Consider the following 144179-nt stretch of genomic DNA (forward strand, 5'->3'; position numbering starts at 1 on the left):
TCTCCAGAGATGTTCGATCAGGTTCAAGTCCGGGCTCTGGCTGGGTCTCAAGGACATTGAGACTTGTCCCGAAGCCACTCCTGCGTTGTCTTGGCTGTGTGCTTATGTCGCTGTCCTGTTGGAAAGTGAACATTCGCCCTAGTCTGAGGTCCTGAGCGCTCTGAAGCAGGTTTTCATCAAGGATCTCTGTACTTTGCTCTGTTCATCTTTACCTCGATCCTGACAAGTCTCCCAGTCCCTGCAGCTGAAAAATATCCCCACAGCATGATGCTGCCACCACCATGCTTCACCGTAGGGATGGTGGCAGGTTTCCTCCAGACATGACGCTTGTCATTCAGGCCAAAGAGTTCAATCTTGGTTTCATCAGAACATAATCTTTTTTCCATGGTCAGAGTCCTTTGGGTGCATTTAGGCAAACTCCAAGTGGGCTGTCGTGTGCCTTGTACTGAGGATTGGCTTCCGTCTGGCCACTCTACCAAAGGCCTCATTGGTGGAGTGCTGCAGAGATGGTTGTCCTGGAAGGTTCTCCGATCTCCACAGAGTGACCATCTCCGATCCCTGTCAGAGTGACCATCAAGTTCTTGGACACCTCCCTGATCAAGCCCCTTCTCCCCCGATTGCTCAGTGTGGCCGGGCGGCCAGCTCTAGGAAGAGTCTTTGTGGTTCCAAATTTCTTCCATTTAAGAATGATGTAGGCCACTGTGTTCTTTGGGACCTTCAATGCAGACATTTTTCGGTACCCTTCCCCAGATCTGTGCTTTGACACAATCCTGTCTCGGAGATCTAAGGACAAATACTTCCACCGCATGGCTTGGTTTTTGCTCTGACATGCACTGTCAACTGTGGGACCTTATATAGACAAGCGTGTGCCTTTCCAAATCATGTCAAATCAACTGAATATACCAATGGTGGACTCCAACCAAGTTGTAGAAACATCAAGGATGATCAATGGAAACATGATGCATCTGAGCTCAATTTTGAGTCTCATAGCAAAGGGTCTGAATACTAACGTAAGTAAGGTATCGTTTACTTATTTTTAATACATTTGCAAAAATGTCTAAAGACCTGTTTCTGCTTTGTCATTAAGGGGTATTGTGTGTAGATTGATTAAGAACATGTTTGTTTATCCATTTTTGAACAAGGCTGTAACGTAACAATTTGGAAAAAGTCAAGAGGTCTGAATACTATCCGAATGCATTATAACTGCTAAACACCTCTATAATATAAACAAGTAATTGTCTGTTTAAAACTGCCCTAGGGAAAGCTAGGGAGCTCCCAGTCACTAGACACGGGTATTACTGGGGACAAAAACAAAGTACGACTGATGCTTATTGGTGAGAATACTGCATCACATTGAAGACAGAAAAAGAAGATTCCTTTCACTTGCGTCCACAGTGGAGTGGAATCTGCTCTCTGAAGAGGATTATCAACCCACCCAACCCCGAAGTGAGGAGAGGAGAATGTAACCTAATAACTGCAGAAGCTGCTGCATGGATCAGAAGTGGGTCAAACCGTTCACATAACCAATTTTTCACAGCTCCAACATTGGCCCCGCCTGCTGCATCCCGGGGAGCCAATTGAAAGTCAGCAGGTGAGGAATGAGGAGCGAAGCATGAAGCAGGGAGGGTAACTGTGACAGCATGAAAAACGAGAGGGAGAGCAGGCTCTCGAGTCGAAGTGCCAAGTAGCTCAGACAAACCACCAAAGGGCATGTCTTTTCAAGAATATGACAGCAGGTTGTCAACAGCTTGTACGTTAAGTTACAAAGTCAGGTGGAAAGAAATATAACATTGCTTGTGGAAGCCATTGAAGACCCATCTCAGATCTCAGGCCATTTCTCTTCAGGCTTTTGACAGCTTTCAGGGTTGACTTTGTCCAGAGCCATAGGCGCTGTCTGTCAACCCATAGATTATCTAACCACATGATGTCCGCCTACTGGGAGCAAAATAATTCAGAGGCCCAGCCACAGGATCTATGCAGTGTACATAGTTACTACTCTAGTAGTTATAGGAGTGCTGATGACTAAAAGAGCCTAAACTTTGATAAAGAAATAAAAGTTGCACTCTTCATTCATCACAATGTGATTTATTTGTCACCTTTTCTTTAAGTCTAAATATGAAGAAAACCAAAAACATTCACCAAAATGGTATGTTATTTATTTACATGCGAGTTGTAATATTGTTACAACAATACATAGACAAGACAACAGATACAGCTAGAAGACAAAACAGAGCAACATTAGATAGAGTCATGAGATATTTACTAGGGATGTGCAGCTCTCCCTTCATGAATGATTCGATACGCATCTAGATACATGGGCTCTGATATGATACAGGAACGATATGTTTAAGTCTTAAATGATTCTGTTTGATTAGGGGAATGAATTGACGTGATTCATTTCTATATAGTATTTTTTTTGTTGCATGAACACATTCATTTTCCATTTTAAAATAATATCTGCTAATGATTAGAGCTCAGGAGCTGGGCCTATCTGAGCTGGATGTGTCTGAGATTACTTCTAGAAGCTGAGAGTCCCTCTGTTAGTGTGTCAATATCAATGATATAGGCACATGAGCTGAGCCACAGGGCCGACTGAGCATCTACCACCCCACTATCATCAGATTAGGGGTAAGGGCAATTTATGCTTTTTGTCCACCCACTTTTTAATTTAAAAAAAATCTGCAATCACCATCACCCACTCATTAACTTCTCATTTTTGCAGATAGTACAAGCTCAACATGTTTTAATATAATGCAGCGTTGGATTTTAACTGTCTCAAAAGCAAATGGTTTAGACCGTTTGGAATGTTATGGAGAGCTTATCCTGCTCTGACCAATGAATGTGACCATGCGCAGCTCTCAAAAATGACTGAGGTCCTTTATGAAATGACCCAATTCATGTAGAAATTATCAAATACACTGACTGTTTAAAGAAAAAACTACCGAAACTATTTATTATGGTGACATGAACAATCTAAAAATCGGAATGATTGATAACTCCAATCAACAGTTCGATGCGTGGTGTGTCCAATCCGGTAGACTACACAACTCCAGTACAAAAATATATATTATACATAGCATTTGGTAACAATGTCCCAGCAAATTACAATGGTTGTCACTCAACTAATAAACCCTATGATGACATTGTGAAAGCCATTTTCAAAGCATCTGAATGCTGAAGGTGCCGCGCTGATGTAAGAACAGCCTATTAGAACAGGGATAGGCCTACCTCTAGTTGGCGCATGCAGCTGTCTCTTCCTGCACTGTGCTCACAATTATCTGACAGTCATATGCAGTTACACGCATAAAGGTTCAGGAGGACGCATTAACTCAGTCACAACACATAAGAGCTATTTTTTGAATAAAACAATGAGTGAAAAACATCAGCGAACTGTTGATTGTAACATTTGAATAAGTTTTCTGAACGACGCACGCTTAATTTGGATTGGTTTGGTCTCCTGCAGAACCATGCACTAGTATCTTTAAAAAAAAATGAACCTGGACCAATGAATATAAGTAATTTGTTACATTCCTAATATTTACATATTAGAGAGGCAAGGGCGCCATTTAGTGACCATGGAGAGAAACAGCCACTTCCTCTGTGTAGAATAGAGAGGATGGTCAGACGTATGGACTGGAGGAGAGGAACTCCAGCCACTCTGTCAGAGAGGGGGTCTTCTGGGGAGGCTGCAAATTCAAACAACATGCCTCACATTGTAACGGAATGTACAAATCAATACCACTTACATGGTTATTTGTAGCTGTGGATTTCACATTTTAAAGGGATCTCCAAAAGAATACTGACCCCAGAGGGTAAATAATAACTTCAAGAACAAAATAATTCATGTTTAAGGGTAGATAACTTGAAGGGCAAGGACCATGCTCCATCTTTGCTAAAAAAGGTGTTTGCTAATACCATTTCAAATGGGCCTCAACACATCAATAAACAGGTAATGGCGATGAACGTTTTACCTGTAGGACAGCGTTGTCGACCAGTTCTCCGTCCCTGCGTACAGAGATGAGTGTAGCTGTGCCTCTGGAGGGGTAGCCCTCCTCCACCCCCAGGTTACACACACTAGAGGCAGTCTTCAGGAACACTAGCAGTCTCTGGCCTGGACGCCAGTCTATAGCAAACCTACACACAGGAGAAATACACACCATGTCAAACACAGGTGTTTAAGAATGAAAACGTCATCATGTGTCATTGTGTTTGGAATATGAAAATGTCCACAGATACGAATAAGCTCTCACAGACTAATTCTTGCTTAGAAGTGTTGGAGTATAAGCAATATTATGAACATAAACAGTGTTCCAGTGTGATTGAGAATGCATGGGAAAGGTACTCAATATTTGCTGGCAACTTCGACTCACCTTCAGTAGAACTGAGTAGTTCAGAATACTGAAGATATTCTGTCTGGGGTCATTAAAAACAATCTTTGATGGGTTCGTAGCTGAGCAAGTTATGGTTGTTGAGTGCTACTCCACGTTTTAGTTTGCAGAAATTGCTCAGTTTGAGTGTGTTGATCTGATCGACTGTATACAACTGTTTTACATTGGTTTTTGTAAGTGTGTGTGTCTCAATGATCCCTCACCAAGAGAGGCAGTGAGATATAGTCAGACGGCTGCTTTTAATGTTTCAGATCATGTGGTAAGGCCATTCAAACAGCAACAGGATTCAGTCTCAGAAAGAAACATCATTCCACTTTATCATTGAACATCAAGGGTCTCGCTTCTATCATCACTGACTGATCTTTATAGGCACTGTGTGTGTGTGTGTGTACCTGGAATGCAGGGCCTGGATCTCAGCCAGCATCTCTCCCTGGCTGGTGTAACACTGCATGACCTCCAGCAAGGCAGCACTGAGATGAGAAAGGCAACCCTTCATTGACACCTCTAACAGCCCTGCAGTACCCTGATACACCTAGAGGGAGGGAGAGAGGGACAAAATGGGGGTTGTGACTAACGGTGGCAAAAAATGTTATTTTCTCAATAGGTGCCAAAAACAGATAATGTAGACAGATATCTTACTTGGCTAAATCTAACAACGATTCCCATCTAGGAAACAAGGAATGCAAAGGGGCTCAGGGGGAGCTAAGGAGAAGAGGCGTAGGCACTAGGATGGAATCGTACCAGGAAAATATGTCCAAGGACCAGAAACCAAACCAGGAGTGTATTAATTTGTCGCACACCGTAGCAAAATGTTTTGCAACGGAAACCGATTACTCGAAACTGAAAACTTTTTGCAACTAAAACAAGAGTTTGTATTGGAGAAATTCAGGAAGGTCCCAACACATTTTGTTTGGTTCCTAATGAATACCACCCAGGTCGGAGGTCAGCTGTATTGTTTACCTGGAGGTGGAAGTGGTCATCAGGGCTCCAAGTGACAGTCAGACTGAGGGGCTCCAGCTGGCCAGAGGACCCACAGGAGCGGGGCCTCAGTTCCACACACAGCTCTGAGGACCCCACCGACAGCAGCCTACACTGCATCACCCCCTGTGTCTCCTCCACATAGCCCTGCAGGCTGGGGACAGGAGACAGAGGTGAGTATGGACTGGAGCAGGGCAGTCAGGTGCCCACCCTCATTTGGAATTACCAAGGGACTAGGTTAGGGGTTCTGGTTTGATTTTAGACTGGGGAAAACCTAAATTTGTGTCTTTCTCACGTTCATTATGAAATGGGACATTGAATGAGAGTTCTAACACCGGAGTGAACAATATGGAAGTGTGGCAGCTCAAGACTAAAGTCAGGGCAAATTAGCGGAGGTGGGAGAATAGAAATAGGACATGTCTCTGCAAGGATGTATGATTGGTGGATAGAGCTGCTTGTCACTCACGCGTCTCTCAGGTGCTGCCAGTCAGCCGAGCGGTCCAGTGTGGCGTCTGTCTCCGTCCTCAGCTGGGCCAGCTGCCCCTCACACACACGCAAGGCATTGTAGGCTGTCTGCAGAGACTCCCCCATCTGCAGGCTGAGATCTTTCTATGGGAGAGATGTGGAAAGACATTACATATCCAAAACATGGCACAGGACTGATACAAAGTAACCATACAAAAGACCATGTCCGTCGAAAGTCTGCAAATTGTGAGAGGACCGTTGCTCTCTTTTTTTTTTTTTATTGGAAAGTCACCGTACAGACTAAAGTGTGTGTGTGTCCGTGAGAATGCATCATAAGTGCATGTATACCTTATTTTCTAGTGCTGTGACTAGGTCTGTCAGTCTGTCCCGTTTGTGGTGCAATTTGTCCATCATGTCCCGTAAGGTGCTAATGAGTGCCTCCACCTCCTGGACTCCCTCTTTATATTCACTTTTCAGGACCTTCCAGCAGCTGTGAGCCTCATTGCCTGTACACAGAAGACTAGTCATTTACAAAAGTACTACAAAAGGGGTAGACCTAACCCCTCGGAGTACTATTAAGTGGTACTAAGAGGCCATGGAAGTAAGGATATCTTGAGTGGAATTATTGCTGATTATGTGTTGGATGTGTATCTGTGTGTTACCAGGGTTTGGGGGGCAGGATTCATTAAACAGCTGGTCAGTTGTCTCCAGTCTCTCCAGAAGCTGCATCATGTCATCAAGCACAAACAACTGTCTGCCCAAAATCTTCTGTTTGCTACGACTCTCCTGAACAACACAGATAGTACTTATAAGTGTAATTAATGCAATGCATATATTTTTATTTGACCATCTCCAACATTTTGACGAGTTGTTTGGCCAAGCATTTCAAAGTGTCTAAAGTAGGTGAGGTGTTAACCTACTCACAGTTAGGTAGGCCACCATCAACTCCGCTTCTCCACCCTCCTGGTGCTCTGCCATATCGTACAAATCCAAATGTACATGGTCGCATCTTTCAAGCAACCTGAAAACGATGGTTCAGAGTCAAACTAAGAAAAGCTAGCTAACGTTCGCAGCTAACTTGCTTGTCTAGCCACTCACATATTGACAGTTATTTTTAGGGATTTACAATTAACTAGGCTATTATAAGAAGCCTTACCGCGATTCATAATTTGACGAAAGGCACGATATTACGGAATAGAGTTGAAATACATCGCATAAGATTATTCAATTTGATAAAAATGCTTAGGGAACTTACGCTTGAACAGCCTCAGTAGCCATTCTGTTTTTCAAAATTCAGCGACCGCTGTACAACGTGGAATGTGATTGGATAGATTATTGTCCAATTAGGTTGAAAGTAGGTCATACGTCATGAAAAGGGGAGCGGCTTCTTTCATAACCATAAAAGGCAACATTTATAAGAAAATCTATGTAAAAGCATAAAAATTGTCTGCTTTTTCATTTTCCTAGATTTTTTCAAATGTATTTATTAGCAGCACAGGCTCCTGACTACCGAACTATTTTAGACAAAAATACACGCCACAGTGCTGGTCTAAAACAGGTATTATTAGTGACATTTCAGTCAGGACACTACCAAGCTAGCACATTTGGTTCCTTGGAAGTTGTGGGAATGTAAGTGTTTGGTTTCACATTGGTTCTGGGAACGAAGTCATACGTTTCCTGACCGGTAAAACTGAAAGGTTTTAAACGTTCTGAGAACGGAAGTGAACATTTAGCTTGTTCTAAGAACGTTCATTTTTAGGTTGCAGGTTCTGACAATGTTTTTCTATGGTTTTCTGAAAGTTTTCCTGGGTTTTTTTATTAACGTTCTGAGGCTGGAAATGTTATTTGGAGGTTTTAGAATAACTTCCTTAACTTTCACTGAATGTTTTAATAAGACTTTTAATAACACTGCTAGCTCAGTTTGGGTCAACTGTTTTGAACTCCAAGCACAAATAGGACACATGGAAATTATTTTGCTAAGGCATTAATCATGCAAAAACATATTTAAAAAAAATTGTGGCACAGAGTCAGTGAGGCTCTAACCTATGATCTTCTGTTTTCTATCCATGGAATTAGTCCACAGCGCCACCAGGATGGAGCTAGCATTGTATGTGTATTTTAACAGTCCCCATTTAAAAAGAAACAAGCACTCATTAAGATCAGGTGTTGCCAATTAGTGTGCTCGGCTAACGCACCTAAACACACTTAATAAGACAGAGGATGGAGAGTTTTGTTGGAGCTGAGAACGGAATGTACAGCTTTTTAAATAACATTCTTAGAACGTTCTTTAAACGTTACCAATGTTTTCTTGTGGTTTTTATGAAAAAATGTCTTAACCCATTTAATCCCGAATTTTTCCCAGACATGAAAATATCCAAATCAAGTGTCATTAGTAAACCTTTGAAGTAATCAATCATTATTTTATTACATTTTAATGGAAAAGTAGGTGAAAAAGTGTGTTTTATGGTCGGTCACAATTGTGACCGGTGGGATAATGTTACATACACTGAATTAACATATTTCTCCTATGCAGTTATCAAAATTCTTATATATCCCAACCCAGTTATTAACACATTTAAAACTCTGTCACTAGCAGTCCCCAGCATTGCCACGTCACATTCTAGTGTGACTATTTTACACCTCAAAAACCCCTATACAACACGATATGAATACTGAGAGCAAAGACAAAAAAACAACCATCAACGTATTTCAACATTGTTACTTTAGTGCAACATGTATTGAAACATTTATATTGTAACTTTATTGTAACAGTTGAACTTGTACTTTAGTGCAATATTCATGGTAACATTGTCATTGTGATATTTTAGTGCAACATTCACTAACAACTATATAGCAGTCGTGTGATTCATTCCCACTGAACATAAAGGTAACATTTAGGATAGAGGTAGCCTGTAGAATATGCATTCAAGTAGAGGCCTACACTGAACAAAAAACAATTATATATATATATATTGTGTTGTTTAAGTGTTCCCTTTATTTTTTTGAGCAGTGTATATATGTGTGTATATATATATACACACACACACATATATACACTGCTTAAAAAAATAAAGGGAACACTTAAACAACACAATGTAACTCCAAGTCAATCACACTTCTGTGAAATCAAACTGTCCACTTAGGAAGCAACACTGATTGACAATAAATTTCACATGCTGTTGTGCAAATGGAATAGACAAAAGGTGGAAATTATAGGCAATTAGCAAGACACACCCAATAAAGGAGTGGTTCTGCAGGTGGTGACCACAGACCACTTCTCAGTTCCTATGCTTCCTGGCTGATGTTTTGGTCACTTTTGAATGCTGGCGGTGCTTTCACTCTAGTGGTAGCATGAGACGGAGTCTACAACCCACACAAGTGGCTCAGGTAGTGCAGCTCATCCAGGATGGCACATCAATGCGAGCTGTGGCAAGAAGGTTTGCTGTGTCTGTCAGCGTAGTGTCCAGAGCATGGAGGCGCTACCAGGAGACAGGCCAGTACATCAGGAGACGTGGAGGAGGCCGTAGGAGGGCAACAACCCAGCAGCAGGACCGCTACCTCCGCCTTTGTGCAAGGAGGAGCAGGTGGAGCACTGTCAGTGCCCTGCAAAATGACCTCCAGCAGGCCACAAATGTGCATGTGTCTGCTCAAACGGTCAGAAACAGACTCCATGAGGGTGGTATGAGGGCCCGACGTCCACAGGTGGGGGTTGTGCTTACAGCCCAACACCGTACAGGACGTTTGGCATTTGCCAGAGAACACCAAGATTGGCGAATTCGCCACTGGCGCCCTGTGCTCTTCACAGATGAAAGCAGGTTCACACTGAGCACATGAGCACATGTGACAGACGTGACAGAGTCTGGAGACGCCGTGGAGAACGTTCTGCTGCCTGCAACATCCTCCAGCATGACCGGTTTGGCGGTGGGTCAGTCATGGTGTGGGGTGGCATTTCTTTGGGGGGCCGCACATGCCCTCCATGTGCTCGCCAGAGGTAGCCTGACTGCCATTAGGTACCGAGATGAGATCCTCAGACCCCTTGTGAGACCATATGCTGGTGCCGTTGGCCTTGGGTTCCTCCTAATGCAAGACAATGCTAGACCTCATGTGGCTGGAGTGTGTCAGCAGTTCCTGCAAGAGGAAGGCATTGATGCTATGGGACTGGCCCGCCCGTTCCCCAGACCTGAATCCAATTGAGCACATCTGGGACATCATGTCTCGCTCCATCCACCAACGCCACGTTGCACCACAGACTGTCCAGGAGTTGGCGGATGCTTTAGTCCAGGTCTGGGAGGAGATCCCTCAGGAGACCATCCGCCACCTCAGCAGGAGCATGCCCAGGCGTTGTAGGGAGGTCATACAGGCACGTGGAGGCCACACACACTTCTGAGCCTCATTTTGACTTGTTTTAAGGACATTACATCAAAGTTGGATCAGCCTGTAGTGTGGTTTTCCACTTTAATTTTGAGTGTGACTCCAAATCCAGACCACCATGGGTTGATAAATTTAATTTCCATTGATCATTTTTGTGTGATTTTGTTGTCAGCACATTCAACTATGTAAAGAAAAAAGTATTTAATAAGAATATTTCATTCATTCAGATCTAGGATGTGTTATTTTAGTGTTCCCTTTATTTTTCTGAGCAGTATATATATATATATATATATATATATATTTTAAAAGCGCCACTGCACAATGAGTGTATATATATATATATATATATATATATATATATATATATATATATATCATAGAGGCTTCAGAACCAAGTGCAAGATTAGTTTGTGCATCACTATTTTGATAACGTTGTTCCTGTCATGATCTGTTTGCATAGGTTCAGCATATGCATTCAACAGCCTGGCTGGCAAATGGTCTGTCCATATCTGACCCATCGCTATCACAATCACTCAGGACAGCATCTGTCTCATTTTGAGGGATAACTGCAATGTTGCATGCCTTGTCTGGGCAGTCACCTAGATCCAACATATCCAGAACTTGACTCAAAGTGAAACTAAAAGAAAGAACAGAGTAGAAAGTTAGGTAAAACAAGAACTATGTATGTGTATAACTATGTGTATACCTAGATGCACTGTGGTATCCCACCGGTCACTATTGTTGCCGTCAACATGTTTACACATTCTATGACCACACTGAACAAAGTTGAGTAATTGCAAATGCATATATCAATACTAGACACCTTAAAGATGATGTGTACCAAAAATCTTTGTCCTATCTTTATGTTAACATACTTCACTAACCTCTTGTTTGGGAGCTTTGATGCAGCCATTCTCTTCTCATGGTGCAACCAGGAAGTAAACAGCTCTGGTCATGTGACAATTTACACTAAACATGTGACACTGCACATATTTCATTGAGACCCTTTACTTTTTCAATATTTGCTGGAAATGCATTGATACATCATTCAGTAACATTTTTAGAGCCTTATAACTAAAAACATTTTTTACGGTCACTATTGTGACCGATGGGATTAAATAGGTTAATGTTCTGAGAACATTAACTTTAAATACAACCATGAGTAAACGTGCAGAAAAAGTTATGCTGAAGTACTGAAATTCCCACTTAACATTCTGAGAACCATGTTTCTTATGTGGGTATCTTGTGCCCAGAAAATTGTGGGGTTGTATGCAAAATAACCATAGAACAACCATGCTCTCACCAAGCTCTAAGAAACATGGTTCTCAGAACGTTATGTGCTAGCTGGGTATTCTTTTTAATAAGAGGGGGGTACTGCTAAATTCATAGACTGTAAAACAAATAATTATAGGACCTTGACCTAGCCAAGTGTGTACCCATTATATAATTATTCTATGTGTCAGAGGATCACATTGCCTCAGAAAGTAAAACATTTTGGTAAACTCCTGCTGAGAGTATATAGGCTTAAATAAGTACAGTGGGGAGAACAAGTATTTGATACACTGCCGATTTTGCAGGTTTTCCTACTTACAAAGCATGTAGAGGTCTGTAATTTTTATCATAGGTACACTTCAACTATGAGAGACGGAATCTAAAACAAAAATCCAGAAAATCACATTGTATGATTTTTAAGTAATTAATTTGCATTTTATTGCATGACATAAGTATTTGATACATCAGAAAAGCAGAACTGAATATTTGGTACAGAAACCTTAGTTTGCAATTACAGAGATCATACGTTTCCTGTAGTTCTTGACCAGGTTTGCACACACTGCAGCAGGGATTTTGGCCCACTCCTCCATACAGACCTTCTCCAGATCCTTCAGGTTTCGGGGCTGTCACTGGGCAATACGGACTTTCGGCTCCCTCCAAAGATTTTCTATTGGGTTCAGGTCTGGAGACTGGCTAGGCCACTCCAGGACCTTGAGATGCTTCTTACGGAGCCACTCCTTAGTTGCCCTGGCTGTGTGTTTCGAGTCGTTGTCATGCTGGAAGACCCAGCCACGACCCATCTTCAATGCTCTTACTGAGGGAAGGAGGTTGTTGGTCAAGATCTCGCGATACATGGCCCCATCCATCCTCCCTTCAATACGGTGCAGTCGTCCTGTCCCCTTTGCAGAAAAGCATCCCCAAAGAATGATGTTTCCACCTCCATGCTTCACGGTTGGGATGGTGTTCTTGGGGTTGTACTCATCCTTCTATTCCTCCAAACACGGCGAGTGGAGTTTAGAGCAAAAAGCTCTATTTTTGTCTCATCAGACCACATGACCTTCTCCCATTCCTCCTCTGGATCATCCAGATGGTCATTGGCAAACTTCAGACGGGCCTGGACATGCGCTGGCTTGAGCAGGGGGACCTTGCGTGCGCTGCAGGATTTTAATCCATGACGGCGTAGTGTGTTACTAATGGTTTTCTTTGAGACTGTGGTCCCAGCTCTCTTCAGGTCATTGACCAGGTCCTGCCGTGTAGTTCTGGGCTGATCCCTCACATTCCTCATGATCATTGATGCCCCACGAGGTGAGATCTTGCATGGAGCCCCAGACCGAGGGTGATTGACCGTCATCTTGAACTTCTTCCATTTTCTAATAATTGTGCCAACAGTTGTTGCCTTCTCACCAAGCTGCTTGGCTATTGTCCTGTAGCCCATCCCAGCCTTGTACAGGTCTACAATTTATCCCTGATGTCCTTACACAGCTCTCTGGTCTTGGCCATTGTGGAGAGGTTGGAGTCTGTTTGATTGAGTGTGTGGACAGGTGTCTTTTATACAGGTAACGAGTTCAAACAGGTGCAGTTAATACAGGTAATGAGTGGAGAACAGGAGGGCTTCTTAAAGAAAAACTAACAGGTCTGTGAGAGCCGGAATTCTTACTGGTTGGTAGGTGATCAAATACTTATGTCATGCAATAAAATGCAAATTAATTACTTAAAAATCATACAATGTGATTTTCTGGATTTTTGTTTTAGATTCCGTCTCTCACAGTTGAAGTGTACCTATGATAAAAATGACAGACCTCTACATGCTTTGTAAGTAGGAAAACCTGCAAAATCGGCAGTGTATCAAATACTTGTTCTCCCCACTGTATATTTGTTGATACCAGTGTTTTAGGTTGCTTCTAAGTTATTCCAGCAAAGTTCAATAGCCATAGAGTTCCTAGACTCTTCATCGATATCTTTGATTGGAATTCCAAACTCTAGATCGAGACATTTGATGTGATATGATACATAGTGTTCCACCAATGCTCCTTACAGGACACATCACTGCACTCTATACTCCTCTGTAAACTGGTCATCTCTGTATACCCGTCGCAAGACCCACTGGTTGATGCTTATTTATAAAACCCTCTTAGGCCTCACTCCCCCCTATCTGAGATACAGTTTAAGTTGGAAGTTTTCATACACCTCAGCCAAATACATTTTAACTCAGTTTTTCATAATTCCTGACATTTAACCCTAGTAAAAATTCCATCTTAGGTCAGTTAGGAGCAGCCCATTATTTTAAGATTGTGAAATGTCAGAATAATAGTAGAGAGTGATTTATTTCAGCTTTTATTTATTTCATCACATTCCCAGTTAGTCAGAAGTTTACATACACTAAATTAGTATTTGTTAGCATTGCCTTTAAATTGTTTAACTTGGGTCAAATGTTTTGGGTAGCCTTCCACAAGCTTCCCACAATAAGTTGGGTGAATTTTGGCCCATTCTTCCTGACAGAGCTGGTGTAACTGAGTCAGGTTTGTAGGCCTCCTTGCTCGCACACACTTTTTCAGTTCTGTCCACAAATATTGAGGTCAGGAGGTCAGGGATTTGCTATGGCCACTCCAATACCTTGACTTTGTTGTCCTTAAGCCATTTTGCCACAACTTTGGAAGTATGCTTGGGGTCATTGTCCATTTGGAAGAACCATTTGCGACCAAGCTTTGACTTCCTGACTGGTGTCTTGAGATGTTGCTTCAATATATCCACATAATTTTCCTCCCTCATGATGCCATCTATTTTGTGAAGTCCACCTGTCCCTCCTGCAGCAAAGCAATCCCACAACATGATGCTGCCACCCCCGTGTGTCACGGTTGAGATGGTGTTCTTCGGCTTGCAAGCGTCCCCCCTTTTTCCTCCAAACATGACGATGGTCATTATGGCCAAACAGTTCTATTTTTGTTTCATCAGACCAGATGACATTTTCTCCAAAAAGTACAATCTTTGTCCCCATGTGCAGTTGCAAACCGTAGTCTGGCTTTTTTATGGCGGTTTTGGAGCAGTGGTTTCTTCCTTGCTGAGCGGCCTTTCAGGTTATGTCGATATAGGACTCGTTTAACTGTGGATATAGATACTTTTGTACTGGTTTCCTTCAGCATCTTCACAAGGTCCTTTGCCGTTGTTCTGGGATTGATATGCACTTTTCACACCAAAGTACCTTCATCTCTAGGAGACGAAAGGCGTCTCCTTCCTGAGCAGTATGAGGGCTGCGTGGTCCCATGGTGTTTATACTTGCATACTATTGTTTGTACAGATGAACATGGTACCTTCAGGCAATTGGAAATTGCTCCCAAGGATGAACCAGACTTGTGGAGGTCTACAATTTCTTGGCTGATTTCTTTTTATTTTCCCATGATGTCAAGCAAAGAGGCAGTGAGTTTGAAGGTAGGCCTTGAAATACATCCACAGGTACAACTCCAATTGACTCAAATTATGTCAATTAGTCTATCAGAAGCTTCTAAAGCCATGACTTCATTTTCTGGAATTTTCCAAGCTGTTTAAAGGCACAGTCAACTTAGTGTATGTACACGTCTGACCCACTGGAATTGTGATACAGTGAATTATATGTGAAATAATCTGTCTGTAAACAATTGTTGGAGAAATTACTTGTGTCATGCACAAAGTAGATGTCCTAACCAACTTGCCAAAACTATAGTTTGTTAACAAGAAATTTGTGGAGTGGTTGAAAAACAAGTTTTAATGACTCCAACCTAAGTGTATGTAAACTTCTGACTTCAACTGTATCTACTGCAGCCCTCATGCTCCACATACAACACCCGTTCTGCCAGTCACATTCTGTTAAAGGTCCCCAAAGCACACACGTCCCTGGGTCGCTCCTCTTTTCAGATCGCTGCAGCTAGCGACGGGAACGAGCTGTAACAGACACTCAAATTGGACAGTTTTATCTCAATCTCTTCATTCAAAGACTCAATCATGGACAATCTTACTGACAGTTGTGGCTGCTTTGTGTGATGTATTGTTGTCTCTACCTTCTTGCCCTTTGTGCTGTTGTCTGTGCCCAGTAATGTTTGTACAATGTTTTGTACTGCTACCATGTTGTGTTGCTACCATGTTGTTGTTATGTTGTGTTGCTACCATGCTGTGTTGTCATGTGTTGCTCCCTTACTATGTTGTTGTCTTAGGTCTCTCTTTATGTAGTGTTGTAATGTGTTTTTTTGTCCTATATTTATATTGTATTTTTTTATTTATTTTTAAACCCAGGCCCCCGTCCCCGCAGGAGGCCTTTTGGTAGGCCGTCATTGTAAAGGAGAATTTGTTCTTAACTGACTTGCCTAGTTAAATAAAGGTTAAATAAATAAAATGTTGTTCCACTCATAGAAATATAATGAGTTATTCTAGTTTTGTGGTTAAATCGTAATTTTTCTGTAAAGACCACAGTGCGGGAAGAAGGCAGTGGTGGAGGTACTGTATAGAGAAAAAAAGACAACACAGCAAACACACAAGACAGAAGAGGGTTCCGGTTTTCTCATCTTTTAATAACACATTCATATCTATGCTCTGTTTTGTTTACAAGGAGTTTTAAAACAAGTCTTGATGAAAACTAAAGAAATCAGGCGGGCAGAAGTTGAAAGGCCAAGGCCCCAGAGGTGGAGGAGGGCTGGCAGCAGAGCCCGATAGATGGGCCTCTCTCTCTCCATGTCCTCCTCCTCCAGCTCCTCCGGAGACTGACCAGCTAAACAGGTCCTTTCTTTTCAAATTAATCATTCAAAATAAAAAATAAAAATCTAATCGTTAAGACATCATGCTGCTCTGAAAAGGTTTTACTGAGTGTTATTATGTTGCAGTTCACAGAGAGAGAATCCTAATGCATCCAAACACAAGAAATACAATCCTATGTCATTTGAAAAAGCAATCAGAAAATAAATCAAACAAAAAAAGAGAAAGAATTTTGAGGCTAAAAACGTACATCTAATGAAGAACAAAAATGCAATTGGATAATTAAATCTTGTTTATCTTGTTTTTTTGAGAAAAACAAACACTTAAGTTCAATTTTTCCATTTCATAATCCTTTCAAAACAGCTTCTAACAACAGAGAAAACAAAATCATCTTTGGAAGAAGTAATTTTTTTTATTTTCCTTTAATAGACTATGAACTACAGTATATGGAGATGCAGCTACCCAGTTATTTATTCATTTACTTAATTTTTATTTGAGCATTTTCAAATGTTAAACTTTTTTGTGTCCTTTTTTAATTTGACCTTTTACCAATTTTTCCCTAAGAGGTAGATCAACAAAGAATTTACATGGTTACAGGTATCGTTCCCCTTGATTCAGGAAGTGAAAACAACGGGAGAGATGGAAGAGGGGCAGAGCTGGAGGAGGACTGTGGGAGGAGGAGGGTGGGACACTGGGCCTCAGGACCCCAAGTTGAGGGCCTATGGGGGACCTGGTTATCTGAAGAGGTCACGGAGAAATGTGGAACAGTCACAGAGTGTGGTGAATCTAATGAGGGATAGAAGCAATTTCAGGGCCCTCGGGTTCTCATTCAAGAGAGACCGAACAACTCTGCTCCACCAAAAGAGCCTCAAGGGTTTAGTTTCCCATGTATTCACTTTTTTCCAATCCTCAGTGCCCCCTTATCACTCAAACCAACATGTCCCAGGCCTACTACAGGATGCCCATAATAGACTCAGTCACTCCCCACACATAGTCCTCTCCCTCCCTGCTCCTGCACCCCACTTCACCCTCTGTATTTATTGTTATTTTTACAGTCCCAACTCAAAAGCTGTAGAGGTAAAATTAAAATTAAAAAATAAATTAAAGTGAATGAATGAAAGAAAGAAAATACTGTAACATGCGCTGTTTGCTCTTGTCTGGTTGATAAAAACAATCTTATGGCTAAGTCTTGAGGTAGCGTCCGAGTTATGTGTGAGGTTTGTCTCATCTTTGTAGCACACATCTATGATGTCTCGTTTAAGTGAAGACCAGAGTCTACCAATGAGGAAAAAAACATTGTGCTGTGCATCTTTGTCTCAATAATCATAGCCGTCATTACGAAAGCTTGAATCTGTCGTCAAAATGCTAAGCTACAAGCTTTGATGGGAAGTTTCAAAATAGTTTTGTCATATTGTTGTGGGTTTGTTTTATAAGTGGATAATCAACAGTCCACATGCCAAATGTTGACCATGAATATAGCTTGTCGACATATCACTCAAATTGCATAAAAAAGGACTTCAGTTTAGAGATTTCGAGAATTTTGTTTGTGGACACAATAGTGAGCCATTCGCTTTGCCACAGACAACGAGCATGGATTTCATGTTATAGTGCTTCAAAGTGTGAGGGTTGAAGACTAAGCCACTCAGTGAACAGACCAGGTGTCATCCATAACAGATAAAACCAAATTCTTATTCTTTCTCTTTTTGAGTACTAAAACTTGTTTGGCACAGTTATTACTTACATCATGTAATGCGTTACATGTTAGTATGTTGTCTTTATTTAGTAGCTGTTTATGAGATCTGTGCATTAAAAAACATGATCAGAAAAAAAAAGGTAATCGACTATTTTTCCAAACTAAAGCAACGGAAACAAATTGAAAAAAGTATATGTAATAAAACTAGAAACATCTGAACAGAAGTGAGAAAACGAACACAATCGAGGCCAGCGTAAGAGAGGGTGGAGGACTCTGTAGTTCCCCTCAACTCCCAAAAAATGAAATGATTTTAAAAAAAAAAGGTCCTCCTAGTCCTGTGGAGCACAGAAAAGTACAAATAAAATCCTGGTAGTAAGAGAGTGTGAGTAGAAGGATCTTAAACCAGGGTGGTGAGATAGTGAAAGAAGACTAGAGGGGAGGAGGTTACGTGTGTGACTTTAAGTCCACTTTGACTGGACTATATGGTGTACAGTTGCATTTCCAGTGACCTAACATAAATAGGCAATTCTTGTACATCAAACAAGGGTAGGCTATTTGTCTGTCAGTCTCTGACATAGTATATAATAGTCCCTCCCCCGCTTTCCACAAAAGATTGGCCCATCTCCCGTCACTCTTCTACACCTCCCTTACTAAATTGCATCAAGTTTAAAAAAGTCCTGGAGGTTCTCGGTCATTTCAATATTTAGTTGTTTACATTATTCAATTAGTGTAACAGTATTTAACCAGATGTCATGTCCAAATAAAGCTTGCTGTATACAAAAAATAAAATAAAATAAAAATGGCTGCAGTCTGAATAATCCAAAATAGTGTGTCTTGGTGTTTGTGAACAGAGCTCTATGGGTCGGAAAGAGACGGAAACTTCTGAGGAGCATTTACCCCACATGATGATGGAGTCATATGCTCATTGCCAAGGAGACCTCTACACATGTCAGGTCAGCTCTTGCCAAGGCGAAACAAGAAGTTGCCGTCTCTTGAAAAAAAATGGAAGCATAAACAGTAGAATAGACTTTCACCTGTCGATGGTGAGAAAGTATGTTTCAAAGCCGCTGGCCAGTCTACTGGATGTGTTTAGTGAATAGCTCAGGCTGTGGAAATGATGCTATCTGGCAGTGTCAATCAGTGACCTGGCACGTTTTACTCTTCGACTTTTCCATCATCCCCCCCCCCCCCCCCCCCCCCCCCCCCATAGTTACAAGTTGAATCTATTTATTTGATGCATTTTTTTCAACTTCCTTGCTTTCTGCTCCCATTTTTAAAAGGTTTTTGAACACCCCTCTGTCTGTTGAAAGACAAACCGAGTCCATAGGTTCTCTTTCTACTTTTTTCTGCTTTTTTTACACCCCACCACTTCCCCCGCAAAAAAATGTAACACTTAAAACCAATAAACAAAAAAATCACTAACACACCCAAACCCACACGCGATCACACTCACAGATCTGTGAGTGTGGTTAGGGCTGACGCTTATTGGTCAGTGCACAGAGCTAATAAATATTCACATTCAGTGTTTTCAGAGCAAGGGGACAGATTGAACGCCCTTCAGTCTTCCATCAACATTTCTCTGGCACAGCACTAAAGATGGACTGCAACATGTAAGTAAACATTCTGCGCATTAAGATGATGTCATCATGAAACAGACAAGAGGGCCTCGGATACACAGTGGTCAAAGTCATATCATGGGAATTCTGCCTCAAAAACCTGTCCTGTCATGCTGTCAGTATTCTAGTTCAGCAGTATAACAAATTATAGCTTGTATGACAAACATATATAATCATAAATAACCTTTTGACCATGTCAAAAACATAATTACCGGTACCTGATCATAACCCACACCCATGGTGTGGTATGGACCAACATGTGCCCAGAGACCCTCTTGACTAACAGCGCCATTCCCCATTGGCCAATACTCTGATTTTAAAGACCGAATGCTCCAATCATACTTCAGAAGAGCCAGAGGCTGCCCCCAAAGCAGGCATGACAACACATGACATGGTCCTCTATCACCTCGCCATTGTTGGCTAATTTCACTTTCTCTTCTGGGGCATCACCTCTGGTCATTCTGATTTTCAAAATAAAAGTCACACAAAAAAAAACAGAAAAAAATAACCAAAGCAACAAGACAAAACCTAAAAAATGTATTTATTTTTTCTTAAAAAAATAAAAAATATTCAGGACTATCAGCTTTATATAAAACACCAGCAAGCAAAAAAAAAAGTTAGGAATACTGAGGTAACAATACCCTGAGGTAGGTTTTTATTTTTAATTTCATTTTATCTAATCTTTTCTAGTAACGGTGAGAGCGCCCCATGCTTCTACCCCTCCTTCATTAGGTGGGGTCTGGAAGCGTCACCAGCAGGCCTTCAGCGGAGGGGGGAGAGAGAGAGAGGAAGCCATCCCCACTAACTGTTATTACCTTCCCATCTAAAGGCAAGGACTGTGGATCAACTCACCTGACCCATGCAGTCGTGGTCCTCAAAGACTGCTGTGTGTACTGTTTTTGATTCCATCTAGTCTCCTAACTCGATTGTGACCTCAGTACGTGTGGGCCCAATCCTGCTTGCTATCAAATTAAACAATGGATTTAGTTTTTGACGTTTTCGTAGATCCAATTAAACGAAATCCAGAACACACAGGGGGTTCCAAAGAACCGGTTAGGGTCTAAATTGGGTCTGAGCATGAAAAAGGCAACGAGCAAAATCAAATAAGACCTCTTGCCTGTCAGTCATTGCAGGACTGCTACACAGTATTTCTCCTTGCCCTCAATTCATTCTCCCGAGGGACTTGGGTTAACTCACATATCATATATATATAATATATATAAAATATGCCGTTTAGGCGTGGGCCGCTCGCCAGCGAGCATGGCTAGCTAGTTTACGGTCGTTCTCGTCCGCGTCTCGGAGCTAAGCCTCTGCAATAGAACTGCAGGACTAGCCGCGGCCTCCACGCACTTACTGATCTCTCACTGCTCCGACCACCAGACGCCTATCGGGACCTCAGGAACAAACAGTGTCTCGGAAACGAGGCAAACCTGAGTCTCGAGGCGACCCCAAAAGGCAAGGTGATTGAGCGCAGCATTTCATTACATTTCATGAAGATTCTATTTACAACCTCATATTTTCTTTTTTTCTTCTTAGATTTTTACGAAGGAGTCAAAGAGCAGTGTCAACAACTGCGGCCCCTCTGCTGAACTTTCATTGGCTGACGAAGGGTCACCTAATCCATGACCCCGCCCCCACTGCAATGGCTTCCCCGCCCCCTCTCCCGGCTCCCGATCACTGCATTCTATTAATAATACCTCTGAATAAACATTTCTATACATATATCTTTATCTTTAAAAAAAACACCCTTAAAATATAGGACTGGCTGGAGATGGTTAAGAGCTCAGTATGGGTTTAGTATCAAGTAGGCTGGCCTATCCAAGTGTGATCAGGGAAAGTAGTCGCTCTCCATATGAGGAAAACCAAATGACCCCCATTGGTGTGTGAGAGAGAGAGAGACCCTCTCTGAAACACACAAGGACGCCTCTACCTACCACCTCCTCCAAACAACTCACCATTCCCAGTCAGTCGCTCTGGCCTGGCATCTGGTCTCTGTTTTCTCTAAGTTTACTTTTCCTCTCTTTTTTTCCTCTCTAAACTTTGTCCTCTCTCAGGTGTTTCCTCTCTCTGACTCAGTTTGACTCGCATCTCTCCTGTCTATCGCTGGGTCCGTGTGTCGCTCTCATTTATACGTCCGTTCATCTATCCTCTGTTAGTTTTTCTGTCTGTCTGTCCGGTAAGGTCCCTCTGCCCGTCACTTTCTCTGGGGCCGGGGCTCCTGTGCCAGTCCCTGGGAGGGCCCCATCTCAGACAAGACCTGTGGGTGTGGCCCCTGGCGCTCCCCCTGGCGCTCCCCCATGCCTCCCTTCTGCTGCTGCCTGACCTGCGTAAGAATGTCCCTGATCTTCCTTTGGGCCAACTGCAGGAGACAACAACATATGAGTGAGCATGTGAGAAGACTGAAGAGTACTGGAGAAACTGTTGACGGAATTGATGAGGAGAGGTTGGGGCCTCTTCAAATCTTGGTAGGTTCTATATAGCCAACTTCTATAGGCAGCTTATGAAAGAGAATGAGGACTAGGAGATCCTCACCTGGCTTGCGTAGAAGTGGCCGATGATCTTGACAATAACCTGGTCATTCTCGTCTGGGGTCTGTTCGCGAGGGACCACCACCTCAGCTGCAGTGAGGTTCTGTAGCTCATTCACCTGAGGAATAAGAAGGTTTTGTTAGTGATTTGCACTTAGATAAAACTAACATGACTGTTTATAGTGATTAGTGGTCCTATGCTCGGTTATTCTAGCTCAGGAGAGGATAGCCACAAGGACATAGAGGAACAGAATTGATTGTAATACAGGGTACAGAAAGAGAAAGGGATGCAACCTGAAAAGGACCTAGAGAAGACCCTTTACACTCACCGTCTTTCCGCCTTTTCCGATGACTCGGCCGGCAGCGGCAGCGGCTACCTTGATGTGCGTCTCCAGCTTCACTTCCTCCTTCGGCCCAAAGAAGTTCTCCTCCTTCAGTTTGCCATAAATCCTGCCCTGAGCCTGAGGTGGCGACAAAGAGCCAAAGTCAGTTTGACATCAAAAAGTAACTATACCTATGGCTTGACATGTGACTTCAACAGGGATTTGGAGGGAACAAGAGAGTATGAAGGAGAGGAAGAGTGTAAGGCTAAAAGTAGGGAAATACAGGTTGCAGGAGAGGAAACGGATGAAGGATGAGAAGGCAGGACAGGCAAACAGAGACCACACATAACAAAATATGCAAACACCAAGAAGAGGGCTCCCAGTTCTGAACACTGATATGAACACTATGACAAACAGAGGCTGAAAAAGAGATTGTCTTATCATGCTCCCATTCTACTGTACCTTGAACTGGGCCTCAGGTGGGCCGGTTACAATGACCATTCGCATCTTGGAGTCTGGAGCCTCAGCTGGGGCAATCTGGCAGGGAAAAGATATGAAGGTCAACTTAAACCACATAGATAGAGGTCTGTAGCACATGGGAATATGCTAAACTGACTCCTCAGCCTGAAGTGTCCCCACTTGTGCCAGCGAATAGCTAGCTTTTCGCATGGCGCCGACTGGCAGGATGCTTCAGGAGGGCGGTCACGTGTGCTAGCAAGGCAGAGGTCCCGAGTTTGAGCCAGGTACGGGCCGAATCAGACGGAAGTGTTACTCGCTAAACAAGCAGCGTGATGTCCTTTTGAGGGGTGAATGTAGCACACGGGGATGTGTGAAACTCACTTCTCAGCCTGAAGTGTCCCCACTTGCACCAGTGAATAGCGAGCTTATCGCGTGGCGCCGACTGGTAAGATGCTTCAGGAGGGTGGTCACGTGTGTTAGCAAGGCAGAGTTTCTGAGTTCGAGTCCGGTATGGGACGAAACCAGAGGAAGTGGTGCTCGCTAAGCAAGCAGCGTAACGTCCTTTATAGAGACATGATAAGTTCAAGTATAGGTGTCTCAAAAAAGTCATTGTTTTTCCGAATCAGTTTCAGAGCGGTGATGAAATGCACTATTTACATCAGCTTGGTGTATTATCTTTCCTCATTGACCAATTGACATTCACTCCTTGTGTGAGTGAATGTCTGTGTATACTAGTAAATTTCTCACCTTGATTGATGCCCCAGCGAAGCGGCTCAGCTGTTTTATATGCTGTCCCTTCTTGCCAATAATAGCTCCTACTGCCTGGGCCGGGATGTACACATGGACTGTCTCCTGCTCAGGGGCCTGTAGGGTGACATGAAACAGTTACAACTATATCACAACATGACCACAGTCCAACCAATATCTGACCCCGCTGATCTAGAGGTTATTACCACACCATAAACCAACCCTGAGACAGACAGAAGTAATGTTTGTGAGAGCTAGCATCAGCGTTTGCAAACACAGTAAACTAAACTAAAGCTCAATGACTGGAACCCAACTAGCTTAGATAGAAGCCTGTGAACTTACCCCAAAAGAGCCGTAGGGGGATGCAGAGTTGCCTGGTGGGGGAGGGGGCATGGAACCGGAAGGGGGGAAAAGTCCAAGCGCTCCAAGGTTCAATCCGGGAATCAGATGAGTCTGTTGCTGGAGACAAGAAGCAGGTAAGTGCCAAAGGAACTGAACTAAGAGTGCATGATAGTTTGAGTGCATGTGACAATGACTGTATGTGCATTTCTCGCTATTAAAGTCAACAAATACAGGTGGAAACCTAAAGTGCCAGGGCCAGGGGAAAGATCTATGTGAGCGACCATTGTGTTTTGAAGAGAATTGGAGGCCAGTAACTTTATTGAGCATTGACTCACATTCATGGCGGCCATGTCATTGTCATAGGCCTCACGCACTTTCTTCATGATCTCTGTCTCGGCCAGACAACAGGCCTCGATGGGTCCCTTCACTGTGATGGTCCTCTCTGGGTTGTACACGGTCAGGTCCTGGAGTCTGCAGACAGGAGCGGAGGGAAGGGAGAGAGAGTGGGTGGGAGAAGTGAAAGAGGAGGAGAAGAGGAAAGAGGGAGAGGTCAGGTGGAAAAGGAGGAAGATAAGAAACAGGAAGAGCGGGTAGAATAAGAAAGAAGAAGGGGAGAGGAGCAGAGGGAGAAAAAGAACAGGGAACGCTGTTAATCAACCATAGGTGATCATTGGAGACTACACTAATGAAGATACAACTCAGTACATATAGTTCTATTTTTTTACCCCTTTTTTCTCCTCAATTGGTAGTTACAGTCTCGGGAGAGGCAAAGGTCGAGAGCCATGCATCCTCCGAAAACACAACCCCGCCAAGCTTTTTTTGACGCACTGCTCACTTAACCCGGGAAGCCAGCCGCAACAATGTGTCAGAGGAAACACTGTACACCTGGCGACCGTGTCAGCGTGCATGCGCCCAGCCCGCCACAGGAGTCACTAGAGCGGGATGGGACAACGACATCCCTGCCAGCCAAACCCACCCCTAACCCGGACGACGCTGGGCCAATTGTGCACCGCCTCATGGGTCTCCCGGTCACGGCCGGCTGCGACACAGCCCGGGATCGAACCCGGATTTGTAGTGACACAGCTAGCACTGTGGAGCAGTGCCTTAGACCGCTGCGTCACTCGGGAGGCCCGTACAACTCAGTACATTTAATCAGTCTCAGTCATTAGATATAGTCATAGGTTTCAATCACATGGTGCATGATCTTTCCTAATTGACCATGGCAGCTCTGCGTAAACATAACCAGGGACCAGTGTGTTTCATGATGTGTGTAGATGTGTGTGTATGTTTTTAGATGTGTGTGACTAACGGGGAGATGGTAATCTTGGTGTCGGTGTCCTGCTCCACTTTTTTCAGGTTGCGCCCCTCCTTGCCGATCAGTCGGCCTACAAAGTTATTGTGAGACAGGATCTTCAGGGGTACTTCCTCAGCACTGAGAGGATGAGGAGAACACAGTATGAGATTAAACACAGGAGAAAATCCAAATATACAGTTTCCTAACTGCATGCATAAACGTCCACCCCTAGCACAATTGGAGATACCGTTTTTTAATGGGAAAAGTTACAAAATAGCTGGAGGGTCACTTTAAAGTTTTCACACTGTGCAGGTTTGACAGCTGCTTCATGGACACTGCACTCACGTCTTGGTGTCCTTAGCCTCCTGTTGCATGATGTCCAGGATCATACGGCAGGCAGAGGAGCAGCCCTCAGGGGTGGAGTGGATGCTGATTGGCTTCTCAGCTGCGCCGGCATTCTCTTTGCGATGGACGTCAATTCTAGCAGGGACGGAAAAAGCAGGAAAGTCCGTTTGGCCATACAGTATGGTGTCCACAAACAGGTGGGCAGGGCACTTTTGGTTTGTTTAAATTCAATCGAAAAGCCCTTTGGGTTGTGCAATGCTCCCAGTACCTTTTCATACTCAAGCCTCATATCAGTAATGGCTTTGCTCGGTCTATTCTAGCAACATGTTCTCTTTTAGAGACCATACCGGTGACTTGCAATTACTTGATCTGGTTCTCTGGTATTCATCAGTTACTTACAGTATATTGGTCAAGTCATATTGGTACTCACTTGCTCTGGGTTTGTTTGGTGATGTTGCGGATGGTGGCACCCTCCTTGCCGATGATGGCCCCCACGTATTGGGTGGGCACCAGGAGTCGGAGGGGGATGTCAGCGTGCTGGTGTTTCGAAGGCATGCCTGAGCCCGGGGAACCTCCACGGGGGCCGCGGGACCCGTAACCGGGGCGACGACTGTTGTCCTGGCCGCGTTGGGAGTCGACATCAGACGTCTCATCTGGGATGTAGGAGACGCGCAAGGAATTGTTCTCAAACTCGTAGCCGTTCAGCTTCTGGATAGCCCTGGGAGAAAGAGGTGGATGTTACATTTCACATTTAATCATACATCGACAATATCAACAAAACTAGAAATGGTCGTTTATAAGGATGACAAAAGACAAAGAAAGAATTCCCGTGGTTTGTGTCATTTATCCATGAGGTTTTCTGAAAACCTTTTTATAATGAGTTTTATGTTTTTACTGGGAAACAAATGGGCCTTGAAAGACAAATGTCTCAAAACAATGGTTTTCTTAAGTGAAACCTTCTACTATGGCCAAATTCATCAGCTGCATGTGTGTAGTTCATCTTTAATATCTTTGATCATTTTTGTTGCAGCGCAGCGCAATCCCCAACTGCAGTCCTACTATCAAACCACTAGAGGTCAAGCGAGTGATATATATCTATATATACACTAAATATACAAAAGTATGTGGATACCCGTTCAAATTAGTGGATTTCAGACACACCCGTTGCTGACAGGTGTATAAAATTGAGCAACCATTCATACAATCTCCATAGACAAACATTGCCAGTAGAATGGCCATACTGAAGAGTTCAGTGACTTTAAACATGGTACCATCATAAGATGCCACCTTTCCAACAAGTCAGTTGATCAAATTTCTGCCATGCTAGAGCAGCCCCAGTCAACTGTAATTTTTATTTTTTAACCAGGTAAGTTGACTGAGAACACATTCTAATTTACAGCAACAACCTGTGGAATAGTTACAGAGTATGATTAGGTGACCATGATGGTATGAGAGCCAGATGTGGAATTTAGCCAGGACACCAGGGTTAACACCTACACTCTTACAAGAAGTGCTATGGGATCTTTTAGTGACCACAGAGAGTCAGGGCACCTGTTTAACATCCCAGCTGAAAGACAGCATCCTACACAGGGCAATGTCCCTAATCATTTGGATATTTTTTAGACCAGAGGAAAGGCCCTCCAACACCACTTCCAGCAGCATCTGGTCTCCCATCCAGGGACTGACCAGGACCAACCCTGCTTAGCTTCAGAAGCAAGCCAGCAGTGGGATGCAGGGTGGTATGCAGCTGGCCAGTGCTGTTACTGTGAGGTGGAAATGTCTAGAAGAAACATTGGCTCAGCCGCGAAGTGGTAAGCCACACAAGCTCACAGAACGGGACCACCGAGTGCTGAAGTGCGTAAAAATCGTCTGTCCTCGGTTGCAACACTCCCTACCGAGTTCCAAACTGCCTCTAGAAGCAACATCAGCACAAGAAGTGTTAGTCGGGAGATTCATGAAATGGGTTTCCATGGCCGACCAGCCGCACACAAGCCTAAGATCACCATGCGCAATGCCAAGCATCGGCTGGAGTGGTGTAAAGCTCGCCGCTATTGGACTCTGGAGCAGTGGAAACGCATTCTCTGGAGTGATGAATCACACTTTACCATCTGGCAGTCCGACGGACAAATCTGTGTTTGGCGGATGCCAGGAGAATGCTACCTGCCCCAATGCATAGCGCCAACTGTAAAGTTTGGTGGAGGAGGAATAATGGTCGGGGGCTGTTTTTCATGGTTCGGGCTAGGCCCCTTAGTTTCAGTGAAGGGGAAATCTTAACGCTACAGCATTCAATTACATTCTAGAAGATTCTGTGCTTCCAACTGTGGCAACAGTTCCCCTTCCCCATACTGTGGCAACAGTATGGGGAAGGCCCTTTCCGGTTTCAGCATGACAATGCCCCCGTGCATAAAGCGAGGTCCCTACAGAAATGGTTTGTCGAGATTGGTGTGGAAGAACTTGACTGGCCTGCACAGAGCACTGACCTCAACCCCATTGAACACATTTGGGATGAATTGGAGCACCGACTGCGAGCTAGGCATAATTGCCAAACATCAGTGCCCGACCTCACTAATGCTCTTCTGGCTGAATGGAACCAAGTCCCTGAAGCAATATTCCAACATCTAGTGGAAAGCCTTCCCAGAAGAGTGGAGGCTGTTATAGCAGCAAAGAGGGGATCAACTCCATATTAATGCCCATGATTTTGTAAACAAGATTTTTGACGTGCAGGTGTCCACATACTTTTAGCCATGTAGTGTATCATGCATCAACATGTGGAGTTGGACAAAGATTCAAATAGCTAGGATCTCAAAAACAAAAACATTCAGATAAGCAAGGTGTGAAAGGATATGGAGTGGGTACATTTGGAAGTAGAGATATAGAAAATATAACGCTCTATGGGAGACTTACTGTCTGGCATGTTCCCGAGTTCCATATGTGACGTTGACCACCGCAGTCTCACTGTCTGTGTTCACTAAGAAAAGCAGCCAGAGTGAGAGGAGAGGGGACGAGAGAGAGAGACGCAAGGAGAGAGAGAGAGGAGAGAGAGGAGGGGAGATTGCATAAGTCAGAGGCTATAAACCCACCTCCTTTCCATTTCCTGAACAGTTGAGCACTGAGAGTTATTGATATTGATTGACCTATGACAGAGCATGGGATATCCCATTGATCAAATCTGATTTGCAGACAGAGAAGGACTGAGAGGCAGTGATTTACCACTGACATAAAGACTTCCCTCTCGCAGTGTTTCCGGTAGACTGGTATACTCCAAGCTATTTCTTAATGAGCTGTATTCACGAAGGGAGGTGCTTGGACTACAGAACGAATGTCAGAACTCTGATCATAAGGCACCTCAGAGTAGGAGTGCCTCTTAGATCTTAATGACTAAGATTACCTGGACAGGTAGGACCTGATCCTAGATCAGCACTCCTATTCTGAGACGCTTTATGAATATGCTTTTGTTTTGTAGCTCAGATGGATAGGGTAAGCAGATCTGGTCAGGTCTCAGGGATAGAAAACAGTGAGCGACATTTTTGCGGTGCAAAAGCATTGAGCAAAGTGCAAAGGATTACTGTGAATCTCATTATAATCTCGCCCAGTGAGTGTGTAAAGGAAGCCTTATCATTGGATTTGCAGATGAGATGTTCAGAGCGAGTTCTGACTGGTTATGAAAAGGACAGAATAACTCTATTTCTCCCCAGAGGTAACTTCAGTATCTTACCTTGTTCGCAGTTCTCAACGGTTCCATATTGGGCCAGCAGACCATCCAGCACCTAGGGAGGGGAGAACACAATTTCATTATAGTTGTGTTACAACATTTGCACCTAAACTGGGTTTCTCCAATGTTCTCTTATTTGTCTCACTTGCTACATCAGTATAAAGCAGTTCCAGTCCTCAAGGGTCAAAGGGTCATCCTTTCAACCTGCCACTTAACTGATTAGTGTTCCTGACTGGAGAGAGACGCTTCCCTGGTCGAAATCAGACACTGATGTCCTGTGTAGCTCTGTTGGTAGAGCATGGTGCTTGCAATGCCAGGATAATGGGTTTGACTTCCGGGACCACCCATACGTATAATTGTGGCACCCACTACTGTATGTCGCTTGGATAAATGGCATATGCGGCCGTCCAGAATCTTGGTTTGACTTCCCTGGTGTTTCTACCTCTGACATTGGGCCTCTTTTTTTATTCCTTGCTGTACTGTGGCTCATGTGCAGGGCTATAACATGGGTGGAGAAACGTTACCCTCATGTGGCCAGCTAGGGAAGTTACACGCTGCGCTGCACGAGAGTGCCCGGCAGGACGGAGTGGAGAGAAAGAGAGGGAGGGAGAGAAAGAGAGGGAGAGAGATAGAGAGAGAGCGAAAGAGCCAAGCCTTAGCAGAGACATGTGGCCTGTCTTCGTCCAGCTGTCAGCGGCAGCGTGCGCCACTCGACGCCCACGCCAGCACACACTCACACAGACACACACAATAAAGACACAAATGCACATACGAACACACACGCTCATGCCCGCAGCCATAGTTAATCTAAATGCCTTTTACCCACTTAACTCACTCACATCTCAGACGGCTACACAGAACATTCTGTTCTGAACAGATTTTTTTCTGATTACTTACCTTTGTTGTAGCAGGGACTAATCTATGCTTTTCCGCCTAAAAGTAACACTAACTGGTTGAGAGACACTAACGGACCCATTGATACATTTTGATATGGTGAAACTATGTTCTGGTCAAACCAGGGGCACTCACCTCCCACTGCAGGTGTGGAGGAATGTTTCTGATCTGGAGTTTCCTGGTCCTAAGAGAGAGTGAAAGAGAGAAAGAGAGAGTGAAAGAGAGAAAGAGAGAGCAAAAGAGAGAGAAATACTATTAGAAAATATTCAACTCAAACATTGCTGTAAAACATTTACATATTTTATGCAGTCAAATGGATTCGGTTAAACTATTACCTGTTGTGTGGTTATACTATATTATACAATGGGTGGTTCTAATCCTGAATGCTGATTGGATGAAACCGCATTCCAGCCGGTGTCTATTCCACAAGTTACCACCGGCTAAATCTATGACATTAAAATGCCTATTTACTCTGTTCCATCTGACTGCGTAATCCACTGTCTCATCTCCCCAGCCAGGCAATTTGTATACTTGATCTCCACTATAAAAAGTATCTAGACATTATCTTAGATTTCTTTTAGACTAACATTTAGTTTTCAACAGCGGAGATTTGTATGAACCTCACTGTCTGTCTCTCCAACATTTGCAAAATTTTTCAATATTGAAATTCAATCTCCAGCTGTCCCATAATAATGAACGTGTCGGGAGTCGGGACAAGACAGACAAGCAGGCTGCGTTTCTCAGCCAGTCTAAATCATGAATCAGCAGGCATAATTTTTATAGATATAAACAACTGTCAATTGAAAAAAGGTAAAATGAAACGAAGTGCAGCTAGTTTGCAGTCTTTCCAGCTTCAGTTTGAAGTGATTGTGTTAGCTGTGTTGTTGGCTAGCTCCTCTGAACAACAGCGTCCTGACGAGTGACCACATTTTTTTATACCAGGCGAAATCGTGCCTCATTAGCTCATTGTTATGGATGTATCCAAATAACTGTCACTAGAATGCAAATGCAGTTACTTTGCTGTTATTCTGGCTGCACTTCTTGACATGACTGTAAGTTAGCCGTAGTTGGCTAGCTAGCAAGCAAGGGATAAGAACGTTGCCAGCCAGTATGGCAATGGAACATTTAGAACTAACGACTGGGTTGTGTTCTAAATATATCCTCCAAACACCAGTTTCTCGGGCATTATTACTTAATTAACCATCCAATTCGGAATCTTTTTTATTCTGAACCTACATGGAAATTTACCAAACTGGGAGTCCCAAAAAATATTTTTGGGTGAAACGTCATTCTTAATTTCATTGAATCGGCAGCATGATTGTGTTCTCTGGTTCGCAGTTCAGCATCATAAAAGACCAGTGTATCTCACAGTTTGCCTGCAGCAACTGTGAGAGGAAAGAGCATCGGTGTCACTACTCCATATATTTTATATATGTACAACTCCGATACTTTGAGCCTCTCAACTGAGAAGTCTGTGACCATAAAAAAAACGATGAGCTCCATTGTACTGACCGCCAATGCACCATTGAAAGTTATGACAAGCTGTCAAGAAAGACAGACAGACACACACACACACGGTTGGCAGTCTTGTGTTTCAGGTTTTAACATCCTGGTTCAGTACACATGAGCGACGCTGAAAGTGTGTGTGTGTGTGTGTCTCAGCTCATCTGCCAGCTTGCATATCCCACTGCCTGTTGCTGGCCTGGCCTGGCCTGGCCTGGCCTGGCCTGGCCTCAGAGAGAGAGAGAGAGAGAGAGAGAGAGAGAGAGAGAGAGAGAGAGAGAGAGAGAGAGAGAGAGAGAGAGAGAGAGAGAGAGAGAGAGAGAGAGAGAGAGAGAGAGAGAGAGAGAGAGAGAGAGAGAGAGAGAGAGAGAGAGAGAGAGAGAGAGAGAGAGAGAGAGAGAGAGAGAGAGAGAGAGAGAGAGAGAGAGAGAGAGAGAGAGAGAGAGAGAGAGAGAGAGAGAGAGAGAGAGAGAGAGAGAGAGAGAGAGAGAGAGAGAGAGAGAGAGAGAGAGAGAGAGAGAGAGAGAGAGAGAGAGAGAGAGAGAGAGAGAGAGAGAGAGAGAGAGAGAGAGAGAGAGAGAGAGAGAGAGAGAGAGAGAGAGAGAGAGAGAGAGAGAGAGAGAGAGAGAGAGAGAGAGAGAGAGAGAGAGAGAGAGAGAGAGAGAGAGAGAGAGAGAGAGAGAGAGAGAGAGAGAGAGAGAGAGAGAGAGAGAGAGAGAGAGAGAGAGAGAGAGAGAGAGAGAGAGAGAGAGAGAGAGAGAGAGAGAGAGAGAGAGAGAGAGAGAGAGAGAGAGAGAGAGAGAGAGAGAGAGAGAGAGAGAGAGAGAGAGAGAGTCAAACTATTACGGAGTATAGTAGAGGGAAAGAGTGTGTGAGGTTGGCATTAAGCGAGAGAGAGTTGACTGCAGGGGAACGCATGCGAGAAAGGGACAGAGTGTTACAAGGCGCAAATAGGAGTGAGAGAGAAAGAACTGGAGCAGGGGGAGGACAATTGCCATAACAACATCAAGGTTCCCCAAAATACAAGAATAAACAAACAAGCTGAATAACTTGTATATTGAACCACTCAGTACCAAAGTAGTACTCACAGATATATTCAAAGATTTGGTCACAGAGAAGGCAAAGTGGAGGAGATCAGGGGAATATAGAGAGGAGAGAAAAGAGGACAGGGAGGGGTAGCAGGTAGGTATTAGTAGCCTATCAAATTTTCCTGATTTAACCCCTTAGGATCTCTGTCTGGGAGTAGGATGATGTCACTCCTAGATGTACGGTCAGTTTTCGCATTTACCACCAGATTTTAGAGGGTAAGCTGATGCTAGATCTGTGTGCCTAAGGGCAACTGAAACACAGAGCTGGGAATTGGTTGCCAGTGTCCTGATTGAAACTCTAGAGGGAGCTCTAATGATCTATGTGAGAGGTTGTGTGTGTTTGGTGTGTGTGTAGAGAAGAGAATGGGCGCCAGGGGTCATACGGGAGGGGCAGCTCACTGCTCTGCTGGTTTGTAAAGGGTTAATATGTGTCAATCCCCTGGTGACCTCTGAACCCTAGTTTCCACACCCAGGAGAGACACAACCCAATAAAAATTCCCTGCCTCGCCTCTTGGGCTCTGCACGACAAAACACATGAAAGGGCCAATCTAAGCTCATGGGCCTCAGGTAAATGACGTTCTACACATATATTACCATAAATCAACCAAATACAATCACGGCACATGTTGTTTTCAAGAGCAGCAACATTCTGAAAGGTTTCAGGGCATTTTGGCGATGAGGCTAAGATGTTCCTGTTTCCTGTGCAACACTGTTGGATGGTAGTTCAGCAATGGGTTGAATGTGCTGTAACCATAAAGGCACTAATGACTCTTTAGCCACATGGAATGGTTCAGTTACTCGAAGGCCACCACAAAGTCTTGAAAACAAATCGTTTTGGCCATTTTGGGTAAACTTGTGAAAGCCACCAAATCAACAGCCAAGATCATGGCCGAGCTTCAGGCTTCACCACCCACGGTAGGTTGTTTGTGAGGGGAGCAAGTGAGGGGGATGGGTGAGCCTTTGAATTGAGATTTAGGCCTGGTTTGATGGGGGCGTGCTGGTCTGGGGGGTTAGGGGAGAATGTGGGATGGTGCAGTGAGCAGAACTACCAAGGCCACCAAGCTCCTGGTACTTTTCCTCCTTGGCGAAAACCCTTTTTCATCCATCAAAGTCCCTGTCCCGCAAATCAATACATCAATAGACGTAACCATCCACCCTACCCCCACATCTACATACTCCCCCACCCAACACTTAACTCACATTTGCCCCTTCAACCCCTCTCAACTATCGGCCCCACACCCACACCAACTGTTAAATTAAATGAACCTAGACAACACTGACCGCCAACTCCCAGGCATCTCATTGGCTGACGCCATGACGACAGGGGAGAGGAGGGGAAGATGGATGAGTGGCGAGGAGACAATCTGGTTGCACCCATTCATCTGTTGTTGTTCTTCCCTTCAGGGGTGGTCTTCCCTCCACATGCTCCAGACCTCACATAGCAAATACTCCAAAATGAACAAACATTTGAAATTCTTGAAAAACAACGCTCAGCTGAAGCTTAATGAATGTTTATGTCTGTGTTACTGACTTTGTCCTTGAGGTAGCATCTAACATATATAGCTTGTGGTGGTACCAACAGGACAATGGGAGAAAGACGAGGGGCCTGGACGCTTAGAAGCCTCAAGCCCACAGCTTTGCGCTTGTGGGGTCAAAAGTGAAGGGCCTTTAGACTGATCAGGAGACTCTATTGGTCTGAAGGTGGGGGGGTGAGACCATAGCATTGTCTCATAGGAGGGGCAAGGAGGAGTTAGTTTACCATGTGAAAGAATATAATGGTCAGGGAATATAGGGTGGGGTGGTAGAAGCACAGCAGGTGGGAAGAATAGAGAGAGGGAATAGAGAGAGAGAGAGAGCACACTTCATAAAGGACAGACATCCCAAACATTGAAAATGAGGAAGAGTGAAAGTGTCAGGGAGCACGTTTGCTGCAGACCTGTGACGAAGAGCGAAGGTGTGTTTGTATGTACGTAAGTGTGTACATGTTGTACATACACTGTTTGGTTATGCAAGGGAAAATTTACTTGCGGAAGGTTTCGAAAGGTCCTAACTGAATAGCTTGACTCTCTGTCCTCCATTATACTCATGTCATCAATTTTGGTTCCACTGTACCTCTCCTTTGAAGATCTCTCCCGCAACATTTCATTCAAGGATAGGCCTCCACGGCAGGGGTCCCCAATTACATTCAGCCGTGGGCTGATTTCTCCTTGGTCGGGGGGCCGGAACATAGCTCTAAATAATTTGTACACTGCAAATTGACCGCAAGAATCCAAAACAGATATAGTATTTTACAAAAACAGAATACTTTCAAGCCTTGGTAACATTGGGGTACGATCACATATCCCTCTATTTACGCATGGGAATACTTGGGAACAGATTTCCTAAATTATAATCACTTGGAGCTCACTACTGTAAGTCATTTCGGATAAGAGATTGTGCTAAATTACTAAAATGTAAATGTACTTTCAATATAATTTCCTGGCATTTTATGTCCAATAATGAAAATTACATAGATGTTGGAACATTGCTGTGGGGACTTTCTTCCATTCAGCCACAAGTGCATTAGTGAGGTCGGGCTCTGATGTTGGGTGATTAGGTCTGGCTCGCAGTCAGCGTTCCAATTCATCCCAAAGGTGTTTGATGGGGTTGACTGTGCAGGCCAGGGGCCTAGCCCTAACTATGAAAAACAGACCCAGACCATTATTCTTAACAGTTGGCACTATGCATTGGGGTAGGTAGCATTCTCCTGGCATCCGCCAAACCCAGCTTAGTCCGTTGGACTGCCAGATTGTGAAGCGTGATTCATCACTACATAGAACGCGTTTCCACTGCTCCAGAGTCCAATGGTGGCGTGCTGTACACCACTCCAGCCGACGCTTGGTATTGTGCAGCTGCTCGGCCATGGAAACCCATTTCATGAAGCTGAGGGTTGCAACCGAGGACAGCTGATTTTTACGCACTACGTGGTTCAGCACTCGGCGGTCCCGTTCTGTGAGCTTGTGTGGCCTGCTACTTCAAGGCTGAGCCATTATTGATCCTAGATGTTTCCACTTCACAATAACAGCACTTACAGTTGACCGGGGCAGCTCGACAAGGGCAGAAAGTTGACAAACTGACTTGTTGGAAAGGTGGCATCCTATGACAGTGCCACGTAGAAAGTCACTAACCTCTTCAGTAAGGCCATTCTACTGTCAATGGTTGTCTATGGAGATTGCATGGCTGTGTGCTCGATTTTATGCACCTGTCAGCAACGGGTGTGGCTGAAATAGCCGAATCCACTAATTTGAAGGGGTGTCCACATACTTTTGTATATATATATTTTCCAACAGTCTTGAATGAGATCCCACATATGCCGAGCACTTGTTGGCGGCTTTTCCTTCAGTCTGTGGTCCAACTCATCCCAAATCATCATAATTGGGTTGAGCTTGGGTGATTGTGGAGGCTAGATCTTCTGATGCAGCAACCATCACTCTCCGTCTTGGTCAAATATCCCTTACACAGCCTGGAGGTGTGTTTGGATCATTGTCCTGTTGAAAAACAAATGATAGTCCCACTAAGCGCAAACCAGATGGGATGGCATATCGCTGCAGAATTCTGGTTAAGTGTGCCTTGAATTCTAAATAAATCACTGACAGTGTCACCAGCAAAGCACCCCATACCTCCTCCTCCATGCTTCACGGTAGGAACCCCACATGCGGAGATCATCCGTTCACCTACTCTGCGTCTAGACAAATACACAACGGTTGGAACCAAAAATCTGAAATTTGGACTCATCAGACCAAAAAAGCACTTGATGGTTTTTGCGACTGCACTTGAAAAAACGTTTAAAGTTCTTTACATTTTCTGGATTAACTGACCATCATGTCTTAAAGTAATGATCGTCTGTAGTTTCTCTTTGCTTATTTGAGCTGTTCTTGCCATAATATGGACTTGGTCTTTTACCAAATAGGGCTATCTTCTATATACCACCCCTACCTTGTCACAACACAACTGATTGGCTCAAACACATTTAGAAGGAAAGAAATTCCACAAATTCACTTTTAACAAGGCACACCTGTTAATTGAAATGCATTCCAGGTGACTACCTCATGAAGCTGGTTGAGAGAATGCCAAGAGTGTGCAAAGCCGCCATCAAGGCAAAGGGTGGCTACTATGAAGAATCTCAAATCTCAAATATATTTTGATTTGTTTAACACTTTCTTGGTGACTACATGATTCCATATGTGTTATTTCATAGTTTTGATGTCTTCAGTATTATTCTACAATGTAAAAAATTGTAAAAATGAAGAAAAACCCTTGAATGAGTAAGTGTGTTCATACTTTTTACTGGTGGTGTATATTTATTTATTCTCTTTTTTATTTTGCTCAGAAACCTTCGGGGCAAAAAAAAAAATTGCCCGCGGGCCGCCTATTGGAGAACTGTACTCAGTATCATCTCACCATTTAATAAACAAACACAACTACAATACTCAAACCTTTACATTCATACTGTAGACTTTACAAATAAGGAACCACAAATGTAGAAAAAATAAACTTTCCGTGCCAAGTTCAGGCTCAATTGCACAACACACACACCCTCAGGTAATTTTACATAGGGGTAAAATCTACACACGCGTACACAGAGGAGGTGCGATTTTCACAGAGAGCTGTTACACAGGCATGCATGTCGCCCTGGGTGGCTCGCCTCCCATTCCCATCAGGCCGTCTGTTTAGCATTGGAAAGGTCCCTAGAGCCCCCCACCGGTGGCTCACCGATGCATGTTGGGACAGTCTCAGCAGGGCTGGAGGACCAGGCCGTCCTCCCGGTGGAAGGAAAAAACAATGAGGAGCATTCCATAGCCCATAATCATAAACACACACCCAGACGCCCACACATAACACACCAAGTCACACACCCACCAAGCAGATTAAAAACAAACACACCCACTCGTCCGCACATGTGTATATTTGAACATACATCAGAATTAGTATTGTGACATATTTTGTTTGTTTAAATATGTATTTTTTTTTAAAAACACACCCACACAGTCACTTAGGCTCCACACATTCACGTTTGAATGCGCGCGCACACACACACACACACACACACACACACTATGTGTGCTGAAAACACAAACACACCCACACCACAAGCATCAAGTGCATACAGACTTTGTAGATGCCCCTTGATTTACAAGATACAGTCAAAAACCAACAAAGGCACGCCATAAATGTAGGTCTGAACACACTTGCTAAAATAAAAGGGCACATAGATAAAATACTCATGACCATACTAACATACTGTAAACGCCTAACAACACAAATACACACACACAAACTGTGATTATGTGATTAACTTTTAAACTTAAGTCAGTGGGTGGTTGGCCTAAGTAACCCTTACAGTCCTTTTCATTTAAGAGTATAACTACAACAGACCATGGAGTTTTGAAAATGGAGGCCAAAATTAGTTTTAGGGAAGATGGTGTAGCCGAAGAATAGCGACAATTACACAACAGCATTACATATACAGTCTACCAAGCAAAGGGGCCCACGACAGCTCAACCAACTCAGCGGAATGAAAGAAGTACACACACACATGCACCAGGGTAGCTGCAGACCTCCAAATCCCACCAAATTAACTATGTGGGGCCCATGGGCAAGGTGAAAGGTCAAGCAGGAAATGGAGCACACAGGAAGTCTCAGTCATGTAGCACCGCTTTGCCTTTTCTTTTTATCCAGAGCTACTTCCTGTCTAATTTCACCCTTGGCTTGGCCAATCAGCAACCAAGCTCAGAGGATGATGGGGGAGTGGGGAATGAAATGCAGAAAGGGAGAGAGATAGAGAGAGCGAGCGAGAGAAAGAGAGAGAGAGAGAAGAAAAAAACAATAGGCTTCAAAGACAGCAGCTTGCATTCTCTCTCTCTCTCTCTCTGAGCACTGCACCCCTCCCCCACATGCACACACCCCCACTCCCAGCTAACTTCCTCTCAATGCATGTGGAGAGCAGAGGAGAGGGGCGAGAGATGGAGGAAGGGAAAGGGGTGGGGACCTCAAAAAGGTGCCTCTTAAAAATAAAATAAAACAGGGCTACTGATTAACGGCTCCTATGTACACCATTTTTGGCTCCAGGCAGAACTCTTTTGGGTTCAATGTAGAGCCCTCTGGGGAAAGGGTTCTACCTGGAACCAAAAAGGGTTCTTCAAAGGGTTCTCCTATCGGGACAGCCAAAGAACCCTTTTAGGTTCTAGATAGGACCTTTTTTTCTAAGAGTGTATAGAGCAGTAGGGTAACGAGATTAAGCAGCGAACTGCCAAAGCCGTGATATATGTTGCCACTGTACTACCACTATAAAGCCCTTCAGTCAAAATGCTCACGTCTCCTTCCTATAGCTGTGATTGACCTTATGCGTGTAGACAACATAATGTGCAGATTTGATCTGGTATTTACAACTTGTTATCTGATGCTTATTTCATTGCAACTATCCGGTGAATTTGACAATAAAACCTTATTATTATTTTTTTTTTTATTAATTAATGTTTTGATTTCACATTAAAAAAAGACCAGTCTGTCAACATTGATGTTGAGAAATAATTTGAACACACAATTTTTAGGGCTATATCCACAACCGGTGTGTTCAAACTTTGTATTCTACAAACGGTGCATTCAGAATGCCTGAAGTTGCAATGTTCGTATCAAACGTTAAATTCAATACTGTTTTTGTTTTGAGCGATAATTCAACATTTCAGCTTAGCTGAATGCACCTCACATCCCTTAGCCATTCTCTGCTGCATACGCCCTTCAAAAGAGGTAGCAGTTTTACACAGGGATGCAATGGAACTCGAGCCTGAATCTCAACCATAAATGAAACCAAATCCACTCTCACCATACAAAGCTCAAAGGCTCCAGATAATAACTGTTACAACAAGGCCATACAATAGCAAGGGATGTAGCTTAGCAGCACCATAGCTTGTGCGCAGAGAGAACGATAGCGCTAAATGCGAATTGTAATCATTTAATTGAAAAGCTCATTCCAATAATTGGCTCATAGTGTCTTGTTAGGTTGCCATACAACGTACACCCTAAATCCCCACACTCCTCCTTAAATTGTCCCAAAATTTGGTTGGTAGACACTGTTGTTGCACCTTGATTATGATATTTTTACACAAAAAGACCAACAACTTGTTAATAGTAATGAAATAGTAAGACAGATGCCAATATTGCTTACCATTCAATCATACCTTGAGATTTGGTAGTATTGATAGTGATACAAACAAATATCTATTTTAAAAATACTTCAAATCCTTAATCTCTAATTTCAGCAAAATTAATAAAGTTCAACATGTTAAAGGAATGTTTTTGGTTTCATGCAGTTTCTCCAAAGTGTAGTAAGTTCTCCTGCAATGCAGGGCATTTTCAACTTGGAGTGCATTTGAGGTTATAAAAGTCTCCTGAAGTTTGTAATTTCCACTTTGAAATGTCAGCCTTGATTTTCCATTGAGAAAAATGCATCGACCCCTAAAAAAATGCCCATTAATTATAATCCACATAATTATTCACATTTCCTGTTGTTGCAGGATCATTTTCCTGCTGTAGCAAACTGACAAAAAGAAGAAGATCCTGTATACACTATACTGTAATGTGTGGGTCAACAGCCTATACATCCTGGGAATGGTGGTCAAGAAAGCTGATTGTGTGTGTGTGCTGTGTGCTGTGTGCTGTTTTTATGGGGTGGGCTGGGAACCTGCAGGATAGCAGGCCCATGGTTGCAGTTATAAGCTGATTATGACAAAAGAGAGAGAGAAAGAGAGAGAGAGAGAGAGAGAGAGAGAGAGAGAGAGAGAGAGAGAGAGAGAGAGAGAGAGAGAGAGAGAGAGAGAGAGAGAGAGAGAGAGAGAAAGAGAGAGAGAGAGAGAGAGAGAGAGAGAGAGAGAGAGAGAGAGAGAGAGAGAGAGAGAGAGAGAGAGAGAGAGAGAGAGAGAGAGAGAGAGAGAGAGAGAGAGAGAGAGAGAGAGAGAGAGATTACATGCGGGCTACTGAAGTATATTATAACCACTACACAAAGGCCAAGTTAAGGAATTGGATCATTGTCCACCTTGGTGTTGGTGAAGATGGATGAAAAGTAGAGCAACACTACAAAAACAGCCACCTTTACACACACACACACACACACACGCACGCACGCACGCACACACACAAACGGTGGGATAGGGCAGTGTGTGCAGTGCAATGGCGATTGCGACATCCGTGGATCTGTTTGGGAGATATGCAAATTGTAGTGGGTCTCAAAGTACTGCATGATGACAGAAGTGAGCGCTACAGGGCGATAGTCATTTAGTTCAGTTACCTTCGCTTTCTTGGGTACAGGAACAATGGTGGACCTCTTGAAGCACATGTTGACAACACTCGAGCCAGCTGGTCTGCACATGCTCGGAGATCGCGGCTTGGGATGCCGTCTGGGCCAGCAGCCTTGCGAGGGTTAACACGCTTAAATGACTTACTCACGTCGGCCATGGAGATGGAGAGTACACAGTCCTCGTGAAGCTGTATGTTTACTTCATCGTGTTTAGCTCGTCTGGGAGTGAGGCGTCGGTGTCCGCGACGTAGCTGGCTTTCCCTTTATAATCCGTGATTGTCTGGAGTTCCTGCCACATACGTCTCATGTCTGAGCCGTTGAATTGTGACTCCCCTTTGTCCCTGTACTGTCGTTTTACCTTTCTGATTGCCTCACGGAGGTCGTAGATGGTCTGTTAGTACAAGTCCATGTTCCCAGTCACCTTTCCATGGTTAACTGCGGTGGCACTTTCAGTTTTGCAGGAATGCTGTCACCTGTCCATTGTTTTTGGCTTGGATAAGTTCTAATTTTCACATTGGCAACAAGATCCTCTATGCACTTCCTGATGAACCCAGTCACCGAGTCAGTGTCTACGTTGATACCATTCTCAGAGGCGACCCGGAACATTTCCCAGTCTGCGTGATCAAAACAATCTTGAAGCATAGATTCCGACTGGTCAGACCAATGTTGAACAGTCCTTTTCATGGGAGCTTCCTGTTTAAGTTTCTGCCTATACGTGGGGAGGAGCAGAATGGAGGTGTGATCTAAATTGCTGAAGGTGTCAATGCTGTGGGTAACTGGTGAAAGGGGTCAGGCGCAGGAGAGCTGAGATGCGTGGACAAGGTATATAATATAAGAAAACACCAGTATAAATACAATACTATGGTGCTGGAAAAATACCGGTACCGCGAAATAAACGGGCGTAAATAACATAACCCGGCAACAATATAACAGCCGTCAGATACAGCCTTACAATAAAACAAACACGCACACAACATGGGGGAAACCAGAGGGTTAAATAATGAACATGTAATGGGGGAATTGAAACCAGATGTGTAGAAAACAAAAGACAAAACAAATGGAAAATGAAAAGTGGATCGGCGATGGCTAGAAGGCCGGTGACGTTGACCGCCGAACACCACACGAACAAGGAGAGGCATCAACTTCAGCTGAAGTCGTGACAGAAGGAAGGTCGGGGGAGGGCCTTGTAGCTGTGCCGGAAGGCAGAGTAGCAAAGAGCCAGGGTCCATGTTCAGCATGTAGCATAGGAGATGTGTTGATAGAATTTCCGTAGCGTTTTCCTCAGATTTCCTTTATTAAAGTCCCCAGCTTTAATAAATGTGGCCCCAGGATATGCGGTTTCCAGTTGACATATAATCCAGTGTAGTTCCTTGAGAGCCGTCACGGTGTAGGCTTGGGGGGAATATACATGGCAGTGATGATGACTGAAGAAAATTATCTCGGGAGGGGATGCGGTTGGCATTTAATTGTGAAGGATTCCAGATCGAGAGAACAAAAGGACTTGAGTTCCTGTACATTACCACAATCACACCATGCGTTACAAGATACAATATACTTTATTGCCATACAACCAATGCGAAGGGAGTTCAACGTTCTGACTGCTGCGGGGGAAAACTTTTTTAAAAACGCCTTCCAGAGGGTAGGGGCTGAAAGAGTTAATTGGCTGGAGGGATGGGGGGGGGGTCGTTGATGATTTATTTCCGCACATTTGAATGTGCGCTTGGTGTGCAGAGAGCTCACAGAGGGAAGGTCAAAGCCAGTGATCTTTAAGGCATTTGACACAACCCTCTGTAGTATCTTCTTAATGTGACTGTCCATGTTCCCATACCTAAATGTAATGGATGATATGATAATGCGCTGTATGATGGCTGTGTAAAACTGAACCAGCAGCTGACCCTGTACGTTTTCAGTTGTCTTAGAAGGTAAAGCCTCTGCTGGGCCTTCTTGATGGTGTGGTTGGAGTTGGCGTCCCATTTCAATTATGTAAGTGCAAAGGAATTTGAAAGAATCTATCAAGGTTAGTCAGCGATTATGATCTTGGGGTTCTTTCTTATCCTGTAGTCTATGGCTATCTCTGTGTTTTCTGAGGCATCTGAGCATGAGGTCGTAGTCCTTACACTACGTCACCGCCTGAGCCACTTTTTATTTAACCTTTATTTAACTAGGCAAGTCAGTTAAGAACAAATTCTTATTTACAATGACAGCCTACCAAAAGGCAAAAGGCCACTTCACGGCGGTAATGTGTTTCACTGTTGTCTGTGATGAAGCTGACGATCAACATATTTAAAGACCTCAACTGTGGTCTCATGAGATGTAAACTGGTTCGTGAAGAGGGAGAAGAGCAGAGCGGACAGCACGCAACCTTGTGGTGAACCAGTACTGAGGGTCAGAGGTCGAGATGTCAGATTGTTTACCTTGACAGTCTGGCTTCTGTTCCTCAGGAAGTCCAGTATCCAGTGGCACATAGCTGGGTTGATGTTCATGTCCTTCAGCTTAGTGAATAGTTTGTGGGGATTGATGGTTTTGAAGGCCGAGCCAAAAGTCTATGAACAAGAGGCGTAAGTAGTTGTTAGGTGTCTGCAGGTGTTGCAATCTGTGGTGGAATGCCAGGTCGACAGCGTCTTCAATGGGTCTATTAGCTCTCTAGGCAAACTGGAGTGGATCCATCAATGGGGATGTGCATGATGTTAAGTAGGCTAGGACATGGCATCGAAACGCTTTTATGGTCACAGAAGTCAGGGCGATGGGGCTCAGGTGTTTGAGGCAGGGTGTTTTGGGTGATTTGGGGACAGTGATGATGGTGGATACTGTGGTACTGTACAATGGCATAAGGAAAATGTTACAAATGTCAGTGAACACTGGAGCCAGTTGTTCCACACAGTGGTGGAGCACAGCTGGGGCAAGTTGATCCGGCCCTTCGGCTTTCCTTATGTTCTGCTTTTTGAAAACAGTTCTCACCTCATCCTCCTGTATGGTGAATGGTGTCGGGGGGGATACCTGAAGTGGGGGGTTGAGTGTCTATGCACTTGTTTCCTCAAAGCGCGCAGAAAACACATTAAGCTTGTCTGGGAGGTCAGGGTCCACCATTGGATCAACCATTGGCTCAACTTACCCCATGGTCATTGGCTCAACTTACCCCAAGGCAAACATGTTGACTATATTAGCACACACATCTACAAGGATGCACTTCATGCTAGGCTTAGGACCTCATATTGAAGCTTATAGAGATCCCAACTGAACAATCTTAAAATTATCTACGTTGGTTTAGATGCAAGCATCATGAAACCTCTAACACAATACATTAATTTGACTTGGTAAAAATCTATTTTTTGGATCTAACTTGCTTACCACTTTTTCCATGTGGTTCCTTGCTTCATAGACTCCATGAAATCATGGCCTCTTCCTAAATACTTGGTCAAATTATACATTTGGGTGGCTCAACTTACCCCTTTGGCTCAATTTACCCCACTCTCCCCTACACTGTATATTTACAACCCTTCCCCCTCCCTCTTCCCCCACTTGACCCCCTCCCTCACCCTTAGAATACCTGATAGCTGCCCCCACCTTCTCTTTTCCCCCCCTCCTTTCTCCGCTCCACGCCCTCCCCTACAACGGGTGAAAGGTCACTCCACTAGCCAGGCAATCAGGAGGCGCCGATGCAACATTAACCCTAAACACGCCATGGACACACACACAAAGAGTTGGGCCTTTCTGCTGCTATAGCAGGCTGTCTATGTCACTGCCTATAGGGATTAGAATCATATGGAAATGCCCAAAACAAGACATGCTAACAAAAACAAACACAGGGAGATCTTGCATAGGGAGAGTCTAAATAGGTAGAGTCTGTTGCATGAAGAGAGAACAGAGAGCAGGTGGAAAGACTGCCGCTGTCTATACGATTACAATCTTCACCTGGTTCATTACACTTCAAAAACAGAGGTCAGGAAAAGAGGCTCCAAATTTCCCCGTGTGGAGAGGATTGCTGAACAACAAAAGGGTTGAGAAATAGCATGCAGGAGTCTTATTTTCTCAGGGTGCTCTGAAGGTATATACATAGAACTCACTGAAAAAAACTACAGAGCGGGAATACTTGGGGAAATGGTTATCATCCCAAATGCTACAACTGTGAACTGTAGTAGGCCTATATGAATAAAAGAGACAGTTCCCACTCGGCACAAATAGGTTGAATCAATGTTGTTTCAGCGTATATTTGTCAACGTATTGTGATGTGGAATCTATGTGGAAAATACATTGGATTTGCAAAAAGTCATCAAAAACGGTTGTTTTGAGTGTGAAATTTCAACCACAGAATTATGTCTTCAGGGTAACCAATTTTCAACATAGACAAACCTTTTATAAAATATGTTGAATTTCTATCTTTGAAACAACGTCAGATATTCGACGTTATATCCACTATAAAAATAACAAAACAAGTTGGGCAGCACCTCCATTTGGTCTCCCATCTAGGCTTTTAACCAAGCCCTGCTTAACTTTGATAGTCATCACTAACTACTAACAATGTGCTATCATGAGAATGATTATTGAGAGATCTCTTTAATAACTAAATAGATTCACTGTTGCTATTGAAGTCATTCCAAAGGGAAGGTTTAACAGAGCAAATATAACATATAACAACCATACTCTCTATAAGTCATACATCATCAACATTATACTATTTAGGCCTATATATACTGAACCAAAATATAAATGCAACATGTAACAATTTCCAAGATTTCACTGAGTTACAGTTCATATAAGGAAATCAGTCAATTAGAATAAATTCATTAGGCCCTAATCTATGTATTTCACATGACTGGAAATACAGATATGCATCTGTTGGTCACAAATACCTTTTTAAAAAAGGTAGGGGCGTGGATCAGAAAACCAGTCAGTATCTGGTCTGACCACCATTTGACTCATGCAGATCTCCTTCGCATAGAGTTGATCAGGCTGTTGATTGTGGCCTGTGGAGTGCTGTTCCACTCCTTTTCAATGGCTGTGCGAAGTTGCTGGATATTGGTGGCTACTGGAACACGCTGTCGTACATGTCGATCCAGAGCATCCTGAACATGCTCAATGGGTGACATGTCTGGTGAGTATGCAGGCCATGGGAGAACTGGGACATTTTCAGCTTCCAGGAATTGTGTACAGATGCTTGTGACATGGGACCGTGCATTATCAGGCTGAAACATGAGGTGATGGCGGCAGATGAATGGCACGACAATGGGCCTCAGGATCTCATCATGGTATCTCTGTGCATTCAAATTGCCATAGATAAAATTCAATTGTGTTCGTTGTCCGTAGCTTATGCCTGCCCATACCATAACCCGCCTGTCACAACGTTGACATCAGTAAACCGCTCGCCCACATGACGCCATACACGTGGTCTGCGGTTGTGAGGCCGTTTGGACATACTGCCAAATGCTCTAAAACAACGTTGGAGGTGGCTTATGATAGAGAAATTACCATTCAAATTTCTGGCAACAGCTCTGGTGGACATTCCTACAGTCATCATGCCAATTGCACGCTCCCTCAAAACTTGAGACATCTGTGGTATTGTGTTGTGTGACAAAACTGCACATTTTAAAGTAGCATTTTATTGTCCCCAGCACAAGGTACACATGTGTAATGATCATGCTGTTTAATCAGCTTCTTGTTATGCCACACCTGTCAGGTGGATGGATTATCTTGGCAAATGAGAAATGCTCACTAACAGATGTAAGCACATTTGTGAACAGCATTTTAGAGAAATACGCTTTTTGTGGGTATGGAAAATGTCTGGGATCTTTTATTTCAACACATAAAACATGGGACCAAGACTACATGTTGCATTTATATTTTTGTTCAGTGTAGCATTTGCAAAGTCATCAACAGCTATTGTTTCAATTCAACCCAGGTTTCAACTAAAAATAGACAATACATAAAGGCCTAGGATTTCAAGCTTTGGTTGATGTCAAATTGAATTTTCAAGTTAATAATGAATATGTTGGATTCTCGTCTACATTTCTGTCACGGCCGTTGAAAGAACTGGACCACGGTGCAGCGTGGTGAGCGTACATTTTCTTTTATTTAGGTGAATACGCCGACAAAACAATAAACACTACAAAACAAACCGTGAAGCTAAAGGCTAAGTGCCATAAACAAAGTCAACTTCCCACAAAGACAGGTGGGAAAAGGGGCTACCTAAGTATGGTTCTCAATCAGAGACAACGATAGACAGCTGTCCCTGACTGAGAACCCTACCCGGCCAAAACATAGAAATACAAATAATAGAACATAGAATACCCACCCCAACTCACACCCTGACCAAACCAAAATAGAGACATAAAAAGGATCTCTATGGTCAGGGCGTGACAATTTCATCCAAAAATCTAAGTTAATGAATAGGACTAAATCAAATCAAACTTTATTTTGTGTATTTAAAGTTTGATTTTATTTGATTTAGTCCTATTCTTTAACTTTGACTTTTGGTTGAGATAGGGGACATGAATCCAACATATCAATTATTAATTTGGAGACAAACTGGAATTAAAGTCAGACTAAGTCAGTGGCACAAAATATATATCTTCTTAAAATGTAAATATTTGGTTGCGTTTAAAACCAAACACAATTCAATATCAGTTTTGCTATACAGTAAATAGCCTATTAACTTGTAAATAGCCTATTAATTTATGTTCAAGTCTCCAACTACACCAAAAATAATGTTAAAGAATAGGATTAAGCCAGTGGCTCAGATGGAACTATCCAAGCATTACATAAATCTCCTTTAAATGTTGAAATTTTGTTGCTTTTTCAACCTAACACAATTCAATATGACTTTTGTAAAACAGTAAAGTTAAGGCTATCTTTCAAACTAATTTGGCAGTTTTTATTCCACCTTAAATGAGTAACTCATCCATGGCCACATTTTAAGGTTACTGTAACTATAAAAGTCTTTACGTAATCACAGAAAATGTGCATGTTCAAGACAGCATGCAAAGGTCGCAGGATCTGTGGAGATCTTCACAATTTAAATATCTGTGTAGAATCTCGAACAGCATTGATCACTTGCACTATGTACTTTTAATGTAATCTCAACTACAATCCAGGTCATTTGGTTGTGCTATTAGATGAAGCACAGTGATAACATATTAAGTTGTTATAAAAATACAAAATGTCTGACAGTGTATTCCTATTTCAATTTTGATGTGCTTTGAAATGGTTGAAAGTGCCATTAGAAGACAACCAAAACCAGTTATTGTTTTTTATTGGAATTTAGTTGTGCTTTTATATGGTTGAGAGCATAGTTATAACATATTGGGAATTTAACAAACTCCGGCTGTCTTTTTGAGTGGTTGAATAAAGGTTGAAATCTCATTGATTAATGTCTCAAACAAAAATGTCCCACATTTCCACGTTGAAATGACATGGTGTGCACAGTGGGTTTTGTCAGTTCAAAATCCCATTCTCTTCGCACTATGCCCAAAATGAAGGATATGGGCACTTTCCAGGTACGAATCGAAGAAAATGTGGATCCAAATCAAAAGTCGGAAGCAAAACTGGGAAACCCCAAAATCCTCCATCATGTCTAGGCACTCAAACACAATAAATGGTTGGCTTTTGTTGAAATCTGCACGTCCTCACCAGTCAGTTTCTATCTACAAGCCATCAGACTGCTGAACAGTCAAACTGACCACCTGCTCTGATTCTTCGCACCATAGTACACATGCGCTCACTCATGCACACACCCACACAGACATACACACACATACAGTACATATACATTCATGCTGCACACACACATCACAACTGCTGCTAGCATACTCTTCTTATACTGTGAAATGTATACACATTGGACTATAAATTGTGCCTTCCTGTATTATACTTATGCTAAAATGTTTATTCTATTCTACTGTCATTGACTTTATGTTCCTATTCTTATCTTTTATTATGTCTTATTGTTGTAGCATTGTCGAGAAGGAACCTGCATGTAAGCATTTCATTGGACGATTTATACCGTGCGCTTCCTTACACAAACCTTGCAACTGAAACAGACTACTTGAAAGTCCTATTGAGGATGTAATCTCAAATTCAAACAATGTACAAGGCAAAACAATGACTCTAAGAGATGATTGGAGCTCTGCGCTCATCAGTGACAGATAGGCTACACGAATGTCAGACGAGCTGACAACTGTTTTTGATAAACGATCGATAGAAACGCATCCCATTAATTCAATGCAGAAGTATTTGCATAACCAACGAGGGGTTGTACACAAGCTAGATCGCACTTCCAACATGGCAACTGCCTGACGTTGTTAACCGACTGAAAACTCCACTCGCATGGATTGGTCATGCTCGTCGAAATGTTTCAATGTGCAAATCTTCACAATGTGCCATAAAAGCTTACCAAGATGTTAACTCACATTTTTCAAAGAGCAGAGAACAGAGTGAGGGAGGAAAGGAAACAAAAAAGCAGCTTGCAAGTTGACATATTGAAAAAAAATGAAAGACCCACACTGCTATAGGAGCAGCTATTACGTAGGAGAGAGAAGTAGATAAGTAAATATTTCATGGGGACTATCTAGCGAGCATAAAATCAGAGATCAATATTTAATTGTTAATGGGAAGGTGCAAAGGCAACCAAATATCATAACACTGTACGCTGGTTCGACTGATCTAGCTGCTAGAGCCTGAAGTGCCAATACTCCTCAGTGTGTCAATCAAAGACAGACATGAACCCTTCTGTGGATGTAATGCTGTACTTCATGCTTTAAATAGCTAGAGTGTGCAAGAGAGGGAGGAGAGAGGGAGGGGGTGGAGAGGAGCGCAAAGAAAGAGTGGTAGGGGAGAGGAAGTAGGAGGCACAAGCACTTGATGTGATTTCTTGAAGTCAACTGGCAGCATGCAGTCAACTGGCAGCATGCAGTCAACTGGCAGCATGCAGTCAACTAGCAGCATGGATGACATGTTCTTTACACAGGCTGAGCTTCAGTGTGCTTGGGTATACTACTGCTTAGAATGAAATAGAGTCAGATTTTAGAGTCAATATTCTATAGAGTTTGAATCTAAATTCAAGGTCCTGGTACTCACTACAAGTGTGCACCTACCCAGCTCAAGGGCAAGTGGATATGTATTACGTAATGAAAAGACAAATATTTTTAACCTTACAAAGACACTACAGGACCAAGAATAGCCGGGAGAGTTCAAAGACTCAGACAACCTCGTTGGCCGAGAAAACCTGCTGAGAGGGATGAATCTCTTCCAATCAAAAATGTATTGATATGTCACAATACATTTCCTCTGTGGTTGTACAGTACCGGTGGACGGAGGTGGTCAACGGGTTTGGGAGAGAGAGAGGCTAACAGGGCTACCGTGAGGAGCAGTAGTTGAAGGTAGAGGAGGGATTCCCCTGGCACTGACCTGGTCCTGCTCCCTTCGCAATTAGTCTTTTATGATTCATGATTAAAGACAGATGTAGAACAAACAAGACAACGTACTAATAACTAACGCCATGTACAGTGCCTTGCAAAAGTATTTAGACCCCTTGGATTTTGTCACATTTTTGTGGTGTCAACAATCTACACAAAACACTCTGTAATCTCAAATTGGAAGAAATATTATTTTGAAATGTTTTATTAAAAATAAAAGTCATAACTAAAATATAGTCGTTGCGTAAGTATTCAGCCCCTTTGTTTAGGCAAGCCTAAATTAGTTCAGGAGTAAAAAATGTGGCTCAACAAATCACACAATAAGTTACATGTACTCACTCTGTGTGAAATGAAAGGGGTTGACATGATTTTTTAAATGACTAACCCTTCCTCTGTCCCCTAGACAGAAAACATCTGTAAGGTCCCTCAGTATTGCGTTTCAAACACAGATTCAACTACAAAGATAAGGGATCTTTTCGACAGCCTCAAAGAAGGGCAGTGATTGGTAGATGGGCAACAATAACAAATCAGACACTGAACATCTCTTTAAGCATGGTCAAGTTAATAATTATGCTGTGGATTATATATTAAACAAGGCACTAAAGTAATACTGCAAAAAAACAACAACAAAGTAATACACATTTTGGTCTGAATGCAAAGTCATATGTCTGGGGCAAATCTATCACAACACATCAATGAGTAACTGCCTCCTTATTTTCAAGCATGTTGTTGCTGCATCATGGTATGGGTATGCTTGACATCAACAAATGCTGGGGAGGTTTTCAGGATAAAAAGTGTGATGTAGCTAAGCACAGGCAAAATCCTAGAGGAAAATTTGCTTCAGTCTGCTTTACACCAGAGACTGGGAAAGGAATTCACCTTTCAGCAGGACAATAACCTACAACAGAAGGACAAATCTACAAGGGAGTTGCTTACTAAGAAGACAGTGAATGCTCCTGAGTGGCCAAGTTACAGTTTTGACTTAAATCTGCTTGAAAATCTATGGCAAGACTTGAAAATGCTATCTAGCCATGATCCCCAACATTTTGACAGAGCTTGAAGAATTGTGGAAAGAATAATGGGCAAATATTGCACAATCCAGGTGGGCAAAAGCTCTTAGAGACTTACCCAAGAAGACTCACAGCTGTAACCGATGCCAAAAGTGTTTCTAACATGTATTGATTCAGGGAGCTGAATACTTATCCTACTACTATATTTTACTTATTTCATTTCTATTCATCTTTAAAAAACGTTAGACTTTTTCTTCCACTTTGACATTAGGCTACAGAGGGTTTTGTGTAGATTGTTGACAAAATAATGACAATTAAATACACTTTATTCCCACTTTGTAACAAAATAAAATGTGAAGAAATCCAAGGGGTCTGAATACTTTTGCAAGGCACTGTAGCTTCCTCTTCTCCGGAGATCCCAAATATGTCATGGCATGATAAGATTTGTTTCTAATCACAATTTTATCTAAACAAAACTCAATCAATTACAGAAAATGACCAAATCATAACTCAGGTAAAGGATGCTATTTTCTTTGCAATCAAGCGTCCATGGCATTCTATTTTTTTCTTTTTTTAAACGCGTTGATTGAATTTGTCGATTTGCTCCAGTACAATACACGACTTTCAATCGAATCAGTCATTTTGTCTTCGAGTCCCATATATTTCAGAATCATAAATGCTCCTCATCTTTGAAAAACGCATCCATAGTAATCAAATATATGACGACCATATTTTTGACAAAGCCATAAAAACAACGAATCGACTAATAAAGCATTCATAACACATCCATGAGCACTAAAGGAACACGAGAGTTACAGGGTTACATAATAAACATATTATTACTCAGATACAGCATGAATATACTATTAGGCATTAATAGCCTAACACTTCATGACAAGGAAAATTATGAATGACCAATGGTAGGTTTAGAATGTTGCCTATACACTTTTGCAATATGACATTACTGTTGAGGTAATGTATGTAATTGTTCACTTAACCATTAAGTAATATACCCTACTTAAATTAAACCGCAGCTGTTTATTATAATGTGTATTTACTGCTTATGAGTCAACTATGGATGTTTTCTAAAATAGAGTCAAGGTAAGGTGTTACTGGCTATTATGCTGCTTTAAACTCTGCGGATGAGCATGTGAAACAAAAACACCTGGCCATCAAGGTGTGTGTATATCTCTGTGGTGTGTGTGTGTGGGTGCGTGTGCGTGTGCGTGTGCGTGTGTGTGTGTGTGTGTGTGTGAGAGAGAGAGGAGCGTTCGGTCCAGACAATTTGAGGCCCCTGGGAGCCTCTGTGTTTATGGTGCCATATCTCTCATGCATCACAGTGCTGCACCACACACGCACACAAACACCGATTGACTGAGGGGGAAAAATGCTCAGCTGAGGAATGTGGGGCTTCTGCCATGGCAACCAGCAGGGGAGGAAACACAGGTCCTCTCGTACATTATCACGTTACGAGCTCCCCCTTCTTCCCTCCTCCTTTCCTCCCTCTATCCCTCCTCTCACTCACTCACTCCGCCCTCTTCCAGGCTCCGAATTCCAGTTCCCGAGCCTAAAACAAATCTGGTGAGGTTTTCGATCCTAGCTCATTCCATCGCAGCAATGGCGGATTGACCCGAACCATACACCGCAACCCTTGACCCCGGAGTGATTATGAAATGCTGTAGTTTAAGAGTTTAGAAAGGGCCAGAGGGCGTAGCACTATCAGCAAACAATTGAGCTGTTCAAAGGGACCGCAGCTTCAGCTGAGGTGCAGCCGCCATAGCGGGGGATGGGCTTCCCCTGACTTAAAATAGGCTGCGCAGGGTATGTGTAACACTATGAGACAGTCAGCTAGCTACACACTACTGCTCATTTTTCACAGAGCTTCCTCTGGCACTCCTATTACATGACATCATACATGCTAATAGGCTACATAGGGATATCATATGTGAGATTTTACGCAATTGCTTGAATCAAAATGCCACACAAAAAACGACACGTCAACCAACAACCGCCCGAAAGCAGGAGATTGATAGCGTCTGATATGCAGGCGTTTTGTTGCATTTTCAGAGCAGTTGAGTACAAAAATGTCGATTATTATAATCCTCATAATAATTAACATTTCCTGTTGCTGCTCAAATTAAGATCCTACATCCGTAAATACACTGTGCACATGAATGAATGATGCGAATCGCAGCCAAGGACCCTCTCCTTCACTGTTGAAATTAGTCTACTCTACAGGTCTGACCTACACAGAAGAGAGCGCATTCGCGCCATTGCCTGGGAGAGGTGGGGTGGTCGTTGCCGTGGCTGGTATAGTGAGAAGAAGCTGAACCTGCGAGAACAACTCTGGAGTTCATTTAGCACTGGAGAAGGAGAGATGTGCCTTTAGTCTGGCTCAAAGTTAATGCTTATCTCCACAATGACCCGTTCGCCATGAGAAGATGGCAGCCGCAAGGTCTCCATTTTGTGTGGCACAGTAGCCTAATAGCACGTTGTAGGTGAGATATTGATCTCCATCGAGTACATTTAGCCATTGTCACTTTATTAACACATAACTTAATATATATATATTTTTGTTACACATTCTGATTCCTGAAAAACACGTATATAGCCTATATTTCCATTCTGATAAGAGCAAGGTTTCGAGAATCTACCCAGAAGCCTACGCATGCAGGGCTATGAGTGCATTTATTTGTTTCTATCGGTATGGAATAATAAAGACATATTTATGCATGACAGTTGTTAATGCACGTTTTCTTTACACTGTAGATGTGCTACTGGAGTCTGGTCACTTTATGCCCTGTGCATATGGTCAGTCCCATAGCCTTGCAGTAGGCTATAGGTTGATGCTGCCTGCGCCTCTGCGTCTTCCTCGTGCGTCATTTGTGCGCAACAATGGCCTACATTTTATGCACTGCATATGGGTTCGAGAGAAATATATGTCCACTTTACAGCATATAAAGTAAATTAATAACTTTGATTGACATTATTCCATATATTTATAATAGCTCAAGAATAGTCTACAGGCTACTCGTTTAATTACTTACAGTTTGATCATTGGAAAAAGTTGTCGCTCAGATTTGGGTTGGAGTTATTGAGAAGAGGAGGGTCAAATGTAATAATTTTGGTAAGAGCAGTCTATCTAGGTGGATGCCCTTGAATGCATTTCTCTTCCAAAACGATGATATTTCGTTGTCCCTTTCTCGGTAACCCACCCAATTTGACAGGCTCTGCCATATCACCCGAGGCCCTATGCCCACATAGACCTATTGATTTGATATTTGTATGCAATATTAATGCCCAAATGATTGCCAATTAATTTATATTGCTCTAAAAATCAACAATTAACACTGCTATACAGGTTTAAAATTACTATTCTTTCAACAGTTTATCCAATCAACTGATGGTCAAAAGACAAAAGTCTGTAGAAACCTGTATCCAGTTTTTTGCATAGGCATAGGACGACTTATCGCCTTACATTTACGAAAAGGCAATAAAAGAGAAATGTAGGCTACTTGACTGAGGCCATAGGCCTAAACATTCCTCACACATTAGGCTATATGGTCTATAACCTCATAATCAGAACCGAAGGCTATTTTCCTCATTTGTCTCTCTGTCCATATTCCACATTTGCCATGCAGAACCCAGCGGGTAAACATCTGAATCAGACAGATAAGAAAGCTATTCTTCAAAAATTTGAAGTAGTCCGGATTAGGATGAATTTGCGGTCTGTTGGTTAATGAGAATGCATATGTTCAGAATATAAACAAAACCAAAACACCGTATATAACTTGCTACGGTGGCAGTTTGAACACTTACAGGGCTCTTAGACACACACGTCTGTAAAGCCGTATTTTCTAGTTCACTGCGAATGACACCCCCTAGATAAGTCTGAACCATGTGAGCCAGCAAGTAGGTAGCCATCTTTATTGGACAACGCCCAATTACCACAATGAAATACAGTCACATGTGGCAGCGCAGAATATACCAGAACATTTAGAAACATCACTGAGAGCACTATTCATCTGGGCGTCACCTATTGAATACATTGATATGGATGAGTGTCACAGTCAGTCACCACGTTGAGAATTCGTGGCTAGGTTCCTGTATGGGTAAAACAAACGCTTATAAAGATAATATACTATTAATAACTTACACACAAAAACAAAAAAAACAGCTGCCATTTTATCACTATTGTTTAAAGGTTAAACAATATGCGTTTTATAGGCTATGCAACCATAGTCGAAGCGATGCACAATATTTAAATCTACATATTATGAATGCACGTCTGGCTATATTTCCTTGGAAAGGATAGACTGTTCATTACATTCTATTGAGAAAGCAAACACTCTTGCTTCTCTCTGTCTGTCAGTGCGGTGGCTACACCTCCCCCATCGCTCAGCTGCTAGCGCTCGCTCTACAGCCTAGCGCTGCTGTTTGGAGGAAAACCTGCCTTCATTCATAAAGTCTGTAAACTACTCGAGAGTACTACAGCATCGTGGAAGAGGCGGTTCTCCTCGTAGCTGCACCGCCCACCTAGAGAAGCGAAAGGGAGGGGAGGGGGAGAAGATAGAAGCAGTCATTGGATAGAAGAAAGGAGGGAGCGTGTGGCTACAATGTATGCCAGAGAGCACGCCTGACGCATACAGGGGGTATAGCAAGGGTTTGGCTATGCTGGTGATATCGAGCAGTGACACATTTCTGATACATATGCACTGTTTTCGAAGAGTGCCTTACTTCAGATTAATCATTGCTGCGGTTGACGTGGACGATTTGCTTCCCGTCGCTGCACTGTCCAGGAGAGGTCAAGCCTCATAGCGTATAGAATAGAACCACGTAGGCTACTTGCTATAACGTTTCACATGACTCATGGAGCAGAAACATAACCCCGCATCCTTACATTCGCTTTTCATGTGATGTCGACATGTCTGCTGGTCCTAATGAGACCGAGATGAAGGGAGTGTTTAAACGGTTAGCCTACGTTTTATATGCATTATAGCCTATACATGAATTATCAAAGCCTCATGCGTCCTCATAAACGTGCAAAATGTATTTCTTAATTGCGCATAATACGTCCGAGAAAGCAAAGACAAATCCATTCGGTCACACAACGTGTGAAAACGTTAGTTTTCATCAAAGCATGGGAGGAGATAAACCACTGTTTATTCCAAATAGGTAAGAAGTGAGAGGTATGACAAAACCCCACTAAACGTTCTACTTGAAATGGATGTAATAACCGAGTTATTTGTGTTGATAGCGAGAAAAGACACATACCAATTTAAGGATTAACACCCAACTACACTCTAGAGTGTAATGGCTATTGAAATATCATTATCAAGCACTGAAAAACATCTTATTAAGTTTCTTCGAAATCATAATGTAGCATAAAGATGACAACACTATGTTCCATCTGAATACATACTTTAGATCTATGTTGTCAAACGTTAGGGGAATCTCACTCCTTGTGCGTGCAAGCATCATGCCAATGATTGCAAACAAATAATTAAAACACTAAGGGAGAATGCCTACTAGTTGAACGAATTATAGTTAATATCAGTATTATATAAACTCAAATAAAATGTCAAATTCTCAAGTTTATCCACATTGTTTTGCCAGAGTAACAACTTTAGTGTCGTCAACTCATTGCTGTCTAATGTACACTACGAACAGAACTTCGAAATCTTTCAATTCTAAAATGAGAAATGTACATATTTCCAAACTACATTCTTTAAGATAAACAATTCTTCCCCACAAATAATATATAAAGTATTACGCCAAAGAAACAATAAACAATTACATGAAACAAACACTGGTGAACATTTGTGTATTTGCATATTTGCTCATTCTCTTATGTAAATATAATGTAAGTAAACTTTGTTTAAACTCTGATTTCTGTATTCTGTCTCTAAATGCTGTCTATTACTAGCAGCACCATATCACCAAGTAACATTCCGAGTATGCTAAATGTACTTGGCGAATGAAGGTGATTCTGATTCTGGGAGAACTGATATAGGCCTAGGCCTACTGCTATAAATCTGATATCAATCACTGATAATTGTTTGAATGTAAATGTAAAAAATGTACTTTGAAAACTGAATAACATTAAAGTTGGTGTAATGACAAATGGTTATTTTGTTGCTTTATTATATATCGAGATACATTATATTATAACTCCGATGTAAAACAACTATCAGAGTACGTTTAGGATGCACAGTGAATATACGTGAGAATAGGGAGTGAGGGGAGACAAATACTCCTCCTAAATTAGAAAACCATGAACATCATATTAAGATAGTTGTCTTAAATCTGATAGTGTTAAAGCATTGTGCCCACACCCCAATGAAATCACAATGTTACCACTGCAAAGTTCTGAATTCAATACAACTAGTCTACAAGTCAATTAAGCCCAGAAACCTTTACAATGAATTAACATAACATACTCAAAAAAGTTAACATATCTTTACACATAAATTAAAATAATTGAATAACAAATTAATTTCCATAGAGTAATAACAGCAATTGTATTGTATTATACTCAAGTATACAGTACTATTTCCAGTTGAACTTATAGGACCCTCTCCAAATGGTCAGCATTGGGGTAAAGCCTGTCCTTTGCCAGATTTTAATGTACAAAAATACAACTGTGGAAAGAATGTCATTTTCTATCAAGTACACGTTGTGTTAAGTGACATTCAATTGCTCAGAGTTTGGTTATCCAGCACTACAACATATATTGTTTTCTATTTTCAAAAACATTATTTTCGTTTCTAAATTCTTCAACCACAAAGTTCTATGCCATTAACACCATCCTCTTTAGTTAACTAAAAACGTGGTCCAACCAGAAGCCTTCTGTGAGATCCACTTCAGAAGAATAGAGAAGCTATTCTACCCATTTACCTTCAAAAAGGTAAATAAGTATTTTGACTAAATAAGATGTTCCAACTTTTGAGAATTTAGAGTCCTTGAACAAATCGGAACACTTCAAAAGTAACAAAGTGTGAGGTAATCATTCATTACAATGCTCATGTATAGATCTCTGTTTCCCCCAGTCACATGAACAGATTAACAAAAATAAACGCTTAAAACCTTCCTCTAAAAACATCTACCAAAATATCCATATTAATCAATATGACCACAAACAGTTTTCAAAACCTTGCTAAAAGTAACAAGCATCTCCAACTTCAAAGTTCACTTTGAGAGAGAAAGAGCGAGAGAGAAAGAGAGCTACAATGTACTTGTGTTTCAAAAACAAGAGGGTGGTTTCTTCCTCGGAGAGTGTGACGTCAGCTTTGACTTTGTTTTGAATCAATGAACCCCAAGGACCTATACAACGTCCAGAATGTGGGGGCTAGTCCACTCTATATGCAACTGACTCCTAGGAGCAGCCACGGCATCCCTCCCTTCCTCTGTTTTGTTCCCTTCTCATGTGTAACTTCCAACACACAGCACAACGCCATGGCTGCTGCCCCAAACATTGATTGAGGAACGTCGGGTAATGATCATTGCTGATCAACATGGCAAAGATATTTGGGCTCTATATTCTAATAAAAAACTGTTTTAAGACACACTAGAGCTCAACTCTGTTAACCATGTGTTATGTTTGGAACAGTCCACATAGCCTTAGTGAGAAATAACAAGAGCTAAAACGAATACAACTAAATTAGTTCTAAACTAGATGACAAATAACATTTCTGTCAAGCATTTTGCTCAATACTTGAACATTGAAGCAAGGACCCACTTCATCATAATTCCATTGCATGGTTTCAGGTAGATTGCAATATTTTTTTTCACATTTACTTGAGGTATCAGAAGTTATTCTAAGAAATTAGCAAACTGCAGGGGTTCTCTGTACATGTGTGTTCTATGAACATTCAACAAATCTATCAAATTCTCAGACTCAAAATATTAATATTCACACATTTTAGTCATTCAGCAGACGCTCTTATCCAGAACGACTTGCATTTAGTGCATTCATCTGAAGATAGCTAGGTGAGACAACCACATATCACAGTCGTAGTAAGTACATTTTCCCTCCATAAAGTAACTATGAGCAAAGTCTTGTAACAGAAGTATTACTAGAGGTGAAGAGGAATTGAAACACATTTAAACTCACTATGCAGAGATCAATCAACACCGTGGTTAACAAACAGGTAACTGCCAAAATAAAGGAAACACCAACGTAAAGTGTTTTAATAGGGCGTTGGGCCACCACAAGTTGCCAGAACAGCTTCAATGTGCCTTGGCATAGATTCTACAAGTGTCTTGAACTCTATTGGAGGGATGCGACACCATTCTTCCACGAGAAATTCCATCATTTGGTGTTTTGTTGATTGTGGTGGAAAACGCTGTCTCAGTTGCCGCTCCAGAATCTCCCATAGGTGTTCAATTGGGTTGAGATCTGGTGACTAAGACGGCTATGGCATATGGTTTACATCGTTTTCATGCTTATCAAGCCATTCAGTGACCACTCGTGCCTTGTGGATGGGGGCATTGTCCATCCTGGAAGAAGCCACTTCCATCAGGATAGAAGTGCTTCACCATAGGTTGAAGGTGATCACTCAGAATGGCTGTGTATTTAATTGGTGTTTACCTTTCCCTCTAAGGGGATGAGAGGACCTCAACCATGCCAGGAAAATGCACCCCACACCATAACAGAGCCGCCAGAAACCTCATTTACTCAATTGTTTCCATTATTTTGGCAGTTATCTGTATATGGATAATGAAGACAAGGATAAAATGTTGACCCAATGGCATCCCAACATGCCAGTCATTTTAATTAGACCTGACCCTTAACTAAAAACCACACAAAAACAAGTTTTATTCATAACATCGGTCAGAGTGTATTCAACCTCATGCTTTTCGTGTGAGACTGAAATGACGCCTGCAACCACAACTGGGGAGGAAAAATACAGTTGTGCATTCTCAAATAACAAAGCAACCATGCACGTTTGCTTTTGTATGTTTGCTGGACAAAAAAGAATATCAACATGATACATATTTCAATAGATTTAGATCTCATCGCTCCTCGATCTATGTGCGCAGCAACTCAGCGAATAATCTTAATCCAGAAATCCAACACCACACTCACATCCATGTGAGCATGTGTCCTGGTGTGACATGGCACACACTCCCAGTATGATGAAGTGACTAGTATGAGGGGGAGAGGTATGAGGTGGGGGAAGGGGGTTGAGTAAGGGTGTAGGTTTGTAAGCCGCCCTCGCTCCCTCTGCCTTGTAGTGTGTGTGTGTGTGAAAGGGGATAGCATGGCCATACCAGCACATGCCTGTTTGGCAGACATGTGACCTGGAGGCTCCATTTTAACTGATTCAGAGTCAGAGCTGTGAGACTGAGGGAAAGAGCGAGAAAGCGAAAGAGCGAGAAGGAGCGAGAAGGAGCGATAGAGGGGAGAAAAATGGAGGGGAGAAAATGGGTCTTCACTTTGCTTTGTAAGGCCTCATAAGAGAACAATAATAATAAAATACTTACATATCATTTGACACACTCACTTCTTACCACCTTATATCAAGATGTGAATTGCAGCAGAGACATGTCTGCACTTATCTTCCTACATCTAAAGTAATCATGCTCAATGATATTAGATGACTTCTATCTTTTTCCATTGCTGTTGCCCTCTAATTATACACATTTTAAAGCTTGACATGGCACATTTTTTAATATATATTTTGTATTTCCTTAATACTGCAGTGGGCTAAATCAGGGTCACACAGAGTGTTTCTTGGTAGTCTTAAACAAATCTACTTTGAAACAAAAGTATACACCTCACACAAACGGTTATGGGCTTAAAAAAAGGAAGACGACACCTACCTGTACAATTTCAGATATACAGTCTTGAAATGTATAACATTTTGAGTTTGCATCCCACTATTACACTTTATATACATCACAGAAGACTGAAATATAACAAAACCGTTTGACATAGAAACACCAGATTTTCTGAGGTTTATAAAAAATATATGTTTATTCATTCTGATGTTATGAAAAACATTAATAACATTCCACCCATGAGGCAACTAGGTCGTTTGACTGCAGGAAAGGGAGAAAAAAAACTCCAACTGTCACCAAGGTCAATGGTAAGGGAAACCCCATTAACACATCACTGTTAACAAATATTAAGCCATCCTTTCATGTGCCTCAGATACAACACAACCTTATTAACTGTATGGGAAGGTTTACATGAAGTAGTCCTTCAGTAACTATTTTGGAAAATGGCGATGACTTCAGGGCACTGATAGAGCATGGCACTACCAAGAGTGTTGACCCGTGAAGGACCGAGCTATTTGGTCACTAAGACATACTTTAAATACAGACAAATGACCTGTAAACCTACACTCTGTTCAGTCACAATTATTTTAATTGTCTCAATAATCGATTGGTCATTTTGGATGTCTAAAATAACACTGCTTTCTCACCTGTGATGCAACAAAATAATTAGTTTATTATAATTAGTTTAGTTTATTAAGGTTCAGTAACACTTTTATGTGTGATGTCATATTACATACTTTAAAGACATATTTTCTTTTCCAATTCAATACTATGAAAAATGTCATTAAGATTTAATTCAGTCATTTGAAGACAGTTTTCAAAAAGTCTTAACAACTTGTCCATTGAGGCCGAACATGTTTACAGCATTAGATAATTATTTATATGAAAACAATATTTCATAAATCAGTAGTTATTCATTACAAAAAGGTAAACATTCGGATTAGCATCCAAGAACCCCATCCTAAGTTAATATAAGAACATAATACAATTATGAATCGTTGGCCCACACAACTCCACAATCCTTAGATCATGCTGCTACTGCGACTACCACGAATCCCATAACATCACGTTCCCACTTCAAACTGTCTTCTCAGACAGAAACACTGCAGACAGTCTTTCAATCACTTCATTGAGCTTTTTGAAATGTATTTTGAAAATGGAACTAATGCTCAACAGTCCCTTAACTTAGGGAAAAACAACAGCATAGAAAGCAACTTGCCAAAGAGCATGCTGTCTACAACAGTTGTATCTTTCTCAGAGCTTTAATGACCTTGTACAGTACAGACAATATGTGCACTGGAATTGCATCTACGCTTTCCACACCTGGGATCTGCACTCACATCTGGGTTACCACTCATGAAACAGGATTTGGATGTTGAAGACATGCAAACGATGATTCTTTTTTTTTCTTTTTTTTGAAAATGTATAGAAATTGGCAGACAATTTAGAGCTCCGCTACTTTGGAACCCCTGGACTAAAAATTACTGAGAAGTGGGCCAAGGATTTCTGAAGACAAGCAAGAAATACCCTCTCTCTCCCCATCGAGACCTTCCACATTCCGGCACTTTTGGGTGCCAAGTCCCCACTGTGACACTCACAGAAAGGAGGTGGGAGCACAGTTGGAAAATCCACATGAGACACAACACCTCTTAAAGCAGAGCAGAACAGCAAAGGGGACTGACTGGGGAAGCTCCGCCCACTAGGCTCTCTGCTCATTGGTGTCCAAGTGTACAGGGAGCACTCTGGAACAAAATGGCTGCCCTGGGTGATCAAACAGGTGGATGATGAAGCACATTCATGACAAACAACATTTGGGTCCTTGATGAGAAGAGGTGATTAAATGCAACAGAGCTGGTGAAAAGTGACTTGTTTACTGCTGTGAACTAAATCTAAAGAGAGAAAGACTTGAAACTACACAAATTGTCAACATCGTTGGCTACTAAATGAGTAATCAACATCTTGGCATTTAATATTTATCCATTCAAAATGTGCAAACACATTCAAACGTATTTGTGAACTGATGAATGTATACTCAAAAAAATCCACAAATAGTCAATATCAGAATAGCTCAGTCACTTTGAAAGGAATAATCAACATCTTGGCATACAACATCTATCCATTCAAATTGTGAAGTAATGCATGTTCAATTTCAACTGTTCAATAAATGAAGAGCAAAGTTTTGAGAAAATAAATGCTGTGATTTCATTGAAACTTCCAAGAGAAACAAGCGTTTCTGTCTACAACATGGGTCATGAACTTAATGTGAATTACATGTGAAAAATATTCAGCAATCTTTTGATGATGCCTAAATGTAACTACATTAAAACTCTGCAGCACTATATATTATAGCACATGAAGTGGTAATAACATGGCAATAACAGTATTTTAACAAGATGTTAGTTTCTCCCAATGAAAACATTACTTCAATATCCTTTGATTTAATAAATAGACAACAGAAATAAAGATAAACCAGTCACACACCTTTATAAAAATTGATCCCTTGGAATTTTCACACAGTGAAATGAAACAAGACATTTAGCAGTGGGATGTAGCTTATGATTGTCTATCACCCGTTTGTTCTAACGTCCTTCAATTTTCAATGAATCGATATAGAGGGGATAGCAGTTGTCATCAGTCATTTACTGTGACACTCTGGTCTTGCCTATTGACCCACTGTGGATTGACTGTGGCTAAAGGTGCTGAGAGATGCAACGTACTGTACGCCATCTAGAGCTGCAGCCCGGAGGCTTATCTTAGCTTCTTTTGAGTTTGCAGATGCAGAATACAGAGGCTCTGTCCTGTTCCCTATGGCCTTGCTTTTCCATATCAACTCGGAAGGATACAAAGGAACAGGCGTGATAGACATAGCACTGATAGACAATTTCATAACAAGCCATAACAAGGCAACGAGACAAGCTTGCCTGCATTGAGTATGGAAATCCAACAAAGTTAGGAGAAATCCAATAAGGACGTTTGACCTCTTGACGGATTCAATTTGATGAGTCAAACTCGTAAAATGAAGAAGATCACACAAGACGCACACCTATGATGTTACTCATCTTTAACTTTCTCGCCCATTTAGAGGGGAGATGATATTCAGTGTAAAAGGAGACTTTCTCCTTGAATACCTTTTTCCAGTTCGGCCATTTGGCAGACACTCTTATCCAGAGAGACTTACAGTCAGTGCATTCAACTAGGTAAAACAACCACATATGGGTCTTTCCACAGACCACAGCAAACGTACTGATAGTGTAATACATTTTAATACAAAGGTACTAAATACGAGGATGTCAGTCGGATCTAGCTATTACTGTGTAAGGTAACTTATTTACAAAAAGCTGCATCATATTGGAGCAGAAGCTATATGTGACAACTTAAAGAGGGAACATATCCCTGCCTCAATAGTTTATATGATAGAAAGACTATTTCAGAAAAATGTGCCTTTGACATAATACCCATGGTACACATATTTCCTGTGGAAAGCAGTCAACTTCAGGTTTGTAAAGATGCACATGGATAGCAAGAGAGGGACTTTAATTACACAGAATAACTGCCATAAGAACCACTGACATAAAAAACACTATAGCTCCTTGATCTTACATTTCTCTCATTGCAAAATATATGTTTAAGTATTTAGTTCTAAGAGGCACTGCCCCTTCATGCACACACACCCCTCCCATCCTCAGGTTTGCCCCAGGGGGAAACTTTGGGAGTGTTTACTGTGTTCCTCACCCAACCGAGCCTCCAGAGAGGCCGGTTCACAAGGCACACAAAGAGAGGTCAGGGGTGAGGGGGCGGGAGGCCCCTAACACAGGGAAGTGCTTTTTGGGGGGGTGAAGACGTTCTGCTAGACTGAGCGAGGCTGAAGACTTTGTATTCCAGGAACAGTGAGGTGAGTAAGTAAACATCAGCTGACTGTGTGACCCAGAGTAAATAGAAGTGATAAATAAAAACAAATTAACAAACGCCTCTTAGTCGTGCCACCTCTTCAGACAGGCCAGACATCACAAAAGGGCCACATACCTTCAGTTCTACTCCATTCATAAATGTTCTAAATGGCATTTATTTAACCCTACGTTGATGTTTTTATTCAAACCAAATTGAACAGTCTGTAAAATATCATAAAGGAGAGAAAAGGACCGGATTTAACTTAACAAAGTACTTTAAAGTGTATGGTCACAACCTAAAGCATGAATCAGACTGCCGAAAGAATTGTATCACTGTGGGAGCCCGTTCCTTCTCTTGCTAGGATAAAACTGGTACCTGCTTCGTGCCGACCCGGTAGCAACAAACCTGACGTTTCTACTTGTAGAATCGCAATGCTCGTCAGTGGCCAACAACTTGACTTTGAGCCAATCAGAGAGCACAAACCCCCACGTGAGGAAGCCAACAGGAGTGACAACAAAAAGTGAAAAAGAGGGCAATTTACATCCACAGTTAAATGTCATGAGCAAGTCACACTTCATATGCAATGTAGGCTATGGGATGGTAACGAGCGAATTGCACAGATGCAATGCACACAAAACTAAATAATTCCTCCAAGCTAGATAACTAATATTGACACTATAATTAAATCACAATGGATTTGTTTACATGAAACAGCTGCCTGTGTTAGCTGCCGAGATAGGGCAGACTCCTTACCTAGCTAGCTAGCTAGTTATGCTGTGCTAGCTAGAGAATATGTTAACGTTAGCTAGCTAAATATTTGGCTATGGGCTGGCACTGCCAGTAGGGGATTATGGAGAGTTAATTAAATAGTTTCTTCGTCATCATGTTAGGTAGTTATCTAGCTGTGGCCATCTGGCCAGTATCAACTATGGCTTTCTACAAAATAGCAACATTATCGCAGCTTGCTATATAGCTAGCTAACATTGGAATCTAGACCATAAAATAAGCTACACACATGGACCTGTATTGCCAAACAACGCTACTGTCACCTTCTGGTTTGGAGTATTTTACAAGACTGAGTGGCTGATGACTTTAAGGTCTTTGCTGGGTAAACACAAACGTGACCATGTTCAGAGGTGCTAAGTACTGTCGGAAGGCAAATGTTTGACAAGACAACCACAATGTCAGAGCTAGACGAAAGTGTTTCTCACACTTCAAATGTTCTTAGGAAACTATATTTAACTTTCATAATGAAGCTAGAGAAAGTTCAATAAAAAAAGTATATCTTAGATCATTTTGAAACATTGTACCGTTCACATTTTACAATGCAAACGAATTCCACCTTGGTTCATTATCATCTAATTGTTTAGATTTTCTTGAATTATTTCACAATAACCCGTCTATTAGTCCTTGCAAAAATATATTTAAAAAATGCATCATAAACGGCAACCCAATTTGTTATTAGAGTTAAGCGGTGCATTTTGTGCTTATCTGCCCCGTCAACTGCCATTTCTATCCAGCTGTTTGGTGCAGAGCCACCCCTGGAGAAATACACTCTCAAGGAGGCTTCTTCTGGGTAACGTGCCCTTGGATGGGTGGGATGGAGTGGAGTGGGACGGTGAGGCGAGCCTCCGTCTCTCCACACAGGGACAGCTCAACTACCCCGGGGCCTCCCTGCTGTGTGTGTGTGTGTGTCCTCACATGCTTCAAGATGGCCACCATTGTTCCTGTACACAAGAAGGCAAAGACAACTGAACTAAATTACTTCTGTCATCATGAAGTGCTTTGAGAGACTAGTCAAGGATCATATCACCTCCACCTTACCGGCCACCCTAGACCCACTTCAGTTTGCATAACGCCCCAACAGGTCCACAAACGATGCAATCGCCATCACACTGCGCACTGCCCTATCCCATCTGGACAAGAGGAATACCTATGTAAGAATGCTGTTCATTGACTACAGCTCAGCATTCAACACGATAATACCCTCAAAGCAATTGGTTCCTGGACTTTCTGACGGTGTTCACCACCCAGGTGGTGAAGTTAGAAAACAACATCTTCACTTCGCTGACCCTCAACCCTGGGGCCCCACAAGGGTGCGTGCTCAGCCCCCTCCTGTACTCCCTGTTCACCCATGACTGCGTGGCCATGTACGCCTCCAACTCAATCATCACGTTTGCAGACGACACAACAGTAGTGGGCTTGATTACCAACAACGACGAGACGGCCTACAGGGAGGAGGTGAGGGCACTCGGAGTGTGGTGTTAGGAAAACAACCTCTCACTCAACGTCAACAAAACAAAGGAGATGATTGTGGACTTCAGGAAACAGCAGAGGTAGCATCCCAGTATCCACATCGAAGGGACAGCAGTGGAGAAGGTGGAAAGACAAACTGAAATGGTCCACCCACACAGACAGTGTGGTGAAGATGGCGCAAGAGCGCCTCTTCAACCTCAGTAGGCTGAAGAAATGTGGCTTGTCAGCCAAAACCCTGACAAACTTTTACAGATGCACAATTGAAAGCATCCTGTCGGGCTGTATCACAGCCTGGTACGACAACTGCACCCCCCTCAACCGCAAGGCTCTCCAGAGGGTGGTGCGGTCTGCACAATGCATCACCGGGGGCAAACTACCTGCCCTCCAGGACATCTACAGCACCCGATGTCACAGGAAGGCCAAAAAGATCATCAATGACAACAACCACCCGAGCCACTGCCTGTTCACACCGCTACCACCCAGAAGGCGAGGTCAGTACAGGTGCATCAAATCTGGGACCGAGAGACTGAAAAACAGCTTCTATCTCAAGGCCATCAGACTGCTAAACAGCAATCACTAACCCAGAGAGGCTGCTGCCTACATTGAGACCCAATCACTGGCCACTTTAATAAATGGATCACTAGTCACTTTAAACAATGCCTCTTTAAATAATGCCACTTTAATAATGTTTGCAAATCTTACATTACTCATATCATATGTATATACTGTATTTTATACCATCTATTGCACCTTGCCTATGCTGCTCGGCCATCGCTCATCCATATATTTATATGTACAGTCACCCCTTTAGATTTGTGTATATTAGGTAGTTGTTGGGGAATTGTTAGATTACTTGTTAGATATTACTGCACCGTCGGAACTAGAAGCACAAGCATTTTGCTGCACTCGCATTAACATCTGCTAACCATGTGTATGTGAACAATACATTTTGATTTGATTTGTGTAGGTGGGAAGGGTTGGTTTCCCTTGCATTTCAGTTGCAGCTCGGAAAATCCTGACTCTCACACATGGAGACAAATCCATTCGGCTGCACATTGATCCCAGCCGAACGGTTCGCTCTTTTCCCTGCTCCACCGCCATATAGGCTCTCCCATTCAACACAAAACCCAAAGATCTCCTCTTTTATTCTGTCTTCTCCCCCTGCCTTTCTTTCTTTTCACCCTTGGCTTCTTCCAGGTCAACAGTTCACATTTTTACCTAAATTTATGAGACACGTTGCCAATCCCCCTGCGTTTTTCCCACAGCAGCCATGGTTGGTTGATGTGTGTGTGTTGGGAGGGGGACAGGGTTGGGGTGGATTTAGAGGTTAGTGGTGTCCATGGCAAGTCCAAAACTGTGAGAAGATCTGAAGGGAGTGGGACTCAGCCCCTTTAAAAACAGGACAGATGGTCCAAACCAGAGAGGGGGAAGAAGGCACATTAGCAAGGGGTTGGCGGTTTCTTAAAGAGACGGTGCACATTTTCCCCCCAGCTAACCCCCTCCAACAGATTCCCTTCCCTCTCTCCAATCCATACACACAGAAATGGACACGTCTCTCTCGCCATCTCCACAACCCACACAACCCCCCATTAGATTTTCTTTCCTTCTGAAAGCCCATAAGGAAGTCCTTCCATGCAGCGCCCCTGCCTCTCCTCCCTCCACTATATTCCGCAACTGAATCCCCGGAAAGAGAGAGAGCAGCTAATCATATGACCCTGTAGAGGAGCGTGTGTGCATGTATGCGACAGCTCTCTTTCTTTCTCTCTTTTGGTCTCGCTTTCTCTCATTCACTCACTCACTCAGCCGCTCGCACTCACACTCTTTCTCTCATTCTGCCTGGCTGGCAAAAAGTTATGTATCAGGAATGTAATAGAGAGCAGAACATGCCTTTCTGCTGTGGGTGTGTGAGAGGTCGGGTGTGTGTGTGCCAGCTGTGAGTGGATGTGTGTGTGTGAGAAAGAGCGAGGGAGAAGGAGAGGGAGGGAGCGAGGGACTGCCTTTTTGTGTGCTGCAGCGTCAACGGCCTCTCGGCGCTGCACACAGGTGTTCCAGCCAGCTGATTGGTCGCACCCCCTCTCTCACAACGCCCCCTCCCTCGCATTGCCTTTGGTAGTACAACAATCATGAGAGGAAGAAACTGAGTTTGCTGGCTGCTAGCTTGAGACAGGCAATGGGAGCAATACTACAGCACTACTACATGCTTGATTGATGCAGATCAAGGACTTTTCATATGTGCCACATATTTCAAGGAAGTTTGTTTGCAACGCGGGAAAGAAAAAACAAACAATAGGACCTGTTTTGCATACACATTTTGACTCATTCTTTCGATGTACATTTCAAAGTAATTTCAAGCATTTTCAATGAAACTTTGTGAAACTTTATTTGAATAATCATATACTGGGCTTTTCCCTTATGATAAAATCACCCTTGTAACCTTTTTTCGCCCATTTAACCCTCTATATAACAACAAAGAGCACCACCGTACTTTAAAACTGTAAATATGCAAATATGTTTATTGCAATCAATAAGAGGACGAACAAACTAATACAATCAGTTCAAATTCTATAAAACAATGAGGACAACATATTTTCTGCACATAAGCGCAACAGTAACATAAAGCCATACTGGATGGATAGGAGACAAATGGGAGGATAATTACAAAACAGTTCATATATATTTACAGTAATGAATGCAATCAGGAGTACAGAGGGCATGTTTTCTTTTCACTAAGCACTCCTGCAACTACCCTGCCCCCCAAATACAGATGTGCCCAGGGCATTCAATAGCCAATCCCTGCATCCCACTGGGCATAGACAAGTGGCCTGAAGGCCTGCAAACACTGGTTGTGATGTCACAATAGGAAGCCAACCTTTCTTTTTTCATTTCAGGTTCTCTCAGGGTGGTGTTGGGTGATAGTAGGGGGGGGGGGTAGTAGTAGGCTATTGTGGCCTTTTTTCCTTCTTTTTTTTACCAGCACCTGGCATTTAGGAGGGGGTCTGGAACTTCCCTTTGTTTCAACATCTCTCAGAAGTGTAGGCACATCACGGCATTGCAAATGGCCATGCTCGAGCTAACGTAGCATTCCTCATTAAGCTTAAATCAGTGAAGCAGGGCCATGGGTTTGTGTGCAAGTGTGAGTGGAAGAGGTGTGGTACACACAAAAGCTGTACACACCAATACACATATATTAAAAGAGTAGTTCACTATTTTACAACTTGATGTTAGATGGTTGCTCACCCTGAAAGTAGGCTATGGGCCAAGAGAAACTGTAATCCAGGGTTCCGTTTTCTCTAAACAGCCACCCCAAACTTCAGCTACCCTTAGCCACCCAGGAATCGACCCTACTATCCTGGCATAGCAACAATGCTCTACCAACTGAGCTACAGAGGACCATGTGAGTATGTTTTCCAAATCACCTGAAATCAGTTCAAATCAACTCCATATTTGGTTTGATGTTCCTTAAAGGTGATTTGGCCATTTAGAAAATGCTCACATGCTCCCATCCCTTCCATTGATTGTTAGCTTGTCGTGGCTAAAGTTAGCTGAAGTTTGTAGTGGCTGTTTAATAAAGAGAACCGAACCATGGATTACAGTTTCTCCTGGCCCATAGACTAATTTCAGGGCATGGAAGCATCTAACATCAAGTTGTAAAATAGTGAACTACTCTTTTAAATCTGAAAATTCACACAAAAAAACATAATGTTCCAAAATTACTTTTTAGAGTTGTGGCAAGCCATGCCAAAAATAAATACCATTTAACGTTTTGTGTGACCTGACCAAATTCACAGTAACAGTAACAGATCTTTCATTCTCATTGAAAGCAAGTCTAAGGAGTGGTAGATCTGTTCTATGTGCATTATTTACATGCTTCTCGTTCTTAAGTTTCATTTTTTGGTCTTTTACTTTCGGTTTTGTACACCATCTTCAAACAGCTGAAAATACAATATTTTGGTTATTAATCATATATTTCATAGCGGTTTAGATGGTACAATGATTCTCTACACTTGCTTGTTTTGTCACATAAACTGAAATCAAGCTAACTATTAGAATTTTAGCAACCAGGAAACGGTGGAGCAATTTCTACATATTGCACCTTTAACTTTCTCATCTCAAACAAAGTCTCCCATTTTTTCTCAAAACATCAGACACAAACTAGGAGCTGTCACAACAGCTTAATTCTAATAGTAAGTAAGCGTTTCACTGTTAGTCTACACCTGATGTTTACGAAGCATGTGACAAATAACATTTTATTTTATTTCGTAGTACATTTCAATGCCCAGGGCCACATCAACAGATTACTTGCAGGGGAGGGGGTTCCCTCCCTGCATACATTTCTAATTTATAGTGTATGCACTTATGTCAGGAGGGACAGAGTTATGTCTGAAGATCCTTCCTCTATCATCCCTCCCCCTCTCACCTTTCTCTCTCTCTCTCTCTGACACACAACCACAACTCTACACCGTACACTAGGTTCTACTTCACTCACAGGCTTAAGCCCACCTCAATACTTAGGACGCTGCAGAAAGGACACAACTTGTGAAGATATATATTTGTGTTAATCAACAAGACTGGCAACATAAGCCAATACAAAGAAACAATTATAAATACACAATATAGTTTGAATATTGGAGTCGCCTAATTTAAGCACTAGTATGCAGAAAACAAACGAGATCAAGATAATATGCTGAAGTGATTTTAAATAGCCTCTAGTGAGTAGCATGTAGAATAGATATTTGTCAAAATGAGTTATTTTACAGTGGGCTAAATAAAATGGAACAATGGGTTGGTGTTGCACTCCAGTCACATGGTTTCTCAAGGAGAGGAATGAGCCAAAGGAGCAGAGTTTGAACCATTGTCTAATACCTCATAAAATGACCACTTTCTTCAAATGAACATTTTTTTTCATTAAAGCCCCTATGCCCGGGCTTCTCATCAAAAATCAAATGAGGCATTGCGTAGCATGTTCATTGGAAATCTAAAACGACACAACTCAGAACAGGCTACTGTGGTAGCGTTTGCAGAACTCCCAAATAATTGATAGGACTACAATTTATATGTTCATGTGACAATGACAGAACTATAAAAATGTATTCACGTGAATTTAAAATCCTAACGCTGGTTTTAACAGAATTTGGCCACCGCTAGTTGAGTTGTTGCGGCCATTTTGAGTGTCAGCAAGATATTAGGCCTAGTCGAAATATTAATTTATAGCCTATGTTTAACTTCATGGTAAAGGCTATAAAGGCCTAAGATCAACAGAAAACAAAACTTAAACAGCTTTGCTACATTAATAGAGAGGAGTGCGTGCTTTGCAGCAGTGAATGAACGAAAGAAAGAACACCCTTTGCCATTCATGATGAGGCTCGCCATTTTTCCCACTCAAGTGACGTTGGATGAGTTCTCTCAGTGGGGGCGACCACGTGTTGTGTATCACCAAAGGTAGGCCTATCCAGTTCAAATCAAACCAATCAAATTTGAATGGTCACATGCACATGGCTAGCAGATGATATTGCGAGTGTAACGAAATGCTTATGATTCTAGATCCAACAGTGCAGCAGTATCTAACAGGTAATATTTAACAGTTGTGAAATATAGGCTATTCCATGGGCGAAAACCTCAACTATATTTCTCTATGCCATTGAAGGTTGAACAGCCTCGTTCAAATTACCCATAGGCCTATGCATATCCGTGCATTTGTTATTCAGACAAAGGTTGTAAAAAGCCTATATGCATCAATTATAGTTATAATTGTTGGTCCCATACAGTCATAGAATCCACCAATGAATGGCACTTGAATGGTAGGCTATAACACATAATTATATTATTATTGCAATACAGCCACGACTTTCCCTTGTCAGGGCTACGGTCTATTACAGACTTGAATGTAGTCTATATGTTTACATCAGCCTACATACATACCACTTTTACAGATAGGGCATAACATATGTTTGAATATATTTAGTAAGTCAAAATAAATTGCATTTGATTAAATGTTTTCTTGAAAAAAAGGCTGGTAAAAAAAAGAAGGTATGCCTGCACCTGAATTAAAAACGCTTAGCCTAACCTCAAACTGTTACACCCTAATCTCAGACCCGTACTTTCGTAGACAAATTATTTCACATAACCTACATGTGTTAAAAGGTTAATGGTAATGAATATTTTTCAAAACTATTTTTAACTACGCTGAAATTTAGTAATATTTTTAACTGGGTCAACTGTAATGTAGGGAGGGCTCAATGTCCCCATTTTGATATAGCATGTATATAGACAGGATAAATATCCTAGGCTACTCACATTATTTTTCACGAACTGTCCATTGAATTGATGTGAGTATTGCATTACATTTCAGCACAATATGTGTTTACTGCCATACACATACACGTCTGTTTAATGACAAAATACGAATTAGACCAGAGCAAGAATAGGCATAGCCTATGCATGCACATATAACCATTTATTTTCTACAGGCATACTTCATGATTAATGACCAGAAACAGTATTTTTCACATTTCTAACCCAGAGACCAAATTTATTGGAGATTCAACATTATAAAACAACGCCCAGACAACAACAAAACAATGTTCGTGTGCAATTAAATCAAAAACGTAATTTAAAGGCTTCGCTCTTCATAATGAATAATCGCAATGCAACAAATTACTGAAGTTTCAGTAGTTGTCGTAACGTGATTTAAACACATTTGAATCCCACATATTGACATAGCAACTCGATTGTCACTAGGCTGTGCATGACAATATAGTGCCAACATACACAACGTAATCACGTACCTAATGCCACTAAAGTAGCTGTGAAAAGTAGCTATGGCCTACACATTTTTTATAAATAAATAATTCTGCACACAGGAAGGCCTAGGCCTATGACAAGGCCTTCCGGAGGTAAAATGAACATGAGCTATTTAAGTGATGACGTTGCAACCGATATTATCTTCACAGTGTCAAATACGTGTCCCGGTAATTAATGAACAGCCATCATTTTCGTTTTAAGAGTAGCCTTTAGTGCATACGTAGACAAGACTCGCGACACCACATACTCCACACATGAGTAGGCCACACCGTTTACAGCAATGTAATTAAAGAGTAGCCTAAATACAGAAACTTCCTAAAAATATTAGATTTGCGAGTCTTACTACTACATCCACACACCAGGCATATAACTCGACATCTAATGCGTGCATTAACTTAAATAGCAACATGTCCCTTCTCCAGCAAAATCCATACATTACCAGATGCAACAACTGAAGTGTTATTGGGGGAGGGTGCTAAATACCTTTGCTTCTTAGGGACAGAGTGTTCGACCTCAATATGTTTCCCATGGAGCTCCACTTTACCTGTAAAATAAATGTTTATGTTGAAAAAAAAACGAGGCCATGTCCTCCATTCAGAGTGTAGACAGTGTATTGCATTTATTTGCCATATAGAAATAATATTTACCATGTGACTGAGTTGTGTGTTCCTTAATTGTGTCTTATGTTGTCTAATATGCACTAATACGTGTTCAAGATAAGTAGTTAGTGCCCAATAACGCAATAGGCCTGTCATTGAATTGTGATGGGCAAGAAGTTACCCTCTTGGCTCAAATGGAAAGCCATTCAACAATTGCGTTGTGAATTAACTCCATCAACTCCTATATCACTTCCACACATTGTTGATCTTTTACAACTCATTCTTCCCAGTCCCTCGTGTCACATAGAGTACAACAGAACACGTATAGTCCATTTTAAAAGGACATTGTCAAACATTTATTAAAAGCTGAAGATGAACATTTGCGTGCCCTAGAGTTCTTAGTGATCTATTTCAGGCTTAACACACGAGCAGCATGGCGTCCTTCGTGCTATATAGAACACACATCACATGCTACATATGTAGGACATCATGAAGATACATTTAAGGAAATCAAGCCCGTTCGTGACTTGTGAGAAGAATGGGAAAGTCATTTGGCAATGTAATGGTCAATGCAATCAAAGCCATTCATCTATGAAAGAATCAAGTCGATATATGCTTTTAAACTACACATATAACGCATTTTTATCTTAGCTATAGTGGCCTTTTCGCCAAAAGGGGGAGGTGTAAGATTTGATTCTACAGCTCTACGGAGTACACAGAACCTAGTCATACAAGGCACCAGAGAGCAAGGCTTCGGTAAGTACAATAAAAGCGTGTGGCCATAAGGCCGAAATATAGGCAGTTGGCTATCATATCCAGGACAAAACTGCGCTTTAGTGTATGTAAATAGACTTAAAATAGAATACGATTCGAGAAATCTGGATATCTTGATGTTCACATTCAAATAGGTAAATAGCCTATGTGATGGGCCCCCTCTCCCTGTAAAAGTTGAGTATCTTGTTGTTCGGCTAAGCACTTCATCAACCTCTTCTCGATTGTTATAGGCCTATGCAACATATTTGCTACGAAGTGTCTCTTAATTCTATCATGTCTTCTACTGGACAATTAGGATTGGGACCCGTGAGGGGAGTGGGCAAACCCTTATATATTTGAGCCTAGGTGGTTTCCCCATTGAATTAAATTACATAAAGGTACGACGCTTTTGAAGTGATCATTTACGTTCAATTACTTACCGGAAAATGCTTCAATGGCTTTCATAGCCCATTGGTCGTCTGGACAATCAACAAACGCGTAGCCAGTTTTCATAAGAAACTGCCCAGAGTATGGAATCTTGTTGTCATCAAAGGTTTTAACCAAGTCCTCTGCAGTCACGTTTTCATTGAGATTTCCAATGTATAGCTTGTTCATGTTGAAAAATAGAGGTCCTCCAATTTAAATGAAAAAATCTGAGCAACAAAACTTTTTTTCTTTGAAAACGCAACGAGATAGATCTACCCAGGATGATCACAGGTTGAAAACACTTGCAAATGTCCACAAGCAGTAAAAGAAAACGAAATACATTTATTTTCAAAGTAAAACTAAAAGAAAAAGGAAAAAAAGTTTTACGTAATGGTAGTGTTGTAGTCTGATTAAGTCCAATATTGAAGTGGAGAAACCTTGACTGCAGCAACCCAAGCGAATGAATCGCACAATGTAGAATGGATCAATTTGAATTAATTTGATGGTGGTTATGGTGGAATAGTGGTAGAAGTATGGCGGGATCGGGAGAAATGTTTTCCTCTCTCTGCCCCTCAACCTCGAGTTGTACCCTGCACTGTCACAGATCCTTCTGCCTGGCGATGGCACCGCCTCTAAACCGACTCGAATTCACAATTTTTTTGTTTGCAAAGAGGAAACCACGTGGTATTGGAGTAGCTAGAGAAAGGGCCAGCCTCCTGGCCGCGTAGCTCACCAGATGAGTGTACGAAGCGAGCCTTCATGCTATGCCACCGTGCTGTGTGCGTATAGGCTTTATGCATACGTAGCCCACACATGCGCGAATGTGCTGGGCATGTCTGATGTCTGCTGAATATCAGTCACCGGGTGGGGATACTTCCTTCAAGATGCGGGTGTGTGTTTTGTCCTTTAAAAATATATAAATCATTTGCAGATTTTTGGATAGGAACATAATGGATGACTATTGTGTCGGACGTGTGCGAGTTGTGGTCTACTTAGTTTAATATCAGCTCTTAGCTCATATACCATTTGGTCAAGACATTCTCTCCTCAGCCCAGCTCTTGAAGTCATCCCGCCTCTCCAATGAATATGCATTGTGAAAAAGAATTTGGTCGCCAGGAGGATGTTACATGAATGTAAAATCATGAACTTCAAGTCATTTTCGAAAGTCTCTAACAAAGGTTGTGACATGGGCAACGAGGCCAACAGCAGTCAAGCAAGATACATTGTAACAAACTGCCGAGCGTGGAAGGAAATTGTTACATTGTATCATTGTTTAGGTTCATTGTATCACTCGTAACATTGTTGCATTCGCCTGAAACTAGAAGGCCTCGCTGGAGCAACGATTCCTTGGTTTGAGGTTATTCTTTGGCCATATAGCCAGCCTTACAAGTTTTCCGTTTTCATCATATTTCTGTATAGGGCTTCTAGGAAACTGACAGCTCGCTGCACATGGTGTACACTACTCTACCAGGCAAAATACGCCCAATCCCCTGATTTAATTTTCAAAATGGAGGATCCAGTGGTGCAGGCCCCAAAAGCGCAAAGGGCAGCTTTTCATTGGAAGGGGAAATGGCAGCGCTTCTGCTGCAGTCAGTGTGCACAGTGTGCTCCACCGAAAGTCGTGTACTTCATCATGAACAGTCACGAACTTAGTGAGTTAAGTGTGTTTAATATAATAATTTAATTATCTCTACAGACAGAACATAACTTTGAATAAATCATACGATAATGAATCTGCATTGAGGCATTTTGTTGACTACTAAGAGTGCAGCATATACTGTATTCAACGTGGCATATAGGCATACTGTATCGCTTTGTGGTAAAATGGCTCGCCTACAGACATTGGAGGGTTAAAAACTCAACACATGGCAACAACTCACGTTATAACACATGTGTTATGGAACGCTTGATTTGTGATGTATAAATTAAAATGACAATAATATCACAATAATTAATGCTATACGAAATCGTGGGCTTGAGAACCAACAGCAAAATTATTTTTAGGCTAATTAAATGTTTAAAAAATATATATATATTACACATTATGACAAAACCTTACAGTAGGCTAAGTTTCGCTTAGATACATCTACTCTATAACCTATTTAATATTAATAACAGAATCTTTAGCCAATACCTCTTCAGCGTCACACAGTAAGTGCAGATAGAACAATGGCCGAATTGTACTGAAAGGAAACTGACCAAATTCTGTTTCAAATTAGCCACTAGTAAGCCTAAAGAATAGGAACTGTGTAGTTGCATAGTTATTATACCAAGAACTTGCAATTCCATTTAACCACATGATATACAGTACCAGTCAAAAGTTTGGACACACCTACTCATTCAATGGTTTTCTTTATATTGACTATTATCTACATTGTAGAATAATAGTGAAGGCATCAAAACTATGAAATAACACATATGGAATTATGTAGTAACCAAAAAAGTGTTACACATATATTTATTCAAAGTAGCTACCCTTTGCCTTGATGACAGCTTTGCATTCTCTCAATCAGCTTCATGAGGTAGTCACCTGGAATACAGGTGTGCCTTGTTAAAATGTGATTTGTGGAATTTCTTTCCTTTTTAATGCGTTTGAACCAATCAGTTGTGTTGTGAAAAGGTAGAGTTGGTATACAGAAGATAGCCTTATTTGGTAAAATACCAAGTCCATATTATGGCAAGAACAGCTCAAATAAGCGAAGACAAACTACAGTCCATCATTACTTTAAATCATATCAAAATTATTTATATAGCCCTTCTTACATCAGCTGATATATCAAAGTGCTGTACAGAAACCCAGCCTAAAACCCCAAACAGCAAGCAATGCAGGTGTAGAAGCACAGTAGCTAGGAAAAACTCCCTAGAAAGGCCAAAACCTAGGAAGAACCCTAGAGAGGAACCAGGCTATGAGGGGTGGCCAGTCCTCTTCTGCCTGTGCCGGGTGGAGATTATAAAAGAACATGGCCAAGATGTTCAAATGTTCATAAATGACCAGCATGGTCAAATAATAGTAATCACAGTGAACAGGTCAGGGTTCCATAGCCGCAGGCAGAACAGTTGAAACTGGAGCAGCAGCACGGCCAGGTGGACTGGGGACAACAAGGAGTCATCATGCCAGGTAGTCCTGAGGCATGGTCCAAGGGCTCAGGTCCTCTGAGAGAGAAAGAAAGAAAGAGAGAACAAGAGAATTAGAGAGAGCATACTTAAATTCACACAGGACACCGGATAAGACAGGAGAAATACTCCAGATATAACAGACTGACCCTAATGCAGCATAAATACTGGAGGCTGAGACAGGAGGGGTCAGGAGACACTGTGGCCCCATTCACTTTAAGACATGATGGTCAGTCAATCCAGAAAATGTAAAGAACTTTGAAAGTTTCTTCAAGTGCAGTCGCAAAAACCATCAAGCGCTTTGATGAAACTGGCTCTCATGAGGACCGCCACAGGAAAGATCCAGAGTTACCTCTGCTGAAGAGGATAAGTTCATTAGTGTTACCAGCTTCAGAAATTACAGCCCAAATAAATGTACACAGACACATCTCAGCATCAACTATTCAGAGGAGACTGTGTGAATCAGGCCTTCATGGTTGAATTGCTGCAAAGAAACCACTACTAAAGAACACCAATAAGAAGAAGATACTTGCTTGGGCCAAGAAACACAAGCAATGGACATTAGACTGGTGGAAATCTGTCCTTTGGTCCGATGAGTCCAAATTTTAGATTTTTTGTTCCAATCGCTGTGTCTTTGTGAGACGCAGAGTAGGTGAACGGATGATCTCTGCATGTGTGGTTCCCACCGTGAAGCATGAAGGAGGAGGTGTGATGGTGTGAGGGTGCTTTGCTGGTGACACTGTCAGTGATTTATTTAGAATTCAAGGCACACTTAACCAGCATGGCTACCACAGCATTCTGCAGCGATACGCCATCCCATCTGGTTTGCGCTTAGTGGGACTATCATTTGTTTTTCAACAGGACAATGACCCAACACAACTCCAGGCTGTGTAAGGGAAATTTGACCAAGAAGGAGAGTGATGGGGACAGTAGCTAGGAATCAGATGACCTGGCCTCCATAATTACCCGACCTCAACCCAAATGAGATGGTTTAGGATGAGTTGGACCACATAGTGAAGAAAAAGCAGCCAACAAGTGCTCAGCATATGTGGGAACTCCTTCAAGACTGTTGGAAAAGCATTCCAGGTGAAGCTGGTTGAGAGAATGCCAAGAGTGTGCAAACTGTCATCAAGGCAAAGGGTGGCTACTTTGAAGAATCTAAAATCAAAAATATATTTTGATTTGTTTAACACTTTTTTGGTTACTACATGATTCCATATGTGTTATTTCATAGTTTTGATATCTTCACTATTATTCTACAATGGTGAAAAACATAAAAATAAAGAAAAACCCTTGAATGAGTAGTTGTCCAAACTTTTGACTGGTACTGTATCTTCACTATTTATCTTTTAAGAAACGTTTTACAAATGCACATAATGAAAGTCAGTTATAAGATAAAAAACTGTAAAAGACAAAAGGAACATATATTTTGAAAGTGCATATGGCCAAAACATACCATAACATTAGAAAAACAACATAGGCAAACACTTACAATACATACAATAATGCACAAAACAATAGAATAATGAACACATTGGGATAATTGAGTTGATAATGAGGACTTGTACTTCACACCAGGTAAAAAAGATTCACAAAGACTAATGTAAGGAGGAACTGCCACAGCCTAGTACATGCACTGTTTATGTTGAAAGCTATGAACAATGGCACCAGTCACTTAAAAAAACAAATGGTTGATGTCACTCAATATTGAGTCAACCCGCATGTTTTGTGTTGTATCATTGATGTCATTTGTTGGGTGCAAAAAGTATTACATTCTAGAACAAACTGCCTGGTCAAAGCTTAATTGGTTCAGTGGTTCCTATACTCTTATAAACTCAGCAAAAAAAAGAAACGTCCTTTTTTCAGGACCCTGTCTTTCAAAGATAATTTGTAAAAATCCAAATAACTTCACAGATCTTCATTGTAAAGGGTTTAAACACTGTTTCCCATGCTTGTTCAATGAACCATGCACCTGTGGAGCGGTCGTTAAGACACTAACAGCTTACAGATGGTAGGCAATTAAGGTTATGAAAACTTAAGACACTAAAGAGGCCTTTCTACTGACTCTGAAAAACATCAAAAGAAAGATGCCCAGGGTCCCTGCTCATCTGCGTGAACGTGCCTTAGGTATGCTGCAAGGAGGCATGAGGACTGCAGATGTGGCCAGGGCAATAAATCGCAATGTCCGTACTGTGAGACGCCTAAGACAGCGCTACAGGGAGACAGGACGGACAGCTGATTGTCCTCGTAGTGGCAGACCACGTGTAACAACACCTGCACAGGATCGGTACATCCAAACATCACACCTGCGGGACAGGTACAGGTGGCAACAACAACTGCCTGAGTTACACCAGGAACGCACAATCCCACCATCAGTGCTCAGACTGTCCGCAATAGGCTGGACTGAGGCCTTTTAGGCCTGTTGTAAGGCAGGTACTCACCAGACATCACCGGCAACAACGTCGCCTATGGGCACAAACCCACCGCCGCTGGACCAGACAGGACTGGCAAAAAGTGCTCTTCACTGACGAGTCGCTGTTTTGTCTCACCAGAGCTGATGGTCGGATTCGCGTTTATCGTCGAAGGAATGAGCGTTACACCTGTACTCTGGAGCAGGATCGATTTGGAGGTGGAGGGTCCGTCATGGTCTTGGGCGGTGTGTCACAGCATCATCGGACTGAGCTTGTTGTCATTGCAGGCAATCTCAACGCTGTATGTTACAGGGAAGACATCCTCCTCCCTCATGTGGTACCCTTCCTGCAGGCTCCTCCTGACATGACCCTCCAGCATGACAATGTCACCAGCCATACTGATCATTCTGTGCGTGATTTCCTGCAAGACAGGAATGTCAGTGTTCTGCCATGGCCAGCGAAGAGCCGGGATCTCAATCCCATTGAGCACGTCTGGGACCTGTTGGATTGGAGGGTGAGGGCTAGGGCCATTCCCCCCAGAATCGTCCGGGAACTTGCAGGTGCCTTGGTGGAAGAGTGGGGTAACATCTCACAGCAAGAACGGGCAAATCTGGTGCAGTCCATGAGGAGGAGATGCACTGCAGTACTTAATGCAGCTGGTGGCCACACCAGATACTGACTGTTACTTTGATTTTGACCCCCCCACCTTTGTTCAGGGACACATTATTCCATTTCTGTTAGTCACATGTCTGTGGAACTTGTTCAGTTTCTGTCTCAGTTGTTGAATCTTGTTATGTTCATACAAATATTTACACACGTTAACTTTGCTGAAAATAAATGCAGCTGACAGTGAGAGGACATGTCTTCTTTTGCTGAGTTAACTTAATGTAAACGGGTTATTCAGTCTGGTACAATGTGGAAGTCTTAGTCACTAGGGAATTGAAGTTGTAACCCGGGAGGTTGCTACATTAGGTCAAATCACAAGATACTTAACATAAATTGCAGAAAATACCCTGAGGACAACAAAATAAATAACTCAAACTACTTGTAATGGTCTAAATGGAAAAGTTGCAAAGTCATGTTTTTTTGCTTATGTCTTACAGTGTGTTTTGTATCAATATGTTGCACTCACTAAAACGATCAATGGAGTTATTATGGAGACCCACACACAACTGTGCATGATAGAAACCTGGTATGTACAGATGTAGGATCTTAATTTGATCAATCTTTTGCAGGAAAACTTTCCTGCAATGCAGGAAATTTAAAATGTGTTGTGTATTTGAGGTAAAAAATTTGATCTCAAGTAATTTCAGACTTGATTTTCCCTTAAGAAAAATGTATTAACCTCTATAAAAATGTCCATTGATTATAATCCACATAATAATTCACATTTCCTGTTGCTGCAGTATCATTTTTCTGCTGGCTCTAATTAAGATGTATGGGATCACTGGTATGTAAAACACACACTGGTAACGGAATACATTGAACCCAGCTAAAAGGTTTGATAACTTAATGAAACAAATGAGGTTCTGATATGAATCATCAAATCAAATTTTATTTGTCACATGAGCCAAATACAACAGGTGTAGACTTTACAGTGAAATGCTTACTTACGAGCGCTGTCCAAATAACGCAGAGTTAAAAAGTAATAAAAAAAATAAAAAGTTGCAAACAATAAAATAACAGTAACGAGGCCATATACAAGGAGTACCAGTACCGAGTAAATGTGCAAGGGTAGGAGGTAGTTGAGGTAATTGAGGTAATATGTAGGGTAAACGTGGGATAACTATCCCCCCGGGGTAGATGCCCCCAGCCCTATAATTCTCACAGAAACCACTTTGTCGTCTATTTTTCACTTTCCCTGGCTGCCACTACTGTTGCTTAACTAAAAATATGATCTGTTTCATCCCAAAAATGTAAGTCATTCTAACAAAACGATTCCGAGGAAAATTATAATAATATTTTTTGTTGGGTCTGTTGGAAATTCGGAGGTAATTTTATCTAATATTCATCATTTAGAAAAAAGTTATATATCTAAATTATGAATATTATATATATATTTATCATCTAATCTATACACTTTATATATATACATACAATTAGGGAAGCTTAAATATAAATAATCCACTTGTTTTGAGATAAAAATTGTAATTAGCTTTTAATAAAGCAGTAAAATTTAAGGCAAGTGTGTTGGGGCTAACATTGGATTGCCCCCCGGGACCTTACATCAAAACCTCATCATAGTGAGGATATTAATAATGAGATGTGCAATGGCATTTTGTTTCAATGTTTTGATTTTAGACTTTAGCTTTTAAGAGTTAATTACTAAAAAATGTCAAAATAAAATGTATAAAATAGAGTTTAAGACACTAATCTTGGGGGGGGGTGGGAGGGGCAATACCTGTTAATTAAATGGAAAACATTTAATGAAATAACTACAAAATTGTAGCCACTTAACTCCCTCCATAACTTGTTTGCCTTAGCATGACCATCATTCACATACCTCATTTTTACCAAACATTGTTTTTTTTGGATGCCAAGCAGTTGCTATACCAAGCGGTGATGCAGCCAGTCAAGACCCTCTGGATGGTGCAGCCAACATATTGAAAATCAAGATCATTTTATTGTCCATGAATGTTCAACAAAAAGATGTGTGTTCTACTTTATCCCAACCCCTTCGAAAGACACCCATAGCGTACACACACAGAGGGTGGCGAGGTTAAAGCAGAGGGTCAGCCATAGTACGACGCCCCTGGAGTAGTTAAGGGAGTAAGTGCCTTGCTCAAGTGCACAACGACAGGAGACGGCATCTAGGATACAGGAGTACCAGTGCTTTTGCTGTACAGAATCCCCTATTTGTGCTTTTCAACCATCTCTGCTGCTATATGAGTGAGGGGGACACTGACGATAACTTTGTTATAGAGGTAACAACAGAGAATGCTGTTCAATCAGTGCTATGCACGGTCAATTACTAACTCTGGCACCCCAATGAAAAGTTTTTCTACATACAAAAACAGTTTTGTCAGTTGATGCCTGATGGCACATCATAAGGGCGTCCATTGTTGGGTGTTCCAAAGCCTCATTCCTCTTCACTGCTATTTCACTGGTCTACCAGCAACACGACTGTCTGTGTAACAGCAGCAGGTAGCCTAGCAGTTAGAAGATTGGGCCAGTAACCAAAAGGTAGCTGGTTCGAATACCCAAGCTGCACCTATGTGACAATGAAGTATAAATATGTTGTATATATATATGGGATTTAAAGGGTGTTGTGTGGGTTGCTGTTTACATTGTGGGTTAAAAGCTATGCAGATGGGAGAGTTATGGACGTGCTGTGCAAAACATAAAACACCCACTTCCTACTTTGACTTTCACCAAATTAGCTCACCTCCCCTTCTTCACTGGTAGTGGTGGTTGTGTGTATGTATGTTTTGGGGGAGGTGCAAAGAAGGAGGTCAAGAGGTTAGGATAAGCAGAGGTTAAATTGGGCGGGAATGCAGAAGTAGAAGAATGGTGTCTCACCACTTTTTGCATGATGGGAAAAACCTAGTAAACACTTGTGATGTAATACCAAACTGCATTTTTAAATTGAGCCATTAGTTAGGTTGGCTGCTATACCGTCAAAATACCATGGAATGATTAGGTGTACTATCCTAAAAATACCATGGAATGATTAGGTGTACTATCCTACAAATACCATGGAATGATTAGGTGGAATTTCCTCAAAATACCATGGAAATCCCTGTGAATAAGCAACACAAACTTAATATTGTTGAATTAAAAAAGGGTGAGACTCCCATTTCCAAGTTACACTGCCTCACACACAACATATTTGTAAGGAGAACTTTGTGGATGGAAAGAACAACTTGCAAAACTTTGATGGACCGAAGGCGACGAAAGAAAGTTCAACTGTATAGATCTAACATGGTAGCTAGTTTCTTTTGAGTTTGAACTAACTTTATCCTTGTCACTCCACCTGTCTTGAAAAGTGATGTCCTCTCAACCACTTTCTATGGACCCTTTTCTGATTTCTCTGTATTCTCCATTTTATATCTGATATACGGACATCTAAGTAGGAAAACCTAAGCTGCATGAAACATACGCAGTGGGTCAGCAACGAGGAAGGTTGTATGGAGTTCAGCAATCGTACAAGGTCTTACCGAGTTCCCACTCTTATTACACTGGTATAATGGCTGCATGGTACATGAGTAAGGATGTTTCTTTTCAATTATGTTTCCATTCACTGATTCAATGATGTTGGTGATATTATATTGACCAAGATGTCCTCTCTTTTTCTTGTTACATTTAATGAAAATGTAGCTTCATAAGCTACAGCATAAACCTTTGGGCTCACATAACATAACATAACCTCAGTGGTGTAAAGTACTTAAGTAAAAAATACTTTAAAGTACTACTTAAGTAGTTGTTTGGGGTATCTGTACTTTACTATTTATATTTTACTTGTACTCCACTACATTCCTAAAGAAAATATGTACTTTATACTCCCATACATATTCCCTTGACACCCTAAAGTACTCGTTACATTACAAATGCTCTGGCAGGACAGCAATATGGTCCAATTGACACACCTATCAATATAACATGTCATTCCTACTGCCTCTGATCTGGCGGACCTACTAGACACAAATACTGCCGTTTGTAAATTATGTCTGAGTGTTGGAGTGTGTGTCACTGGCTGTCCGTAAAAATTAAAAAAACAAGAACATTTTGCCATCTGGTTGGCTTAATATAAGCATTTACTTTTTACACTTACTCAAGTATGATTATTGAGTACTTTTTCCACCACTGTACTTAAGTACATTTAAAACCAGATTGTTTATACTTTTACTCAAGTACTATTTTACTGGGTGACTTTCACTTTTACTTGAGTCATTTTCTAGTAAGGTATCTTTACTTTTACTCAAGTAGGACAACTGAGTACTTTTCCCACCACTGCATAACCTCTGCATAAAACTGTTCAAAGTACAATATTTAGAGGCATCAAAACATGAGGTGATCGTGGTAGTTAATGAAAGACAATAAATGGAAAGAAGATGTGATGAAGATAGAATAGTTTAGTTAGAAGCAATTCCAGTAAAGTAATAGTAGTAATGATGAACCGTCTACTGATCATTGATCAAATTAGTTGAAAAAAAAAACAGCTCAAGAGAATTCAAATTCAATTTTCTCAATGAAGATGAGACTGCAAAACAACAAGGACACGAGGCTACGCTGCTGCTGCTCTGCCTAAGAGACATTACCGGACGGCCGCCCAAAACGGTTTGTCAGTTTGTCTTTAGAGTGTGTTCTACACTTTTGTTTTCGTGGCATAATCGTAACAAGAGATTTGATACCTAGAAGAAGAGACATGTAGTAAACACAGTGAAGCATTATTGTAAATAGCCAAGAGGGACACCATGTTGACATGCAAGATACAGATGAAGAGCCGGAAGATCAAGAGCCGGAAGGGAAGTGGCATACTGCAAACATGGTATTACATATTAGAATGTACAGTATTGTGTGCGATTTAGGTGAGAACACCTGAGGGGAGAACATATTGATTCAGCATCTATCCAATATTGTCACAGAATACATCATCTTGTATTTATCGTTTCCACCTTTGGAGAAGATACATGAAACATCCAATGAGAATGTGCCAGATGTACCATCACAGTGATGGCTGTTTATGATACCAGTAGAGGTTGACTGACTGGAGATGGAGTGTTTGCGTGATGGCATAGCCTACACAGCCAAAATATCCTAAGATATAAAGAAAACTTAATTCATACCGTCTTACTGGCATTGTAACCCTGAAAATTCATATACGCTGTCATCTACAACAGATACATACTACTATAGAATGTAAGGATTCCAAAGGTAGCTTGACTATACACATCAGGTTTATGTCTGTGAATTGGTTCAATCTGCGTAAGGTAATGATGATGTTTATCATTCTCAGTGGGCGTCACAGCCTTTGGTTATGTCCCAAATATTCCCACATAGTGCACTATTTTTGACCAGAGCCATATGGGTCCCGGGCCAAAAGTAGTGCACTATCAAGGGAATAGGGTGGCATTTGGGATGCATCTGCAGCTATATTACATAATCTGTTTGATTGAGGACCCCCATCCTAATCCAGATTTACTTATCTCAGGTGCTACCTTTTCAGAGGCTTGTATAGGATATCAATGGGTCAGGGTGCTGTTTGTTAAGTGTTGTTTCTTGTTTGTGTTTTCCCTCTAGTTATCAGTCACTCTTACTTCTGAGGTTGTGTGGTACTACACACTTCCTAATGTAAAGGTTGGCTACATGAATGTAATATGAATACATGGTAGTGTGCTTTCAACAACATTTTTTGTGCAGTTTAAATTTCCATGGTGACTTACGTTTCTACCCATTTAGAGAATGACAGTGTTAAGTGAGAATGTGGCCAGATTTAGTACATGCCATTTTCCCCCCAAATTGAATGTCAAATCAAACTGGAAGTGAGAATGTTTGTCTAAAAAGTAGTAAAACATCAGCTTTAAAGTCTTGAACCAAACTTGTAATGTTACAGAGTAGTTCTGGCTAAAAGGGTATTACATTCCTGTTCTTCAATAAGCTTGAAACAGGCGTGGGTGTATAAACATCATTATTCAAAAGTGTGTCTTACTTGATACAGCATTTGTGGAACTAAAAGAAAAAATATATATATTTTGCAAGGCACATATTTAGGAAAATAAGTCCAAGAAGTTCACAGTAAATTCAGACAGAAGTTGAACAACAATAACAACAACAACATTATGAAGGTAAAGTTTCATGCTTTAAAACATTTACAACTAAATATTTGTGAAAAAGTTTAATTCAACCTCAATTTCATGACAGGAAAAACTGTTAAAACTCTATAACCATTTCAGTCAACTTGATCCATGTTAATAACAACGATACAGAAAAACAAAGACTTATTTAAGATACTTCATAATTCTGTTCATTACAGAAACAAAGACAACTTTGGCAGATAAACAGTTACTAAACACGTTTTTAGAACATTAAGGGATGTATTTTGTAATTAAATTGTACTCAAAATAATCATGTTAGCGACTTTACAGGTTATAAACTGAATATTACTATTCACCAAATATATTCTTACACAATTTATATATATCAAAACATAATTTGAGGTTATTGTATTCCCTTTGAGAGATGTTAGTCAGTGATCAAAACATTGTTATATGATCTTTTAGGTAGAAGGACAAGGTAGAAATTACAAGGTTTGTTCATATTAAGTCAAAGGCTACGAAACCGACCGGCGCCTAATTAAAGTAAATAAAAACGTTAAAAAATGTACATATTGAAAATCTTAGTAATTCTTACCATTGACTTGTTCAGAAATGTCTCATGTGTCGTTCTCTGATACGATAGTTTCTGTTGTTTCAGTCAATGCTCAAAATGGAGCGAGAGAGAGAGAGAGAAAGAGGAAGAGCGAGGGAAAGGGAGAGAGAGAGAAGAGAGCAAAGTTATTTCCGACGAGAAAAGCGCCAACAGGAACAAAAAAATAAAAACACTGAAGAGGATACTGAGTTATTCCCTGAACGAATATGAAAATAAATAAACGGTGCTCAGTTATTTTTTTCAATATCCCCAAGTTTTCGGTAGCCTAATTGCAATAGCCACTTTCAATCAATTATGAACTTGCCTTGCACAAAACTTTCAGGATTACACGAATGGCTTAAATATTTCTTTGAAAATCACAAATAGTTTTGATTTGGAATTTTAGTGCATGTGATTTTCTTTGCTACTTCAGTAACCCATAACTTATTGCTTGTTTGTCATAGATATAGATATAGCATCAAATCTGCCCAATATTCCATTCATTAATCAATTGCTACAGAAGATCTTTAAGAACATAAACAGTTCTGTGTTCAGAAGAATGATCGATTAAGAGGTGGTCCTAGACGTGTCACCCACCAAGATTGTTCTGCTCGTAGCTACCCCCACCAAGTGGACACGTTGAGATAACGCATCGCATGTGCACATAAATGAACTAAAATGGTTCAAATGTATCATGTTTTTCCTCAACTCACAACATAGCCCACCACGAACATTATTTTTATGTTGTATTATCCTTCATTTAACAGTAATCCGTTAACAGGCCTGTAAGGGAAATTATCAAATGGTCATAGAATACTGCACTTTATTTTCAAATGAAGATGTATTTTTTTTAATACTGAATGCAGGCTACTGCAGCGAAGTAAACATTTTAAATACAATAGCCTACCAAACAATATAAAATCAAACATATAAAATACATGCACATATAGGCTACATTGTTACATATGCTGGCTAAAGCCAAACTATGATTTCTTCAGCATATCGAAGTTACTATATCTTATCAAACATGACAAGAGGCATGCCTGCTAACTACAATGATGTTAGCTTACTTTCACCGGAAAATTTCACAACAAATTTAAGAATTAACTGTTGTGAACTATCTGGTTAAATCCCTTTGTATTTTAAATGTATTACATTTATTAGAAGCTATTACACGAAAATCTTTTTTGAGTCATCGTTAATTATTGTGTTATAAAATTGTTAACTTATGTTTAGGAACGATAGAACAATTTTTCAAATTTCTCATCAAAAGTTCCACTGAAAGCACAAACGAAAAGCTATCGAAAAGGCATATAATTACAAATCAACGCTCACCTTAAACGAATCAGACCATCACAAGGGCAAAACATTACATGAAATAGCTTTCCAGGTGTAACTGTGAACATGTCATTGAATACACCTTTGTTTTCTTTGATTTTCTATTGTATAAATTGTGTAGTAATTATAATGATAATAATATAAATAATAGGATACAAATAATATGAATTATATAGGCTACAATAGACATCTGAAATGGTGTCAAGACTGCCTACTAACTTAACAATTCATGTTTGCAGAGTATATTCCGTTTGAAATTCAACACACATGCCGTATGAATAATTACAAAACAGAACTCAAGAGACTTGATCAGTTCCTACATCGAAAAAAACAAGGAACAGTATGGCGCGACCTCGAAGTTATGCTTTGGAAGCCCGTCAGAATCATATTGAATCTTGTACAATTTCGAAATGACAAGAACATACTGGATCCCTGTATCAAAATTGACTCAATTCTTTCAATGTACTGTACTTCATACCAATTGTCTAAGTTGTTGTCGGTTGGGAAGCAGCTAGCTAGCTACCTGTTGAGTTGAAAGAAAGCGCCTCCCGCCCATCTCAATAATAGGCTGTGTGTGAGGGAGGGTCGATAGACTGAAGTTATTTGGTCCGTCAGATAGAAGGAGCGTTTACTAATCCAACATTATCACTATTGAAGTTGAATACTGTATAAAACGTATGTCAAAAAGTCGTTTTAAAAATGTATAAATTAAATAGGCCTATAGAACAATAGCAACATGTTATTCGTGGAGGAGTCAACTGGAGAGAAGTACTGTCTCACATTAAGCTGTCATCAACTAATGTAGTATTCTATCAATCACAAATGTTTCATCATGAAGTTGTGGCTTTCTATATGGTTTCATCAATAGTCTTATTTTTGGTCTGAATTCAATCTTTTCCTCCTCTTTTAAACTGTTAATATAACTACAAATGAGAAAAGAAAAACATAATTAGAAATAATCAATAAATTCAATCAATAAAATCTGTGAAACTCTAACAGATGAAAGCCTTACTGCATGTGCCTGACAAGCACACACTATTGCCCAAAGTCTAAGAAAGAAAATTATGCATTCATAAAACGTTATTCAACGTAGTCCAAAGCAGGCTACCCTCAGAATAGCCAACATTTCAACATTTCTCCAGTAGTCCCTTATCTCACATGATGGAATGCTCTTATTTTAGTCAAGTCTCACATGTAGCATAGATTAATGTAATTCCCGTGTATTGATATACACAGTGAAGTTAAAGAGAGGCACAACTTTGGTTTTAGAAGTTATTTTATCCAGTCTGATAAACACTCCAAACAGTACACCCGACCGCTTGGAGGTATCTGCATGGTCCTAAAGCACACCGGAGCTAGTTTTGTATCTCATTCCAATCATAAAACTGGGGGGGACAAAATGATTGGCACCCTTAATAAAGATTAACAAAAAAGACTGCATAAAATGAATAATACAAATACTGAGGTACTGTATTTTGTATGCCCAAATTTGTATTTTATACTAATACAATTGCTCAGATAAAGAGATGATGTTTAACAAGTAATATTTTTTTCTCTCACTGAGATAGGATCAAAATGATTGGCACCCATGTTTTCAGTACCTTTCAATACCTCACCTTGCAAGGATAACGGCACTGAACCTTTAAAAAAAATGGAGAACACATTGGGAGGGACCTTAGACCATTCTTCCATACAGAATCTTTCCAGGTCATTGATATCCGCTTATGGACTGCCCTGTTTAGTTAAAACCACACGTTTTCAATGGTTTTCAGACTAAGATGGCCATTGCACAATTAAGATTTTGTGGTCAATTAACAATTTCTTTGTGGATTTTGTTGTGTCCTTGGGGTTATTGTGTTGCTGGAAGATCCACGTGCGGCCAAGTGTCAGCCTCCTGGCAGAGGCAACCAGGTTTTTATCTAAAATGTCCTGGTTCTGGGTAAAGTTCATGATGCCGTTGACCAAACAAGGGCCCCAGGACCAGTGGAGACAAAATAGCCTCAAAACATCAAAGATCCACCACCATATTGTATAGTAGGTATGTGGTTCTTTTCTGCTTATGCATTTCGACACCAAACCCACCACTGGTGTCGGTGGCCAAAGAGCTTATTTTTCATGTCATCTGACAGGTTCCAATCCAAGTGCCAATGTCATTTAGCAAACTCTCAGACCCCCTGAATGAGACATGAGTCCCCCTAAATGCAACAAAGTCAAACTTTGGGGAGGTCTCTAAATAATGAATGCTAATTTAACCATTCTCCTATTTGTTAAAATGTAACTTGTACAGTGGTAAATATTAAAATAAATGCTTATTCCAAATTAAATGAACACCCCCACCTCTGTGTCATGGTTTAAACCATTTCCCCCCCCCATGTGGCTGCACCCGGGACAGCCCCATATCTCAGCCCCTTTTCAGGTTTCCCCAACTTTTCCTTTTACAAAAAAGGTCCTTCTGTCAGCAAGACAAACCAATTAATTCATGCTGCAAGAGTGAAGACCCAATGACAATTGCTGAATGTCATTACACTTTTTGTTTGACAGTAAGATTAGTTGTGTTCACTCCAAATAAAAAGGTTGCTGGTTCCAATCCCCGAGCCAGCAAGGTGGAAGAATCTGCTGTTCTGCCCTTGACCAAGGCAGTTTACCCCCAACAACAATTTTTCCCCAGGCGCCGATGACGTGGATGTCGACTAAGGAACCCCCCCACCTCTCTGATTCAGAGGGATTTGGTTAAATGTGGAAGACACATTTCGGTTGAATGCATTTAGTTGTGCAACTGACTAGGTATCCTCCAAATGTAGGAGGTACTGTGAAAAAAATTGAGACCCCCCTGAATGTCACGGTATAATTCACACTGCATGCACACCAGTGGTGAGCTTGGCGTCAATAAGGATGCATTAGCAGAAAATAACCCCATACCTACTGTAAAATATGGTGGTGGGTCTTTGATGTTATGGGGCTATTTTGCTTTCACTGGTCCTGGGGCCCTTGTTATGGTCAACTGCATCGTGAACTTAACCCAGTATCAGGACATTTTAGCCAAAAACCTGGTTGCCTCTTGATTGACGACTCAAAGTGAATTCTTCCGCTGCTCTATGATCGCGAAATGTTTGTGGGCGTGGCTAGGTGTTTGCCCAGAGCAATGTGTTTGGGTAGCCAGGCAAGATTGCTGAAACTTGGCCTCAAGTGGATCTTCCAGCAAAGACAATAACCCCAAGCACACATCAAAATCCACAAAGAAATTGTTAATTGACCACAAAAAAAAACCATTTCAGAACTGACTACATATGGGGCTTACGGGACTTGCAGTCCTCCTTGGCATTACCAACGCAACAGTGGCTGGGCTGAAGCCCTCAACTGAATGCCTATAAAATTGCCACTATTAATAATATAACACTTGCACTGAAACAGAATGCCACAGATCAAAATAGCCATTCGTATATTTTATTAGTCGTATTTTTTTTTTTTTTTTACATACACAATAATGAAAACAGAAATTAAATCAGATGAAAATAGTCTTGCATAAACTTGGCAGTCAAAGTTTTGGGACTAATGCCTTGGCCTGGAACGTTGAGTCAAGGCCTAAAATGGGTCCCACATATTGTCAACTCAAAATTGTAAACCATTCACTTACCATTGACTGAGACAGAATGAATGGCCATTAGAGTGTTGAACGCCCCTGTGGGAATGTACTGTAGAGCAGGATTTCACAGACTCGGTCCTGGTGGGGCCACCCCCTGGGTGCACGTTTAGTTTTTTGCCATAGCAATACACAGCTGATTCAAATAATCAAAGCTTGGTTATGCTTGGAGTTGGTTATTTGAATCAGCTGTGTAGTGCTGGTGCAAAAACCAAAATGTGCACCACGAGGGGGGTGGACTAGACCGAGTTCTGGAAACCCTGTCGTAGAGCAGCAGCTCTGTGGCAGCTAGTTTTAGCAGCCCTGTACATTGGTAGCCATCTAAGAAGCAATGTGGTCTACTCTACACCATCCCAAGTCCTAAATTAAATCTTGGGGAAAAGGTGCAGTATATTATAGTGTCACACTCATCTCATAAGAAATTACATAGATTGAAAGTCAGGACATACTATGAGACATCTAACACAATGGGACTCAATACAAATGTTACTTATCTCATTGAGATGGCTGACAGATAAGGTATCCCCATTTGTAATTATTATTATATATATTTTTTACTATGTCATGGCCAACATTTATTCTAGAAGTTTCTACACTTTACATAAGTCACTTCCTGAAAACACCTACATGGAAATCCATATCATTATGGATTGAAGATGCCTTAATAAAAGCGATTCAGGTTGATTCTCTGGGTTGGGGGCACAAACCCAAAATAAACCATCAGACAAGGGACACACTAGACGGGTCACATCAGAATGCTACAGGAATATACACAACAAACCATAACAAGGCTTCAAACTGACTGGTCGCTACATTGAGCATCTCACACCTAATCCTTTGCAGTGGACCTGGCCAGTAGTATCTTTGCTTTAATATTTTCATTTGCAGTAGAGTCATACATTTTAAACATTTTTTCTCTCCAAACTTTGCAAACAAAGTTAGCAGTACTCTCAAACATGAGATCTATTAAATCCAACATTTTTTCCTGTGAGAGGAAGTCCCAGTCGACTGAGAGAAGTGAGCAGAAATGCACCCAGATGGAAGGGAATAGAAAAACATGTCCGTGAGAAGGAAAAGAAGAAGGGTGTGGTCCAGTCCTGTTTGGGTGCCACTCTGCATTGGAGCTGGCCTCCTTAATTAGACAGTAGATTGTGGTCCAGACAGGCCATTACAAAGCAAGAGGTTTTGTTGTATCCTGAGTGGGTAGTTTCAAAATGCAATAAAGACTGAAGACAGTATAATTATTTGTTGCATCTTGCTAGACAGGACTACAAACCAAGTGACACGGTAGAGGTGTTAAGCCCCCTATCCGCTGAACAGCCGCTGAGGCCTCACTAGAGGTTATTGGTGAGCTGCGCAGGCTGATAGGCAATGTTGTGTGACACTTTGAAGGGGGACAATTCAAGAGACTCAAAACAATTGTGGCTCGGGAAGAAGTCTCGATAAGGCTTAACGTCTTTCAAAGCGAGAATAACAACTCCACATCAATATGAAAAAATAAGATCGACCCCTTACAGCAGACAAGACCACTGGTTAGAACGGGTCATACGGTTTCTCATACTTTCTTTTTAATCCTCCTTGATCACTTGAAGTCCATTTGAAGTTTGTGTTGTCAGTGTTACTGCCAAGTTAGGTTTATATTGAACGTGTACCTTAGACTGTGTCAACCTGTGGAACGCACTTCTGACACCATATATGTAAGCCAATGTTGAACATTTAGCGCTTAAAAGCGGCCAAACCAACATTAAATCATTCTACAAACCAATCTACAGAAACCCATCGCAGGCGAAAACTCTCAATGAAAGAAAGTTGTCACGGCATAGAAGCAGGTGTCTGGTATTTATGTTACCATCATAAAACATTTCCCGTGGCTCGTTTGAAAATCCTGGTGGTGGCTTTCAGATGACTGAAAAGGTGACACCATAGAGATCTAACACAGGTCTGTGCCTGTTTGGTACCGGGCTGACTCCGCTATATAGACCTGAAGAGGCACCAGTCCACTGCCTTCCAATGACAAATGCAATGGAAAACGTGGCATTGGTTAAATGGGACAGGTCAAATGACAAATCTAGCTTTCTAAACGTTTTGTAGTGACCCCAAACCTAATGTCCATAGACTCCATCATTTAGCTTAAATGGAGATATTAGGATCCCTATTAAGACTCTACCAGCATTTTAGCATCAGAGAAGAAAAACATCTCGAAGGTGAAATCCACAACACTACAGCTCAATGATAATCATGAACAACAAACATTGAGATTTGTTTTCATGCAGACAGAGAGAAAAAAATATATAATAACTTTCCATGCAGGCTTTAGCAGTCAGTCAATGGAAAATTATTTGAAGACACTGCCCATAGACCACAATAAAATCTCTCGCTGTGCATATATACATTAGATATATTGGCACCCTCGAACGATTCACTATTTCTTCACAAATAAGTAGAGAGAGAAAAAACAAAAGTCACACGTAATTGTATCTGCAAAAGACCGAGAAATGTTATGAAAACTGAAATGTAGATTTTTTTAAAGTCAAAATATGGCCTGGACTGCATTATTGAAAATTCAAATAAACTTGGTTAGAGGCAAGTGATTGTGTAATTTTTCCTCACTTGGCATAAGTTGCAAGTGCCTACAGAGTAAAGATAGCTATCCAACCAGTTTTGAAAATAATAAATATTACAATCTGTTGTGCAAAGGTGCCAATATATTTGGCCGCAGCTGTACATATTTTGTACTAAGTCGCTCTGGATAAGAGCGTCTGCTAAATGACTTAAATGTAAATGTACTAGGCATTAATGGAGTTTTTTTGCTTTATTTTTACTAATGCAATTCATTATGAATTCATAATGTAATTATGACTCAGTTCATAATTTTATTAAGTACTGTTCAGATTAATGAAAGAACATGAGACAATGAGACTTTAGAAGTGGATAGTCTGAGGTGTGTGTACCAATGTATGAATGAATAAAAGTTTGGTGATCTGATTAAGACGACTGACTGTACGGACTGTGAATATTGAGAATGGTCAATCTCAGATTTCACCGCTTCTTCCTAATCCAATCGGGCATGGGAAAACGAAGACAAAAGGCAGAATCTATGACAAATTGCTTTCAAAGAAACAGTGTCCATTTCTACACGCCAAACTCCCAAAACCATCTAAGTGTAGACTGGCATTGTTTACTTACAACAGTTGGGGGGGGAAATTAAAAGGCAGTCATTGAGGGGGGATAAGGAAAAAGAAACAATCAAAACAGACATTAAGCTATCCCCTGCCTTTGTATCATAAGTGCTCCCTGAAATCAGGCCTTTCCCCACAACATCTCGCTTGAGCCAAAACCATCTTGCAAAAACAAAGGGGAGACAGAAAAAGGTAGTGTTGCGCCATCTGGTGGCTAAGGCTGGGAGCTGCCCTGGCTATCTGGGTCCGTGCCTGAGGAGCTGGTGTCAGAGTCTGAGTGGTCATCGTTGTCCTCCGGTGGGCACTTCTCCCGTATGCGCCTCTGGGTGGCGCTCAGGCGTGCCAGTAGGCCCTGGTAGTCGAAGCGACCCCTCTTCTCCCCAAATGGGTCCTGGAGGTGTGTAAGGAGAGAAAGAGTGTGTGGGATGTGCATCTCATATTTAAAATCTGAAATGTTCCACTGTTGTGGTGCAGGTTTATAGCATGTGGGAGCAGTGTATACTGTGTTTTTAATTTATCTACAAATAATTTATTTATACAAATAGAGATAATTTCTTTATATGTGTATAGATAACCTTCTGTAAATAAACGGCAACAAATTATTTTGGCAATGAAGAGTCAGATGAACGTGGACAGTGGCATGTATTCATGGATGCCAAGGGTTGTCAGGCTTCCCAAAATAATTGACCAAGAAAAGAATATCCATATTTTGTCTCTGTGTTTCATATAATTTCTTTTAAACCTATTTTTATGTCATATGCACCAAATACAACAGGTGTAGACCTTACAGTTAAATGCTTACTTACAAGCCCTTAACCAACAATGCAGTTAAGAAAAATAGAGTTAACAACATATTTACTAACTAAAGTAAAAAAAAAAAATTAAAGTTAAAAATTAATACAATAAAATACCAATAATGAGGCTATATACAGGAACCACCGGTACCGAGTCAATGTGCGGAGGTACAGGTTAGTCGAAGTAAATTTGTGCATGTAGGTAGGGGTAAAGTGACTACACAGTAGTGTAAAAACAAAAAGGTGTGGGGGGGGGGGGGGGGGGGGGGGGTCAATGCAAATAGTCCGTGTGGCCATTTGATTCATTGTTCAGCAGTCTTATGGCTTGGGGGTAGAAACTATTAAGGAGCCTTTTGGATCTAGACTTGGCACTCCGGTACTGCTTGCCGTGCGGTAGCAGAGAGAACAGTCTATGACTTGGGCGACGACAATTTTTTGGGCCTTCCTTTGACACCGCATAGTATATATAGTTGAAGTCGGAAGTTTACATACACTTAGGTTGGAGTCATTAAAACTCGTTTTTCAACCACTCCACAAATTTCTTGTTAACAAACTAGTTTTGGCAAGTCGGTTAGGACATCTACTTTGTGCTTGACAAGTAATTTTTTCCAACAATTGTTTACAGACAGATTATTTCACTTATAATTCACTGTATCACAATTCCAGTGGGTCAGAAGTTTACATACACTAAGTTGACTGTGCCTTTAAACAGCTTGGAGAATTCCAGAAAATTATGTCATGGCTTTAGAAGCTTCTGATAGGCTAATCGACATCATTTGAGTCAATTGGAGGTTTACCTGTGGATGTATTTCAAGGCTACCTTCAAACTCCGTGCCTCTTTGCTTGACATCATGGGAAAATCAAAAGAAATCAGCCAAGACCTCAGAAAATAATTTAGACCTCCACAAGTCTGGTTCATCCTTGGGAGCAATTTCCAAACGCCTGAAGATAACACATTCATCTGTACAAACAATAGTACGCAAGAACTGTCTCCTAGAGATTAACGCACTTTGATGCGAAAAGTGCAAATCAATCCCAGAAAAGCAGCAAAGGACCTTGAAGATGCTGGAGGAAACAGGTACAAAAGTATCTATATCCACAGTAAAACATCCTATATCGACATAACCTGAAAGGCCTCTCAGCAAGGAAGAAGCCACTGCTCCAAAACCGCCATAAAAAAGCCAGACTACGGTTTGCAACTGCACATGGGGACAAAGATCGTACTTTTTGGAGAAATGTCCTCTGGTCTGATGAAACAAAAATAGAACTGTTTGGCCTTAATGACCATCGTTATGTTTGGAGGAAAAAGGGGATGTTTGCAAGCAGAAGAACACCATCCCAACCCGTGAAGCACGGGGGTGGCAGCATCATGTTGTGGGGGTGCTTTGCTGCAGGAGGGACAGGTGCACTTAAAAATAGATGGCATCATGAGTGAGGAAAAGTATGTGGATATATTGAAGCAACATCTCAAGACATCAGTCAGCAAGTTAAAGCTTGGTTGCAAATGGGTCTTCCAAATGGACAATGACCCCAAGCATACTTCCGAAGTTGTGGCAAAATGGCTTAAGGACAACAAAGTCAAGGTATTGGAGTGGCCATCACAAAGCCCTGACCTCAATCCTACAGAATATTTTTGGGCAGAACTGAAAAAGCGTGTGCGAGCAAGGAGGCCTACAAACCTGACTCAGTTACACCAACTCTGTCAGGAGGAATGGGCCAAAATTCACCCAAATTATAGTGGGAAGCTTGTGGAAGGCTACCCGAAACGTTTGACCCAGGTTAAACTATTTAAAGGCAATGCTACCAAATACTAATTGAGTGCCGCCCATAGCATGGAATGCAAGGGAAGCCAGTGAGCATTTGGCCTCCCTTGATAAAAAGAAAAGTATAAAATAATAGCCAATCAGCGTTGAGCTAAACTGAGTGCGCTTAACTGTGACAGGTCCTGGCACACCAACAATGACAAAAAGTGTCAATTCGCATGAAAAGCATACATCATTGACAGAAACAACTTGAATTGTTGCATTTGGTTGTGTTGTGGTCCTCCGCAGGCTAGCTACAATTGTGTTTTTCCTAAATTAGTCATGGATGGAGATCGGGATCTACTTGTGGTTTTACTTCATTCTCCTTACTGGCCAATGATTATGACAGCGATTATGATCCAACCATACATTTTTTTAATTTTACCTTTATTTAACTCGGCAAGTCAGTTAAGAACAAATTCTTATTTTCAATGACGGCCTAGGAACAGTGGGTTTACTGCCTTGTTCAGGGGCAGAACAACATATTTTTTACCATGTCAGCTCGGGGATTTGATCTTGCAACCTTTCAGTTACCAGTCCAACGCTCTAACTACTAGGCTACCTGCCGCCCCAATTAACCATACATTGTTGTGCACCTGGCCTGAGGGTTCAATACATAGAAGGCTAATGTTAACTAGCTAAAGTTGCCCACAAAAGAAAGTTAGGCTAGCAAGCAAGCATTTTAGCCAGGTAGCCTAGGACAACACAAAATAAAAGCGTGTACTGTATGACAGAGTTATAGACCGTTTCGTCAACATGAAAGAGAGGATGGCATTGGCGTTTCTCTACAAGTTGGGTGAGTCAACATGTCCATCAAAACCATGGACCGCCACATCATTTTTCGACTAATTTGTTTTTGGTAGCTTTTAGTTGTCACTGTATTAGACAAAGCATGGGTGATTTGATGATGTTGAAATGGTGCTAGAATAGTGGAGGCAGCTCCTGTTTTCTTTGCAACTTGCGTTAACTGTGGTTCTAAATCAGTTGTTCAGCAGTCTGAAAATGTTGGAAACATTAACTTGCATGACCTTGCTGTAGGTCATGTAACGGTTTGTTACATGCAATATGCCTTGGACTCCACCGGACAGTTGCTCTCCGGTTTTGTGATGAAACAGAAGGGGTGGTTACATTTATTCTGCCACTGTATTGTCTCAGCCTTAGGCCTATCTATCACTGTCGCAAGGCATATGAACTAACAGGTTATAGAGCAAACAACGCAATTATCACAACACATAATATGGCTTTCCCCCCTGGCTTCCCCAGTGATTTTACCCACACACTGCTACTGCTTGTGGATGTCATTATGATGTTTCTGTGTACAGTTTGAAGGAAATTGCTAACCAGCATTAGCACAATGCCTGGGCGTCTATGGTAATAGCTAGCATGCTAGCTGTTACCATAGACATCCAGTCATCGCTAGCTGTTACCCAGACGCCCAGTCATTGTGCTAATGTTAGTCAGCATTGGCTCGCGAAACTACCTCCAACTTCCTTCATAATGAACGAAGAAACATAGAAATGGTGTCCACAAGTTCATCTGAGTCCAGGGAAGTAGATACAAGGTTTAATTGCTAAATCCTGAAGTACCCCTTTAAACGTTTGGGCATGTACATCCCTCAGTCATTCTCTAACCCAGGGTTCCACAAACTCGGTCCTCAGGACCCCAATGGGTGCACGTTTTGGTTTTTGCCCTAACTACATAGCTGATTAAAATTAAAGCTTGATGATTATTTGAATCAGCTGTATAGTGCTAGGGCAATAACCAAAACGTGCACCCCTTGAGGTCCCGAGAACCCAGTTTGGGAAACCCTGCTAGAACCCCAGGGAAGGGGCAGTGCATTAGTTATCAGGATGTGTGATGTATTATAACCTGTGTGTTCTGCTTCTCCAAGGTGCATAAAGAAACGTGTACACACACACAGTGAATGAGAGGGAGAATGAGGTCTCTGGCAATACCTGCATGTTCTGTCCCTGTTGGTGTAGTCTCTCTTTGCAGACACCCTCGTAGAAGTCATAATACTCCAGGAATGATTTCTCCATCACACTCCTGCAACACAGGAACAGGTTAACTATCCACAAAAACAAATGCTAAACAGCTACAATTGAAATGACTCGCCATTGAAAGCTGTGTGATCTAAATGTATTGTGGGTCAGTGGCTTTGAACATGTCTCTTGCAATCCGTTAAGGTTCAACTATATGCCTCATATACAACAAGGACATTAGACGTGGCCGGCCTGTAGCCATACATTTGGAGTTCAGGCATATACAGTCCCTTCAGAAAGTATTCACACCCCTCGACTTTTTCCACATTGCGTTGTGTTACAAAAGTGGGGTTAAAATGGATTACATTTATTTTTGACAACGATCTACACAAAATACTAACTTTTATTATTGATGGAAAATAAAATAATATATTTTGATTAGATAAGTATTCAATCCCCTGAGTCAACACATTAATCACATTTGGCAGCGATTACAGCTGTGTGTCTTTCTGGGTAAGTCTCTAAGAGCTTGGAAAACCTGGATTGTACAACATTTCCCATTATTTGTTTAAATTCTTCAAGCTCTGTCAAGTTGGTTGTTGATCATTGCTAGACAGCCATTTTCAAGTCTTGCCATAGATTTTCAAGACGATTTAAGTCAAAACTGCAACTAGGCCACTCAGGAACATGAAGTATCGTCTTGGTAAGTAACTCCAGTGTACCATTTGGCCTGGGATTTTTGGTTATTATCCTGCAGAAAGGTCTATTTGTCTCCCAGTGTCTGTTGGAAAGCAGAATTAACCAGGTTTTCCCTCTAGGATTTTGCCTGCGTTTAGCTTTAGTCCGTTTCTTTTTATCCTAAAAAACTCCAGTTCCTGCAGATGGCAAGCATACCCATAACATGATGCAGCCACCACCATGCTTGAAAATATGGTGAGTGGTACTCAATGTGTTGTGTTTGCCCCAAACATAATGCTTTGTATTCAGGACAAAAAGTACATTTTTGTTGCTGCATTTTTTTGCAGTATTACTTTAGTGCCTTAATGCAAACACGATGCATGTTTGGGAATATTTGTATTATGTACAGGCTTCCTTCTTTTCACTTTGTCATTTATGTTGGTAACTACAATGTTGTTGATCTATCTTCAGTTTTTTAATCTCACAGCCATTTAAATCCAACTGCTTTAAAATCACTATTGGCCTCATGGTGAACTCCTAAAGCGGTTTCTTTCCTCTCAGTCAAGAGAGTTAGGAAGGACGCCTGTATCATTGTAGTGCCTGGGTGTATTGATACACCATCCAAAGTGTAATTAATAACTACACCATTCTCAAAGGGATATTCAATGTCTGCTTTTTATTTTTTACACATCTACCAATAGGTGCCCTTCTTTGCGAGGCATTGGAAAACATCCCTGGTGTTTGTCGTTGAATCTATACTTGAAATACACTGCTCGACTGAGGGACCTTACAGACTTTACAGTATAACAGTATAGGGTACAGAGATGAGGTAGTCATTCAAAACTCATCTTAAATTATTCAAATCAAATTTTATTTGTCACATGCGCCAAATACAACAGGTGCAGACCTCCCAGTGAAATGCTTACTTACAAGCCCTTAACTCTTATTTTCTTAACTGCATTGTTGGATAAGAAAGTATTAAATACATTTTATTTAAAAAATATAAAATAACATTCAAATAGAAAAACAAAATAACAGAGAGGCGATATACAGGGGGTACTGGTACAGAGTCAATGTGCGGGGACACAGGTTAGTTGAGGTAATATGTAGGTAGAGGTAAAGTGACTATGCATGGATAATAAATAGAGTAGCAGTAGCGTAAAAATGGTGGGGGACAATGCAAATAGTCCGGGTAGCCATTTGATAAGCTGTTCAGGAGTTATGGCTTGGGGGTAGAAGCTGTTAAGCCTTTTGGACCTAGACTTGGCACTCCGGTACCGCTTTCCGAGAGAGAACAGTCTATGACTAGGATGGCTGGAATCTGACCATTTTTAGGGCCTTCCTCTGACACTGCCTGGTATAGAGGTCCTGGGTGGCAGGAAGCTTGGCGCCAGTGATGTACGTACACACGACCCTCTGTAGTGCCTTGTGGTCGGAGGCCAAGCAGTTGCCATACCAGGCAGTGATGCAACCAGTCCGTATGCTCTCAATGGTGCAGCTGTAGAACCTTTTGAGGATCTGAGGACCCATGCCAAATCTTTTCAGTCTCCTGAGGGGGAATAGGTTTTGTTGTGCCCTCTTCACAACTGTCTTGGTGTACTTGGACCATATTAGTTTGTTGGTGATGTGGACACCAAGGAACGAAGCTCTTAACCTGCTCCACTACAGCCCCATCGATGAGAATGGGGGCATGCTCAGTCCTCCTTTTCCTGTAGTCCACACTCATCTCCTGTCTTGATCATGTTGAGGGAGAGGTTGTTATCCTGGCACCACACTGCCAGGTCTCTGACCTCCTCCCTATAGGCTGTCTCATCAGGCCTACCACGGTTGTGTCATCTGCAAACTTAATGATGGTGTTGGAGTCGTGCTTGGCCATGCAGTCATGGATGAATAGGGAGTACAGGAGAGGACTGAGCATTCACCCATGAGGGGAACCCGTATTGAGGATCAGCATGGCGGATGTGTTGTTACCTACCCTTACCACATGGGGGCAGCCCACCAGGAAGTCCAGGATCCAGTTGCAGAGGGAGGTGTTTAATCCCAGGGTCCTTAGCTTAGTGATGAGTTTTGAGGGCACTATGGTGTTGAACGCTGAGATGTAGTCAATGAATAGCATTCTCACGTAGGTGTTCCTTTTGTCCAGGTGGGAAAGAGCAGTGTGGAGTGCAACAGAGATCGCATCATCTGTTGGGGCGGTATGCAAATTGGAGTGGGTCTAGGTTTTCTGGGATAATGGTGTTGATGTGAGCCATGACCAGCCTTTCAAAGCACTTCATGGCTACAGACGTGAGTGCTACGGGTCGGTAGCCATTTAGGCAGGTCACCTTGGTGTTCTTGAGCACAGGAACAATGGTGGTCTGCTTGAAACATGTTGGTATTACAGACTGTCAGGGACAGGTTGAAAATATCAGTGAAGACACTTTCCAGTTGGTCAGCGCATGCTCGGAGTACATGTCCTGGTAATCCGTCTGGCCCTGTGGCCTTGTGAATGTTGACCTGTTTAAAGGTCTTACTCACATCGGCTACGGAGAGCGTGATCACACAGTTGTCCGGAACAGCTGATGCTCTCATGCATGTGTCAGTGTTGCTGGCCTCGAAGTGAGCATAGAAGTTATTTAGCTCGTCTGGTAGGCTAGTGTCACTGGGCAGCTCCCGGCTGTGCTTCCCTTTGTAGTCTGTAATAGTTTGCAAGCCCTGCCACATCCAACGAGCGTCGGAGCCGGTGTAGTACGATTCAATCTTAGTCCTGTATTGGCGCTTTGCCTGTTTGATGGTTCGTCAAAGGACTTCTTATAAGCGTCCGGGTTAGAGTCCCGCTCCTTGAAAGCGGCAGCTCTACCCTTTAGCTCAGTGCGGATGTTGCCTGTAATCCATGGCTTCTGGTTGTGGTACGTACTTACGGTCACTGTGGGGACGTCGTCGTCGATGCACTTATTGATGAAGCCAGTGATGTGGTGTACTCCTCAATGCCATCGGAAGAATCCCGGAACATATTCCAGTCTGTGCTAGCAAAACAGTCCTGTAGCTTAGCATCTGCATCATCAATCATGCCAAACACAATTATTACACACAGAGTAAGTCCATTCAACTTATTATCCGACTTGTTAAACAAATTATTACTCCTGAAGTTAGGGTTGCCATAACAATGGGGTTGAATACTTGACGCAAGACATTTCAGCTTTTCATTTGTTATTCATTTCCAAAAACATAATTCCACTGACATTATGGGGTATTGTGTGTAGATCAGTGACACAATATCAGAATGTAATCCATTTTAAACTCTGGCTGTAACAAAATGTGGAAAGCGTCAAGGTGTGTGAATACTTTCTGAAGGAATTGTAGCTGGATCTAGACAATAGATGCCGTGGAACATTGATTCATCTCGACATCAGTCCACTTTTGAGGTTTCAAGACTCAAACTTTTATTTTGGAGTCAACAATCCAAGACTAACTCACCACAGGGCTTCTGGACAGGGCACCTTCCCATCCAGCATGTCACATACAGCCACGCGCATGGTCTCATGGCGGATGCACTCGTTGTAGTTCTTGCTGTCCCCTGGGTGTCTCTCCTGGCAAAGGGAGTGTCAGAGGGAGCAGGTGTAAGGGGGACATTCAAGACACAAAAAGTGACACATCCCACACCGATATGGTCAGTCTGTTGCTTTTCACAAACGTCTACAAATGGGGAAGAAACGGCAAACAACAAACTAAATAGAAACATAGAACAATGGCTGAAGTCTTCTGTAAGTCAGACAACACAGTCATATTACATCACAATATCATATGTCAAAACCACAGTAGCTTTGTTGATCAAAATGGCAGCATTTCTTCAGGGAACCACATTCCCCATTAGGCAATGGGCTTTAACTGCATTCTGGGGAATGGTTTGGCTTATAATTATGGTTTGGCTTGCCAGCTAAATTAGAGGCCAACTTGCCAGTGTGCTATAGGCTTACCTGTTCAAAGCCTGGCTCGTTGTGGTAGGGGTTCTCAGTCATCAGGGACTGGATGGAGATCAGAACGGAGGAGATGCTTTGGGCCGGGCTCCATGCTGGCCCTGTCCAAGTCCTAGACAACAACCCAGAACAAAGAGGTTAAAGCACAAAAGATTCAGGTCAGGAGCCCGCGCACCAAGGAAAATATAAAGTTTAAGTTGTATATGAGCTACGGTGCTTCACCCAAAAAGTATTGTTGACTGAATAGATAAATTTTGCACTCCCTATAGGTTCCCGAGACTGACCAACACTACTATAAAGGGAAAGAGGAAATACTTCAAAGCTGTTTCAAGGAGCCATAGGTGCAAAATAGCATTACGATATATGGGCACGTTATTTCAATATATCTTTTCTTTGTGTACTATTGAAAGCAGGAGAATGATGGCATCGCATCTTCTGGGACAAAGTCACCCACACACCGACAGTGAGGGGGAGCTCTGGGAGGATGTGCTGAAATGCAAGAAATGATCTGCGTCTCTATATAGAGAGCTGCCATAAATAGCCATGCTCTGCCAAAGAATGACCCCTTACAGTTGTGGTCAGACCAGGTAGGCTTGAGTAATACAGACAGACTTGCAACTATTTGGCAGTACTGCCTGCTGTTTTTCATTCTCTGTGTTTAATTAGGTGGGATCCTGATATTGATTGCAGGTCACATTTTAAAATGTATTTAACTAGGCAAGTCAGTTAAGAACAAATTCTTATTTACTATGACGGCCTAGGAACAGTGGGTTAGCTGCCTTGTTCAGGGGCAAAAGGACAGATTTTTGCCTTGTCAGCTCAGGGATTCAATCTAACAACCCTTCGGTTACTGGCCCAATGCTCTAACCACTAGGCTACCTGCCGCCCCATATCCCACTGTGTCCCATGTATATCATTTGTAAGAGCTACTATTCTATGGGCCTGGGTTTAAAAGGTAGACTGATGAATGCCTTGTCCCATTTCGACCCCTAGTCACCCCCTCCCCTTGTTAGAAAGGGAAATGGGCATAGATGTATGGGTTGCTCAGGTGCAGCAGGTTTCCCCTGAGCTGCAGGACCCTGGCTTACCCGAGGATGCTGAGGCATACTTTGCCGTTACGGTAAAAGTTGGGGTTGAAGCGCACAGTGTTTTGGCCGGTGGTGATGAGCTTGACCCGTGGGGGGTGGATGGGGTAGTCCGGGGGGCAGCGGAACAGAAAGAGGAAGAAGCCTCCCTCGTAGGGCGTGTCGAAGGGTCCTGTGATGAGGGCATGGATCTGAGGAGGAAAGACTAGAGTCAGTACTAATATTTAGTGAGGGTGTTGATGCGTTGAATTTCTCCATAATTCCCATGGTTGCCATAATCCTCATAATAGTTGTGCAGAAGACTAATTCCAAGAGGGCTGTTGTTCCTCTTGCCACAGCAAAAGTTATTCAATGGCTGTATTGTTTGTTTAGTATGTCCAATTTCATGGATTAAAAAAAAACTTAGTACAAACATTGAGTATGTGGGTTATAAAGTAAATTTGGGCCTGACAAAAGAAAATTAACAGAATTTAATAAAGAAGGATCCCCCCCACACAACTTGAGCCTGGGATAGGAGTTGCTTGAACTGTAACTCTGCATCAACATTTGAAGGACAGCCCCTGTCTTTCAAGTCCCATATTGGATTGTTTCATAAACTAGTCAAATACTTCAGTCTGGCTAGCTAAACATACCACAGTAAGGTCTAAGGCTCATATTTCAACATCATAGCCAAATGACTTTGGCCATTGATGAAACTCACATTGCTGTCTGACTTTGTACAGTTGTACCAAAACAGACCCTGTGGACCTAGGGAGTGGTGGTGGAAGTCGGTGAGCTTTACCTTAGTCATGTCGTGAGGGTCAGGAACCACAAACATACCCGGGGGAGGCTCCTTATAGATGGACATTATATCCCTGAGGAGAGAGTAGGAAGGCAAACTTAAGAAAAGTTGCTAATACACAATGATAGTAGCCTGATCCCAGATCTGTTTGTGCTCTTGCCTACTTGGCATCATTAGCACAAGCAGACTGGCACTAGGGGCAAAACATTTTAAGAGACAAGTGGCCCCTTTTATGTTGACAATGTTGTGTTTATACGTTTCATAATATAAGGTCAATATATTAATTACAGAGTCACATCATAGTAAGCAAATGGATTGACACGTTATGACATCAGTAACTGACCAATTAATACTAACTATTGGCCTAACTAGTAGCGTAAGTAATCATTTTCTTACAGGATTTACCCCAGTGTTTCACCCAAAAGGCTCAGACTTTTCTGTTTCCATCTACACGGGCCAGCACCAGTGTCTCACTGTGTCATACTCTAATGGACCCGCGCTCACTTGGGAACAAAGGCAGGCCTCTGGTACTTTTCAGCTGGAATTTACATAATTAACACCTTCTCACAAAGCAACTGTTTTGATTTTGCAGAGGTTGTTGATTCTGCTCTTCACAAATCCTCACGGTCAGTCCTAGCGCTCAAACTCTAAGCGGCATTCTCCCTAGTTCAGCCATTAGCTTCGCCCAAAACGACCTCTTTGGAACTACAACCCTGACGCTGTTTTAAAGTTAAGAAACATTGTTCACCACTTGTGACAGAGCTTTCGAAACATATGGCCCTTTCATCAGCGGGAAAGAATCCTTCAAATAAAAAAAACTCTTACTGTAAACGTTTTCTACAGATCCATACAGCTATGGGTGCCTCCATCCAACAAAACTACACTTTTGAGTTATGCTTAGACAAGATGTTCAGAGCATGCTAGATAGATAATTAAACAAGCGCTGTAACATGGAGATATGGCCGTTTGGGAACACTAACCCTATGAACGTGTGAAAATGTAACCTATTGGTTTTTTAACTGTATTTCCTCAAAAATATTTTAATAGGCAAGTCAGTTAAGAACCAATTCTTATTTACAATGATGGCCTACCTTGGACAAACCCTCACCTAACCCGGACAACGCTGGGCCAATTGTGCGCCGCCCGACTAGGCTACCTGCGGTATGTAACACTGGTGTTAACAAAAAGTAACATTTATAGTCACAAAAATACACGTGTGGTGTGGTTCTTTCGTTTTCAGACAGCATGGAACTACATTCCATATGTTGTAACAGGCAAGCCCACCAGTGTATATCTGGATACTCAAATGTTTACCTTTTGATTCGGAGAATGCATTGCTGGGACGTCTTCTCGTTGTCCCAGTCGGTACTTAGTGTTGGGTCCCAGGACGTTGCATGAATTTGCGACAAGAGGCCTGCTCCGGCCACCCCCAAACCGATACCGCCTGGCAGAGCATTGGTGGCCGAGTAGGGGGGTATTGGAATGGCAGAGCCCACTACAGTGCTAAGAACACCTGTACCTCCAAACCCGCTCCCAGTCACAACGGTTGAGGTGGTTGTGGCTCCAGGGGACATGACGGCTAGGCCAGTCGCTGCAGGAGGTGGTGATACCAGGTTAGCTCCACTCGTCGAGTGGCCCGGCAGAGAATTACCCAAACTCGGCAACAACGGAGCTCCATTTCCCTGACTACCAACACCTAACCCAATTTCGCCATTAGCAACCTCTCCTACGCTATCCGCCATTGTAAATTAGCACTTGTTCAGGTTATAGCTAGCTAGCTTGCTAGCTACAGTTATTGACAGTTGTCGATACAGCAGTTTCTTGATTGAGTCCGTCCTCACGCAGTCGGTGAATGAGGAAGACGAGCAAGGAGAGGAGAAGATGAGAAAAAGCGCTCCCACGGCATTGTATGCCTTTCTTCTCGCCTCCAAAAGTAGCTAATCGTGTTTAGCTATGTCTTATAAAACTACAAACAGTCAGTCGAAAAGTTAACGCTATAATATATTACCCGTCACAAATTCTCAGTTTGCCAGTCATCAACGCAGTTTGCGGTTTCAGCCTGTTTATCAGTAAGCTTTTTCTTCTGTTTTCCATAACCACTTCCTCCCCACAGCACAGAATACCTTTACTGCCACCTGGCGGCGATCATCGGAATTGTACTTGGACTCTGCGTCCATGTTATGAGGCTGTCAGGGACAGTAGCAACATACAGTCAGTATTTTACAGTTTCTTTACAACACCATACAGTTGAAGTCGGGAAGTTTACATACACTTAGGTTGGAGTCATTAAAACTCGTTTTTCAACCACTTCACAAATTTCTTGTTAACAAACTATAGTTTTAGCAAGTCGGTTAGGACATCTACTTTGTGCATGACACAAGTCATTTTTCCAACAATTATTTACAGAGATTATTTCACTTATAATTCACTGTATCACAATTCCAGTGAGTCAGAAGTTAACATTCACTAAGTTGACTGTGCCATTACACAGCTTGGAAAATTCCAGAAAATGATGCCATGGCTTTAGAAGCTTCTGATAGGCAAATTTACATCATTTGAGTCAATTGGAGGTGTACCTGTGGATGTATTTCAAGGCTACCTTCAAACTCAGTGCCTCTTTGCTTGACATCATGGGAAAATCAAAAGAAATCAGCCAAGACCTAAAAAAAAAAAAAATGTAGACCTCCACAAGTCTGGTTCATACTTTGGAGCAATTTCCAAACGCCTGAAGGTACCACATTCATTGATACAAACAATAGTACGCAAGAATAAACACCACGGGACCACACAGTCGTCATACCGCTCAGGAAGGAGACGCGTTCTGTCTCCTGGAGATGAACATACTTTGGTGCAAAAAGTGCAAATCAATCCCAGAATAACAGCAAAGGACCTTGTGAAGATGCTGGAGGAAACAGGTACAAAAGTATCTATATACACAGTAAAACAAGTCCTATATCGACATAACCTGAAAGGCCTCTCAAGGAAGAAGCCACTGCTCCAAAACTGCCATAAAAAAAGCCAAACTACAATTTGCAACTGCACATGGGGACAAAGATCGTACTTTTTGGAGAAATGTCCTCTGGTCTGATGATGCTTGCAAGCCGAAGAACACCATCCCAGTCGTGAAGCACGGGGTGGCAGCATCATGTTGTGGGGGTGCTTTGCTGCAGGAGGGACTGGTGCAATTCAAAAAATAGATGGCATCATGAGTGAGGAAAAGTATGTGGATATATTGAAGCAACGTATCAAGACATCAGAAGTTAAAGCTTGGTCGCAATTGGTTCTTCCAAATGAACAATGACCCCAAGCATACTTCTGAAGTTGTGGCAAAATGGCTTAAGAACAACAAAGTCAAGGTATTGGAGTGGCCATCACAAAGCCCTGACCTCAATCCTATAGAACATTTTTGGGCAGAACTGAAAAAGCGTGTGCGAGCAAGGAGGCCTACAAACCTGACTCAGTTACACCAGCTCTGTCAGGAGAAATGGGCCAAAATTCACCCAACTTATTGTGGGAAATTGTGGAAGGCTACCCGAAACATTTGACCCAAGTTAAACAATTTAAAGGCAATGCTACCAAATACTAATTGAGTCTGTAACCTTCTGACCCACTGGGAATGTGATGAAAGAAATAAAAGCTCAAAGAAATCATTCTCTCTATTATTCTGACATTTCACATTCTTAAAATAAAGTGGTGATCCTAACTGACCTAAGACAGGGAATTTTTACAAGGATTAAATGTCAGGAATTGTGAAACTGAGTTTAAATGTATTTGGCTAAGGTGTATGTAAACTTCCGACTTCAACTGTACCTTGACGTGGATTATAACCTAAATGAGTTGGCAGTTAAAAAAAAAAAAAAAAAAAATGTTGACTTGTAATTTATAGAAGAGTGCTTAACTTTAACTCAGGGTTATAGAACATCCTGGGTGTCCTCTTAACTGTCTCCTACCAGAAAATATTTAAATTCTTCCAGACAGTCACTTTTTCCATTAGTGATTGAAGTTGTACATTTTCACCAGTATAGCAAATGCACATAGCATTTTGACTTGGGAGCACTAGTGCAGGTCAGATAATACATTAAATGGCACATGGTTACATATGTATCGTTGTTTTAAGTCCAGTGTGCTCAGACTGTTGTTACATTTGTATTTGAGGGGCGGACACCACGAGCAAAGTCATTTGTATAATTTTAACTGTATTTTATCGGCAAGTCTGATCAGGTTTAGTCAGAGAAATATTTCTTAATATATGACTGGGCTAATCTATAGAACAGCATCTGTCATAGAAACAAACGGAGCATTGCTTTTGTGTCGGTTGTGCCTTTAAAATACAGAAAACCGCTCCTCTGTAGCCCAAACCGTTCAAAACTAAAGACCTACTTTACCAGAGCTAAAAATGTTTAATTAATCTGGCCCAGATTGGCAGGATACACTTAAAGGGCTACACACAAATCAACCATAATGAGTAAGGAACTATCAGAACTATGAAAATAGTCATAATATACCCTATTTAATATATAATAACATTTGTTAGAGAAAATAGATAATTTGCAGTATCGATCAGATGAAATAGAGGTCATCACCACTAAATACATTTATAGGGACCTTAAGTGTCACAGAATTACATTTTTTAAAGTTGGGAACTACTACCCGAGAGAATAAAACACTCCCCTTCTTATTTATATAGACAGTGAAGCTACAACATTTAACTTGGCCCTATACTCCAGCATTCTGGATTTGAGCTCAAATGTTTTATATCATGCGACAGTACAGAGCATCACCTTTCAGTTGAGGGTATTTTCATGCATATGTTTTACCATTTAGAAATGAAAGCACTTTATGCATCTAGTTCCCCCATTTGAAGGTGACAAATACCCTTAAAAAGGTGACATTCAGGATTGTTGCGGCATATGAAACATGTAATCTCAAATCCAAAATATAGATCCAAATGAAACATTTCAGCTTCACCGTTTAAATGAGGAAAATGTACAGTATAGCCAATTTAAAACGTACTTAATTTCAAGCGCTCAAAGACGTGGTACATCCTCTTGTAACACTGGCTCACCCACCCAAATAAAGGTAAAATTGTCCAGAAACACCTAGGCACTCATGTCTGTGCAGAATTCATATTCTCCCCCCCAAAGTGTGCACATCGGCTCCCCCTCTTGCAATCAAAAGCAATGGACAGGGCAGGTGTAGGAAATGTGGAAAGTACCTATACCCTGTGGCTACACCAAGGGTGAATCTCAGATGTCCTTCAATTACTTGCTTCCCCTCATTCTATACTCTTCCAACTCAAAATGTCTGAGGAAAGCATGGTTTACTGCGCAAAGTTAAACTACTTAGGAAACAGATAATTTCCCAATTCAGCTTTTGAATCAAGTCAAAAGTAAATTGCGGCAAGCAAGCCTGTATCAACATTTTGTGCAGACTAATAATTGTATTACATATACACCAAATGTACAAAGCATGCTCTTTCTATGACAGACTGACCAGATGATGGCTACAATCCCTTGATGTCCTGATAAATCCACTTCAGTGTAGACAAAGGGGAGGAGACAGGTTAAATAAAGATTTAAGCCTCAAGACATTGTGTGTGCCATTGAGGGTGAATGAACAGGACAAAATATTTAAGTGCCTTTGAACGGGGTATGGTAGGTGCCAGGCGCACCGGTTTGAGTGTGTATGCAACGCTACCGGGTTTTTCCACACTCAGTTTCCCGTGTGTATCAAGAATGGTCCACCACCCAAAGATCATCCAGCCAACTGTGGGAAGCATTGGAGTCAACATGGGCCAGCATCCCTGTGGAACGCATGACACCTAGTCGATGCACTGACAAATTGAGGCCGTTCCGAGGGCAAAACTCAATATTAGGAAGGTGTTCCTAATGTTTTCTACACTGTATAAACTAGTAGAGGGATGGAAACTTTAATTAGGGTAGAGGGCTACAATTATTATTTTTTTTTTAAAGCCGCAGTGGTTCTGCGTACCCACATCCATACCCACCCCGCAAGCAAAACATTATCAGCCCCGCTCGTGACAGCGAAGACCCCAAAAATAATATTGTGTTTTAAAGTTTCCTGAAATTCTACACATTGCCATAGGGGAGGCAAATGCTTGCAGTTTTTAATATAACCGATGATCAAAATGGTCCCCACCCCGGTTGGTAATTAGACCGCACTTACGACAAGTTTACATAGCTGGTTGCTAGACTAATTTACCAATCTATAAATGCTTTGCTGACTTGGGATAATTGAGTGACTGCTGATGCACAACTACATTTTATTGAAATTGCACCTTGTGTTTTCTATTATTCTAAACGCAACAGGAAGTTGAGACCTCATCCCAGTACTAGTACATTTAGCTTAAATTATCACATTGAATACAATATAACTAGTACTTTTAGTTACTCTTTTACATGTCTTTAAGTCCAGCACCCAAACACCACTGAAAATAAGGACTGACAAGTTTATAGTTATCCCAACCATTTATTCAGACAGACGGTCTAAATCAAAGTGAGCTCTTACGTAAAACTTCTGAAAAAAGGGGAACAAAAAGGCAGGATTTTTTAATCGTAGATTTTGATTGGAATGGCGGTGCCACGGCCTCATGGGCATCGCATCAAGAGTTCCAATTCCCTGGGAGAAGGGAGGTGACAGGGATGGGAGAGACTAAATTACATAGCGAACAGGATGAGGAACGCCACCATGAGACAGAAGAGCCCCATTGCCTCAGACAGGGCAAAACCCAGGATGGCGTAGGAGAAGAGCTGCTGCTTCAGGGAGGGGTTCCTGTCAGAGACAAAGAGGACAGGAAGTTATGATTTAGGCTGGACGACAGCACCAGTAGCGATTTGTTCATTAATGATATGAACCCAAATTAATAGGATCCGGCTCACACTCTTCATCAATACTCTTGTGCTAAAATGTTAGCATTTCCCTGCCACCCACATAAATGATCACAACTACTCTTCTGCATCAGATTTTGCTTCTAAATCTGCCCACTTCCACAAACGATTGAATCATTTTCGTTCATCACTTACCTTGCATAGCCGATGATCAAGCTGCCGAACACAGTTCCAATTCCAGCCCCTGATCCCGCCACGCCCACTGTGGCGGCTCCAGCACCGATGAACTTGGCGGCAGTGTCGATGTCCCTGGAGATAGCGCTGGTCTGGAACCCCCGGGTTAGAAGAGAAGCCTCACCGACAGGCAACAGAGCCTGGGGAAGATGCAGGGTGCAGCACAGTCAAAATCAGAACATAGAGGAGCTAGAGACTGAAATGGAACTGAGGCCACCTGACAGGTGTAGATAGTATAATAGCCCACCACGCCAAATGTAAAATGTAAATGTAATAGAAGCTCTTAGCGCCCTATTGCTTTCACCTTGACCCTTCTGGTTGTCTGAACTGACAAGTAATAACAGATAAGGGCTAGGGACACATCTGGAACTGGGGTTTGTTTAGGAGTGGAATGTTATGGAACAGAAGGAAATGTAAGACGTAATACATTTCAGTACTATTACGGTGTATGACTACATTGACCCCACTGAATAAAGGCCCAGAACAGAACCTATCAAGAACAGAGACTAGTGCAGAGGTTTAAAGTGCTGCTCAAGATACCAGTCAAGGGCAACAAGTGCAGGGTGCTTCAGTGCCTTTATTAATTCATTTTTTAAAAATGTTTATTTTTACAAGGAGCATGTGTACCTACATTTAAAAATCTAGGCACAAAGAAATTTAGGAGCACTATGAAAAATATTTCATGTAATAAAGCTAAAATCCTTAATTTCTCTAAGCACACTGGTGCTCCTACATTTAAATTACAGGTTTGACAGAAAAATATTAAGGCGGATATGCAAGTAAAATGGTCACACAGAGTCCTGAAGGGATCCTTGGAAATGGTCACAAGGACAGCCTGGATACCAGTCTTATTTAAGCACTGGCCATGTTAGTATTTCACCATACAGGGATTTAAAGTAGTCTGGTGTTCATGATAAATACAACTGAAGAGGCAATAAGGGTTACTGACGAGTTAAAAATAAACTTTATGAACATAAAAATGGCCTAATAAATGGTTTCGGGTTATCACAAAAAAAGGGGCAATTGGAAAAAGGTTTACACAAACCTAAGCACAGAACTGTGAACAACGCTACTGTCACAGGGTTTCATTTTGGTTTGAAGAGAGGCTTACCTGCTGCTCACTTCTGGCTTCAGGTCTGTTGAAGACCGAGACCGAGACGGGCCGGGCGAGGACTCTGGACCCCCCACGCAGCTGCAAGAGACAACTACACATCAGACTCCTAGACAGATTTAAAAGCTTGTAACAAGCTCTACTTACAATCATTACTAACAGACTACCAAACGTAGATTACCCTGAGGTGAGTTCTGGAGCACGCCAAGATTATGACCCTACAGAGGTGCATCTAATAGTCTAACGTCTAGGAGGATTAGAGGCATGAAGACCGGTAGAACGGCAATGTCAAACCAAATTTTATTTGTCACATGAGCCGAATACAACAGGTGTAGACCTTACAGTGAAATGCTTACTTACAAGCCCTAACCAACAATGCAGTTAAGAAAATACCTAAAAAAGAACTAAGAATAACAAATGATTAAAGAGCAGCAGTAAATAACAATAGCGGGGCTATATACTGGTATTTTGCCAAAGCACCCCCCCGACTCTGTACTGGTACAGAGTCGGGGGCACCGGTGCCACGATCAATCCAAATCTTGTTCTTAGTAAAGACCGAGTACTATAGGGTTAGATTAGCCTACAAGGTGATGTTTTCCCAATTTATCCCCAGCTGACCACTGGTCACACATACAGGTAACACTGCCATAGACTATTCTTTCAATCATCAACCTTCAAAAAAAAAAGTGCTTTCTCATGTGCTGGTCATGGTTCACAGCAAACACCATTATCCCAGAAACCCTAGACCTATACCAATTTGCATACCACCCTAACAGATCCACAGACGATGCAATCTCTATTGCACTCCACTGCCCTTTCCCACCTGGACAAAAGGAACACCTATGTGAGAATGCTATCTCTTCAGTGGGTCATATGATTGAGTGTAGTCTGGCCCAGGAGTGTGAAGGTGAACGGAAAGGCTCTGGAGCAACGAACCGCCCTTGCTGTCTCTGCCTGGCCGGTTCCCCTCTCCACTGCGATTCTCCGCCTCTAACCCTATTACAGGGGCTGAGTCACTGGCTTACTGGTGCTCTTTCATGCCGTCCCTAGGAGGGGTGCGTCACTTGAGTGGGTTGAGTCAATGACGTGATCTTCCTGTCTGGGTTGGCGCCCCCCCTTGGGTTGTGCCGTGGCGGAAATCTTTGTGGGCTATACTCGGCCTTGTCTCAGAATGGTAAATTGGTGGATGAAGATATCCCTCTAGTGGTGTGGGGGCTGTGCTTTGGCAAAGTGGGTGGGGTTATATCCTTCCTGTTTGGCCCTGTCCGGGGGTATCATCGGATGGGGCCACAGTGTCTCCTGACCCCTCCTGTCTCAGCCTCCAGTATTTATGCTGCAGTAGTTTGTGTCGGGGGGCTAGGGTCAGTTTGTTATATCTGGAGTACTTCTCCTGTCTTATCCGGTGTCCTGTGTGAATTTAAGTATGCTCTCTCTAATTATCTTTCTTTCTCTCGGAGGACCTGAGCCCTAGGACCATGCCTCAGGACTACCTGGCATGATGACTCCTTGCTGTCCCCAGTCCACCTGGCCGTGCTGCTGCTCCAGTTTCAACTGTTCTGCCTGCGGCTATGGAACCCTGACTTGTTCACCGGACGTGCTACCTGTCCCACACCTGCTGTTTTCAACTCTCTACAGGAGAGAGCGGTAGAGATACTCTCAATGATCGGCTATGAAAAGCCAACTGACATTTACTCCTGAGGTTCTGACTGCACCCTCGACAACTGATTATTATTATTTGACCATGCTGGTCATTTATGAACATTTGAACATCTTGGCCATGTTCTGTTATAATCTCCACCCGGCACAGCCAGAAGAGGACTGGCCACCCCTCATAGCCTGGTTCCTCTCTAGGTTTCTTCCTAGCCACCGTGCTTCTACACCTGCATTGCTTGCTGTTTGGGGTTTTAGGCTGGGTTTCTGTACAGCACTTTGAGATATCAGCTGATGTAAGAAGGGCTATATAAATACATTTGATTTGCTATTAATTGACTACAGTTCAGCATTCAACACCATAGTGCTCTCAAAGCACATCACTAAGCTAAGGACCCTGGGACTAAAAACCTCCCTCTGCAACTGGATCCTGGAATTCCTGACGGGCCACCCCCAGGTAGTAAGGGTAGGTAACAACACATCTGTCATGCTGATCCTCAATACAGATGCCCCTCAGGGGTGCAGGCTCAGTTCTCCTGTACTCCCTATTCACCCATGACTGCATGACTCCAACACCATCATTAAGTTTGCAGATGACGCAACAGTGGTAGGCCTGATCACCGACAATGATGAGACAGCCTATAAGGAGGAGGTCAGAGACCTGGCAGTGTGGTGCCAGGATAACAACCTCTCCCTCAACGTGATCAAGACAAAGGCGATGATTGTGGACTACAGGAAAAGGAGGACCGAGCACGCCCCCATTCTCATTGATGGGGCTGTAGTGGAGCAGGTTGAGCGCTTCAAGGTCCTTAGTGTTCACATCACCAGCAAAAGAACACCAGGGATGCAAGCTGGTGAGGACCCAAAAAGGAAACATTTTTTTTGCACTGAAACATGCAAAATATATATAATCCCTGCTAGGGGGAAAAGCAGTTTAATTACACAACAAAGAATATGATCTACATGATCAGTCTGTGTGTAAAATAAAGTGGTTAATGTGAATATAACTCTGAGCTAAACAATTGTAAAGAAAGCAATCCAATGTTTGCCTGGACTTCACTGCAAATGACACGCATGTCTTAAGAAAAAAAATACACTAATATTGCAGTTAACCATGACACCCTTTATAATAGAACGCTTGTGACCACACCTAAATATTGCACTTGGGGGGGGGGGGGGGGAAATAATCTTAAAGTAGAAAAAGAATTAAACAAATAGGCATTCTATTTTTCCTCTATTATAGTGGCCACTATAGTAGATGAACAAGTGCACAAGGCTACATGTGCAAAAATAACATTCACTGAGTACATTGTTTAAAAAAAATAATCCTCCCTCACACACAGGTTACTGTCAAGTTCAACGCAACAAAAGCAATATCTTTGGGCTACAAAGCACATTACGACATTGTACACTTTCTGCCTGTGGACATCTGTTCTACAATGTGCCAGCAGAGCATGATACCCTTTGTTGGCATAATTGATCTCTTTCAGGCAGCGAGTACACCTGGCATACCCCTTTTTATCCACTGTATTGAAAAGTGTGTGGTGTTCCTGTCACCTCTATAGAGGCATCCAGCTTAAGCCAGGCCCAGCTCCTGCTACACTTGATCCCTGAATCCACTTGTTTAACAAGCAACACCTCATTGTCACCCAATTCTCACATTCTGAAAATTAACCACATACTGTAGAGGGAAAACATAAATTAACAGATAGTGGTTAGTTTGTTAGCTAATTAACATTTCAAAAACAGATTACCAGGGTCCAGTAAGCAACGTTAGCACATTTTAACTTGAGGAACGGCAAGGAGTTGTAAACCAGTTAATACTATAGCAAATTGGTTAGGTTACTAACATTAGCTGTCTGACTTTATTAGTAAGCTAATTTTCACACCATGAACTCAATTATTTGATCAGTTAAGTTGGCCAATGTTGCTCAACATTTCTCTGGCCTTGGATCTCACTGGTCATCCCCAAAGCCAACACCTACTTTGGCCACCTTTCCTTCCAGTTGTCTGCTGCCAATGAGTGGAACGAATTGCAAAAATCGCTGAAGTTGGAGACTTATATCTCCCTCACTAACTTTAAGCATCAGCTATCTGAGCAGCTAACTGTTCGCTGCAGCTGTACACAGCCCATCTGTAAATAGCCCATCCAATCTACCCACCTCATTGTTTTTATTTACTTTTAACACACCAGTATTCCTGCTTGCACATCTATCACTCCAGTGTTAATTTGCTAAATTGTAATTACTTCGCTACTATGGCCTATTTATTGCCTTACCTCCTTACTCCATTTGCACACACTGTATATAGACTTCCTTTTTCTATTGTGTTATTGACTGTACGTTTGTTTATTCCATGTGTAACTGTAGCAACATACTTAATGCGAACAATACTTGTTCCACCCCACTTTCTCCCTCACCTCAAACTTTCCAAATGCCAGTTGTTTTTCGGTTACAGCTCATGAAGTACACTTTATCACCTTCTCACCCCCGTCTCCATGGTCAGACTTCTCACCTACCTCTTCGTTATCGTTCAGGGGACACGCTGCTGCAACTGGCAAGCTGCCTTTCCATTCTCTGCTGTCTTTCCAGAGAGCGTGCTGATGATGTAACTAGCAAATTGGTTGTCTCTTTAGTCACGTGCTGCATTCTGTTGTGTTTGGCTGAGCCTTGGATACAGCCAGTGTTAATGCTTAAAATGAGCATCACTCGTTCACTTACAACCAGTAGTGACCCACCCCAACTTCTCATCAGACCAACACGAATCACGTAGGTCACCAATTTTGGATTCAAAATGGCGAATTTAGCCGAAAGGTGACTAGTTTGCACCCCTGTATCATGGTCCAAACACACCAAGATAGTCATGAAGAGGGCACGACAAAACCTATTCCCCCTCAGGTGACTGAAAAGATTTGGCATGGGTCCTCAAAAAGTTCTACAGCTGCACCATCAAGAGCATCCTGACACCTGTTGTATTCGGCGCATGTGACATAAAATGTGATATTCCTTACCAAGGACACTCATTTGCTGCGCATCTTATAGCTAAACAGTATTGCGTGTACGTGCTAGATCTAGACTGATAAGGTACGACTGGTAGAGGATCAAACAGTGACATTGTAGTGTCAAAGAATACATACCACAGCAGGTGAGGTGACAAACTTAGCGCAGGCGTACATGGCTGGTGCCTGTTGAGAGAGATGAGAAGTTACATTTAACTGCTAATTTGCCCCACCATTAAAATGTCCTATCAATTCAACAGGCATCTTTAAGCAGTCGTTTGGACCCACCCAAAAAAGATAATGGAAGGCATGCACAACTCTTAACTACAGCCCTACACTGCTAAAGGTACAGTAAAGGTGACCTGAGCTGTAGGTGTAACCAGTCAAGCATTTGACCATGTGCATCAGGGAAGAGGATGCGCAAAAGGCAGACTAGGGTTCTGTAGTAAAATCTGAATGTAGAATCTCAAGAGGTTACAACTCAGCGCAAATAAAGAATCAAGTTACAATCTTTACGCCCATGTCATAAGATTAGTTAATTAAGTGAAAATAACAAGGCTTGATTGAATGTGGCAAGAGCCCAAAGCAAATGACAGTGAAGCATTAAAAAACAAGATTCTTTCAAAACACTAAGTGGGGAGTTAAACTATGATCAACTTCGACTCCAGAGATGTCTAATGCTAATTAATCCAATTGTGTAGGTAGCGTGGTAGTGTATTAGTACCAGTGCACATATGGCCCAGACAGGCAAGCTAGCCTTTAGTTATGCTTGAATGAGTGTTAAAAAATAAATAACTAGCTAAATTACTTGTAAAAAAAATATCACACGCTTTAGTACAGTACACCCCCGCCTTCCCTGTCACCATTCCGCCCCTGGGCATTTAACGTTAACATTAGCACGAATGACAACGGAAGGAATCGCCATGGGGGAAACTTAAACTAAAATGTCATGCTTGAATGTGGCTTATTAAACCCATTTCACATGCAATGAGGGTAGCAGCGATTTGCAAAAAGATTAAAGCATTAAACGTTAGTTGGATAACCTGGGTAGCTTGTTAGCCATAGCTAGCTAAATTGAATATACTTCAGACGGACACTGCTAACGTTATTCGATAGGCGGGAGGATTTGGCTAGCCAACCGGAGACGTGAAGGTCAAAAATGACCCACAGACACCAATACGGGATTTAAATACAAGGACGCTGCATCTGGTACAGGACTAGAAATTGATAGAAATTGTTAAACGTCCTTCTCAATCCTCAGGGACATGAATCCATAATGACCGAAAACATGCACTGGTTCACTAGGCCCAGATATGGACGAGCAAGTCAGACATTTTGCAGAAGCTTCACCGCAGCTTAGAATCGGTTGTACACCAAAATGCATGGTTTCGCAAGTTAACATTTGCATGTTTATTTCCCAACAGTATTCGCGGCTGCCCATGTAGACACTTCTATGGTAAGAATTCTACAGTACGAATATATCCCCTGTAAAATGTCATTCTTGGGAAGAAATCATTGAATGGCCGTCAACTTCACCTACATTGCATGGCTAGCTAGCGTGCTAACAATTCATATTCGCCCCCGCAATGCTGACAGGACATTTCAAAATATTCACAATGCGATTATAACCATACCGAAATGACAAAATAATGCGTCACACTGAAACCCTAAATTATTAACTCACCTTAATGTTACAGTACACACGGGGTCCTAGATTACTAATTCTCGCTCACAGCAGCAGTCAATGTGCACTCTGACAGCTGTCACCTTGTCATTTATAATCTTAGTTACTACGTCCTAAACGTCCATTGGACAAAAGGAAACCTCCTTCGACTGTGATTTCCTGTTTAGCTTGTCACTACTTTTAACCTAGCCTATAATGGAGCTTTCAATGAACTACAATGCTTGCAATTGGTTGACAGTATTTAGGGCGGCTGGGTGACTCAAACGCTGACGTATGGTAAGAATGGACTCGAATCCTATTTCCTTTCCCCATTGGACCATATTCCCGTTAACCTTTCAAACTATATCCAGTGTCCTTGATTTCTATTGGACAGTGTATAGGACGTCCCGCCTACTTCCAACATTTTAGGAGTAAAGGAATTGGTATGCTTTAAATTACGTGCAGCTTATAAAGGCTTCATACAAATCATCTATAACCTTATGTCATGCTTTATAAAGGGTTCATAAATGTGGCATTAATGTGTGACATAACCACCAATGTCAAATGTGACATAACCCACTATATCAAATATGACACAAACATCGCTTAATAATGGCCTTATAAATCATTCAATTGAGGCTTCACAAAGCATGCATCTTGGATATTGGGTTTAATTTCCGACACCACCCATCCATAAAACTTTATTCATGCATGACTGAAAGTTGCTTTGGAAAAAAGTGTTTGCTAAACTTGATATATTTCACTAAAACATTTCTAGGATGGCCGAACCTCTTTCCCTCTTGGGTGTGTAGTCAATATTGGATCTAACCTCAACTTCCCCAAAAATGCTGTGCTGCAGGATGACACACACTTTAAGGTGCAGTCATGCAAAGCCAAAAACGTTGGTCGGGCCTTCTAAAATTCGTACAAATGTTTTACCTACTTATGTTTTTCTCCAAATTCTGTTTTCTTGGTTTTGTTTTTCCAGGTTTCAGATTTGCCATTTTTTTCTGATTCCCCCCAGTTTTTCACATTTGTTTAAATAGAAAAACAAAAATTTTAGATTTTCTGTGTTCACAACAATGCTTAAACTACATCATGACTTGACTTCTGGGAAAAATTGAAGAAACTTTGATTTTTTAGTGTAGTTGCCCTTTAATTCAGTGAGCATGACCTGCACTGTTGTTTGGTTCTTGATTTTCTTTAGTGCAGTAAGCGCAAATGTTATGTGATTCGGCCATCAATGGAATGGGTGGAGTAAAAAGGCCAGCAACAGCAACAGTGCCTTCAGAAAGTATTCAGACCCCTTGACTTTTTCCACATTTTGTTACGTTTCAGCCTTATTCTAAAATGTATTAAATAAAAACAATTCCTCAGCAATCTACACACAATAGCCCATAATGAAAAAGCTGAAACAGGGTTTAAGAAATTTGTGCATATTTTTATAAAAAATAAATAAATGAAATACCTCATTTACATAAGTATTCAGACCCGAAATTGAGACTCAAAATTGAGCTCAGGTGCATCCTGTTTCCATTGATTATCCTTGATGTTTCTACAACTTGAGTCCACCTATGGTAAATTCAATTGATTGGACATGATTTGGAGAGGCACACACCTGCCTATAAAAGGTCCCACTGTTGACAGTGCATGTCAGAGCAAAAACCAAGCCATGAGGTCAAAAGAATTGTCCGTAGCGCGCCGAGACAAGATTGTGTCAAGGCACAGATCTGGGGAAGGGGACCAAAAAATGTCAGCAGCATTGAAGATCTCCAAGAACACAGTGGATCCATCATTCTTAAACGGAAGAAGTTTAGAACCACCAAGACTCTTCCTAGAGCTGGCCGCCTGGCCAAACTGAGCAATCGGGGGAGAAGGGCCTTGGTCCGGGAGGTGACCAAGAACCCGATGGCCAGTCTGACAGATCTCTAGAGTTTCTCTGTAGAGATGGGAGAACCTTCCAGAAGGACAACAATCTCTGCAGCATTCCAAACGAAAGCCACATGACAGCCTGCTTGCAGTTTGCCAAAAGGCACCTAAAGACTCTCAGACCATGAGAAACAAGATTCTCTGGTCTGATGAAACCAAGATTGAACTTCTTGGCCTGACTGCCAAGCTTCACATCTGGAGGAAACCTGGCACCATCCCTACTGTGAAGCATGGTGGTGGCAGCATCATGCTGTGGGGATGCTCTGGATAAGAGCGTCTGCTAAATGACTTAAATGTAAATGTAATGTTTATCAGCGGCAGGGACTTGGAGACTAGTCAGGATCGAGGCAAAGATGAATAGAGCAAAGTACATTGATCCTTCATGAAAACTTGCTCCAAAGCGCTCAGGACCTCAGACTGGGGTCAAGGTTCACCTTCCAACAGGACAACGACGCTAAGCACACAGCCAAGACAACGCAGGAGAGGCTTTGCCAAGAAATTCTAAAAACCTATTTTCGCTTTGTCATTATGAAGTGCTGTATGTAGATTGATGAGGAAAACTATTTAAGAAATTTTAGAATAAGGCTGTAACGTAACATAATGTATAAAAAGGGAAGGGGTCTGAATACTTTCCGAATGCACTGTATAAGCCTGGGATATCACCTTTTATTAGTCACATGGTTAGCAGATGTTAATGCGAGTGTAACAAAATGCTTGTGCTTCTAGTTCCGACTATGCAGTAAAATTTAACAAGTAATCTAACAAATTCACAACAACTACCTTATACACACAAATGTAAAGGGATGAATAAGAATATGTACATATAAATATATGGATGAGCGATGGCGTGTAGCATAGACAAGATGCAGTAGATGGTGTAGAATACAGTATATACATATGAGATGAGTAATGTAGGATATGAAAACATTCTGGCATTATTTAAAGTGACTAGTGATACCTTTAAGTCTGTTTATTTAGGTAGCCAGAGATTTGAGTCTGTATGCTGGCAGCAGCCTCTCTATGTTAGTGATGGCTGTTTAACAGTCTGATGGCCTTGAGATAGAAGCTGTTATTCAGTCTCTCGGTCCCAGCTTTGATGCACCTGTACTGACCTCGCCTTCTGGATTATAGCGGGGTGAACAGACAGTGGCTCGGGTGGTTGTTGTCCTTGATGATCTTTTTGGCCTTCCTGTGACATCGGGTGATGTAGGTGTCCTGGAGTGCAGGTAGTTTGCCCCCGGTGATGTGTTGTGCAGACCGCACTACCCCCTGGAGAGCCTTGCGGTTGAGGGCGGTGCAATTGCCGTACCAGGCGGTGATACAGCCCGACAGGATGTTCTCGATTGTGAATCTGTAAAAGTTTGTGTTTTAGATGACAAGCCAAATTTCTCTAGCCTCCTGAGGTTGAAGAGGCTCTGTTGCGCCTCCTTCACCACGCTGTCTGTGTGGGTGGACAATTTCAGTTTGTCCATGATGTGTACGCCGAGGCACTTAACTTTCCACCTTCTCCACTACTGTCCCGTCGATGTGGGGGGGGGTGTGAGGGGTACTCCCTCTGCTGTTTCCTGAAGTCCACGATCATCTCCTTTGCTTTGCTGACGTTAAGTGAGAGGTTATTTTCCTGACACCACACTCCGAGGGCACTCACCTCCTCCCTGTAGGCTGTCTCGCCATTGTTGGTAATCAGGCCTAACACTGTAGTGTCGTCTGCAAACTTGATGATTGAGTTGAAAGCGTACATGGTCACGCAGTAATGGGTGAACAGGGAGTACAGGAGAGGGCTGAGAACTTTTGGGGCCCCAGTGTTGAGGATCAGCGGGGTGGAGATGTTGTTTCCTACCTTCACCACCTGGGGGCGGCCCATCAGAAAGTCCAGGACCCAGTTACACAGGGCGGGGTCGAGACCCAGGGTCTCGAGCTTAATGATGAGTTTGGAGGGTACCATGGCGTTAAATGCTGAGCTGTAGGTCCAGCATTCCTACGTAGGTATTCCTCTTGTTCAGATGGGATAGGGCTGTGTGCAGTGTGATGGCGATTGCATCGTCAGTGGACCTATTGGGGCGGTAAGCAAATTGGAGTGGGTCTAGGGTATCAGGTAGGGTGGAGGTGATATGATCCTTGATCCTAGTCTCTCAAAGCACTTCATGATGACAGAAGTGAGTGCAATGGGGCGATAGTAATTTAGTTCAGTTACCTTAGCTTTCTTGGGAACAGGAACAATGGTGGCCATCTTGAAGCATGAGGGGACAACAGACTGGGATAGGGATATGATCCGTAAACACACCAGCCAGCTGGTCTGCGCATGCTCTGAGGATGTGGCTAGGGATGCCGTCTGGGCCGGCAGCCTTGCGAGGGTTAACACGTTTAAATGTTTTACTCACGTTGGCCACGGAGAAGGAGAGCCCACAGGCTTTGATAGCGGGCCGTGTCAGTGGCACTGTATTGTCCTCAAAGCGAGCAAAGAAGTTGTTTAATTTGTCTGGGAGCAAGACTTCGGTGTCCGCGATGGCCCGGTATTCTTTTTGTAATCCGTGATTGACTGTAGACCCTGCCACATACGTCTCGTGTTTGAGCCATTGAATTGCGACTCTACTTTGTCTCTATACTGACACTTTGCTTGTTTGATTGCCTTGCGGAGGGAATAGCTGCACTGTTTGTATGCAGTCATGTTTCCGGTCGCCTTGCCATGATTAACAGCGGTGGTTCGCACTTTCAGTTTTGCGCGAATGCTGCCATCAATCCACGGTTTCTGGATAGGGAAGGTTTTAATGGTCACAGAGGGAACCACATCTCCGATGCATTTGCTAATAAAAGTCAGCGTATTCGTCAATGTTATTGTCTGAGGCTATCCGGAACATATCCCAGTCCATGTGATCGAAGCAATCTTGAAGCATGGAATCCGATTGGCCAGACCAGTGTTGTATTGACCTGAGCATGGGCATTTCCTGTTTTAGTTTCTGTCTATAGGCTGGGAGCAACAAAATGGAGTCATGGTGAGATTTGCCGAAGGCAGGGCGGGGGAGGACTTTGTATGCATCACGGAAGATCGAGTAGCAATGATCCAGAAAGCTACCAGCTCTTGTCGCGCATTCGGTATGCTGATAGAATTTAAGAAGTATGGTTCTTAGGTTAGCTTTGTTAAAATCCCCAGCTACAACAAATCAAATCAAATTTTATTGCAGCCTCAGGATGTATGGTTTCCAGTTTTCATAGAGTCCAGTGAAGTTCTTTCAGGGCCGACGAGGGATCTGCTTGGGGGGGATATACACGGCTGTGACTATAATCGAAGAGAATTATCTTGGAAGATAATGCAGTCGGCATCTGATTGTAAGAAATTCTAGGTCGGGTGAACAAAAGGACTTGAGGTCCTGTATGTTGTTGTGATTACACCATGAGTCATTAATCATAAGGCATATTACTCGCCCTTCTTTTTACCAGAGAGATGTTTGTTTTTGTCGGTGCGATGCGTGAAGAAACCGGGTGGCTGTACCGACTCTGACAACATATCCCGAGTGAGCCATGTTTCCGAGAAACAGAGAATGTTACAATCTCTGTCTTTCTGGAAGGCAACTCGTGCCCTAATTTCGTCCACCTTGTTATCTAGAGATTGGACACCGGCGAGTAATATGCTCGGAAGCAGTGGATGGTGTGCTGGCCTTCTGAGTCTAACCAGTAGGCCGCTCCATCTGCCTCTCCTGCGGCGCCCGCATTGTTTTTGATCGGCCTCTGGGATAAGATCACATGTCCAGGGTGGAGGTCCGAACAAAGGATCCGTTTCAGGAAAGACATACTCCTGGTCGTAATGATGGTAAGTTGACAGTGCTTTTATATCCAATAGTTCTTCCCTGCTGTATGTAATAACACTTGAGATTTTCTGGGTTAACAATGTAAGAAATAATACATAAAAAAACAAATAACTGCATAGTTTACTAAGGACCTGAAGCGAGGCGACCATCTTATAAGCCAGCCATTCAAAGTTGGTCTTAGTGGAAGTGACCATAGAATTCTATTGGATTGACCTTACTGAGGAAAGTATTTCTCAACGTCACTATTTAACACAGTCAAAAAGTCCATTATTGCACAATTTAACTTCTTAAAATTTTATTTGAAACCTAACCCTAACTAATGAAGGTCAAGTTTGATGCGTTGGTCCACCAGACCTTTTGCGCTTTTGGGTAGAAGTGTTTGGGAATGAGATCAAGTGTAATGTGACTAACATAAAATCACTTATCAGCATATGCCATCCTTCAGTAGAATTTGACGTAGTGGGTTATGTCACATTTGACATGGGTGATTATGTCACACAGTTATGCCACATTTATGAACCCTTCATAAAACATGACATACGGTTATAGATGCTTTGTAACCCATTTATGTAGTGCTTATGAAGGCTTTTGAAGCTTTTATAAGCTGAACGTCATTTTAAAGCGGGACCTAAAATTCGACAGCAAATTCTGCTGCATACAAATACATAGGCCTTATGAAATATATCAAAGAATACATGATTATTTAGTTAATTTCAGCAGACCAAATATGGATGGTATATAGCCAACAGAATAGCCTACATCTTAGCAATATCAGGTGTGCCTAACCTCATCATGGGATGATAAGGGGGTCTCTGGATCCCCTTGAAACTTTTGTCAAATAAACTGTGAATGGCATTGTTATTTCTCATTCTGTAAAATATGGGATGTGCTATTGTTATTTTCTCCTACGAATGTCACACTTACATAAATAACCAATTATAGACTACTCAACTGAAATGCAAGTTTTGTTATTGAAGAAAAGTAGATTGAATGAAAAGCTAATTAGTTATACAAAGGCCAAATCAATATCTGTGGTGGGGATACAGTGGACATGAACAACCACAACTTAAAAAAGTTCCTATGGCATGACATCTGGTGTGTGTATCCTGAAACCTGTGGTCAGCCTCCAGACTTCCTTGCAGCACCTTACACAAAGCAGTGAGCTCCTCGCTGCGGAACCTAGGAGGTCTCACCACCCAATGCAGCTTCCCCTCAACGATCTCGTCCTCCTCGTCCGACATGAGGTCAACCGTCTCCGACCCGCCCATAGCTCCTTCTCCTCCTCTGCCACCATTGTCGAACATGCATCAAGCAGCTGAAATGCAGACATTACAAATCTACTTATAAAAGTACAACCTGCAATATTAATTCAATGTAATTATAATTTCAATGAATGATACCCATATATTATTGAATAATATAACCATTATTAATCATTCATTTTATAAAGCCCTTTTTATTTCAGCAGTTGTCACATAGTGCTTTTACAGTAACCCGGCCTAGATCCTAAGAGCAAGCAAAAGCAGAAATACAGTGGCCAGGAAAAACTCCCTGGAAGAAGAAAGTAAGAAACCTAGAGGAGCCCGGCTCAGGAGGGGAGGCCCATCCATTTTTGGCAGTAGAGGATGGAGGTTAAATCCCAATAAATGTGAAGTTTGATGAAAATTTGATTATATTATACTGAACAAAAATATGAATGCAACATGTAAAGTGCTGGTCCCATGTTTCATGAGCTGAAATAAAAGATCCAAGAAATGTTCCATATGAACAAAATGCTTATCTCTTCCATATTTTGTGCACAAATTTGTTTACATTCCTGTTAGTGAGCATTTCTCCTTTACCAAGATAATCCATCCACCTGACAGGTATGGCATACCAAGAAGCTGATTAAACAGCATGATCATTACACAGGTGCACCTTGTGCTGGGGACAATAAAAGGCCACTCTTGTCACGTCCTGACCATAGAGAGTCCTTATTTTCTATGGTGGAGTAGGTCAGGGCGTGACTGGGGGGTTAGTCTAGTTTATTATTTCTATGTGGGGTTCTAGGTTTGTTTTTCTATGTTGGTGATTTTGTATGATTCCCAATTAGAGGCAGCTGGTAATCATATTTAAGTAGCATTTTTTCCACCTGTGTTTTATGGGATATTGTGTTTTGAGTTAGTGCACGTAGCACCTCTGTAGTCACGGTTCGTTGTTAGTTTATTGTTTATTATTTTGTTTTGCTAAGTTTCACTTTCTAATAAATTATGTGGAACTCAACATCCGCTGCGCCTTGGTCCGACATTTATTCCAGCGAACATGACAGAATATCCCATCACACCAGGACCAAGCAGCGTGCTACAATGGGGAAAATAAGTTGGACCTTGGTGGAAATAACGGAAGGACAGGAGATCCTTCCTTGGCAGGAGTCACAGTAGACGCAAGGAGAGAAGGGAGAACAGCGACGACGTCGGTGTTCGCGGCCACAAGGAAAGCCCAAAAGACAGACCTACATTTTTTGGGGGGGAGGGCACACGGGGTGGTCGGCGAAGCCGAGGTGTGAACCAGTGACAACATGGGAGGAGGTAGAGAGGTGGTCGGTCGAGCCAGGGAGAGTGCCAGAGCCCGCCTGGGAGTCAATGGAACAGTGCGAGGAGGGATACCGGAGAATGGAGTTGACGAGGAGTATGCGGCAACGCAGGCGTTTGGAGGAGCATGTTAACAGTCCGGTGCAATCTGTGCCGGTCCCACGCATCAGGCCTCCAGTGCGCCTCCCCAGTCCGCTACGTCCTGTGCCTGTTCCTCGCACTCGCCCAGATGTACGCCTCCACAGCCCAGTACGTCCTGTGCTAGCTCCTCGCACTCACCATGCGAAGTGTGTCATCGAACCGGTACCATTGATGCAGGCTATACGCACCAGGTCTCCGGTGCGCCTTCACAGCCCAGTACGTCCTGTTCCTTCTCCCCGCACTCGCCCTGAAGTGCGTGTCACCAGTCCGGTGCCACCTGTACCGGCCCCACGCATCAGGCCTCCAGTGCGCTTCCCCAGTCCAGTACGTCCTGTGCCTTCTCCCCGCACTCACTCTGAAGTGCGTGTCACCAGTCCAGTGCCAACTGTACCGGCCCCACGCATCAGGCCTCCAGTGCGCCTCCCCAGTCCGGTACGTCCTGTGCCTGCTCCTCGCGCTCGCCCTGAGGTGCGTGTCACCAGTCCGGTACCACCAGTGCCGGCCCCAACCACCAGGCTTCCTGCGATGATCCCCAGTCCAGAGCTTCTGGCGACGATCCCCAGTCCAGAGCTTCTGGCGACGATCCCCAGTCCAGAGCTTCCGGCGACAGTTCCCAGTCCAGAGCTTCCGGCGACAGTTCCCAGTCCAGAGCTTCCGGCGACAGTTCCCAGTCCAGAGCTTCCGGCGACGTTTCACAGTCCGGAACCTCCAACGACGGTCCACGGTCCGGAACCTCCTGAGACGGTCCACGGTCCGGAACCTCCTGAGACGGTCCACGGTCCGGAACCTCCTGAGACGGTCCACGGTCTGGAACCTCCTGCGACGGTCAACGGTCTGAAACCTCCAGCTCCATGGCCGGAGCCTTCCCCTGCGCCGATGCCCAGTCTAAGCACGGCGTCCAGTCCCGCTCCATGGCGGGAGCCTTCCCCTGCGCTGATGCCCAGTCCAGACACGGCGTCCGGTCTAGCTCCATGGCCGGAGCCTTCTCCTGCGCCGGTGCTCAGTCCAGATACGGCGTCCAGTCCTGATCCATGGCAGGAGCCTTCCTCTGCACTGATGTCCAGTCCAGATCTGGTGTCCAGTCCCGCTCCATGGCAGGAGCCTTCCTTGACACCAAGGTCCAGTCAATGCACAGTGTTCAGCCCGGGTCCATGGCTGGATCCACGGGATGAGTGGGTTCTTCGTCCCGCACCAGAGCCGCCTCCGATGCTGGCGTATCCGCGGAATGAGAGGGTTCTTCGTCCTGCACCAAAGCCGCCACCGACACTAGACACCCCCCCTAACCCTCCCTTTTGGTTTCAGGTTTTGCGGCCGGAGTCCCCACCTTTGTGGGGGGTACTGTCACGTCCTGATCATAGAGAGTCCTTATTTTCTTTGGTGGAGTAGGTCAGGGCGTGACTGGGGGGTTAGTCTAGTTTATTATTTCTATGTGGGGTTCTAGGTTTGTTTTTCTATGTTGGTGATTTTGTATGATTCCCAATTAGAGGCAGCTGGTAATCGTTGTCTCTAATTGGGGATCATAGTATATCCATATTTTACACAATGGGACTTGCTTCTCTTCCCTTTAGATCAACTAATGACAACTTACCTCGTAGCACGTGTTGACACATTCGTCCCTTTCAAAATCTCTGTGATTGGTGATCACTTTATAGTTTGCAGGAGAGTTCAGCCTTTGAAAACATAAATTAAGTAGCCCGAATGTTAGCTAGTAACTCAAATTTGACCAGAATCAGGCGGGTTTATGACTTTGTGGCTTTGGTAACTAGTAACGACCCTCTACATTTTTATAGCTAGCCTAATAGACAGGTTGGCTGAAAACGTCCCGAAAATTATGGGTGCCCACCGATGGGGGCTGAAGCCGTGCTTTGTTATGATTCTGAATGGTCAGATAGCTAGCAGCAATGGGTGAGTACGTTTTGAATGGCCCGGTGCCCCGGGTTGGTGGAGGTTTCACTTAAATATTAATGGAAGGTTCTAAAATGTGCAAGAACCGCTCAACCGGGGTACCGGGCCAATCAAAACAAATTTTTCCAATGATAAGAAGCAGCCATGTGGGGAATCATAGGTGGCTCATTTCAGCAAGTTTTATCTTGTTCTTGATACCATGTCCTGTTAGGGATTCGGCAGCTAAGCTGGTCAAACCGTAATGTATTTGTTGGCGTTCATTACTAGAGGTTCAAGTAGCGAACTCCTAATTATTATTATTATTACTCTTCTTCTAGAATAAGGCAAAATTTAAATGCAAATTCCCGTGAGATGGAAAAGCCTAGGAGGGTGCAACCTTGCATGATGGTAATTGCCCAGCCAATTGGCCACATGCTGGCAATATATCAAGCGATTGAAAATGTAAACTTTGAATGGTAACGTCCCTCACCCAGTGTGACCTAGAGTCATGAAATTCAGTACATGGGTCCCTCTCCTCCCAACAAACAAATTTGCCTCAAGGACTAATAAGTCCCGCCATGGTGGATTTTCCACCATTTTGAATTTTGTGAAAAACACTTAAAATGCTACTCCTCTGGCACACTATGGACAAAGTTCTCCCAACATAACACTTTCTACACTAGTGCCTAAAACAACGTTGCCTGTATTGACCAATTATAATTTACCTGGGCGTGCTCTGGCACATAAATGCATATAAATCAGTCACGAATATTCATATTGTAACAACACTTGGTACACATGTCACAAACACTGTGAATACTTTTGCCAAGCGTGGTAAACTGTACAGAAGTAGCTCATTCTAAGGCAATGTGTCCAATTTGTCCTGATGGTGGCACAGTGAGCACACAGCTGAACCCAGGCAACAGTTGCAGCTTTAATTTTGTCTTGCTCTTGTTAATGCTAATATGGCTTAAATTCGCTAGCTAGCCAACCAACAACTGTAACAATGTATGTGATAGTGCTCATTGTGCAAATGTATTTGTTTTCAATAAACGTTTGGAGATTAAATACTGTATATATATTGAACAAGGTATCTATAGGGCACCCGAGCAGTGCAGTGGTCTAAGGAACTGCATCTCAGTGCTAGAGGCGTCACTACAGACCCTGGATCGATCCTGGGCTGTATCACAACATGCCGTGATTGGGAGTCCCATATGGCAGTGCACAATTGTCCCAGCGTCGTCCGGGTTAGGGTTTGGCCGGGGTAGACCATCATTGTAAATAAGAATTTGTTCTTAACTGACTTGCTTAGTTCAATAAAGGTTAAATAAAAAATAAATACAAATATAAATGCAACATGTAAAAATTTCAAAGGTTTTACTGAGTAAAAAAGGAAATCAGTCAATTGAAGTAAATTCATTAGGCCCTAATCTATGTATTTCACATGACTGGGAATACAGATATGCATCTGTTGGTCACAGATACCTTAAAAAAAGTAGGGCCATGGATCAGAATACCAGTGAGTATCTGATGTGACCATTTGCCTCATGCAGTGTGAGACATCTCCTTCGCATAGAGTTGATCTGGCTGTTGATTGTGGCCTGTGGAATGTTGTCCCTCTTCTCTTCAATGGCTGTGCGAAGTTGCTGGATATTGGCGGGAACTGGAACATGCTGTCATAGACGTCAATCCAGAGCATCCCAAACATACTCAATGGGTGAGTATGTAGGCCATGGAAGAACTGGGACATTTTCAGCTTCCAGGAATTGTGTACAGATCCTTGCAACATGCTTTAAAAAAATGTATTTAACCTTTATTTAACTTGGCAAGTCAGTTAAGAACAAATTCTTATTCATCATTATCATGCTGAAACATGAGGTGATGGCAGAGGATCAATGGCACGACAATGGGCCTCAGGATCTCGTCACGGTATCTCTGTGCATTCAAATTGCCATCGATAAAATGCAATTGTGTTCATTGTCCATAGCTTATGCCTGCCCATACTACAACCCCACCGCCACCATGGGGCACTCTGTACACAACAGCAAACCGGTTGCCCACACGACGCCATACAGTACGCCATGTGGTCTGCGGTTGTGAGACTGGTTGGACGTACTACCAATTTCTCTAAAAGGACGTTAGAGGTGGCTTATGGTAGAGAAATTAACATTAAATGATCTGGCAACAGCTCTGGTGGACATTCCTGCAGTTAGCATGCCTATTGCATGCTCCCTCAGAACTTGAGACATCTGCACATTTTAGAGTGCCATTTTATTGTCCCCAGCACAAGGTACACCTGTGTAATGATCATGCTGTTTAATCAGCTTCTTGATATGCCACACCTGTCAGGTGGATGGATTATCTTGGCAAAATAGAAATACTCACTAACAAGGATGTAAACAAATTTGTGCACAATGTTTTAGGGAAATATGCTTTTTGTGCATATGAAACATTTTGGGGATCTTTTATTTCAGCTCATGAAACACAGGACTAACACTTAACATATTGCATTTATATTTTTGTTCAGTGTATTTTACATGTTGTCAACAATCTATGCCAATCCTGTCTGTTTTGCCCACAGTTGCATGCACTTTGGTTTTGTTGCTAAACAACCAACCCGTCTGGTAATAAAACAAGAAAGAAAATATATATATTTATTTATTTATTAAAAATAACTTGAAAATGTTTAAGAGATAAATAAATATTATGTGCACTGCTCATCGTCAAAGTCAGACAGGAAAGGGAGGTCAATTTGGGGGGTTGGGTGCGCAATTATGTACTGGCCAATTAAATAGCTCCAATCAAGTTTTGCAACTCTGCCATGTATCGGGAATGGTACATTTTATTGTCTATAAAGAAAGCCAGTTGGTCATTCGCTTCCATCAGAAAACCTTCACAAATATCATTACATCTACTCATACCTCTACTGCTGAAACTATTTACCTATCTATTTTTCCAGCTGTAGTTAAAGCACAGGAAAATATGTATTTTTCACAGTAGGCTATGTTAGACAGGCTGACATCATAAACCAATATCTTCCACCGACATGTTTGGTGGTGTGCCACCTTACTCTAGGAGGCCTACTTGTTTGAGCAGCCTCTTCTGCAAGAGAAAGAGAGAACATTCATTTGCAGCGCACACCAAGAGAGACCATATCAAAGCAACTTTTGACCAGAGCCTATAGGTGCACTCTTAGAAACAAAAGTGCCATCTAAAACCTAAAAAGGTTATTCGGCTGTCCCCATAGGAGAACCCTTTGAACAACCCTTGTTGGTTCCAGGTAACAGAACCCTTTTGGTTCTAAGTAGAACCGTTTGGGTTCCATGCAGAACTGTTTCCACAGAGGGTTCTACATGAAACCCAATAGGTTCTAACTGAAACCAAAAAGGGTTCTCCTATGGGGACAGCCGAAGAGCCCTTTTTAGAACCCTTTTTTCTAAGAGTGTAGGGAATAGGGTGCCATTTGGGACGCAGTAACTTCTAACGTCTAAAGTGTTCTTTATTTTCGGTGTCAACTGTAAACTCAAACCTGCTGTGGGCCATTCTCCTTTTCCCAGAGTAGCTGGACTGATTTATATGTGGCCACTGTATTGACCGTACTGCTGTCTAGGACCTCTTAGGAACAGGCATTATGCTTATGGCCTGTGCTTGATCATGTGGCCAGTGTTTGGGAGTAGTGAACTAGGCCCGCATGTACACTACCGGTCAAAAGTTTTAGAACACCTACTCATTCAAGGGTTTTTCTTTATTTTTTACTATTTTCTACATTCTAGAATAATAGTGAAGACATCAAAACTATGAAATAACACATATGGAATCATGTAGTAACCAAAAAAGTGTTAAACAAATCAAAAAATATTTTATATTTAAGATTCTTCAAATAGCCACCCTTTGCCTTGGTGACAGCTTTGCACACACTTGGCATTCTCTCAACCAGCTTCACCTGGAATGCTTTTCCAACAATCTTGAAGCAGTTCCCACATATGCTGAGCACTTATTGGCTGCTTTTCCTTCACTCTGTAGTTGACAATACAACTTTCATAACAGTTACATACCAATAAAAAGAGACTAGCCTGCTGGCCTTACTGGGTCGATAGGAACATTAGCCCGAGCTATTTAGGAGGGATATCACACCTGGCACAAATTATTGTCTTGTTCTGTTTTTCCTGCCGAGGGGTGCCCTATACCTGCGCCCAGAGGGGAGTAGTTCAAAGTCCGGGTACGGGGGGGGGGGGGGGGGGTTGGGTCTAAAATGATTTTGTGAGCCTTGCGGAGGGCCCTGACCTTGAAGATCTCATCCAGGCCTGTCTGTTTGACTCCAAGTACCTTGCTTGCTGTGGTGATAATCCTTCTCAGCATATTTCCCTGTCTGACAGTGGAATTGCCAAACCAACAAACAATGCAAAAAGTTAAAATACTCTCAATGAAAGGTTTGTAAAACAGAGTCAGTATAGTACAATTATCATTAAAAGATCCCAGCTTTTTGAGAAAGTACAGTCTCTGTTGACTCTTTTTGTAGATCAGGTCTGTACATTTACTCCACTGAAGCTTATTGTCCAAGAGGACACCAAGATATTTGTATTCCTCTACAATCGCTATGTTCTGACCTCTGATAGATGTTGCAGAGGTAAGTGTTGTATGCTTCCTGAAGTCTATGCACATCTCTTTGGTCTTATTGATATTGAGGACCAAGTGTGATTCGTCACACCACTCTACAAAGTAATTTAGGACCGGGCCATGGTGTTCCTCGTCATCATGCAACAGGCTGATCAAGGCAGTGTCATCAGCGAACTTAACGAGGTGTCTGTCAAGATGGTAACTAGTACAACTATTAGTGTACAAAATGTATAGGAGTTGGGACAAAACACATTCCTGAGGAGAGCCTGTGTTGGTGTTGCGTATGTCATCAACTCCTCTGCTGGGCTGATAGACAAACTGAAATGGGTCGAGAAGCTTCTGGGTGATGCTGAGAATATGACTTTTCACAATTTTCTCAAGGGATTTCATTACTAAGGATGTCAAGGCAACAGGTCAGTAATCATTCAGCACAGATGGATTAGATGCTTTAGGAATTGGTATAATTATTGAGTTTTTCCACAATACTGGTACGTGTTGCTGGTCAAGCGAGGATTGGAAAATGTCTGTAAAAACACCAGCCAATTGATCAGCACAGTGCTTTAACACATGTCCACTTATTTTGTCTGGCCTTGGGCTTTTATGTGTGTTACATCCCTGAACAACTTCAAAACACCAGCCTGTTTAACAACAACCCCCTCAAACATTTGTAATGATGCTTCCATTTGTTTTACCTCTGACACAAGGTTGTCTGATTCAAATCTTGAGAAGAAAACATTCAGTTCATTAGCCATGTTCTAGCCCTCATGTTCACAAGGTCAGCACTGGTTTTTCCCCTGCCTATGTGGGGGGCACTAGCCATGGATTTAATCCCTTGCCAGGCCACCCTTGAGTTTCCTGAGGAGATGGTCCTCTCCACCCTTTGCTTGTATGCCTCCTTGTCCACCAGTATCTGTCTTTTGATCTCACATTGTACATCTCTTAACACTTCTTTGGGATAGGGGGCAGTATTTATCACGTCTGGATGAAAAGCGCGCCCAGAGTAAATTGCCTGCTACTCAGGCCCAGAAGCTAGGATATGCATATTATTAGTAGATTTGGATAGAAAACACTCTGAAGTTTCTAAAACTGTTTGAATGGTGTCTGTGAGTATAACAGAACTCATATGGCAGGCAAAAACCTGAGAAAAATCCAACCAGGAAGTGGGAAATCTGAGGTTTGTAGTTTTTCAAGTGATTGCCTATCCAATATACAGTGTAAATGGGGTCAGATTGCACTTCCTAAGGCTTCCACTAGATGTCAACAATCTTTAGAATGTTGTTTCAGGCTTCTATTGTGAAAGGGGAGAGAATAAGACCAGTCCCAGTAGATAGCTCAGCTGAAAGCTATGAGTTGTTTATCGCGCACGGCCGTGAGCACGAGCTCCGTTCCCTTTCCTTTCTAATGACAAAGGAATTGTCCGGTTGAAACATTATTGAAGATTTATGATAAAAACATCCTAAAGATTGATTCTATACTTCGTTTGACATGTTTCTACGAACTGTAATGGACCTTTTTTGACTTTTCGTCTGGACTTAGTGCCCGCGCCTTGTGCATTTGGATTAGTGAACTAAACGCGCAAACAAAAAGGAGGTATTTGGACATAAAGATGGACTTTATCGAACAAAACGAACATTTATTGTGGAACTGGGATTCCTGGGAGTGCATTCCGATGAAGACCATCAAAGGTAAGTGAATATTTATAACGCTATTTCTGACTTTTGTTGACTCCACAACATGGCGGGTATCTGGTGGCTGAGCGCTGTACTCAGATAATCGCATGGTGTGCTTTTGCCGTAAAGCTTTTTTGAAATCTGACACAGCGGTTGCATTAAGGAGAAGTTTATCTTTAATTCTATGTAAAACACTTGTATCTTTCATCAACGTTTATGATGAGTATTTCTGTAAATTGATGTGGCTCTCTGCAAAATCACCGGATGTTTTGGAGGCAAAACATTACTGAACATAACATGCCAATGTAAACTGAGATTTTTGTATATAAATATGAACTTCATCGAACAAAACATACATGTATTGTGTAACATGAAGTCCTATGAGTGCCATCTGATGAAGATCATCAAAGGTTAGTGATTATTTTTTTCTCTATTTCTGCTTTTTGTGACTCCTCTCTTTGGCTGGAAAATGGCTGTATGTTTTTTTGTGACTAGGTGCTGTCCTCAGATAATCACAGTGTATGCTCTCGCCGTAAAGCCTTTTTGAAATCGGACACTGTGGTTGGACTAACAAGAAGTTTATCTTTAAAATGGTGTATAATACTTGTATGTTTGAGGAATTTTAATTATGAGATTTTTGTTGTTTGAATTTGGCGCCCAGCACTTTCACTGGATGTTGGTCAGGTGGGACGGTAGCGTCCCACCTAGCCTCGAGAGGATTTATTAAAGCCTGTCTATCACCCTCAGCATAAACTGCCTTCTTTCTATTAAGTAGTGATTTTAGATTTTTTGATACCCAAGGCTTAGTTGGGGAAGATTTTACAGATTTTAGCAGGCACAACTGACTCAACACAAAAGTTTACATAGTCTGAGACAACATCTGTGAGTTCATCAAGATCAGAACTGCTGTCCTCAAATACCTCCCACATAGTTCAGTCAAAACACCCCTGGAGACAATTTATACTGTTGTCCTTCCAGATCTGGACAGTTTTAACTGTGGGTTTCTCCCTCTCCAAGAGGCGACAGTAGGTTGACCAACATTGTGGTCTGATGTCCCCAGGGGAGGTCTGGTGGTGGCAGAGAACGGATTTGGTATTGTCCCATAGCACAAATCAAGAGCCTTATTTTTCCTAGTGTGACATTTCACATAATGGTGGTATGTGCGCAGGACTTTGTGCAAAGTACAGTTGTTAAAATCCCCTAAAATACATTTGGGTGCATTGTGGGAGATGGATTCCAATTTCTGTGACAGATTAGAAGTAATCTCTGATGCCTTTGTTAAATTAGCTTTAGGTTGAATGTACACAACGGTAACAAACAATTGGGGGAACTAGTAGGTTCGCAGTGACACAGAAAGCAGTTCAGTGTCGGGGGTACAGAGTCTGTCTCTTACCAGGATTGATTTACACCACTGGTCTCTGAAATGCAGGCAGACGCCGTGATGTTTTCCTGTGACTGTCAGATCACGGTCCCGCTCTGACCAGAGTGAAACCGGCCGGCTCCATTTCCCTGTCCCGGACTCTGTCATCCAGCCAAGTCTCAGTAAACGCCAGCAAACAGGCCTTCCGGTATTCGTGTAGGAAGGGCATATTCGCTGACAGCTCATCTGCTTTTCCCCTCTGACTGGGCATTGATCAGCAAGGTGGTGGGTAAGGGAAGTTTGTTCTTTAATTTTTTAAGTCTTTGTCTGATTCCCTCGCGTTTTCCACGTTTGCATTTAGGTTTGTAATCCACTCGCAGACAAATCGGGGATTAGATGGGCCATTGGGATATCCATAGCGTTCGTGTTTGAGTTGCATTGTAGTAGGAACTCTCTGCTGTATTAGATTCCGCTGCCAGCAGCGTTTTCATAATTTAGTCCGTTTGTAGTGGGTATGTACACGATCAACAAGATCAGTCCAACACCCCACCACGATAAATCCATCGTTGACAGATGGCAGATTGTTTGTAACCTAAGTGTAGAAATAATGCCACACCAAATGTCACACACATTGTGGGATGCAACAGAGCCGCGTCCCTTGGTTGAGGTCAGGGGATTGTGGAGGCCAGGTCATCTGATGCAGCACTCTATCACTTTCCTTCTTGGTAAAATAGCCTTTACACAGCCTGGAGGTGTGTTAGGTCATTGTCCTGTCAAAAAACAAATGATAGTCCCACTAAACCCAAACCAGATGGGATGGCATATCGCTGCAGAATGCTGTGGTAGCCATGCTGGTGAAGTGTGCCTTGAATTCTAAATAAATCACAGACAGTGTCACCCCCACACCATAACTGTCACGTTCCTGACCTGTTTTCTTTTGTCTTGTATTTATTTAGTTGGTCAGGGCGTGAGTTGGGTGGGTTTGTCTATGTGTGATTTTCTATGTTGGGATGTTTGTGTTCGGCCGGGTATGATTCTCAATCAGAGGCAGCTGTCAATCGTTGTCCCTGATTGAGAATCATACTTAGGCAGCCTGGGTTTCACGTGTGTTTTGTGGGTGTTTGTTCCTGTGTCAGTGTTTGTGCCACACAGGACTGTTTCGGTTTTGTCACGTTTGTTGGTTGTTTTGTATTTTGAAGTGTTTTGTTGACTTTCATTAAATAATGAACACTAACCACTCTGCGTTTTGGTCCTCTCCGTCTGTCAGCGAGGACAGCCGTTACAATAACACCTCCTCCTCCATGCTTTACGGTGGGAAATACACATGCGGAGATCATCCGTTCATCCACACCGTGTCTTTGAACCAAAAATCTCCAATTTGGACTCCTGACCTAATGTCCATTGCTCGTGTTTCTTGGCCAAGCAAGTATTTTCTTCTTATTGGTGTCCTTTAGTAGTGGTTTCTTTGCAGCAATTCGACCATGAAGGCCTGATTCACATAGTGTCCTCTGAACAGTTGATGTTGAGATGTGTCTGTTACTTGAACTCTGTGAAGCATTTATTTGGGCTGCAATTTCTGAAGCTAGTAGCTCTAATGAACTTATCTACAGCAGAGGTAACTCTGGGTCTTCCATTCCTGTGGCGATCCTCATGAGAGCCAGTTTCATCATAGCGCTTGATGGTTTTTGCGACTGCAAAAATGTCTTAATTTTCCGTATTGACTGACCTTCATATCTTAAAGTAATGGTGGCCTGTCGTTTCTCTTTGCTTATTTGAGCTGTTCTTGCCATAATGTGGACTTTGTCTTTTACCAAATAGGGCTATCTTCTGTATACCCCTACCTTGTCACAACACAACTGATGGGCTCAAATGCATAAAGAAGGAAAGAAATTCCACCAATTAACTTTCAAGAAGGCACACCTGTTAATTGAAATGCATTCCAGCTTCCAAGAAGCTGGTTGAGAGAATGCCAAGAGTGTGCAAAGCTGTCATCAAGGCAAAGGGTGGCTATTTGAAGAATCTCAAAATCTTAAATATATTTTGATTTAACACTTCTTTGGTTACTACATAATTCCATATGTGTTATTTCATAGTTTTGATGTCTTCACTATTATTCTACAATATTGAAAAACCCTTAAATCAGTAGGTGTTCTAAAACTTTTGACCAGTAGTGTAGTTCAACTACAATTTACAGTAGCTTGGTGGTAGTTGAACTAAATTCAAGTCTAGGTAGTGTTTTCAGTAGTTATTACTTTTTTGCCATATTTTTTTTATTTTTTTTATTTCACCTTTATTTAACCAGGTAGGCTAGTTGAGAACAAGTTCTCATTTGCAACTGCGACCTGGCCAAGATAAAGCATAGCAGTGTGAACAGACAACACAGAGTTACACATGGAGTAAACAATAAACAAGTCAATAACATGGTAGAAAAAAAAGAGAATCTATATACAATGTGTGCAAAAGGCATGAGGTAGGCAATAAATCGAATAATTACAATTTAGCAGATTAACACTGGAGTGATAAATCATCAGATGATCATGTGCAAGAAGAGATACTGGTGTGCAAAAGAGCAGAAAAGTAAATAAATAAAAGCAGTATGGGGGGTGAGGTAGGTAAATTGGGTGGGTAGTTTACAGATGGACTATGTACAGCTGCAGCGGTGTAGCTAACTACTGGAACTACACACTACTTTTTTTGCAAAAAGAAAATATGAGTTAAGTAGGCAATACGTTTTTTTTCTTTTTTGGTATTAGAGCTGACTAATTTTAATTTGAAACCTAATTGATGTGTTGACCTGTCACGCCCTGACCTTAGAGCCTTTTTATGTCTCTAGTTGGTTTGGTCAGGGTGTGATTTGGGGTGGGCATTCTGTTTTGTTTTCTATGTTTCTTTATTTCTATGTTTTGGCCGGGTGTGGTTCTCAATCAGGGACAGCTGTCTATCGTTGTCTCTGATTGGGAATCATACTTAGGTAGCCCTTTTTCCCTCCTTTCAGTGTGGGTAGTTGACTTGTGTTAGTGGCACTTAGCCCTCGTAAGCTTCACGGTTGTTTTTCGTTTGTTTGGCTGGCGACATTTTAAATAAAAAGGAAAATGTACGCTCACCACGTTGCACTTTGGTCTTCCTTCAACGACGGCCGTGACATGACCCCAAAGTGATCTGTTCTGTCAATTTGTAGTCTATGACATATCAGTTTCACATATGATATTGTTTCACAAAGTAGCTTGGATATAGTGAACTACTTTTTCAGAGTAACTTTAGCGAGGTAAACTATATTTTTCATAAGAATAGCTTTATTGGAGCTTCACTTCTTCCAGTGTGAAGTTATTAGTAGCTTGGTAAACTGTTTCCAGAGTTGCTTCCCCAACACTGTATGTGACCCCTACAAAGAGACTACGAAAAAATACATTTGTTTGCTACAGTGTATGCACATTTGTCTTCCTATTCACCAAAAGTAATTAGGTCCATATCAAGACAAGTCTTAGTTTTTCTTGACATAGCCAAGTAAGCTGACTGATACACTAGTGGGCCTACATGATCGTCTTGGGTATTTGTCATATAGGCCAAATCTTTATTCCATAAATCAATATTACATCTACA

General features: G+C 42.1%; 4 protein-coding genes and 1 long non-coding RNA gene across 9 annotated transcripts; all 5 read right to left on the reverse strand.

The window, feature by feature from the left end:
- Positions 1-2134: 2134 nt before the first annotated feature.
- Positions 2135-7189, reverse strand: LOC139579680 (uncharacterized). 3 transcript variants are annotated; one of them, XM_071408526.1, is made up of 9 exons: positions 7087-7189; positions 6756-6852; positions 6494-6617; positions 6180-6337; positions 5833-5975; positions 5349-5520; positions 4781-4920; positions 3972-4134; positions 2135-3686 (listed from the first exon to the last, which is right to left on the reverse strand). In XM_071408526.1, exons 1-9 carry the CDS (start codon positions 7107-7109, stop codon positions 3621-3623), a joined length of 1086 nt encoding a protein of 361 aa, XP_071264627.1. In that variant the 5' UTR covers positions 7110-7189; the 3' UTR covers positions 2135-3620. The 3 variants fall into 3 exon arrangements, with proteins under 3 accessions (XP_071264627.1, XP_071264630.1, XP_071264632.1); XM_071408529.1 differs by lacking the exon at positions 7087-7189 and adding an exon at positions 6988-7052; XM_071408531.1 differs by lacking the exons at positions 6180-6337; positions 6494-6617.
- Positions 7190-21508: 14319 nt separating this feature from the next.
- On the reverse strand, positions 21509-76603 carry LOC139579702 (insulin-like growth factor 2 mRNA-binding protein 1). Of its 3 annotated transcripts, none has more exons than XM_071408540.1 (15): positions 76006-76603; positions 74697-74757; positions 30281-30329; positions 29255-29306; positions 28444-28507; positions 25970-26257; positions 25540-25674; positions 25210-25332; positions 24236-24371; positions 23901-24011; positions 23559-23675; positions 22815-22889; positions 22359-22490; positions 22035-22148; positions 21509-21861 (listed from the first exon to the last, which is right to left on the reverse strand). In XM_071408540.1, exons 1-15 carry the CDS (start codon positions 76178-76180, stop codon positions 21697-21699), a joined length of 1797 nt encoding a protein of 598 aa, XP_071264641.1. In that variant the 5' UTR covers positions 76181-76603; the 3' UTR covers positions 21509-21696. The 3 variants fall into 3 exon arrangements, with proteins under 3 accessions (XP_071264641.1, XP_071264648.1, XP_071264637.1); XM_071408547.1 differs by having other exon boundaries at positions 23901-24017; positions 28444-28498; positions 76006-76599; XM_071408536.1 differs by having other exon boundaries at positions 23901-24017; positions 76006-76599.
- A 2096-nt stretch (positions 76604-78699) lies between these two features.
- Positions 78700-88955, reverse strand: LOC139579725 (uncharacterized). The gene is made up of 2 exons (XR_011675817.1): positions 88867-88955; positions 78700-79144 (listed from the first exon to the last, which is right to left on the reverse strand). It is a non-coding gene; the product is annotated as an uncharacterized lncRNA (long non-coding RNA).
- Positions 88956-96700: 7745 nt separating this feature from the next.
- On the reverse strand, positions 96701-110151 carry LOC139579731 (ubiquitin-conjugating enzyme E2 Z). Its single transcript, XM_071408557.1, has 7 exons — positions 109413-110151; positions 108099-108171; positions 107321-107508; positions 106233-106344; positions 105733-105845; positions 101572-101662; positions 96701-97411 (listed from the first exon to the last, which is right to left on the reverse strand). Exons 1-7 carry the CDS (start codon positions 109838-109840, stop codon positions 97235-97237), a joined length of 1182 nt encoding a protein of 393 aa, XP_071264658.1. The 5' UTR covers positions 109841-110151; the 3' UTR covers positions 96701-97234.
- Positions 110152-114567: 4416 nt separating this feature from the next.
- LOC139579742 (ATP synthase F(0) complex subunit C3, mitochondrial-like) lies at positions 114568-122936 on the reverse strand. Its single transcript, XM_071408567.1, has 5 exons — positions 122624-122936; positions 121078-121125; positions 116292-116372; positions 115142-115320; positions 114568-114890 (listed from the first exon to the last, which is right to left on the reverse strand). The coding sequence occupies exons 2-5, from the start codon at positions 121114-121116 to the stop codon at positions 114776-114778; spliced, it is 414 nt and encodes a 137-aa protein (XP_071264668.1). The 5' UTR covers positions 121117-121125; positions 122624-122936; the 3' UTR covers positions 114568-114775.
- Positions 122937-144179: the final 21243 nt, after the last annotated feature.

The sequence above is a fragment of the Salvelinus alpinus genome, chromosome 1 (assembly GCF_045679555.1).
Source record: "Salvelinus alpinus chromosome 1, SLU_Salpinus.1, whole genome shotgun sequence".
Taxonomy (NCBI): domain Eukaryota; kingdom Metazoa; phylum Chordata; class Actinopteri; order Salmoniformes; family Salmonidae; genus Salvelinus; species Salvelinus alpinus.

Bases quoted from the DNA above. Each gene is read 5' to 3' on its own strand.
- LOC139579680 (XM_071408526.1), bottom strand. From the start codon at position 7,109: ATGGCTACTGAGGCTGTTCAAGC. The intron at 5,521-5,832 runs GTGAGTGACAAG...TCCTGTCCCCAG, and splicing joins TGGCAGCACCTGAGAGACGC to CCTGCAGGGCTATGTGGAGG. The intron at 3,687-3,971 runs GTAAAACGTTCA...TTGAATTTGCAG, and splicing joins TCGACAACGCTGTCCTACAG to CCTCCCCAGAAGACCCCCTC.
- LOC139579702 (XM_071408536.1), bottom strand. From the start codon at position 76,180: ATGAACAAGCTATACATTGGAAATCTCAATGAAAACGTGACTGCAGAG. The intron at 23,676-23,900 runs GTAAGTTCACAG...GTCACCCTACAG, and splicing joins CCCCCTACGGCTCTTTTGGG to GCCCCTGAGCAGGAGACAGT. The intron at 22,890-23,558 runs GTGAGAAATTTA...TTTCCCTGCCAG, and splicing joins TCGCTGGGGCATCAATCAAG to ATTGCCCCAGCTGAGGCTCC.
- LOC139579731 (XM_071408557.1), bottom strand. From the start codon at position 109,840: ATGGCGGATAGCGTAGGAGAGGTTGCTAATGGCGAAATTGGGTTAGGT. The intron at 106,345-107,320 runs GTAAGCCAGGGT...GTTGTTGTCTAG, and splicing joins GTATGCCTCAGCATCCTCGG to GACTTGGACAGGGCCAGCAT. The intron at 97,412-101,571 runs GTATTGCCAGAG...ACACACCTCCAG, and splicing joins AACAGGGACAGAACATGCAG to GACCCATTTGGGGAGAAGAG.
- LOC139579742 (XM_071408567.1), bottom strand. From the start codon at position 121,116: ATGTACGCCTGCGCTAAGTTTGTCACCTCACCTGCTGTG. The intron at 116,373-121,077 runs GTATGTATTCTT...TGTCTCTTGCAG, and splicing joins TTGTCACCTCACCTGCTGTG to CTGCGTGGGGGGTCCAGAGT. The intron at 114,891-115,141 runs GTAAGTGATGAA...TGTCTCTGACAG, and splicing joins TTGATCATCGGCTATGCAAG to GAACCCCTCCCTGAAGCAGC.